The sequence below is a fragment of the Nyctereutes procyonoides genome, unplaced genomic scaffold, assembly GCF_905146905.1.
Source record: "Nyctereutes procyonoides isolate TBG_1078 unplaced genomic scaffold, NYPRO_anot_genome, whole genome shotgun sequence".
Taxonomy (NCBI): Eukaryota; Metazoa; Chordata; class Mammalia; order Carnivora; family Canidae; genus Nyctereutes; species Nyctereutes procyonoides.
The window spans coordinates 28,629,168-28,751,063 of NW_026575132.1; the positions used below are offsets into that span (position 1 = coordinate 28,629,168).

The 121,896-nt window shown below is 50.1% G+C and overlaps 1 protein-coding gene and 1 long non-coding RNA gene across 3 annotated transcripts; one reads left to right on the plus strand and one right to left on the minus strand.

Moving 5' to 3' along the window:
- Positions 1 to 2,700: 2,700 nt before the first annotated feature.
- On the minus strand, positions 2,701 to 7,203 carry LOC129522960 (uncharacterized). The gene is made up of 3 exons (XR_008667024.1): positions 7,001 to 7,203; positions 4,365 to 4,452; positions 2,701 to 3,504 (listed from the first exon to the last, which is right to left on the minus strand). It is a non-coding gene; the product is annotated as an uncharacterized LOC129522960 (long non-coding RNA).
- Positions 7,204 to 16,036: 8,833 nt separating this feature from the next.
- On the plus strand, positions 16,037 to 121,399 carry SGPP2 (sphingosine-1-phosphate phosphatase 2). Of its 2 annotated transcripts, none has more exons than XM_055344973.1 (5): positions 16,037 to 16,276; positions 56,716 to 56,874; positions 91,338 to 91,517; positions 94,640 to 94,729; positions 118,104 to 121,399. In XM_055344973.1, exons 3-5 carry the CDS (start codon positions 91,344 to 91,346, stop codon positions 118,710 to 118,712), a joined length of 873 nt encoding a protein of 290 aa, XP_055200948.1. In that variant the 5' UTR covers positions 16,037 to 16,276; positions 56,716 to 56,874; positions 91,338 to 91,343; the 3' UTR covers positions 118,713 to 121,399. The 2 variants fall into 2 exon arrangements, with proteins under 2 accessions (XP_055200948.1, XP_055200947.1); XM_055344972.1 differs by having other exon boundaries at positions 16,037 to 16,262.
- The last annotated feature ends 497 nt before the right edge of the window (positions 121,400 to 121,896 follow it).

Genomic DNA, 121,896 nt, shown 5'->3' on the forward strand with positions numbered 1-121,896 from the left:
CCCCCTCGCTCGGCTTTGCTCTTAGTCTTCTTTTCCCACGTGAGAATCGCCACCAGCTTAGCCGTCTGAAGCCACGTTCATCATCCCCTCCCGGTTTTGGGGGGGTCAGGCCTCTGGGCACCGCTGCGCTGGGTCTTCTGCCGAGGGTTTGACAAGGTTGATGCCAGCGGGGCTGCTCCCGCAGTTTTAGCAAAATCCAGTTCACTGCAGTAGGCCTGGGGCCTGCGTTCCTTGGTGGTCCTGAGTCGGGGCTGCTTCCCGCTCCCAGAGGCTCTGCCACCTGCATTTCATGTCCCCTTTTCCTCTTCACGCCGCCGTGGATGGCTTCGAGTCTCTCACTTCCTCTGTCTCTCTAGATCTGGATGATTGATTGATTGATTGATTGATAAGATTTTATGTATTTATTTGACAGAGAGAGAGAGAGAGAGAGCACCAGTGGGGCAGAGCAGGGAGCCCGAGTGGGGACTCGATCCCAGGACCCTGAGATGGGGCCCTGAGCTGAAGGCAGGTGCGTCACCGACGGAGCCCCCCAGGCGCCTCTGCACCCTGGATTTAAGGGGTGCCTGTTGCAACCTGCAGCCCTCTGCAGCCCCTTCCCAGTAGGCCCCGCATTAGCAGGTAAGAGGCGCGGGTGGGGCCGGCAGTTCTGTGCGACACAGCGTCCGGGACAGACGCTGGCCCTGCACCTGTGTCGCGGCTCCCTAGCCTTCCGACCCGAGCTCCTGGTGAGCTTTCGCCCTGCCGGCAAGTTCTGCTCAAACGAGCTTCGCGCCGTGACTGCAGATTCACGGCCAGTGCGTCCCGGGCCACGATGGCCGAGTGTCCACCAGTGGATCCAACTCAGCGAGTCAATGGGGGGCCAGGAATGTGCAGCTCCGGGGAGGACGGCAGGAGGGTCCCGAGGCGATCGGTGGGCTGACCCACGGGGATGGCTCCCTCCTCCGTGTGGGCCTCCGGGGGACAGGCCGTCCTCCCCGGGGCGGCCCGGGCACCGGCGACACGCAGCGTGGAAACCACCTGGCCCGTCTCGAGAGTGCAGGGAACATGGAGCCGTTGCTCTCCTACGTGGCACAGTGCCTGCCCTGCAGAGGGCATTCAGGGCCCAGTGGGACCCGTTGAATGAAAACCGAAGGTGCAGGAGTTAGGAATACTTTGGACGGCTCGGCACCATAAAACCCTGACTGGTAGTGGTTGTTCGGAGCCAGGATTATTTTTTGCCCAACAAGCTGTTTGTGCGTTTGCCGTCAGCGGCTAAATATCTAAATACCAAGGCTGTAGGCTGGTGTCTCTGTGATTCTCTTTTTTAAAGGATTTAAAACAAACAAACAAACCCAAAAACCCAACCAGTTCTTTTGGAATATAATGTACATACCAGAAAGTTCACCCATCACAAGCATACACTTCATTGCCTTATAATATATTCACAGTCCTGCCAACCATCACTGCGATCTAGTTTTGGAACATTTTCGTTGTCCCCAAAAGAAACCCCATTAGCAGGTCCCCAGGTCTGCTCTCCTCCTCCGGCCTAGCCAAGCCCCGATCCCCCGCGCTTCTCTGTAGATTCACCGATTCTGGGCGCCTCCTCACAGCTGTTTTGCAAGGTGTGCTTGGCTTCATGCGCTTAGTGCCGGGTGAGCCATTCGATATTGAAGAGCCCAACGCCGATGCGTATTTTTAGCAACATGATTATGCTTCCTCCCTTATCTGCAGAAGCTGATCTCTGTGCCAATTACAGGACCCATTAGTTGACCGGCTGCCGTATGAGCTCTGCGGCTGTCATCACGCGGTCTTCTTCCCTGTGATCATTTTGAGAAGTGCTGCCCTCTCCTAAAGCAACGCGGGTTCGACCAAATAATACCCCTGAGGTGGATGATTTACTAATATAATACTTGTCCACCTAATTAAAGTTGGTGCAATGAAGCTTTTCTTCTCCATTTATATTTCAAAATGAAGATATTCAGATCCACATCATCTGAGAGAGAGGGGAAAAAAGATCCTAATCCATTTTCTTTGTGTCCTATGAACCGAGCCTCTAACTACTTGTATTAAAATAAACATACCCCGTTTATGTGACAAACATCCAGTGGTGCTGGCTTCTAAACATAATGGAATTCTTCTTTTTAATATATTTAATCACTGCATGGAGACCTGTCCTAGTTCTTAAGTGGACAATTGGTTTCACTTTCATTTTTTTTTTTAAGACAAATTCATGTAGTCCAGTGCTTGTGCTGGTACTCAGTAACTGCTTATTTTTTTGTAAGTTAAAGTTAGTATTTAGTACACTTTTATCAGCCTGACTTCATAATTAAATTCACTGGGACGCCTGGGGTGCTCAGTGGTTGAGCACCTGCCTTCGGCTCAGGACGTGACCCCGGGGTCCTGGGATCGAGTCCCCCATCGGGCTCCCTGCAGGGAGCCCACTTCTCCCTCTGCCTGTGTCTCTGCCTCTCTCTCTGGGTCTCTCATGAATAAATAAATACAATATTTCAAAAAATAATTAAATTCACTAATCAGAAAAGTGTTTGGGTTACTGTCTAGAACAAAGTGGCTTGTGACGACAGCTGCATCCACACGCTGCGTGGTGAGGGCCTCCTCTGCAGATCCTGCTCAGGCCATTGTGTTCATCTTGTCCCTGAACCTCTGCCCTGACGTTTCCACTTCATCCCTCCCTGTCCTCCACCCACACCGTTCTGTGCCTGCTTGTCTTTGTGCTGTGCCTTCTGCCTCTTGTCTGAAGTGTCCTCTCTGGATCTCTGCTCGTCAGCCTGACCTCCCCACAGAATGGACTCATCCAATCCTGCATTCCTCACCCCACTCTAAAAGTCACAGCGCATGATGTCGCCTGTCCCAGTGACTTTGTAGGTGGCTTCTGGAAAAGAGGACTGAATGGGACTTCTCCCCGACAGCAGCTTAGCGGAAACAAAACTTGTGTTTTCTCTGAAGCACAGGACTGTTCATGGATGGTTAGGCCACTTGCGAATTGATGACGCTGGCCAGCCACGGTTTAGCATTATGCTCTGTAGCAGTGATTTAACCGCCCCAAATCTCGGTGTTCTCATCTGTTAGATGGAGTAATAGAAACTTCCCCAAACTTTTCAGTTTCTTATGATGATTAGAGATAATGTTTGTTCAGTGTTGACGCACAGCGTGGCTCTCCTGGTTCTCAGGCCTTCAGGCTCAGCCTGGACCTACACCACTGGCTTCCCTGGGACTCCAGCTGCAACACGGTGGCATTTAGGTGATCAGGAAATAAAGGAATCATGGGATTGTGTGGTGAGTCATAGGGAGTAGGTGATTCACAGCAAGGCACCCAGAAGCCGGTGGCCAAACCTCACACCTGTCATGTTTGGAAGCTTCCACATGAGGCTGCCAGCGTCGCAGGACGGTGCACCCAGTATCACACCAGTATCTCCCATTGGAGGACTCTAAATAGGCCCTGTGCCAGTGAGAGTGAGTTTCAGAAATGCTGTTTTTAGGCTTCCAGCCCTGTGGTGAAAGGGAGAGCTTGGAAGTATTATTAAAAAAAAAAAAAAAAAACAGAGAAAAGACATGAATCTATAAGATAAAATTGTATTAACTTCAATAGCCCCCCCCAAAAAAATTGTCCTCCTTCCTCCCGTACAGCAAGTCCAACAAAAGCCCATGATTTTATTTTACTTATTATTTTATTTCATTTATTATTTTCTTTTATTTTAAAAGCCCATGAGTTTAGCTGAGCAGACACTGGCCGGCGGTGGGAGCACTCCTGCCCTTGGACTCCCCAGCTCTGGCACTTTCTCCTAGAAGTCCGTCAGATGTGGGGGCTATTTACTGTGCAGTGGCTGATACGAGACGTGCGTGACATTTATAGGTCAGTGACACTGGCCCAGATTCAGCAGGGCCACTCCTCTGAAACCAGCCACCAAAGTGAAGGTTAACCAAGTATAGAAAAGGAAGTCGGGGATCCCTGGGTGGCACAGAGGTTTGGCGCCTGCCTTTGGCCCAGGGCGCGATCCTGGAGTCCCGGGATCGAATCCCACATCGGGCTCCCGGTGCATGGAGCCTGCTTCTCCCTCTGCTTGTGTCTCTGCCTCTCTCTCTCTCTCTCTCTCTCTCTCTCTCTCTCTCTTTCTCTCTCTCTCTGTGTGTGTGACTATCATAAATAAATAAAAATTAAAAAAAAAAAGAAGTCGACTCCTTAACCCAGGCTGGGGAGAGGATTTTGCACCCCCTGACAGAGAGGGGACAACTTCCTGTCTCTTTATGAATTAAGACCTCATGTGTGAAAGCGATCCTCCAGTGGACGGAAAGAACCCTCCCGCATTCTTCCTACCATTCAGCCAACCCACGAGAACAATGACCTCATGTATACAGATGGCACTTACCATGGTCCGTGAATCCAATTCGTGATCAGAATGGGGATCTGTGCGTCTCCACAGGCGCTTGTTAACCGGGCCGCATGCTGGTATTTGGCTGAGACATAAAACATTTATAGGAGCTGTTAGTACTTGAGACCCTCGAACTCACGGGCAACACACACCGTCCAGAGATCAAAGTGGGTTCGATTGTTCCACGTGGCTCCGGCCGCAGCCTTCCCTGACCCGGAGAGCAGCTGTCAGGCGGCGGTTCCGCGGCATTCAACGCTTTCTATCTCACCTCGCGGGGTGAATTAGCCAAGTGACATAGGGGAGGCTGAGAAAGTGATAATGCAGATTGGAAAAAAATTGGGGGATCTGGAGAAGATTCTGTGACCCTTCAAAAAAAGTAGGCTGTAAAATACTAATACCGCACGGGTACAGAGGGTTCTCGCTGGGCTCAGAATTAAGAGAATTGCCCGAAGACTAAATGAAAAACCTGGATTTGAACCAGGGGTATGCAGATCACTCTGCCTCCTAGCCCTGCCGGCAGTGGGAGAGGGAATTAGCAGGAAGGAAGGCTGGTAGCAGGAGAAAGGCTGATGGGCAAAATTACAAATCAGCGCTCTGGTTAATTGTTCTGGAGAGGTAAGGGTTGGCTATTTAAGCAAGACAGTAACCTTACTAAAATTGCCAATGTGTGAACGTACCCTCAATGGAAATCCTACAAATGTCCACGTGGATGACATTCCACCCTCTTCAGGGAAATTCAAATATAGGATCATTTACTGACTGTTACTAGCTATGCTTGAGGAAGGCGAGAAGATTTGGGTGCCAGGTTTCTAACTAGGTTTACGGGACCACCGCCTGTCCTGTCTCCCTGGCTCTATCCAGGTGCCTTAAGGAAAGGGATGATGATTTCTTTCTGCATCAGCCATTGAGAGATGGTATCCCAGTGGATAGCGTTGCTTAGGAGCAGCATCGGCCTTCCTTGATTTAAGTGCCATGACTGTAAAACCCAAAGGCTTCAGGGACCGAGCCAACCATGAAATGAGCAATGAGAGAAGGATGTAACAGAACACGGAGCGAGGAGAACTGCAGAGAACCCCAGCATGGGGCCCATCTAGAGAGAACAGCAGATACTCAGCTCAGCTAAGTGTGGCCAACAATGAATCTTGGCCCAGGGAGATCAGTTTCCAGTTCTTTTTTTTTTTTTTAAGGTTTATTTATTTATTCATGAGAGAGAGAGAGAGAAGCAGAGGGAGAAGCAGGCTCCATGCAGGGAGCCCGATTCAGGGCTCAATCCCAGGACCCTTAACTGACTGAACCACCCAGGCGCCCCCAGTTAGGAGTTTTAAAAGAAAAAAACAAATCTTTTCAAATCCCAGGAAGTTATATGTGGCTGGGAAAAACTCAAACAAATACCAAGTGCACAGAGTGAAAACTGCAAGTTCCCGTTTGCTCCTAGCCTATGCCAGGAGCTGAACGTTAGCAAGTGGGTGTTTTTATCCTGGATCTTCTTCTGTTCTTGCGCGCGCGCACACACAAATATGTGTTTTGTGTCTTTTAATATCCTAAACGTAAGTAGCAAAATGCCGTACATACTGTTCCGTATTATTCCGGGACTGGCTTTGTTTATTAGGCACTGTGTTGGAGGTGAGTATCTGTGAAGTTTTCCGACCAATTTTCAGCTTGTAGATGATTCATGAATATATGCATGAACTATAGCTAAAAATGCTTTCCTTGGATTCAGGAAGCTTATTTGGAGGCTTTAAATTTTTGATAACCAAGTGGTAGGCTTCTACCCTGGTCTATGTAATAAACACAGCCTTAGTGTGCCGTTAGCTGAATTTGTATATTGAATAGTATGATAAAAATGTCCAGGAAACTGGTTATTAGAAAGGACTCAACCATGAGTGATATTCATAGGGAATGTTCTTTAAGAATAAAAATGACCAGGGCAGCCCGGGTGGCTCAGTGGTTTAGCGCCGCCTTCAGCCCACGGCGTGATCCTATAGTCCCAGGATCGAGTTCCGCGTCAGGCTCCCTGCATGGAGCCTGCTTCTCCCTCTGCCTGTGTCTCTGCTTCCCTCTCTCTCTCTCTCTCTGTGTGTGTCTCATGAATAAATAAATGAAATCTTAAAAAAAAAGAATAAAAATGACCATTCCTAATATACCACCCGTGAAGAGTCAAATATATTTTATTTTGTTGTCTTGCACTAGAGCACTCAGTCCCTGGGCTTGACCAACCCCAATGCAAGCCTGATGGAACTGGAAGAAACTATTCACTTTTCTTTATTAGATGTTTTGATGTGTTTTATCAAAGCAAAAGCCAAACAAAGAGAAGGGTTGACTTAGCACTGCTCGGCACAAGAGATCTGTCCCTTCCTTCGGGTTCTTTAGTTAGGTATAATATGCTAAACTTTGCACTGTTTCGCACAAAGTGCTCAAAATCCATCAAAACTTATTGGAAGGGATGCCTGGGTGGCTCAGTGGTTGAGCATCTGCCTTCGGCTCAGGGCGTGACCCCAGGATCTGGGATCCAGGATCGAGTTCCACATCGGGCTCCCTGCACGGAGCCTGCTCTCCCTCTGCCTGTGCCTCTGCCTCTCTCTGTGTGTGTCTCTTGTGAATAAGTAAATAAATCTTAAAAAAAAAAAACTTACTGTTTTTATCATATGGTTGGATTCAACTGGATTCAAACCAAGAAGTTCTGGCTGAAATCAAACTCTTCTCCAATATTCGTCCTTATGCGAGGATGCGCATGGGACCTCCCTCAAATGTCTGCCGCGGGGCAAATCCAAGACCGAGCCCTTCTTCTTACTGTTTGCCTTCTTTCTGCGCCCCCCTTTTTGCAGGAACAGCACCTGTAAATGTTTTCTTTTAAAGCAAGGTTTTAAGCTAGAGTTTCTTCCAACCTGAAAAGGTTTTTTTCCCCCTAAGAGAATTTATGTTTGGTGATTTATTGGAAGTGTCCAAAGAGGAAAAATCGTTTTCATTAGTGAGAGAGAAGAAAAAGGGTAGCACCGTGAACAACACAAGATGGGTTCTGTGCTTCACATTTCAGCCTTTCGGTGAGCCAGGTAGCCCATGGAGCCTAGGGCTTTGATCAATTTATCAACAAATGGTAAGTCTCTAGGCTGTAAGCCTGTCAATCCTCAGGTACTCTACATAACGTACGTGCAAAGATATACGTTAGCACTAAAATTCATATATAGTAGTTTGCAAATTCTGGAAGGGTTGTGTGCCAAAAGTTGGCTTGTATCTCAGAATGTTTAATCCATATAAAGTGACGAGGCTTCCAGCAAAGCCCAGGAAGCAATTTGATTCATTAGGAGGTTAAATATTTTCAGTAGATTCACTGAATTCCCGAATCTCTTAGGAAGCCCAGACTGTGTCACCCTCTCCAACAGCCCAGGAGGCTGGGGACGGGAGGGGGTTTAGGGAAGTAGGGTGGGGACCGGTGGTTTCCATGGCAGTAAGAGTGACTACGGCCTTGGTGATGCCCTACCCCTAACACAGGTGGGAAACTGCTCCCATCTGAGCTCTAGAGCCTCAGTTTCCATGTCCTGCCAATTCCTGGATATCTGAGTTAGGCCTCTTGAGGCTAAAAGGAATAGAAATGGGCAATCTGATACCAGGGATCTGTGGGTAGCACAGAAAAGGACCTCACAGGGGCTCCTAGGGGGCTCAGTCGGTGAAGCAGCTGCCTTTGGCTCACGTCATGATCTCAGGATCCTGGGACCAAGCCCCCCCTTCTTGGGGTTCCCTGCTCAATGGGGAGCCTGCTTCTCCCTCTGTCTCCCATGCTCCCTGCCCCATCCTTGTTCATGCTCTCTCTCAGAGTCAAGAAAGAAAGAAAGAAAGAAAGAAAGAAAGAAAGAAAGAAAGAAAGAAAAGAAAGAAGAAAGAAAGAAAGAAAGAAAAAGAAAGAAAGAAAGAAACCTCATAATGATGGAAACAGCGTAGACCTGGCCCAGGGTGCCTTGCCCGCCTCGCGCAGCTCGTCCTCACGAGCACATGGCAGGGTCATCCGCCGGCTGGAGTAGGCCCGAGCTTCTGCATTTCCTCCTCTCTAGTTCAGCAGATGCTGACTGCGGCCTCGGAATCCAAATTCCCAACGAGGAAGCACGTGTGTTGAGCCCAAATTAGACCGGGGGTGCGGGCCGAGGCCAGGCTGTGGCTCTGCGGCCAGGTCACGCAGCTCGAGGGCGACGGCGGCCTGCCCTCTCACCCTCCGCCTTCCTGCGGGGAGCCGGCCTGAGCGCCCACCCTGCAGAAAGCATCCGCTACCTCTGTAGGTCGGGGGAAAATCATCCGGCATCTCGGAGCCCCACGTAAAATGGAGAGGAAGGCCCCTGCGAGTCTCAGCGTCGGGAATCGGCATGCAAGCCCTGGGAGATGAGGTCCAGCTGTACGAGGTCTTAGCGCGGGGCGGTGGGCCGAGGCTAGGTCAGCATTCACGGAACGAGTGCATACTGAGCACTCGGGTCACAGCTCCCAGGACAAGCACAAAGAGCAAAGACAAATTCTTGGACCACAAACAGTCACAGGGGCCTGCATGGAATCCTCCTGCCACTTACCAGTTGTGAGCTCTGAGCCTCAGTCTTCTCGTCTGTCAAGTGGGGGAGTATTACTCCTTGTGACAGCCTGAGTGGCCCCCGTGATGTGGCCTCTGCTCACCTCCCCCCATCAGTCCCTGCCCTTGTGCTCTCCCACCATGCTGGCCTCTGGTGGTTCCTACACACCTGCTTGAACTTGGGCCCGCCTCAGGGCCTTTGCAGCTACAGTTCCCTCCGTCTGGAATATTCCTTCTCCTGATCTTCAGAGGGCGGGCTCCTTCTTCTCCTTCATGTCTTCACACAAATATGCCTTCTCAGAGGTAACCATCTTACCGGAATACGTCTTCCCCCTCCCAGCACCTTGCTTCTCACCACGGCACTTACCACTCCCTGGAACTACATATCGACTCGATGTCTTATTAGCTGTGCTCCCTATGGAAATAGAAGTTTCATGATCCACGGGCTCTGTTGTTGTTGTTGTTAAACCTATGTAACCCCAAGCCTGGAACAGCGCCTGATATTAGGAACTGTACGTACCCAGGGAGAACCCCGTGTGATGACAACAGAGGAAGACACTGGAGAGATACCCCACAAGCCACGGGCCACCAAGGATGACCAGCAGTCACCAGAAACAAGGAGTGAGGCAGGCCACAGACCTCCCTTCGAGCCCCCAGGAGGGGAACAACCCTGCCCACACCTTGGTGTCGGACTATGGCCCCCTGAACTTCGAGAGGATGAAGTTGGGTTGGTTTTTTTTTTTTTTAATTTATTTATTTATGATAGTCACAGAGAGAGAGAGAGGCAGAGACACAGGCAGAGGAAGAAGCAGGCTCCATGCACCGGGAGCCCGATATAGGATTCGATCCCGGGTCTCCAGGATCGCACCCTGAGCCAAAGGCAGGCGCCAAACCGCTGCACCACCCAGGGATCCCGAAGTTGGGTTGTTTTAAGCCATCCAGTGAATGGCCATTCGTTAGGGCAGCCCTGGGAAAGGACTACGGTACTTAGCCCTGGAGGCTGCCTTCATCCGTGTGACCAACGTAGCGCTCACTGCGATGACCTTGGTGGACAAGGCGGGCGGTCACCATATAACTGTCCTCACTGGGAGGCTTCTCTGTGGCTCTGAGAACGCACCCAGCCGGTTCACCTGCGCCTACATGGGCTTTCCAGACCAGGTTTGGCCCCCTTTCTCTGCATGCGAGGTAGTCCCGTGGGGTCCAAAGGGCCTCGGGACCCAAATCCGCCCTGCCCGGCACCTTGACGAGACCACCCGACCGTGACATTCAATCCAGAATGGCATTGTTTGGAAGTGTCTCCAAATATTCATCCGTAGATGGTTGGTAAAAGATAGCGTCTCTTCCACTGATAGGGAACAACCTCCAATTATATCCTGAGAAAAGCAAGACAGAGAACATTATGTAAAGAATGTTACCATTTGTATCAAGAAAAAAAAAAACAAACAGGATTCACATTTCCTTGTCTATGCAATTAAGTAAAATTCCACTTGAAAAAGTCCTTTTAGGGCACCTGGGGGGCTCAGGTGGTTAAGCATGTGCCTTCGGCTTGGGTCATGATGCTGCAATCCTGGGATGGAGTCCTGCCTCAGGCTCCCTGCTCGGCAGGTGGTCAGCTTCTGGCTCTCTCCCCCCACCCCCACCCCCATTTTCTTCCTCTCACTCAAATAAAGAAATAAAATCTTTTTTTTAAAAAAAAGGTCCTTTAAAAAATCTGATTTATTGAAATGGTGCAGTAAGGACGGCCCACAGGCCAGCGTGGGCCTCCAGGCCGGTTCCGGGGGCCAGCCTCCCGGATCCCCCTCTGGAAACACTGCTTTTCTCAGGCTCCTCATTTGCTCCTCGGTGACTTTTGGGACCTCAGGCGCAGCCCCAAGCGCGTCGGCTGCCACCCGCCCCCCTGCCTGCCCCTGCGGGGGCACCGTGCACCTGCCCGACTGCCACCATCCAGGGGCGCCCGGCCCAGACCCCGCGCTGGCGGCCGGACCCAGGAGCCCTTTCCGCCCAAGGAGGGCTCTGGGCCCGTGCACGCCCCAAATCCCCTAAGCGGCCTTTCCGCGAGTCCAGCCTGTCTCCCGGGGCTGCGGTACCAACAGGCCCCAAACCGGGTGGCTCAAAGCCACAGAATGCAGGAGGCTGAGCTCCAGGAGTGGGGGCCGAGGACCAGGCCCCTCCGGCACCCAGGGCGCCCTCCCTGCCCACTGCGGGGCTCCAGGGCCTTGCCCCCAATAGCCGTGGTCCTGCAGCCCCCGCCTGGGCAGTCTCCGGTGTGCTCCCTGGGGCCACAGAGCACTCTTCTTAGGGACACACCCGGTACTTGGGCTCGGGGACCCGCACCACGCTAGCCACACCTGCCACCACCCTATTTCCGAATGAGTCCCCATTTGAGGTCCTGGGTGCTAGGAGGTCCGCGGCGCTGGGGGGCACAATTCAACCTGTATAACAAATCATACGACTTTTCCCCTTAGCGCTACTAATGCAACGGTAATATTGATGGATTTTTTGTTGTCGCTGCTACTTAACGACGTTTGTTCACGTTACGACTGGAACCAATTGCACTTAAGCCACCACACGTTCTTTTTTAAGCGGACTGTTGGGTTTCAGCTGTGGATAGCCTAAGATCTTGAGCCCTATCCACAAGTGAGAGTTTTGTTTTCCTCCTGGTGCTCTTTCGGCTTGGAGATCCATATCATAATGACTTTATAAGGGAATTTAGAAAAATTATTTCTTCTGGAAATAAGTAGCATTGAGATCATCCATTCCTTAAAGGTTGGGAAGAATTTCCCTGTGAAACTATCTAGCCTAAGTGCTTTTAAGGGGGGGAGGATTTGAACCCCTTTACCTACAGCTGTGATAATTGCTGTGTTAGACTGAGGCCAATTTTTTCTTTCTAAGAAATTCTCTATTTCATTTACATTCTCAGAGGGAATGGGAAGGGCATGGGAAGTACCCTCCAAAGACTTTTAAAATTTCCTCTGCTTTTGATGATTATTTCTTCCTTAGCATTTCTAATTTTGAGCTTTCATGTTTTCTCCTTTTATTCTTTGTCATGCTAGCAGTTTTTCAGTTTTGTTATTTTTTTCCCCCCAAAGAATCTGTTTTTGGACTTCGTTATTTGTTTCATTGTTTTTCTCTTTACCAACTTAATAGTTTCTGCTTTCAACTGTCTTTAAGTTATCTATGACTTTGGCAGATTGGTGAGGTAATGCTTATCCCAGATTTGAGAATTTCAGCTGTGGTACATATAGTTTTTTTTTTTTAAGATTCTATTTATTCATGAGAGACACAGAGAGAGAGGCAGAGACACAGGCAGAGGGAGAAGTAGGTTTCCTGCATGGAGCCCGATGAGGGACTCGATCCCAGGACCCTGGGGTCACAACCTGAGCCGAAGGCAGGTTCTCAACCGCTGAGCCACCCAGGCGTCCAGTACAGTTTTTTTTTTTTACTAGAAATCAATCTTCTGATGTCCTGTGTCTTCCATTGCACCATTGTCTCATGTCATTGCACCTTCTTTTGTGTGTACATGCATCTTATTTCTTTGAGCCCAATGCTATGAATCATATTTGTTTGGGATGATACATATTGATATTATGGGTATGAAGATAGAAAGTTAATGTAGATGTAAAGAAGCTGTGGTAGGCAGCTGGTAATTCTTACCTCCTACTCTTTAAATTCTTGTCTTATCCCCACCCCCTTTGAACGTGGGCTGGACCTACTGACTTGGTTGTACTAAGTAGAATGTGACCAAAGTATTGGGGTGTGACCTCCAATATCAGATTATAAAAGATGGCTACTTTGTCTTGCTCGGATTCTCTCTCTGATTCTCTGTTTGCTTGCTTTGATGAAGGAAGCTGCTGGGCGGTGAGCTGTCCTATGGAGAGACCCCTAAGGCAAGAAAGAGAAGGTTGCCTCTGGCCAATAGCCCACAAAGAATGGAAATCTACCAACCACTACTTATGTGATTTTGGAAGCTGACCTACCTTCAGTTGAGCCTTGACATGCCTGCAACCTTGTGAGAAACCCAGAGCCAGAGGACCCAGTTAAGATGGCCCTGGATTCCTGACCCAAAGAAACTTCAAGACAATAAATGTTGCTGTCTTAGGTTGCTATAAATGGGATAATCGGTTATGAAGCAATAGATAACCAATACAGAACCCAGCCCTGGATATCTGTCTTGATCTAGGAAATAATCGCCAAGTTGAAAACCGAATGGTTTTGTTGTAATATGGAAGTGACCTGCTCTATAGAGAGAGAACTCTAAATCAGAATTTAAAATGTAATAATACGATCAATACCAATGTTTTTCATTTAAAAGGCATTTTGACATCATTTTCTTTTAACTTCCTCATTTTGGTTCCACAAAGAGATGACAGTTTTCCCTTTGAATTTACTTATTTTTAGTGCTTTCTTTTGACAAAGATTTGTATGTGCACATGAGTATTTAGAATGCGCCAAATTAAAGACAGACTGCTAGATAAAATTGGGCAGATTACGGGTTGAATTATAACACAGATTTATATTTTACAACATTTAAACCAACACTGGTTTGATTTCCATGCCTGATTGCCCACCAAAAAAAATCTGTCCTCCCTGCTCTCACAGAAATACAGTGGAAGCTAGACATAGGCTACCCTGCTGGAGGTGACATTTCCAAGCCTATCTGGGGCCGTGTGACCATGTTCTTACTGGTGGAACATAGTCTGCTGCTCAGGACACTCATTGGATTTAAGATGTGCCCATAACCAAGTTTCAATCATGCAGAAAAGGACAGTGACTTTGGGCTTGGTCTCAGTGGGTGGTGAAGCAATAAAATGAGAAGAATCTGAGTTGCTGGGTGGCCTCATGGAGCCTCCCATTAACCCAGACTTCTCACCTTAGAACTCTTATATGAAAGGGAAATAAATAGCTGTGCTCTTTAAGCCACTAGATTTTGGGGTCTCTTTGTTATAGCAGCTTAACCTTTACCCTAGTGAATACATCCATCACTCTTCCTTTAAAATATGTCACTTAGTAATTATTATATATACACAATTAATCAAAGTACAAATACCTAGATTTCTACACTGGCGGGGGGTAAAAAAACCAGCAAAATGTCCCAGGCATGACTAGAGTTAAATTATCCAAACAACTACAGGTTATTTTTCCTGCATCAACTTTATTAATTTAAATGCACGACTTCAGGCTACCGTGTAACTTCTCCACTAAATGTTACGCTAGAGCAGTCCTTCAGCCTACCACTTCTAGAGGACATTGATTTTTATTAGATGAGTTGGGAAATTTATGTTCAGAACATCAGCCTGTGCCTTAAAAGAAAGGTTCTGGGGAGAGCATACAGATCAGTGTCAGAAGCCACTGGCTTTTTAGTCTCACTTGAGATATTCAGAGCCAAATCCTCCCAAAGATTCCTCCTAAATTGAGTGGCTCTGGTGCAAAACAGAATGCTATGGCCATGTCACCAGGTTGCCTTATAGAGCTTATCTAAAGATTTTTCACAATAGCCTTACAAAACAAGAAGTGCAGATTATTAGTTTATCACGGAGAGAAAACTAAGGCACCCGGTGACATCACAAGTCACTGGGAGCTGGAGCCAGTACTTGGTCCTCCAGGGAGATAAAGGACATTATCTGAATGTGCAATTCTTTGGCTTTGTGTTACATGTGCCATGCTTGCTTTGCTTCTTTTCTTTGAGAGAAAGGAAATTTAATATTTCAGAGATACATCACTCAAGTGTCTTCATGGGAGAGCCTCTTTCTTTAACACATAAGAAGAACAGGCCCTGTGTTAGTCAAACGTGAGCTTTTAAAACTCAACTAGAGGGTTCCGTCCCGATAGCTGTAAATGGCAGTGACATTGGGGAGAGGAGCCTTCCGCTTCCAGGACTGGGTTGTGACAGCAGCCCTGTGCTTCCTCTATAAGTTAAGTGACTCCCAGGTGTTGTGGCATTCTCTGTCCCCTTGATCTTGCTCTGGGAATGGGACCAGAAACTAAGGTGTGAGGGAGACCAAATCATCCTTGAAAGCTACATCCCAAAGATCTGAAAGGACAACCAGATACACGGGCAAGTGGCCGGTGTTTGTTCATAGTCATTTGTGCAACCAGATAGTACGCAGCCTTCTGCTGTCCACCGCAGACAGGACAGAAGGACTAGGTCTGTGCTTTTGCTGCAGGCTGATCAGGGAGGCCTGAGTTCACTGTGCGTCTCAGTCGTTGTGAGGAAGCACAGGAGCCCTCACGAGGGACCTCAGCACCCCTGGGGAGATTCAGGAGGGAGGGAGGGAGACCAAGGCTCCTGTCCTGCTGAGATCCTTAAGCAGGCCAGGGCGCGGTGAGACGTCCAACCCTCCTCCCCGCGCGTCCCCTGGTTCCCTCGGGGTCTAAGTGTCGGAACGAGCCTGCGCCCTTGCGCCACCGGGGCCGAGCCAGGAAAGCAGCAGAAGCGGGAGGGGCCGCAGCATCTTTCCCAACGCAGAAAACCCGAAAAGGGGAGCGTTTCCTCCACGCCCGTCTTCCAGGGTACTCACCAATTGCCAAATCACAAGAGCAGGGGCAAGGAAGGACCCAGCGGGTGATTCAGGGTGACTCTCAACCTCCCGGGTTCTTGAGCAAGGTCGAGGAGGGAGGTCGGGCTGCGGGGAGACGTTGCATCACAGTTTGGGGGAAAAAAAACACCCACAAAGTTTGGGAATCCTCCCGAGAGGGCTCATTCTTCCAGGAAACAGGAGCGGGGTGCGGGGAGCCGGAGGGAAGGGCGCCCCCAGCTTGGGCTCGGGGTGGAAGTGGGGTCGGTGCGGGCCCAGCGCGCGCCGCAGGGAGGACGGCGCAGGTGTCCCCGGCTCGGCCCCCCGCGAGGTGGCACCTCTGCGCCGGCCGGAAGGGACCGGGCGCGGGGGCGCGGAGGGGCGCGGGAGGGCGCGGCCGAGGCACCTGCGCGCCGCGCCCCGCTGCCAGCTGGCCCGACGCCGGGGCCGCCCGAGCCCGTCCGAGCCCGCGGGGGGAGGCGGCCACCTGGGCGCGCGGGGCGGGGCGGCGCTAGGACCCGCGCGGCGCACCTGTTGGCCGGCGCCCGGGCCCCGCCCGCCCCCCACCCCCACCCCCACCCCGAGGCCGGCCCGCGGGCGCCCGGGCGGCGCTGCAGAGCGAGCGTGGGGCGCGGGCCCGGGCGCACCATGGCCGAGCTGCTGCGGAGCCTGCAGGACTCCCAGCTGGTCGCCCGCTTCCAGCGCCGCTGCGGGCTCTTCCCGGCGCCCGAGGAGGTTCCCCGACACTACGGCGCGGGCCCCGCGGAGGGCGCGGCGGCCGGCAGGGGCGCAGGGGCGCCGGCGCACGGGCTGCGGAGCGTCGCGGCCCCGCAGGTAACGGCGGCCAGGTGCGCGGGGCGGGGGGGCGGGGGCTGCGCCCTCGGGGGTTTCCCGCAGGGCCGGTTACGTAACTGCGGACGAAGGGGGGCGGCCCGGGGGGGGTCTCGTGCAGCTCCCGGAGGGTCCCGGCCCCCGGCCCCCCGCCCGGGGCTCCAACGGCTGTGCGGGGACCCCCCCCCCCCGCCCTCCGAGTGCGGATGCGCAGCCGCTGCGGCCTAGGGGAGCGCGCCCGGGCATCGCCGCCTGGACGCAGGGGCCCGGCAGGCTGCAGCGGGGGGGGGGGGCGGGGGGGCACCCGAGGCCGCGGCTGCGGACGGAGGTGGGGGCCGCTCCAGCTCCCTCGGTCGGGGAGGGGTGGGAGGAGCCGTTCGGGGGCAGGAAGTGGCATTTACCTCTGCGGGATTTCTAGATCCAGGAGCTGAGGAGTGGGGAAGCCCCTGGCTTGCGCGGGGCGGCGCAGCGCGGACACCGGACCACGGAGCTCGCTGGGAGGCCGAGGGCGAGGGCGGGGCTGTGCGGCTCTAGAGAAACCCCCCAGGATGCTGTTCTTGTTCCTTCTCTGCCGCGTGGGATACCTAGTAACTTTTAGAGGAGTTGGAGACCCGCCCTCCCCTTCCTCTCGCCTTAACAGTGGGGCACAGTAGGAGGTGAGGCCCGGCCACCTGCCTGGGAGGCGGCACAGCAGTCCCCGCGCACACCTGTGCGCACCGTACGCCGCGTCGCGCCCAGGTGGATGCAAGGGCCCCTTCTGATTCTCTCTCCCCACGCTTCCCCTGCTTCTCCAACTCCGGAGGCTGAAGCAGGACGCAGTCTCCCACTAATGCCTTTCAAACTGTTTTAAGCATTACCTTTGATAATGGAACTAAATTCTGCAAAGGGATCCCCTTGCCCTTTACAAACAACAGGAACAGGTGTCTTGCAGAGAGGTGACTTCTACCTGCTTCAAAAGCCTGTGCACCAGCTGCAGAGTAGGGGTTTCTCCCCCCACCCAACACAGGACCTCACTCACTACAGGCCATGAAATACTTAGATGGAGCTAACCATTCACGGTGAGAAGTCCGTGTACTGGTGTGTGATGGTGGGGAAAATAGCCCACGGGAGCATTCGATACAGGAGAGGTTAGTGAATGTTTTTAAAGGTGGGTTTGTTTCAGGTGACTTGGGAAGATTAATATTTTACAACTACGGGGAGAGTCCCCAAAGGAAAATGATTGCCTACCTGTCCTGGATAACTCATAAGAGCCTAAGGGGACCGTTGGAAGACTCTCCAACAGCTGTCCTTCCCTGTGGCCGCTGGCCCCTGGGCCTTTCCTTCTTTCTCCAAATAACCCCTCATCCTTCATTTTCAAAGGTCAGTTCTTCAAGAGACGCCTTTGCTCACCTTCCAGTCTCTCTCCCCCTTTTATAGGTTCTCTTTCATTCTGGTGATTCTTCACTATGGCATTTATCCCATTACGTAAATATGCCTTTGGGGGTGGTGGTGGTATCTGATCATTGCCAGGCTGCTCCAGTGGGTGGTGAGCTCTGAAAATGCAGGAAACTTGCCTGGTGTGCTCATTATTTTCTTCACATGGAAGCTCAGTGAATTCTGCGAATAAATGAGCACAGACTGCAATATAAAATCTGCCCTTTAAAAGCTAGATAAGCAGATTTCTTGCAAAGACTTGTCTTTCTTGCTGCTTCAGCAAGTCAAATGGTAGGGGTTTCCCCCCTTCCCATCCCAACAGGGCTTCACTCACTATAGAGCATGAATAGTGAGAGAGAGAGCTAAAAATTCAAAATAAAAGATCACAGGTTTTTTAAAACTGAGGAGTAAATATTGAAAATCAAGTGTTTTCCCCATAGCCTAGAAATCAGACAGCTCTCAGACGCTTAGAGCTCTCACCTTGAAGACCCTCCAAACAATAGAAGTGTTTTCTTCATTTGGGTGGCTTTAGAACGCAACAAATCTAATTCTTCTCACTTCCCACATTTGCTGTATTTATTTTGCTCCTTAAAACGGGACAAGTGCAGAAATGATTAAGAACTTCCTGGACCAAGTCTCACGAAACAGCACGTTCTGCTGAGTTAAAGATTAACTAGGGCTGGGCTGGGATTGTTCAAAGCTGTCATTGAAACAGTCAGAGGGGGCCTCGGAGATTTCTCAGTAGTCATGACTTTCACAGACAGATCTGGGTCCTGAAGGGTTAAATGCTTTGTGGAGGACTTCCCAGAAACACACACACAGATCTTTTGACTCTCAAGTCTAAACTTCTTTCTTCTGTACACCTTCCAGGGAAAAATCCCAGGGTTTCATTTTATCTGTCTCACTGCGAAGGTATGAGGTGTCAGGGTGATTGGGAGCCGGGTCGAGGTTGGCTGGAAAGAGAACGTGTCACTTTCCGCATCCTAGGATAACTGGTTTGCAAGGGTAGCCGTGGGAGGACGTTCCTGGCAGTAGCCAAAAGCAAGAGGCAGGGATCCTGGGACCGAGTAGGAGGGCAGAGGCCTGCTTAGAATAATGTTTATTTGTTCTGGGGTAAAGCCAGCCTTGGATATAATGGTATTTTGATTTTTATCACCTTTGCTTACTCAACACAGTTGCATTAAGGTAGACTTTGCAGCGCCTTTCCCTATCATTATCTTAGACTGGAGTGATCTTTCCAAACTATACTGTGCTCGATAAATACTTTCTAATAACTATTTGCTCAGACATAGTTCTAGAGTTGGGTTGAGGCAGGGATCAAAGATATGTTATTATACAAACCTTTACACCCCGATTTTAAAACAGCTGGGGCCCTCCCAGTCTGTCAATCTACAAAAACTCACCCTTTATTTTATTAGCTTTGCTAAAGTGCAAAGAACCATCTTAGGAATCAGGAGACCTGGGTCTGACTCCACCTCCATGTCACTTTGAACTTCTCCAGGCCTCATCTGCAAAATGGGCAGAGTGCAACAGAGTGGCTTTCCACCTGTGGCTGTGCATTACAGTCAGAGGAGCTTGAAAAACAAAAACAAAACACCAATGTCCAGGGTCCAGGCCAGAAGTGGGGTCTGAAGAAGCTGGCAGACAGAGATGGGAAGCTCTGAATTCCCTTCTCCCGGGGCCCACTGCCCTTAGAGTGTTCAGGGCGAGAATGGTGATGCTGGAGGCAGTGGTCATGGCCACGGTGACATTTGGGCTTGGTTATAGCTCAGGTGGCCCACAGGTTGAACTTCCAGTTTTGATTTTTGTGGATGTTCAAGGTTTGAAATGGTAAAATAACCCACTTCTTTGAAAAGGTACCTTGGATCACTTTTTTTCTAGTTACAGATATTGTTCCCATGAGAAGACTTGGAAAAATACAAAGAAAAGGTTAAATCCATGGTCATGATACCACTGCGTGAAGATAATCACCCAGTACGTGTTCAGCCTCATTTTCAGGGGCTATAGAATGTACTCCATAGAATGGATGTGCTATCATTTAGTTGGCCTCTTGCTGGGCTTTTAGGGTTTTTTTTCTGTTTTTTTTTTTTTGCATTAAAAATAACATCTTTGTATACATATCTTTATATCTTGACTATCTTTTTAAATTGAGATATAATTGGCAAGTAATATTAGTTAGAGGTTAATGATTCAATATTTGTAAGTACCATATTGTGACATGATCATAGTAAGTCTAGTTACCACCTTTAGTTACAGTTTTCTTGTGAATGAGAACTTTTTTTTTCAAAGATTTTATTTATTTATTTTAGAAATAGAGAGTGTGTGTGCACACAACACGGGGAGGGATGTAGGAGGAAAGAGAAGGAGGGAGAGAATCTCAAGCGGGCTCTGAGCTGAGTGCGGAGCCCTGTGAAGAGCTCAGTCTCGAAACCCTGAGGCCATGACCTGGGCCAAAACCAAGAGTCAGACATTTAACCAAATGAGCCACTCGGGCAAGAACTTTTAAGATCTACTCTCTTAGCAACTTGCAAATATACATTACATCCCCATGACTTACTTATTTTGTAACTTTAAGTTTGTATTTTCTTCACCCATTTCACCTACCCCCACTTCCAGTGCCCCTAGGCAACCACCAATCTGTTCTCTTAATCTGTGAGTTCAGATTTTTGTTTGTTTTATATTTCACATATAAATGAGATCATAAAGCATTTGTTTTCCTCTGACCTATTTTACTTAGCATAACGCCCTCAAGTTCCACCCATATTCTCACAAATGGCAAGATTTCCCTCGTTTTTACGGCTGAATATTCCAGTGTGTGTGGCACATTTTCTTTATCCGTTCATCCAAGGAACTAAAGTTGTTTCTAAATCTTGGCTATTGTAAACAATGCTGAAATGAACATGGGGGTGCAGGTGTCTTTTCACGGTAGTGTTTTGTCTTCAGATAAATACTAAGAAATGGAATTGCTAGATCATGTGGTATTTCCATTTTTAATTTTTATAAAGATTTAATTTTTAAGATTTATTCATTTACAAGAGAGAAAGAAAGAGAGGAGAGGGGGAGGAACAGAAGGAGAGGGAGAGAGAGAACCCAGAGCAGATGCCCTGGGGAGCGTGGAACCCCAGGCGGGACCTGATCCCACAGCCCCAAGGTCATGGCCTGAGCCAAAATCACGAGTCAGATGCTTAACTGACTGAGCCACCCAGGTGCCCCTAAAGATTTTAAGTAATCTCCACACCCAACATAGGACTCAAACTCACAACTCCACGATCAAGAGTTGCATGATCTACTAACTGAGCCAGCCAGGAGCCCCTATTTTTAATTTTTTGAGGAACCTCCATGTTGTTTCCGTTGTGGCGGCACCAATTTCCATTCCCTCCAACAGGGCACAAGGGTTCCCTTTACTCCACACCCTTGCCAGCACTTGTTATTTCTTGTCTTCTTGATAATAACAGGTATGAGGTGATATGTCACCGTGGTTTTGACTTGCATTTCCCTGAGGATAAGTGATGTGGAGCATCTTTCCCTGTGTCTGTTGGCCATCTGTACATCTTCCTCGGAAAAATGTCTATTCAGATCCTCTGCCCATTTTAATCAGATTATTTGAAAAACAATTCTCCTTATCAGATATATGATTTGCAAACATTTTCTCCCATTTGGTAGATTGCCTATTCATTTTGTTAATGTTTTCCTTTGCTGTGCAGAAGCTTTTTAATTTGATGTAGTCTCATTTGTTTATTTTTGCTCTCATTGCCTTTGCTTTGGGTGTCAAATAAAAAAAAATCACTGCCAACACTGAATTCAGTCTTTGATTGTCTTTTAAATTTAAATTTCCAGACATGGAGCTGCTGGGCAAAAATACATATATTAATGGATTTCAATACTGAGCTGTCCCACAGACCAGGATACATAACTGTGAGTGCAGTACCCTCACCACTACCAGATATTAACACCCTCTTTAATTTTGGGAGAAATAGGCTACCTCTATTTCATTTTTTAAAGATTTTTAAAATTAATTAATTAATTAATTTATGAGAGAGAGCATGCACCTGTGTGCAAGCAGGGTGAGGGGCAGAGGGAGAGGGTGAGAGAGAGAGAACTTCAAGCAGACTCTGCATTGAGCATGGAGCCTGAAGTGGGGCTCCATCCTATAACCCTGAGATCAGATCTCAACCCAACTGAGCCACGCAGGCATTCCAATAGGCCACTTCTGCTTCTATCTCATCTTTTCTTCCTTTATTTCCAGCCAACATTTTTTTTAATTTAAATTTTACTTAACATACAGTGCAATATTGCTTTCTGGAGTAGAATTCAGTGATTGATCACTTACATGCAGTATCCAGTGCTCATCACAACAAGAGCCCTCCTTAATCCCCATCACCCACCCACCTCCCTCCATCAACCCACGTTTTTTCTCTATCCTTAAGAGACTCTTACGGTTTGTTTTCCCACTCTCCTTTTCTTCTCTTCCCCTTCCCCTACGTTCACCTGCTTTCCTTCCTAAATTCCACAAGTGAGAGAGATCAAGATGCCAGCCAACATTTCCTGATCAGCTACTAGGTTAGTCCTCATCCTTAAAGGTACAAAGAGGGGCACCTGGGCGACTCAGTGGTTGAGCATCTGGCTTTGGCTCAGGGCATGATCCCGTGAGCCTGGGATTGAGTCCCACATCAGGCTCCCCAAAGGCAGCCTGCTTCTCCCTCTGCCTGTGTCTCTGCCTCTCTCTGTGTGTCTCTCATGAATAAATAAATAAAATCTCTTAAAAAAAATAAAGATACAAAGAAAATAAGATCTAGGTCCTGTCCTAGGAAAGCCACAAAGAACATGATGCAATGCAAAAAATACTAGAATAGAATATGTAGGTTGATAATAATATTAGGATATTAGGCTAATGATAATAATAGGTTGATAATAGTAATAGGATAGGTTTGTGACCAGGGAGACAATAGCAGGAGTAGCTCACCATCTGCAGAGGAGCTCATGAAGTCTTGAGGGACTAAAAGAGCAATAGGAATCAAATAGATGAAAATGTGAGGATCTCAGGGCACGTAGGTGGCTCAGTCGGTTAAACATCCTACTCTTAGTTTTGGCTCAGGTTGTGATCTCAGGGTCTTGAGATGGAGCCCTGGGTTTGGCTGCAGGCTTGGTGGGGAGTCTGCTGGAGATTCTCTCTCTCCTTCCCACTGCTCACATGGGCACTCTCTGTCTCAATAAATTAATCTTAAAAAGAATGAGAATCTCTTTTCTTTGCCGGGAAATCTTAAACAATAGAACATAAAGACACATTGCAATTTTTGGTGAAGAGTGAAATGTTCAGCATGGGCAGAGTAAAACTCTCAGCAGGAAAGAAATTAAGGGGGGCTTTAACCCTTAACAATGGTTAAAATGGCAAATTTTATGTTATATGTATTTTACCTCAAAAAAAAAAAAAAACCAATGGTTCTACTTCAAGGAGGAGAAACAGGGGCCTCTGGGGGGCTCAGCAGTTGAAATCTGCCTTCAGCTCACGTGGTGATCCCGGGCTCCTGGGATCGAGTCCTGCATCGGGCTTCCCACAGGGAGCCTGCTTCTCCCTCTGCCCGTGTCTCTGACTCTCTCTGTGTGTCTCTCTGGAATAAATAAATAAAATCTTAAAAAAAAAAAAAAAGAAAAATAGCATCCTTCTTTCTAAGTATGGGTTGCACAGAGGAGTAATATTATAGTATGGAAACCCGTCAGACACATCAACAGTCTAAGACATGTTGATGGGATGTGCTCTTGACACATGTTGAAATGATATACGCTCGATACATGTTGGAAGTGGCGTTTCACCTGGGTGGTCTTCCCTAAAACCCACACCCTCAGTCTAATCATGAGAAAGACACCAGACAAATCCTAATTGAGGGACGTTCTGTAAAATACCTGACCTATACTCTTCAAAATTGCCCAGGCCCCAAATAATAAGGAACATCTGACAAACGTCACAGCCAGGAACAGCCCAAGATGTGACAACTGAATGTAATTGTGGCATCTTCAGGATGCAACTCTGGAATAGAGTACAAAAAAAGGGGGGGGGGATGTTAGGTAAAAACCCAGGAAGTCTGCAAGTATGGAATTTAGTTAATAAAACTGCATCAGTAAATTTCTCTGCAAGTAAAAAGCTGTTCTAAGAAATAAAGCCTATTTAAGTTTTTCTAAAAGTGGGGGGGGGGTAATGGAAGGGAGTTCAAAGGTGAGGTCACGTACCACAGGTGTTGGTAGAACCGCCAGGGGAGGAGCCGGGACCGTGTGGCCAGGTGGGCCTGAGTCCACAACTGTGTTGTCTTTCTGTGAGAAACAACTGGGGCCTGGAGGTGGGGAGAAGGCACCCCCCTGCGGACTTCCTTCCGCAGCCAGCGCAAATGGGCTGAGTGTCAGCAGGTGAGAGCCACTGCTCAGAATCCTTGCTGGGCTTTGACCCCAACGACTCCCTGTCAAGGTAGGAGGCTCAGAGCAGGCTTCAGGGCCCCACTGCCACTGGGGGACTGGTGGGAGTGTGCTGTGTGGGGACAAGATGTGGGGGGCCGCGTGGCCCGCAGCTTGGAACACACCGCATGGCTGGAGAAGCTGGGTCTCTGGGGTGGGTGGTCGGGTTTTCAGCCTAGGAAGTGGGGGCGGGGGGGGGGGGGAGGGTTCAGCCCCAGGGGAGCGTACTGCCCGAGGGGCCCTGCTGCCCCGGCCGGCCTGCGAGGGGAACGGCGCAGCGGCACAGCGGCGGGGCAGCCGAGCAAGGGCCGCAGGTGCCTCCCTTGGGCCCCGTTCGGCCCGAGGCCGGGAGGCTGGGAGGCCGCCTGACGAGGTCCACGGAGGTCGGCCTCGTGGAGGAGAGTGTAGTGTGGCCCTGGGAGGACAAATGGACACCGCCCAGCCCGGAGAAGCATCTAGAAATCGGAGCGGGAATCCTAGCTGGAGCTGGGGCCTAGAGCCCGAGTTGCAGGCCGAAGCCTGAATGTGGCCTCCTGCCGAACCTTTTTTTTTTTTTCCCGTGTTGGCTCCTTCCCTTTTATCCGGGAAACTGATGAAGGGTTCTGACTAATGAATAACTTTTTTATTGGTCTGCCTCCCTGCTCGGAGCGGAGGGGCTGTAGGGACGGCTAGGAGTTGGTTAGGGAGCAACAAACACCTGTCGACTTAAAACATGTGACTGAATTACTTCGTTTAGGAAAGCTGTTGGCAGCGAACCTTGTCTAATTCTAATTTTCTTGACTTAGAATTAAGATGTCAGCCTTTTAAATTAAAAAAAAAAGCACTCTCACTTCTGTTGTTACAGGTTTTGTTAATTATTAAATCCTCTGTTGTCCTGATAAGAATTACGTCTCGAACAAAGGCATTCTTGCGTGTTGTTTGGCACAGAATTTTCCTGGGAGAAAATCCTGTCACGGTTTCCCGGCAACACACTTAGAGTGCTTCTGTCTGTGTCAGGGATCCACGAAGGTGCTGAAATCGGGGGCCCCCACCGGCCTGTAGTACCCCACTTGCCGGGTGAGACGCATGGCACGTGCGGAGAAAATGAGACGTGAAAGATCCAGCAAAGACCACGGTGCGGGTCTCTCTGCCCTCCCTCCCGCTTAGCAAAGCGTTTTAAGAATCGGAGCCATCCTGAGGCACAAGCCGGGGTGGATGGAGGAGGAAGGAAATAGCCACCTGAGATCTTGAAAGGGGGCTGATCCGGCCTCAGTATTGCCTCCAGGGCCCCAAGATACCCATTTGTTTATTAAACCAACCAACCAGCAGATCCGCTCTTGCCCCAGTTAAGGCTGATTATCTGGTGTGCGGGCCTGCTGGAGAAATGCCCCCTCCGGAATCTCCCAGGATGGTTTGATTTTTCTCCAGGCAAGATCTCTGTTCCCAGCACAGTTGATGGGGAACAGCCCGCCAAAGCGAGGCCCCCTGTGTGTACAAGGAAGAGGCGGGGAGGCTGGTGAACCAGAAGGCTCCCTGGGTTCAATGTTGGGAGCCGAGAAGCCAGGATTTAATTGGTGGAGAAAGGATTTAGGTGAACGTGGATTTTTTGCAATTTAAAAAAAAAAAATCGGGATCCCTGGGTGGCGCAGCGGTTTGGCGCCTGCCTTTGGCCCAGGGCGCGATCCTGGAGACTCCGGATCGAATCCCACGTCAGGCTCCCGGTGCATGGAGCCTGCTTCTCCCTCTGCCTGTGTCTCTGCCTCTCTCTCTCTCTCTCTCTCTCTGTGTGACTATCATAAATAAATTTTAAAATTAAAAAAAAATCACCCTCTCGTGGAAGGTGACTAAAAGTAGCCATGAACTAGACATCAAAGATTTTGTTAAAAGCACCACACAAGCGAAGAGGCTCTGTTAGAACTTGGGTTTGGGGTTTTGTTTTGTTTTTTTTGGTTTCTTTTTTTCTCTTCCTCTCTGAATTTTGATCTTTTGATGATTTTCAGCTAGGAAGATCTCAAATACGTTGGAAATTGATTTGTACGCGTTTCAACTCTTAAAGTAATTCATGTTTATGGTGAGAAGTGGTGGGCGACACCAAAGAGCATAAAGAAGGGAACAAAATTCCTGCATTCATTTTGCAGCCTACGGAGACACGTTCCCGTCCCCGAGTAGCGATTCCTTTTAGGTATGTGCACGTGCAGAAGATTTAAGTCGTGAACATTCTCTCCGCATACGGTTTTGGAAGTGGCTTTCGGCGCCCGGCTGGTGACCGTTTCCCTGCATTGCCCCCGGGGCCTCGCTGCTGGGACTTCCAGAGTTGTGTCGTGACTTACCCTGCGATAGGGATTTAGGTTTTGTTTTTTATTTTCCACCCACTCCCTAACGTGTGCATCTAGGCAGTCTCAGTGTTTATCTGTGGACTTCGCCTTGAGTCTAAATATCGAACCATTTCCTGAGAACCGCAGAAGCAGCTCACTTCGGTTTTCGTGCTCACTGCCAAGTTGCCTTTTGGAAAATGGATCTCAAGTATTGCTCCACACGGCAATCCAAGGCTGCTAGTTGTCGAGTATTATCTTCGTTTCCTTTTCTTTGTATTTATTGTAAGTCAGATACAGCGAGTGCACGGATCTTAGGTGTACAAGGTGATACCTCTGACCAGATGTCTACCTCCCCACAACCCCCGCCCAGAGGAGGGAAGGGGATGCGGCCTGACCCCCAGAAGCCCCCTCAGGCTCCTGCCAGGCAACAGCATCCTCTCCCAGGTACCCACTCTTTTGCCTCCATCAACCATAACGTAGTTTCATCTCCTATTGAACGTAGGATCAATACGTTCAATAGGATAGGATAGGATCAATCCTATGCGAGTAGGATCCTACAGGATGTGTAGTGTTTTCATTTTTCATGCCACGCAGCATCCAGTGTGCAAATATATGATAACCCGTCCTCTCTACAGACTGTTTATGGGGACGTTTGGGTTTTAGGGAATAAAGGCCAGCATCGGGTATTATTTTTAAGAACTTTAAAAAATATAAATAAATAAAACAAACCTTTTTCTTTTTAACTCTTGGGCTCTTGATGCAATTTCAGATTCTTGAAAATCTACAAAAATATGACGGAGAAATTCCTCCATACTCTTGACCCGTGTTTTCCTAATGTTAGCAGCCTGTATAAATAACCACCTTGCGAAAATAGAATGCAATCTGTGCACCTTGCTCCATTCTGGAAGTTCTCCAGTCTTTCTTTGCATTTCGTGACCTTGACCTCTGAGGAGTCCAGGCAGGTTGTTTTGTATAATGTCAGTTCTGACTTGTTTGGTTATTTCCTCATGATTACATTTAGGTTCTACATTTAGGGTGGGAATCCTTTTACCGCAGCCAGAAACTGTGTCCTTAGTGTATCATATCAAGAGACACAAAATGCTGATTTATTCCATCACCAGTGATTTTTACTTCGAACACCTTTAAAGGTGTGTTAAGTGGTTTCTTCCAGTAAACGTTTTTCTCTTTGTAATTAAGTATCTGTAGGGTGCCTGTCGGTGAAGCTTCACCATCCGCCTTGGGCTCAGGTCATGACCTCAGGGTCCTGGGATGGAGCCCCACATCGGGCTCCCTGCTCAGCGGGGAGCCTGCTTCTCCCTCTGCCGCACCCCCTGCTTGTGCTCATGCTTTCTCTCTCTCACTCTCTGTTTCTTTCTTTTTTTTTTCACTCTCTGTTTCAAAAAAAAATAAAAAAATCTTGAAAAAAAAAAGGGAGTATGCTGTAGGCCGGTATCAGACGCATTAGGAAAGTCTTATTTCTTGGCATTTTCATCCGTGAATTTTGTCAGCCGTTAGGGACACTCCCTTCTCAACAGTGATGTGCCGATTTGAGAGCAGAATGAAAGCCTCTCATCAGTCTAACATACTTTGCCTCTAATGAGGTTGAATATTTTTCTTCGGCTCAGCAGATACCTGTATCACCCTTTTTGTGAATGGTCATCTGCTTTATCCATGTTTTCCACTGTGATTTTAGCGGGGGTGTTTACCTCCTGTTTTTTGATGGTCTTTTGTAATTTATCCGTTGTGCGTCAGAATCTTCCATTGTGTGTCAGTTAACATAAGCTCCTAACCGATCTATCAATAATCTTTCCTTGTAAGGAGAAAATATTTGGAGTCTGAGGAAGAGAAGGGGGATAGAGAGGGAGTACCCTCCTAGGTATCCGTGCGCTTAGGTAAGTCATGCCGGGTTCCCGTCTTCTCCACCTGCACCTTCTCCAGTACAGAAAGCCCATCATTCGCATCCTGGGAAATACTTGCGATATTTCAGTACCTTGGGCAAAGGCTGCGGATTCCGCAGGGGCTAGGGAAAGCTTAGAGACCCTGCAACTCTGAGCAAGGAGGGCAGCAGCTTAGAGGTTGTTACCCCCATATTATGATGATGCGAAGGGGAAGCAGGAAATGAATTAGTTCTGTGGTGAACTGCAGAGGGTGACAGACAATTCTGAGTCCTCCCAGCCTTGGGTCTCCCCTTCTCCCTAGTTCCCGAGGAGGCTTCAGGGCTGCCTTCTTGCTGTGCTCAGTTACATCACACACGCCCTCAAAGGGCAGGAGTGGGTTACTATCCCCAATATCTATCCAGGAGCATATTTCTGATAACCATTACTCTTGGAAAGGAGGGAACTAATGGATCCATTAGATCCATTAATTTTGCCTCCATTTAGCCCCATCTAATGCCTCAGTCATATTTTATTGTGCACAAGTTTTGACCCTGAAGGAATCACCTGAATTTTTCCAACATGTTGGGTTAGAAATGGTCTAGCCCTGATTTTCTTCATGCTTACCACTCTGGTACCACTCACTACAGGGTTAGAAATGAGACTTCCCACACTCATCCTGAGTACTTCCTGGTGTAGGTAAGTATATTGCCTCAATCAGGGACTTGTTTAAACTATAAGAACGTACTTCATCTTTAAAAGTTAGTACTGAATATACATTTACCTTGCAGCCCACAATTGCACTCCTGGGAATTTATCCCAGAGATATGAAAACTTATTGACACAAAAACCTGTACATGATCGTTTATAGGAGCTTTGTTCATAACAGCCCAAACTCAAAACTAACTGAAACATCCCCACTGGATAAATGGCTAAATCAACTGTGGTACATCCATACCACGGAATACGACTCAGCAGTAAAAAGGAGTAGACTCCTGATATACCCAACAACTTGGATGGCTCTCAGGGGCATTTTGCTGAGTGAAAAAGCCAATCTCAAATGATTGCATTGTGTGTATAATTCCATTTATATGACATTCGTGAAATGACAAAATTATAAAGATGGAAGATAGATTCGTGGTTGCCAAGGGTTAAGAATGAGAGGATCACTATGAAGGGGTTGTACGAGGTGGATCTTTGTGGTGATGGGGCAGTTTTGTAGCTTGATGGCAGTGGTGGTCATATGGGTCCAACGCGTCCACACAGGTGTAGTAAAACGACACAGAACTGTATACACACGCTGTCCCATTGCCAGAGGCTAGGCGCTGATATTGTGCTGTAATTATGTGAGATGGAACCATGGGGAGAAGGTGGGTGAAGGGTCTAGTGGATGTGCAGAGATGTGCCACCTTTGCAAATACTTAGGAACTACAGTTAGGTCAAAATAATGTATTTTTAAAAATTCCATTGCCCTTCTCATAGCCTTTACTGCAGACGCTCTTGGTGCACTCTGCAGGAAGCCCAGGAAACGCAGAGCAGCATTTGGGAGATGTTCCTGGGTTTGAGCCAGCCATGCTGCTGCATCTGTTTCCAGAGCTGCATGGCTGGGTCGCAAACCCTGCCCTTCCTTGACCCTGGCTTCCTGACTTGGGAGAACACGGAGAAATAGTTGAGGGTCCGAAAGCACATCTATCCTTTATTTATTTATCTCTCCTATCTAACTTTATTTCAACTCACATGCTTTATAGCTGCAGATCCGGGATCCCTGGGTGGCGCAGCGGTTTGGCGCCTGCCTTTGGCCCAGGGCGCGATCCTGGAGACCCGGGATCGAATCCCATATCGGGCTCCCAGTGCATGGAGCCTGCTTCTCTCTCTCTCTCTCTCTCTCTCTCTCTCTCTCTCTGTGACTATCATAAATAAATAAATTTAAAAAAATTATAGCTGCAGATCCTTTGCATTAACAAAATCTGATGTTTTTTCCTTTTGTGGAACCACTTCCGATTGGTGTTGCAAGTAGGTCAGATTTGCAATGTGCAAGTCAGTGCACCTTCAGTCTCTTCCAAGTGTCGTTTCTCCCTCTCGATCTGTAAACATGCTGGAAGCCTCCCACCCCGTCTTCACACACCACAGTCCCAGTGTCCCTGGAATGTAACGCTCGGTCTGCTGTCTTGAGCTGAGAGCGTCTCCACTGGGTCGTCTGAGGTCCGCCCTCCTTTCTGCCTTCTCCCCACGCTCTCTAGCTGGTACAGCGTAAACTGCAGAGAAATCAAACCAGGAGCGACTGTCTAGCAGAAGCCATGATTTGGGGGGTTTACTTTGCTCATGTGTGATTTCACCGAGAACAGCTGACTTATTTTAGATTAAAAATTGTAAAAGAGAAATCTCTTCTTAATACACGTAGAGAGCGAAGCAGCCCCTCTTTATTTCGTCCATGCTCCAGATGGGCCGCAGCTGCAGCTGTGGCCAGGGGAGCTGCAGGCCAGCACAGGCTGCTGCTTTCCTGCTCTGGCTGGAGGTCCCTAAGAGCCCTTCCCCAAGCAGTAAACCCACTGCGTCTGCTCGGTGGATGGATGCCCTGCTCCCACAGCTGATTTTCGTCACCAGAAAGTGTTTATCAGGGGTGCTCAGGGTGGCTCAGTCGGTTAAGCCTTTGCCTTCGGCTCAGGTCATGATCCCAGGGTCCTGGATTCGAGCCCCACATGGGCTCCTGCTTGGTGGGGAGGCTGCTTCTCCCTCCCCCAACCCCCCCCCCCAACTCCTGCTCGTGCTCTCCTGCTCTCTCTCAGATAAATAAATAAAATCTTTTTTTAAAAGTGTTTATAGGGCAGTCCCAGTGGCGCAGCGGTTTGACGCCGCCTGCAGCCCAGGGTGTGATCCTGGAGACCTGGGATCGAGTCCCACATCGGGCTCCTTGCATGGAGCCTGCAAAAAATAAAATAAAATAAAATAAAATAAAATAAAATAAAATAAAAAGTGTTTATAATATAACTACTTATCAAAGGTTTTTTTCAACAATGTTCTACAAAGGGAAGAACTTAATAATGACATCCAAAGGAGATCTTGAAAGTAATTAAAATTCCATATATTTCTAGACATGGAAATGCAAAAAAAGAGCAATTTTAAAAATATCAATAAATAAATAAAAAATGATATCATAATATAACCCAAATTTCAAAAAGTGCATAACCATATATTTGTGTGTGTTTTTTTTTTAAAGGATCTGGAGTAAGGAACCAAATGTTACCAGTGGTTCTTTCTGAATATCTTTGAATATTTCCTTATTCATACTTTTATTTTCTTCATGCTTTTCTTTATTTTCTGCATTTTTTTCACAGTAAAAAGGTGGTGGTTTTATGTTTAGAGACAATGAAACCATTTTTGTTTTATTGAAAAAAAAAACTTTCCCTGAGGATGATTTGTACTTTTGAGGAATTTTAGTTGCTAAGATTACTAAGGTTGTTCCACATAAAACTGTTTTTTTTTAATTACCACGGACATCTTTGCAACAAAGCCCCAAATATCAGCAGTCTTGCTTCTGTGTCTCCCTTGAGGGGATGTTTATTAAACCATTGGAAGTGCTCCAAAGCTTTCTTCAGTGGAACAGAATGGCTCCCTCCACGTCACTGCATAAAGACCCCACGTGAAGTTACAGGACACCTTCTCTGACTCTGTCCCAACAACCGTATGAAATGCCTGGAGCCTAAAACACATCTCATTCGCCTGCGCTCATGGGCATTTCTTTATGTGCTAAAAAGAATTTGGCCTCGAAAAGATCTCTCCTCAACTTGGGCCAAAGCCGTATCATTAGAGAGCCCAGGAAGGTCTTAAGAAAAGCCACTGTTGTGGTTACCGCCCCACCCTTAAGACAATTTTTGGCAAGTAGTTTTTGCTGTTTCTTTAGAAGTCATTTAGGGAAATCTCTTTCTATTGTTGTAGGTCCAAACAGTTGCAAGTGGTTTTAGGTCTTGAGTCACCTGCGGGCAGGCCCCTGGGCACGCTTTGTGTTGGAACCTGCTTCCTCCTAAGCTGATACAGTATTTAAAGAGAAGGGACCCTCGAGTATGACTCAGCGTAGGGTAGGGGCATCGCAGCCAGCACTGTCCACTGTCGGATGTGGTTCTTAATTGTATAATATAAGAATTTGTCAGTTTTCATTTTAAAATCAAGCAATGTAATTCCTGATTTTAAAAACTAAGAGAGTGGATATTGTCTTTTTAAAAATAATGAATATTCCTTAATCCCCTAAAGAACTATAAAATAATTTTTACATAAGATTAATTTTAATGTAATTTTAATTGGAGTTGTATTAAATCTATGGGTTAATTTGGAGGTAATTATCATCTTTACGATATGGAATTTTCTTACCCCTGAACATGTTAGGGCTTGCTATTTACTTATGTCTTTTTAAATATCTTTCAGTACGGTTTATAATTATCTCCATAAAATCTTTACCCCTTTTGCTAGATTCATTCCTAGATACCTTATGTGTTTGTTACCATTAAAACAATATTTTGCAATTGGTTTTTTGCTGGCATGTTGGAATGCAATTGAATTTTGTGTATTGATTTGGCAAACTTGCAAACTTTTATTGATTCTAACAAATTGTCTCTCGTTTCTTTGTGTTTGCTTTGAAAATGGCCAAAAAGCAGATTTTTTCATCTTCCTTTTCAGTTCTTATGCCAATCATTTGCTTATTTGTTTCTGCCTTATTGAGTAGACAAGGACCTCCAGTATTATGTTGAGTAGAAGGGGTGATAGCCCACTTTCTTGTCTTGTTCTTTTTAAAAAAAAAGATTTTATGTATTTATTCATGAGAGACCCAGAGAGAGAGAGGCAGAGACACAGGCAGAGAGAGAAGCAGTCTCCTCGCAGGGAGCCCGGTGTGGGACTGGATCCCAGGACCCGGGGTCACGCCCTGAGCCAGAGGCAGACGCTCAACTGCAGAGCCCCCCAGGTGCCCCAAAACTGTTTTGTTTGTTTTTTCCCAAAACCATTTTTATTTTTTTATTTTTATTTTTTAAAGATGCAGAGTTTTATTAATTTTATTTATTTATTTTTTATTTATTTATGATAGTCACAGAGAGAGAGAGAGAGAGAGAGAGGCAGAGACACAGGCAGAGGGAGAAGCAGGCTCCATGCACCAGGAGCCCGACGTGGGATTCGATCCCGGGTCTCCAGGATCGCGCCCTGGGCCAAAGGCAGGCGCCAAACCGCTGCGCCACCCAGGGAATCCCCCAAAACCATTTTTAAAAAGTAGTTTCTTTTCGCAATGTACTTCTGAGCATCTATTTGAACCCCAAAGTGTGTGGCAGTTTGTGAATCCACATTGGAGAGACTCCACCCGCAAGCGCAGCAAGGTCACTCCAGGCTCATCTCCTAGAGTTGAGTATATGGCACTTGCCTTATGTTTTCCAACATACATTTGGAAAGTGCTGGTCGAAACTGGATTTCAGACCAGTTACTTATGAGAGCCGAGGACTGGCACCCCAGCTCTGCTCCCCACCGGACGTCTGGCAGCGGGGCCCGGCGAGCAGAGCCGAATGCACAGCGGCCACGTGTGACTCACGGCTTTCGCCCAAGGAGCTGACCCACTCGCAGTTGGTGGCCTTTGTGAAACACCCACACTTTAAAGGAAAACGACACCGTTAGTGCTTTCTCCCCTGAAAAGAGTCACAAAAGTAAAATGGAAAATATACCATCTGAGCGGTGGCTGTCCTGTGAAGTAGAAGCACCGCATCCAGAAATCAAAGAATCCCTGGCTTCACTCTGTGAACCGTTTTTTCCCCGATCTCAGCTTATTTCATTCCTGAAAGAAAGGATTTCGGAGGGGCCAGCGCAGCAGGAGGGGAGGGCCCCAGCGATGGGCTTCCCTCCTGTCCCTCCTACCGTTTCCTCTGTCTTGTCCCCGGGCGCTGTGCTAGGCCGGCGCAGGTGTTGCCGTCATTCTGCTGTTCGGATTTTTTGACCATTGGTTTTGGGGGTGTTCACTTGGCGCATGTGCCACAAGGAGCGCCCCCAGCAGAAGGCCCGCGTGTTCTGTGTCCGGGCAGGACTTGGGGGAGGCAGGCCGCGCGTGGGCCAAGCTGGTGCCTTGCTTCTCATGCTTCTCAACCGCGTCACCTGGGGTGTGTGGCCTAAGCTCGCCCACCCTGCTTGCCTTGTCTGTGAAGTGGAGGCAACAAGTGCATACACACCTCCTAGAGTTCCGAGGGTGAGTAAGTAGGTCATGGCTGGGAATCCGATGCGTGTCGTGTTGTGTCGGGCACCGGGGGAGCCCTCAGATGCTGTCTCCATGCCCGTTCCTGCTGCCTCCTGCCACCAGGGCTGCTACTTCTGCTCCTGCTGGTGCCCCGGTTAGTAGGGCATTACTGACACTGCTCCAGAGCCCCTACTGCAGTCTTTTCCAACAGGTCTTTTCTGGAATAGATTTCATCTCTTACGGTGGGGCTTGAGTGGTGGGGCGGGGGGGAGTGTTGGGCCCTCCAGGTGGTGCAAATCTACTCCCTGGGCCACTTCAGAATGGCTTCCACCCTAAAATTTGGGTCAAATGGGCTTTAAATTGTACTGAAGTATATTCACTTTTGTATTTCTTCCTTCAGATACTTTGTAGTATCCAATCACTTGCCATAAACATGCTTTCCCAGGTCCTGCTTCCCCTTGTCCGAAATTACTGAGTTATGCAAAGTATTATGTTGTTTGCTCTGAGATAATACCATCAATGTTCATCCAAATACATGAAGCTCTTGACAGTGTGCCAGACCCCGGATTGTACTCTGAGCTCCTGCAGTGGTTCCGTCTCACCTTCCCTGCTCCTGAAGAGCTGTTGGTCCATCAGGAAGGCGGGCAAATAGATGAACACCACATGGGGAGGACAAAGTCTCAAAGATTATCAAGGTTAGGTTGAACAAGATCTTCCTTTCTCAGATTCTTCCTCATTCCCCCTAAGAAAACTCTAAGTGAACATTTTGGTGAAGTTGCTTCTAAGATTTCTAAAGGACCAATGAAGAGGATGCAAAACTAACCAAATCTAGAATTAGGACAGCTGACATTTTCAGATTTTAGACAACAATAAATGTGATGTCACATGGAAAAATATTCCTGGAGATTTTTTTTTAACTACAGTCTATGATATACAGATTTCACACCAAAGACTAGAGTGTTGTAAGTTAAGAGAATTTAAAAGTGGGAAAAGACATTGTGTGCACGGGTAACACGATAAAGCTTTGAGCATGTGGGTGTCAGGACTCCTGTCAGTTCCTGGCCAAACCCCCGACCCAGGAGAGCATTAACTAGGCAGTGATTGGGAAAAGGAGTTTCCTAGGACCCCGTTCCTTTGACTATGTGTGGAGTTCTGAGGATAAGGCCACCACTCTAGGGCCCCAAGGCCCCACGCATAGGAAAATGGTCATCCCATGTGGGGTGAAGGTAGTAACTGTTGTGGTTGGGAAGTAGCCTTGCCTAGGAAGGTGGCCCATTTTTAACCATGAAGCACAGGTCACAGACCAGGGCCTGGAGGACCAAATGTTGACCACGTACACGTTTTCTTCCCACGTGGTTTTACTAGGAAAAACTTTCTGGATTTTTCTGGCTTCTGCTTTTTGAGAACATGAAAGATGTAGCATGACCGGCTCACACTCCTGCACAACCTGAGAGGCTGGCTTCCAGTTGCTGTTGCCTCCTCAAACCAGAGCAGGCCTCACCACCCCCTTTTGTCTCACACCTACATTGGCTTTGCTGACTTACATCAGTCATTTGACCCATGGAGGCATTTGAGTTTGCCATTCCTGGTCTAGAAAATTCCAGAGTAAAGGAGGATAGCCAGCATTCCCAGGGTAGAAGCCCTCAAGACACCCCCAGAAATGGTAGGAGGAATTTAGGTGCAGCCCTAGGGAGCAGGATGGCACTCTTCGATGCAGGCAGTGGTCGCCAGGGGACACAGGGTCATTCTGGAGGGATTAGGGTGTGCAAATCTGCTGTTGGGGGATGTAGAGGTGGAAAGGCTGATGAGCTCTGGCTTCTCTGAATCCTCCCAGCACCAGGCTTGGATGGACCTACCCTGACTCATCCACGTCCTGGCCCAGGATCCTCATCCTAGGACTAGGCTTGAGAGAAAGGACGGGTTGGGTTTTGAAGAATGAAGAGGATTTGAGTTGTGAGAGGAAATGAAGAGAACACTCCAGGAGGAGGGAAGCGTGGATCAAAGGGCTGTGGTGGGAACAGATGTGCCGTGCGGAAGCAACAGGAAACCAGGCCCACAAAGGCAGGAGGAGAAAGTGAGAATAAAGTTGGTTTTTTGGCCACTCAATCTGTTCTTGAGTACCAGGCTGAGGATCTAGGGGGCTTGATCCAAGACAACTAGTCACTGTTTGATCTCAGGACCCAGGTCACCCAGAGATATTATATTCACTCTATTTTGGGGTATCACATTCTAGACACTTCTGTGCATACATTATATGCATCTTTAAATATGGTTTTCAAAAAAAAGTCCTGTTTTCCAACCTGAGCTTCCAGTTGATAAATCCAGAGCTTTGTCGCACATCAACAAATATTTGTTCACAGTATTTTAATGACTACGTAACATCCCATTTTCTACCCGTTATTTGTCACGATTTATGTTTTGCCAATTAAGATCATTTCCATGTTTTCTGCTAATGCAAACACTGTAATAGATGCCTGTGTGCACAGCACACCCTTATTGACCTGACTGAGACGTTCTGAATGGATTTGCAGGACTTGGAGGTGGGTGCTTTCTTCGCCTCTTCTATTGAAAGATAACTCGGCATTCTGAGCCTGAAAAATATGGAGCATAGTGAGTATGTCATTGACATAAATGAGAAAATGTGGAAAAAGGAAGAACTGCACTGTGGAGAAAGATACAGTAGATCAGTCAAGAACTTGTTTGCTCTAGATATTTTTTAGCTGTATTAATAGTTACTTAAAGTTTTTATTTTTTCTTGTGTAACAATAAGTCTAGGGTTGGGGAAGGCTGATGTTTGTTCAGCTGCTTCACAATATCACCAGGGACTCATGCTGCTGCTTTTTGCTCCTCCATCCTTAGCCCATTGTCTTATTGTCAAATGATGCTAGTATGGCTGCTGTTGCTCCTGGCATCATGGCCATGTTCAAGTTGGGAAGGAGGTAGAGGTCATGATGGTTATCTCCATCCTTTTTATGAAGAAAACAGAAGCTTATGTAGAAGTTCCTCCCCACCTCCTTCTCACTGGCTGGAGTGGGTGGTGTGGCCACCCCTAATTGCGAGTGAGTTTGAGAAAGGAGAAAGTAGAGTCACCCAGATTGACTTGCCCTGTGGCGTGAGGTTTGAACCTGAGTTTGGATTCTGCTAACAAGCCGAAGGGGACGGGTGGTCCCTAGTAAGCAGCACATGATGTCTCCGATGCTTTGCTTTGAAAAGCTGAGTTCCTGGGACATTCGGGTAGTATGGCTGGGCAGTGAGGAGGCCTGGGACCGGGGCCACGCCGCCCAGCGGGGGAGAGCAGCATGACCCCCGCCTCACCGTAGAGGGAACCACACTGGGACGGCAGACACAGAGGACAAAGTGAAGCAGCAGATTATTTGGTTGGAGGGAGTGAACCGTGAGAAGTGGGAAGGGCTCCTCCTTGTAGGTGGGTCCACGGAAGCCTCCCGATGATACCTTAGTCGTCCTCCAGATATTACTGAGTGCTGAGTGCTAAGTGCTCCCTGAGAGTGGAGCTGGGCCCCGGGGACACAGTGGAGAAGCCAGGAGAAGGCCGTGTGTTTGGTGCTGACCGACCCGGGAAGGAGGCCCAATCCCCACTGGGCAGCAGATGGTGGCAGGTGGAGGTGGTGCTGCGGGGACGCAGACGGCTAGACGAGGGGGGACATGTCCTCCCAACACCCCCGAAGCAGCTCATGTGGCCACTGTACCGCCGGGGACACTGAGGTGCCTGGGTGGTGCATGGGGACCCCCAGAGCACAGCCTTGGGAACTTGCTCATTGCAGTGGCCTCCTGGGCATGAGCGGCCAGGCCCGGGGACTGTCATGTGTGCCGGGGTCCTGGTCAAGGCGGTGACATATTCTTCTTCTTCTTTTTTTTTTTTTCATTAGCCCTTTAAGATTTACCCGGTATTGACATATGAATATCAACCTCTTTGTGTATATTCTTCATAACATGAGAAAAAAAATGTATTGTGACCAAATGCAGAATGCATTCCTTTTCTCATAATTAAATGGACTCCCCCCCCCACACACACACACAATGTCTTCACTTTTAGTAAGAAGCAGCAAATGCAAAGAAACCATATTAAAGAGAAAAGAGGGAGGAAAAGCTGGAATCAGACACTTAGAGGGAAAAAATACCAAGAAGTCTGCTCTAAAACAACTTTCCAGAAGCTGTTTTGCAGAGTACAGATGACGTCAATCATCTGGGGGTGGTTTTGAAGGGAGAGAAAGGCCTGGCATATTGTCTTCATGGGACCTAAACAAACAAAAAAAGTAGAATGTGTTCCTCGCCCCACTGGGGAAGGGTGCTTGGACAGTCACACTAGTATTTAGGCGACACCGGTGACAATGCACGGCGCTCTCCAGCTGCCTCTTTATCTAGCCCTGTAAGTGTGGGAAGAGTTACCTTGCTGGCCACGAGCCTACACGCTCTGCACTTTCTGTGCCTGGCTTGGGAAGCGCGGAACCAGGGGCCGGGGCCGGGGCCTGAGCTGACCTGGGAGGCACGGCCACCTCGGACACAAACGCCCCATCTCGTGTCTGAGGGCAAGTGTCCAGCACCTGCTCTGTTTGCCCGGTGACGGGTGACCATAGTGTCTGAGCCACTTGGTGCTTTGGTTTCGGGTTGATAACGTGACAAAGGCAGGAAAAGTAAAAGATGAATGTGGAACTGTCAATGGGAATGGAAAAGAAGGAAGAAAAGGAAAAGAATAGTGATGCTTGGGGGCACCTGAGTGGCTCAGGGTGTGACCCCTGGGTTCCAGGATCGAGTCCCCCATCAGGCATGGAGACTGCTTCTCCCTCTGCCTGTGTCTCTGCCTCTCTATGTGTCTCTCATGAATAAATACATTAAAAAAAAAAGAATAGTGATGCATGGATCTTAAGAAGGGATGCTTGTGGCCTGTGAGCACGATGGCTGGGGTGCACGGGACGTGGTCCTAGCAGTGGCCACTGAGCGCCGGGCCAAGTGAACCTTGTCGCCACTGTCTTGGGCAGTGTACGTCCACCCAGCACTTTCTGCAGGCCACGCACCGTTCACAACACTTCGTGTGCATTGATGCATTTAGTTTTCACAGCTCCAGGAGGGTGAGGTTTCTAGCGCTGGGGACACAGGCGCAGAGCCAGGGCCCTGCTGCTCGTGGATGACAGAGCAAGGATGGAAGCCCTGGCGTGTGGCCGGGGTGCTGTCCCGCCTCTTGTGATGAGGGTGCCAGGGGCCGTTTGGCCATTTCATTGACCATAACGTGGACGCCAACCACGTGGACGTTACCACTTAACTTTCTTCTCTAAGGGCCCCTTTGGAGCCTCCAGGAATGAGGCCTTTTCCACCTTGTGCGTTTTCTGCCGATGCAATTCAGGGGAGTTGGTTGTTTTTGTTTTGTTTTGTTTTGTTTTTCTCTTAAACCTGCCAAGAGTCGAAAGGTAAAGGGAGGAGAAACTGGTGGTTTTTATCTTCCTAACAGAGAAGGAAAACTCTATCCCTGCTGGCTCTCCCTGGCTGCCGCCAGCTGGTCCTGTTGCCTGGGTCCCGTCTCAGGGGGTCAGAGTGCGGAAAGCAGCCGGAGTGAAATGGGCTACGGCTCTGCCCAGGTGGACGCCTCGATGCCAGGAGAACGTGGGCGAGACAGGAGCGAGTTCGGAGCCAATGTGACAACTTTGAGCTAAACTTTAGGTGGGCCATCGTGAAAGGTCTTCCCAGTCTATGATTCAGAATAGGCTTCTCCTTCCCGTGAACCACAGAGGTTTCACGGAGACAGGGGGTCCAAAGTTCATGGAAATTTGTTCCCAGGTAGTTGAGCTTCTTGAGACACCTAGGCTTTTTTGCTTGACTGACCCAAAGCTCAGCCAAGCCCGAGTTTCAGTTGCCTCCTGCCAACATAGGATAATTGGATCAAACAGTGGAGCTTTTAAAAAATAAACCAATTTGGGCCTCACTCCCAATCTGGTAGATCAGACTGACCATAGGGGTGAAGTCCAGGCATGTGTGTCCCTCAGCTCTCTGGGTGGCCACTAAGAACTTCTAGACGGTTCTAAGGCCCCTTCTATCCAGAGTGTGTGCTGATGGCAGGCTCAGCCTCCATTCCTCTGGTCAGTCGACCAGTGGTTTATCGGATGCTTGCTACGGGGTGGGCGGAACAATAGCCACCGTCCTGGAGGCTGGGGACCCCACAGGAGGGCATTGGCCAGGCTTGCTGCCTTCAAAGAGTTTGCTGTCTAGTGCAGACAAGCAATCAGGTACCAGAGCGAGAAATTCCCAGGCGGGATAAGCTATGAAGAGAATGGGACAGGGCCACGCAGTGGAGCCACTGAGAGGGTAGCCCGGGAAGGCATCTCGAAGGGGAGGCTCTGAGGGGCTGGCATCTGAGAAGTGAGAAGGAGCCGCCAGGCAGAGAGCTGTGCTCAGAACTTGGGCCGTGAGGCTGCAACCCACTGAAGGAGCAAGTATGAAAAGAAGGCCAGAGTGGTTGGAGCATAAAGACGAGGTCAGCCTGTAGAGAAGCAGGAAGGATGTGCAGTGGTCAGATCTCCAGCCTTGACCATGAACGTGCATGTGGACCTCCAAGTGCCATGGGGAGCCACTGGGGAGCCATTGGGGAGTCACTGGGGAGCCACTGGGGAGCCATTGGGGAGACATTGGTGGGCAGAGCCACTGTTGGTTTTGTTTGCTTTCTCAAATGAATTGGTTGTCTCTGACTCACAGTGTCATTCTGGCCGCTCTATGGTACCTGACAGGGAGGACTTATGAAATTATTACTTAGTATTTGGCCAAGTACTAATTATTACTTAGTATTTGGCCTTAGTATAAGGCCACGTAGGCCTTACTTTTTAAATTGAGAATAAGTCACATGCCACCAAATTCACCCTTTCAGAATGTACAACTCAGTGGTTCTCAGTATATTCACGAAGCTGCGACGCAACTCTGTCTCTGTGGCGATAATACATCACCACTATCTGCTTTTAGGACTTAGAATAATTGGCTTCAAACTGCAAAAATGTGACAGTATAAGAAATCATAGTACCAACAACAGAGTGAGAAGAGAAGGCTTGACTGGAATCACAGAGAAGACATGAAGACTCTTCCCGTTCAGCACATGCAGCACAACTTCCTGGGAGGACGGAAACTTTCCATGTCTATGCCGTCCACATAGGTAGCCACTGGTCACATGGGGCTGTTGAGCATTTGAAATGTGACTAGTACTGCTAACTGGATTTTTTTTTTATCTAATTAAATTTAAATTTAAAGAGCCACATGTGGCCGCCATATCGGACGGAGCAGCTGTATGGCAACATACAAATTCAGCCTTATCTGAGATCGTTACTCCCCTCCGCCCCGGTCCCCTAGCTCCCTCATTTCCAAAATGATTGAAATTTTGAAACAGATGCTGTACAAATTGTTGTATTTGAACTTAATCCTCACTACAAAGAAAAAGCTGCAGAGTTCCCACAAGGAATCCAGATGACGGGGTGGGGGTAAAAGCATACGGATTAGGGGAGCCTCTTCTAGAAATACATCTGAGTGGGGGTCCGTTTGGTTGGCACCAGGCATGGGTGACATCTGTACACTCACAGGAGGGCCGAAGGAAGTTGTGAGCTTGGCCTCGGCTTCGCAGCCCCCAAAGACTAAAAGTAATTCCAAAGCCGGAATATTCCGGAGGGTGTCCAAGTGAGGCTGTGGGTTGTGGGTGACAAGAGCAAAATTGCCCTTTCTGGGATTCTGTCCCCAAACTATCCGTTAAGAAGAACCAGAGAGCCCTGAGAGACTCTATAAACTCTCATGCTTAGACTCAATGTGTTTCTTCCCCTCAAAGTTTCAGTTAAGCTGTTTCTTTTATTTAAAAAAAAAAGTCTCCAGCAGCTTTGCTTCCCCCTCCCCCATGATGTGCTTTTCCATCTTTCAGAAGAAGAAGGGTAGCTCAGGAGTGCCTGTTTTCATTGCTTTTTATTTCTTGGGGGTCCCCCCCCTTTTGTTTAACCACCATGGTTTGCAAATATGAGACATACATGAAGACAAACACATTTAAGATGCTTCTTATCGTAAGGCTTCCTGTACTGTTTTGGAGCAAAAATAAATCCTTGGTATTTATTATGTATGAAGTTATGAAAAGATGAGATGGCCTTCAATGAATATTGAATATTTCCCCATAAAACCTGACATGCTGGGGAGAACCAGAAATACTCACTGCTTGATAAACTTAGAAGAAAAGAATAATCGACCTCTAAAATTGCAGAATTTTAGGACAAGTGCACAAGTGGAGACAGAGATCCCATAGCTCAACATATCCTAAAGTTACTTCTTTAGCTAATTTAGGCATTGACTATATCACGTCGTGACCTCCTACTCTGACGTGTGTATCTTCCTGTGCCCTGGAAAGCCAGGTTCACGTCTGGAATCACCTCAGGCCAATCCAGAGTTCCACGCTGGAATGTGGCATAATCGGGGAGCCAGCCTGTCACCCCCATCCAGGGCTGGGCGATGGATCCCACTCTCCATGTGCCTGGGCTCTATGTCGTCCCTCTGATGGCCAGTCCTCAGGCCTGGGGAGCACACCCTGGTGCTCCTGTCCACACTAGGGAGGACGGACCCCAGGGAGAGACCCGTCCCGTGTGCAGGCTTGGGCATTTGAACAAAGAATGCTGGGGTTCCACATGCCCAGAGAACAATCTAGAAGATTGGACATCTTCCTTGCTCTATGGAGAAAGGACATGGCTCAGGGATGGTCGGGTGGCGGGGGTGGGGCGGGCTTCTAAATCACAGAGTCCAGGGCATGGGCCCTGGTGGCCGGTTCTAAGGGCAGCACCGAACCTCTTAGGAGCAAGCTAACCCTTTCAATGCCTCTGTCCAAAGAAAGCCCCTCCCTAACGGCCCAGCCAGCCAGCGAGCTGGGGCGGTTCCTACAGCCTCTCTTGGGTCACCCTCCCCGACCCGGTTCTCCACATGGTCTCTGTTCACAGAAATCAGAAGCTTGTAGTTCAGTCTTTCCAACCCCCCCCCAAGTGCTGTTATTTATATTTCAGAGCTTTATTGAGAGACCGTTCACCTCCCTGCAGTTCCCCGATTGCATGTTTCTGGACATTCGCAGAGTCAGGCTGCCGTCGCCACAGCCGTCTGCGAGCATCCTCAGCACCCTGAAAAGGAGATCTGCACCCATGAGCAGTCCCTCCCCTCAACGCCACCCCTGGGCCACCCTCTGACCCTACGTATTCGTCTGGTCTTCACGGAGCGACTTTTTGGCCCAGAGAGAACAGTATAGTCTCAGTACATTCGACCATTTTATTCGTTTTCTCAGTAGATAAAGATTTGTGCTTCTCCACCATTAATCTTCTCAACTTTAATGCACGTGCGAATCCCCTGGGGAATCCGGTTAAAAGTCCCAGTGATCCCGCGGGTCTGGGGTGGGGCCTGAAATCCTAAATTTCAGACAAGTGATGTCCATGCTGCTGCTGGTGGGCGGGGAGCGGGGGTCACACTTCTGTGAACAAGGACGTGGATGCTGCTGAAGCCACGATTTTAACCGGAGCAGCCTCTGTTTCAGACTGGTGTGTCAGGGACGGTCGTGGGGGCGCAGGGGCCGGGCGCGGCCTGGAAATGTGGGTGCATGTGTGTCTGCAGGAAGCAGTGGACAGGGCTTTGCCTACGTGGGCCTCTGTCTGTCGTTCTGAACGTGGGGTGGGAGGACCCCCAAGCTTCCTCCTCTTCTCCCTTCTGTCTTCAAGTCCGCCCTCTCCCTGGTTCGTCCTTGTCCCGGTGCCAGCAGCAGAGATGCCACGGGCTGTTTGGCTCCGTCGGGTTCCCGTGCCCATCAAGGCTGCGAACCCACGTGGCCCCGACCATCTCTGATGCCCCGGGGTCATGGCTTCTGGTCACATAGCACTTGCTGGAAATTGTGTTTGGTGAAAAGAAAGGAGAACCATGTTTTCCACACTTTGGTGTCTTCGGGGAGTTGGCTGTCCTTAGGTGTAGGGACCGTGGTCCCTGTTGGCAGGGGCGGCGGTATCTGAGGCACATGGCACCCGGTGACGGAGCAGAGCTGGAACCCAGAGCCTCTGGGTTTGTTCCACGTGGGTCACCACACGGCCGGTGGCGTTGGGTCACCGTCCGCGAAACAACTCGCTTTTCTCTGGGTTTCATCAAATTGTTTTTGTTTCTGTGGTTTCTCACCAAATAGCTGTAGCATCAGATCCCACATGACTAAGCCGAGGCCCCACAACAGAAACCGAGCTTCCTTCGTCCTCCGTGATGGCCCCGGGGGACCCCCAGAGTGTCCAGCTTTCATTTCAGATGTGAAATGGGGACATTAGCGAGGCTCACGCGTGTTCATGGGACTGTGGGTGGCAGAGGGGGTGGGTGTAACGCCCCGAGGAGTGCAGCGTGGGAGGAGGCCCGGTGGGCCTGTGGCAGCCTGTTTGCAACCAGCCCTTGGAGGGAAACTCACTGAGAAATGACAGGACCATCCGGAGGCCCGTGGGGGCCAGTTAGAGCGCGTGTGTGACCAGGTCACTCCCCGGCCCACGGTCCGCGGCTCCTGTCACCCAGCCTCCTTCTAATGAGGGCCTAGGACTCCGCTGGCCGGCCCTGGCCTTCCCCTGGCCCCGTACGCTCTAGCTTCCTGGACGCCTGTGGCTCAGGGACACTGTCACTGGCTACCTCCGTGGCTCTCCCCATGCCTCTGCTTCAGCTAAAGGCCCCTCTTCCCTTTGTCGTCTGTCCCAGTTCCTTCCAGTCATCCTTCCAGGACGGCTTACTTGCCTCCCCTATGATGTCTTTGTCTTTTATTTCTTTGACTTATTATGTTTTTTAAAGTAGGCTCCATGCCCCCCAGCACAGGGCTCGAACTCATGACCTGGAGACCAAGACCTGGGCTGAGATCAAGAGTCGGATGCCTAACCGACCGAGCCACCCAGGCGCCCCGATGCCTTTGTTTTTTTTTTTTTCAATCATCTTCTTTCCCTCCTCATATTCTACAATTGGATACTTCTGACATTTTCTTATTATTTATACTGTTGATAAAAGCAATGCAAATGCAACTATTTAATGAACACATAGTGTCTGGTGTGCTGTAGTGTGGTTTACACGAGGGACTTTTCCTCTCCCAAACATCTCTGCAAGGGAGCTGGTGTTAGGCTCGCTGCACAGATGAGAACACGCCCACTGCAAGGTGAGAACACACCCACTACACAGGTGAGGACACACCCAGTGCACAGGTGAGGACATAGACATGCAGAGGTGAAGACAGACACTGCACAGGTGAGGACATAGACATGCAGAGGTGAGGATATATACACCGCACAGGTGAGGATACACATCCGCTTCACAGATGACACAGTCCAGACCTCCCAGAGCAGCCGCAACAGATCTGTCAGTGGACCCAAGGCGGCCCAACACCCAGAGCCTCTCAGGTGCCAGCTGGATCCACGAATCCCAACCAGAGCGGCTGGAGCTGGTGCAGGAGGCTCGGGTGGTGAGCAAGCCCCCAGCACCTCCAAAGCACTCGAGACCTGGTCTCACCTGCTGCAAGATGCATTATGGGACCGTTTTCGTGTGTGCCTCCGGGTCATTGTTCCTTCAGCAGGGGGCTTTGTGGCCCCCGGACAGCCTCAGTGTCCCTGAGGCCTTTGGATAATCTGGCAGAGACTTGGGATCACTGGGGATAAGAACCAAGCAAACAGTAATACCAAGAAGTATAAACAGGTGGTTGTGGGGAACGTTGTGGGTGAGTGCTCATTTGGTCGGGGAAAGGGCCGCGTAATGGGGCCTGCAGGTGCCCAGCAGAGTGGGCAGGGGCCTTGTCGCTCCCGGCTGTGACACAGGCCGTCCCGCAGGCTCGCTTGCTGTCTTGTCTGTCTGCGGATCTGCCGTGAGAACCGGTGGGTCAGGGAGTGGATGTCGGTGAAGGGAGCACTTTTAAGAAGGTGACGGCCAAATAAAAAAATAAAAAAAAATAAAGAAGGTGACAGCCAAAATCACCATCTAGAGTAATATTCAAGGACCTAGGAAATAAACCAGTGGAGATATCCAAAGGGGCTGAGTCTTGGGGTGGGATAATGGGTTGTTTTTACTTTGCTTTTTACGTAGTTTTTGGACTCCCACATGTTCTCCAGTAAAACGTGTCGATCAGAAACAAGACCAAAAAAACATGATAATCAGATAATCAGGAAAAAAACAAAAAAAACCCAAGTGATATAATAATAATAAGAAGAAGAAGAATAAAGCCCAAACCTTGAACTCAAAAATACTAAAAGTAAAACAAAACGAAACAAAAAATCAGCCTTCCCAAGGTACAAAGAGACCGGAGTGTGCCAGGGACTGGCCGGGTGGGGAGGCCCATTGTTCTGACCCAGCGTGGCTTTCTTCTCAATGTCCTTTCATGTGTGTACACACCATTGCAAAGCTTTTCCTAAGTTTATTTTTGCGACCAGCAGCTTTAAACGGGCTCGGAGAGAACCTTCTAGAGGGAACTGCAGTTTGAAAACATGGTGAAGGCTGATGGGACCTCTTGCCCAGCTCAAGGGCAGGGTGGAGGGAGCCAGGCTCTGGGCAATGTGCTCCTCCTCCCACCTTGCCATCCCCCGCTCTGATGCCCTCTGCCCCTGACGGACTGTGCCCCAGGGAGCCAGGGGTGGGGGTCAAGACAGAAAAGTTGCCCCAAAGTCCTGTCTTTACCGTCTCTTTCCTGGAGAGCTGGATTCAAGGAATGAGGACAAGGTAGCAGGGAGAGAAGGCTTCTTCCTCCCCTTCCGTGTCCACACCCGCCCCCCACTAACATGAGAGCCTTGGACAAACATACCTCGGAGTCAAAAATGCTGTGCCCAGGGCGCCAGGGGCTCGGTGGGCGAGCGTCTGCCCTCGGCTCAGGTCATGACCCTGGGGTCCCAGGATCGAGACCCGCGTCGGGCTCCCTGCGCCTCGGGGAGCCCGCTTCTCCCTCTGTCTCTGCTTCTCCCCCTGCTTGTCCTTGCTCTCTCTCTCTTTCTAAAATAATTTTTTTTTCTTTTTAATGCTGTGGCCATTTTGCCCAGAGAAACAAGAAAGCAGCAGGAAAACCTCAGGATTAAAAAAAAAAAAATGCCCTTGACTTTGGTTGCAAAGCTGTTGGACTTGGTTTTCCTTTTTGTCTGGCTTCCATGTGTTTTTAAATCCGTAGATGTCAAAAATCACCACGGAGAAAACCTTCCGTGTGCCCGAATAAGTCTCTTACATTTCGATGGCGCCTTTTAATGCCGCAGAAAATGTGTTGTTTTGTTTTTTTTTAAGGGAAAGAGGAACGGGTGGGGTGAGTTGGTGGCGCCCGTTGGGGCAGCTCGGCGCGTGGGGCCTTCCAGGTGCCGGATTCTGACCGCGCAAGGCCCCGGATTAGAGCTAATGAACTCCCAGTTTGTAGGACGCCTTCCTGAACGCACAGCTCTTCCAAATGTCATTTTGATAAGTTCATATAAAGGAATCAGAAACAGCTGCACCAGAAATCCCCCCGAGTACGCGAGGGCTTACCGATCACCCGGAAGAGAGCTGGGGACAATGTGTTTCAGGTTTTAGCAGATCCAAAATGTTTTGAAAAACAGTTAAGTTCTTAACACATTTTGAGAATTTAAAGGGCAGCTGGTTTTCCCCCCACCACCTTCCCCCCTTCAAAAATGGGAATGGCTGTTTCTGTTGTGTGTGGATTCCTGCTGTTCCTGCCGCCCCAGGAGGGAATCCTCCCTGCAGAGGCCACGTCCCTCCTCCCTGGTGTCTGCAAAGCGCTGCTCCCTCCCCCCACCTCCTTCCCTCCCTCCCTCCCTCCCTCCCTCCGTGTCTCCGATTCCTTGATTTGCTTCCTGAGCACAAACTCCTGAGTGTCCGGCGCAGGGCTCTGAAGGTGATCAGATGAGACCAGGTTCTCTCAAGTCATGGGATCTGTTTCCAGTTCGTGTGGGGCACTGCTGCCACCGTGGGTCACTTGTCACAATTCTGAGAATTTCACAATCTGTGATACCTACCCATCTGCTCTTTCTGCTGGTGCCCGAGAGCCAAGTCCTGAGGGAAAGAAAAAGAAGAGATCAGGGGCCCCTGGGGGGGGGGTTCAGGGCGTGACCCCAGGTCCCAGAATCGAGTTCTGCATTGGGATCCCTGCAGGGAGCCTGCTTCTCCCTCTGCCTGTCTCTGCCTCTCTCTGTGTCTCATGAATAAATAAAATCTATCTGATGTTCAGAGGATGAGCTGGAAGGTGACAGATTGGGCAGGAGGGGAGAAAAAAAGTTCAAACCCCATGAGAACCCCCCCTCAAAAAAAAAAGCCCTTCCACCCCTCCTCGCTTATTCTCAGGCATGGGGGGCAGGGGTCCCGACAAATGCCGGGGAAGCAGATGGAGGTGGATCGTGGGCAGTTCCCTCTCAAGCTCTTTTACCCAAAGAAGCTGCCTTTTTACCTTATTGACTCTCGGCGTCACCCTCCTGAAACTTTAACCACCGAGTGCCGGGCAGTGTCGGTGAGATCACCCGGCTTGTAATTCTATCTGGACGTGGGGGTGAAAGGAGAAAACTGTGCTCATTCTTGTTGCTTCTGTGTCCCCTTCGAGGACACTGCCGCCCTTTCTCAGGCTTGCTAAGCCATCATCGCTTCATTGTCTTTGTAGGTTGGACAGTCTTGATGCCTTGAAACTAAAAAAAATTATAATAGAGGCACCCGTGGGATTCAGTGGTGGAGCATCGGCCTTCGTGATCCTGGGGTCCCTGGATGAGTCCCACGTCGGGCTCCAGCATGGGGCCTGCTTCTCCCTCTGCCTGTCTCTGCCTCTGTGTCTCTCATGAATAAATTAATTCAAAAATTTTTTTTGAATCTTAAAAAAATAGTTCATTAGAAGTGATGGAAGCATATTAGTAAATAGGTGTGAATTCCGGGAAAACCGCGTGTCTCCCTGGCTGTGGAAGCAGCGGGCCGCCCCTCCCCATTTAAGTGCAGCGCGGCTTATTAATGGTATTTTGCCTTGAGGTCTAAGAAATTTAAAAAACCCAAAACCCAAAGAATTAAAGCAGGGCTTCTTCTCACTCTTTCTGAGCCAAAATGTGTTCGTCATCTTGTCAGGTGGGTAAGACCCTGCTGTCCCCCGTGGCCACCCTCCCCGCCACGCGCCTGATCCCACTTCGGGCGTTTCACTAAGTGCTTTCTGCCCCCTCAGACCCCAAGGAACTGCGCACCTCGCCCCCGGGCTCCGCTCACCCCCTCGGAGGACAGCCCCAGCACGCACCTGTCACCTGCTTCGAGGTCCCCGTGTCGCTCGCTCGCCCACTGCCAACCTTGCATCATGGTTGGTCCACGTAGACGCGGCCTCTGTCTGTGTAGGAAAGATCTGCCGGTTTCAGGTCGCCTTTGGTGGGGGGAGAGGCCTTGGCCCAGCCGGCATCTCACGGGCCTTGAGAGAGCGAGTGTTTCATGAAGCTTCCCACGGTGGTCGTGGCAGGTCCCCCAAACCCGGCCTCGGAGGCGGCGGGACCGAACCCCTGCGAGTCGTAGATTCCGGCGAAAGCGGCGCCGCACTCCCTGGGCCCCTCCGGCCCGGGCTCTGGGCCAGAGCTTCCCCGACACCCCAGGCTGATCACCCCAGGCCCGGCCGCAGGGCCAGTGGACGCTTAGCCCCGAATCTTGACTTTCGGGACATTGCCCCAGGCATGGAAGGTGTTGTTCCGGGGAGGCTCCGGGATCTGTAGGTAGCGAATAACCTGGCCACCCCGGCCGCACCCCGCGCCCCACAGCCCCAAGCCGGTCATGGGCAACAGTCCCGGGGCCTCGTGCTCACGAGGCTTCCCCGCAAACGGATGGACGAGCGGGCGGGGGCAGCTGTGGGAACGCAGATCGGACTAGGAACGACAAGGAAGTTCCCAAATTGGGTTAAAAAAAAAAAATCAACTTCCAAAAACCATTGATCTTAATAGGATATATGGGATACTTCCTTCTTGGTTTTTATCTTTCCTTTAAAAAAAATAATAATAAAGCAAATCGCTTTTTCCTCTTTAGCAGAGAATGAGGCGAGGACAGATGCTCCCACTGCAGACGTTAGAGAACCTTGTTTTCAACCCAGGATCCTGAGAGCGGTGCAAAGGCTCTTTTTAGGGAAATAGGGCTTGCTGGTCTTCACTGTGATGGTCTGAGAGGTGAGGAGTGTTCTCCAGACTTCAGGACTCCTTAACTAATTTTGGATTCCTCATTCAGGAGTTTATGCAAACGCTTCTCGAAGGAAGGCAAGGAGCCCGAGATGGCTTCCTTCTTTCCTCCGAATCAGTTGGTTTCACAATCCCACTGCGATCTCCGTGGGGCCTCTCTTCCAGTGCCTTCCCCTTGGTACCTCCTGCCACCGAGCTGCTCTGCTTGTCTGGGCTCAGTTCCTACGTTCAGTGTTGTAGGATCCTCCCTGGGCCCCGCTGTCACATTCTGGTTTGTCGCCAGCATTTTTATCTGTTGCGTTGATCACGCTACCTTCTGCTCCTAAACACCCACTGAGACTTCCACACGGAGGATTAAATCTGAGAGCTTGGCTTTGACTCTAACATTCTTCGGGGGGCTGGCCTTCCTACACGAAGCACGGCCTTGGCTGGGCAACGGGGTGACCTACGCCCCACCTGGGAGCTCCGGAGAAAGCTCGGCCCTGCCCCACGGGAGCTACATCACGAGCTGCATTTTTAATAAGATGCAGGTGATGCACCTGCATGTACTTAGACCTGAGAGGCATTTCCTGAGGCATCTTTACTGCTTGCATCAGCATCTGCAGCCAGCAGTGCGGGTTTTTGTCTGTCGGGCTCCATGGACATCATCAGCAATACTGAGTGGATCCTGCCGGCGTCCCTAGGTGATAAATGTGTTATTATTCCCCCTTACAGGAGGACCAACTGAGGCCCAGGGAGTCAGGTCGTTGGTGTGACCCAAGTCAGGTAGAGTGTGGTGGCCCTAAGCTCTGGAGCCCGTGCTCCTGACCTCGGGGCCTCGTCTCTCCAGGCCATCCGCTCTGTGTTCGGTGGCTTCTTTCCCATCAGCCTGTAAAAATCCTCTGAGGAAAAGCCGTGGTTGGGGCGCCTGGGGGGCTCCGTCGGTGAGGTGCGTGCCTTGGGCTCAGGTCACCATCCCAGGGTCCTGGGGTCGAGCCCTGCATCCTGCTCCCTGCTCAGCCGGGCATCTGCTTCTCCCTCTCCTCCCTCCTCATGCTTTTTCTCACTATCCTTTTTTCTCTCTCTCAAATAAATAAATCTTTTTTTAAAAAAGCCATGCTGAAGGGAATGCTGCTGTCCGGTGTGTTTTATAAAAGAGCTTTGGGCCTTAAAGTTATTTTTTAAGGAAGACCACGCCCTACCCCATATAGATTTGACCTCCCTCAGCCCTCGAAGATGGGCTTCCTCCCACTGGCATGTAAAGTGCCCTTCCTGGAGCTACTGGCAGCGTGGCCCGACGCGGAGCCCTTCGGGCTTTGTCGGGGTAGAGGACGGCCTCACCCCTGACCTTTGGAAAACAGTCGCGTGTACAGCTCTGATATGAATAAAAATTTGATGACATTGGTCCGAGTTTATCAAATCCTTTAAAGGCCTCAAGGTCGGCATACCCGTAGCCAGTGTCCTCAGGGCCCAAGGTTGATTACAGAAAGGTGTGTGCGATCCGGCACAGAGGAAGGTCCGCCGTTTTCAAACCGATTTCTGGCCTGTTTCCAGGAGACCTTCCAGAGAAAGACTTGGGGTGCAGCGTGGCCTGGCCTGACATTAGGGGTCCTGCTAGGCTTCCCCTCCCTTTCAACCTGCTAGCCCAGTATTCTTTTATGTAATAGGCCCTGGGATAACATTCTCCTTAAGGGGCCTTTCCCTACCTGCTGCTATTATTATTATTATTATTATTATTATTATTATTATTATTATATTAAAAAGCTACTGAGCTAATCCAACCCCATCTTTTGCAGCCCAGGCCACTGAGGTGCAGAAAGGCGAATCGACTTCCCAAGGTCACATATTGTTTTGCTAAAAGCAATTCCTTGTATTTGTCCTGTGAGAGCCCGGGTGCAGGGCCAGCTGCCCAGTCTGCTCAGGTTCGCCCCCTGCTGCCTGGGTGGGCCCGACCTGCCCCGCCGCTGGCCTGGCCACATCCTCCCCGAGCAGGACTCACAAACCCAGGTCGGGTGTCTGCGATGGGGGTGCAGAGCCAAGCCAAGAGCCCTGGATCCGCGCCTTCTTCCTCTTCCCGGGAGCGGCCAGCCCGCCTGGTTTCCCCTCCTCCCCACTTATTTCTGCATCGAAGGAGCCTTGCGGGGAACACGGGCTGCGCCGTTAACCGGCAAAATAGAGCAGCTCTCCTCCTTCCCGAAGGCCCTAACCAGCAGCCCCACCGGAGGAGACGGCGGCAGAGGAAATTGGAACCTAAAAAAGGGGGGGGGGGTGTTTTGTTTTTTTTACCCATGGAAACACTTTTTGTTTTCTTAGCTTTCCGGAAAATAAAGCAATAAGCAAAACACGCAAATATGAATGTCAGTGACGTTTTCCAGTTAGTGATAATGGACATGGGGTCCTTTCCATCTTATCCTCCCTCTTTACTAGAAACTTCTGCGTTTGGCTTCGTGGCCCAGGGGCACGTGGGGAGGTACCTGATTTCTGAAAGAAGCTCTCCACCCACCTAAATATTCGATGCCTTTATGATTTTTTAAAAAGATTTTATTTATTTATCCATGAGAGACACAGAGGGAGGCAGAGACCCAGGCAGAGGGAGAAGCAGGCTCCCTGCGGGGAGCCCGATGTGGGACTCGATCCCTGGACTCCGGGGTCACGCACTGAGCCGAAGGCAGACGCTCCACCACTGAGCCCCCGCAGGTGCCCCCTGCCTTTATGATCTTTTGTCTAAAAACTTAGCTGCTGATCCCTGCCCCCTGGGTCCGTGGCCCAGAGACCGTGGCCCAGGCTGGCCCGTCGGGCCCCGTGAGGGGCTGGTCCTTCAGAAACAAAGAAGCAGGGGCCTGGGACCTGGTCTCCACCTCCCAGCTTTGAGTCTCCCCCCTGCCCCTGGCTTCCTCTCCCATTTCTGTGTCCGCTCCCCTGCTTCCGCTCCCCCTCATCGTTCCCAGGGGGACCAGCACAGACACTGGCGTTCTCATTATTCCCAAAGCTGTGCTGAAGTCCGTCGCCGTGGACTCTTGTTCTGCGTAGACAAGCACCTGGCTTCTGCTTAGGCACATCTAGTTCCCAAGGATCTGGAGGCCGGTGCTGGCTCTCCTGCTGCTTAGTTACGTATTCAGAGATGTCCTCTAGAAACTCCTTTGGGTGTCCTATATAGGCGCTGGTATTTTTAGTTTCCCTTTTGCTGCTTCTGTTCCTAAGAAGATTTAGAGAATTTCTAGCTCTCCTCGGAAAAAGAGAATTCCTAAGAGATGGTGAAAGGCAGGTCTACAGATTCGCGCGAGTAGTCGGTCACCCTGGGAGGTTTTGCTGCCAGCCCCACGGCCTTGCCGTTATTTAGTAGGACTGAGGTATTGAACTTGGTGTCCAGGACATCTCTAGGGTAGGGAAATGGTTGTGGCAGAGTGTGCATAATGTCCTGTGACATTGGGTGTCATGAGGGGCACCTGGGTGGTTGAGCATCTGCCTTCGGCTCAGGGCGTGACCCCATATCCCAGGATCGAGTCCCCCGTCGAGCTCCCTGCAGGGAGCCTGCTTCTCCCGCTGCTTGTGTCTCTGCCTCTCTCTCCGGGTCTCTCATGAATAAATAAAATTTAAAAAAATACCTCTAGGTATCATGAAATGACACAAGGGAGGAGTGTGATTCCCTTTTCACAGTTTGGGAAATTTCTCCCCGTAAGGCTTCAAGGCGGGACAAGTTATGGGGTGATTGGCTGTACGGCGGCCGCAGGCTAAGATACTGTTTATGTACAAAAGGGCTTGTGACAGGCTTTGCCTCGAGGACAGGCCTGTCGGATGTGCATTATGAAACAGAAGCCGAGATCAGCCCTCCTATCAGAGCGAGAGAGGAGTTTGTCATTTATGTGTCACAGTTTGATTTTATTGGTCCTCGTTCTGCAGTTCCAGCCATAATATCTTGGCAGAGAGGCAAGACCATATACTTCTTCCTTATTTAATTCATTCATTTTGGGGACCATTGCCTCTCCTACCTGGGACGGCTCTATCGCCACCCTAACTTGCGTTCACTTAGACTTCGCATTCATGCCCGAAGAGACGTGAGTTTCTAGCTTATCGCCGCGCCACGCACTCCTTGGCTTGGGGCTGAATCCTTGAACTTCCCGTGACTGGAGCAGAGAGCAGTGTCACCTTCCCCCTAGCCACAGGACCCTGGAGGGGACGCAGAGATGCTGGAATAGAACCGGGAACCTCTTAGGAGAGAGGAACGCGTACTTGGCAGGCAGCCAATGCTGTCAAGTACAGTTAATTTCTTCCAATTTTCAAGGTCATTTTTTTTTGGTATTCCTTAAATATAAAATTAATTTTGGCTTTTTCCCAAGGCCTCCAGCACAGTATTGGTCCTTTAAGCCTTCATTCCCCCAAACGGTCCTCTTTGCCCCCCAAGAGTCTCCTTGAAGCCAGGGACCACGCGTGGCTCATCTTGGCGCTCCACTCAGGTTCTGGGTCGTGTTAGGCACAGAAGGAATATTTGCAGAATAAATGCATGCAACGTGGTGCCAGGATTCGAGGACCCCAGATGCTGCGTGAAACAACCAGGAGCCAATATACAGACCTCGGAGAGTCCTTTTCCACGATTACCCCTGTAATAGGGCTGCCTCTTCTTCCCATTTTCATTGCCAGCATTTTGCTTTGAAGTTATTTTTTATATAGTTTATGACCACCATTAGTAGCATATGAACTTTTTTTTTTTAAGATCTTATTTATTTATTCATGAGAGACACAGAGAGGCAGAGACACAGGCAGAGGGAGAAGCAGGCTCCCTGTGGGACTCGATCCCAGGACCCCAGGATCACGCCCTGGCCCAAAGGCAGACGCTCAATCACTGAGCCACCCGGTGTGTGTGTGGGGGGGCAAGGACTCTATTTTTTAGATTTATTTCACAGGGTGACAATGTTTGTGTTACCTCGTTCCTAATCTACCCTAATTTCAGGACGTTTGTTGTATTTTAATATTTTTTTTAATTTTTTTTTATTTACAATAGTCATAGAGAGAGGGAGATGCAGAGACACAGGCAGAGGGAGGAGCAGGCTCCATGCATCGGGAGCCCAACGTGGGATTCGATCCCGGGTCTCCAGGATCGCGCCCTGGGCCAAAGGCAGGCGCCAAACCGCTGCGCCACCCAGGGATCCCCGTTTGTTGTATTTTAAAATAGATTGCTTATTTCTGTCTTTACCCCGTTAAGTCTTTTTTTCCCCCTGCCTACTGCTAGGATAAGAGAGAAGGAAGGGATGGTTGAAAATAGGATTACGTCTCAGCAGATCCTGCATGTGCTTCTTGTGTTGCTTACACCATCCCGGGACTGGGTTCACTCGACCCAGTCCAAATAACGATATTCATGGGCAGGTGATTTTTCCAAAGTCCCTACTGGTTATCCACGGCTGCTGTAAGTAGTGACCACCTGTTTAGGGGCTGCAAACGCCACCAATGTATTCCCTGTCGGCTCTGGGGGTCAGGATTCCAAAACAGCTCTTATTCGGACAAAACGAGGCATCATCAGGGCAACGTTGCTTTGTGAGGCTTGGGGGGGAATCTGTCCCCTTTCCTTCTTCCAGCTTCCAGAGGCGCCCTTCATCCACCAACCTGTGGCCCCTCACCCCATCGTCTCCTTGACTTACTTGCCTCCTCCTCCTCCTCCTCTCTGGTGATGAGCCTGGGGACCACGCTGGCCAGGTGATCTCTGCATCTCCACATCATTAATGACACCGCAGAGTCCTTTCTGCCTCGGGAGGTGGCACATTCACTGATCCCTTAGGATGTGGGAGATCTCTGGGGACACTATTCCACCTGCCATAATCCTAGACCCCAGAGCGTCTTAACAGAACTTTTATGTACAAAGGGAAGAAAAGGCTTCGGCTTTTTTGGTGCCTTCTCCTGATACCCTGTCTTGGATGTTATGTCATGTTCCAAAGGACTAACCGCTTCTGTGTTTCGTGGGCAACTCGGGGTTGGCGGATGGTCAACAGTGGTGGCCGGGGTGATGGCAGTGATGCTGTCGTTACATGACGGAAGCGCCCTGGCAGTCGAGAGCGAGGGAGTTCTAGAGAGAAGCATTTAAAACTTGTCGGAGGAACTCAGAGTCTTCTAACTTTTGTCTTTCAGCCTTATGTACAGAAGTATGTTGTGAAGAATTATTTCTACTATTACCTATTCCGATTTTCCGCCGCTCTGGGTCAAGAAGTGTTCTACATCACCTTCCTTCCGTTCACTCACTGGAATATTGACCCTTTTTTATCCAGAAGACTGATCATCGTATGGGTTGTAAGTATGCTCATTACTCAGCAACCGCTGCCGCCCCTGCAACAACTACCTGCTTTGGCATTCGAGTACGATGCACATCTGCTTTTGTTTTTTAATCACTTAGAGTTGAGTTTTTATATGGTTATTTTGGAAAAAAATAATAGGAAAAATTCAAAAGTGACAAACACAACTTGCTTGCAGAAATGAACAAACCTGTGATTCATGTGCATTGGCACACCCCTCTGTTTGGGTGAAGAGAGATGAGAGGAGAGAGATGATGTGACTGACATGCAGAGGAGAAAGAAAGGATTTCTGAGAAGCCAGGGAGGGGCATAAAATGCGTTCTCCCAAGAGGCCGATTTTAATATAGTTTGACCAAAAATTGAAACTAGAAGCTGTAGACTAATAATTCCCAGTGGTCTTGGAAGGCCATGTAGTGGGGCACCTGGGGGGCTCCGTCAGTTAAGCGTCTGCCTTCAGCTCGGGTCACGATCCCGGGGCCCTGGGTAAGCCCCACATCAGCTCCCGGCTCAGCGGGGAGTCTGCTTCTCTCTCTGCCCCTCTCCCTGCTCCTGCTCGCACGTGTATGCTCAGTCTCTCTCTTTCTCTCTCTGAAATAAGTAAATCTTAAAAAAAAAAAAAGACCACCCTGTGCACAGAACGAGGGGCCTGGCATGTGGGGGGGGGGCTCCACAAGTCGTTGCTTGAACAGGGTAATGCTTAGTCTGCGAAGGTGAAGGTGGTTTAATGAGCAACAGCTTCCTCCTCGAAGGTCAGACTGTTTGAGTGGGCGGGGGAGCCCCAGGGCAAGGCCGCAGGCCCGGCTGTCTCCCCAACTCCTGGTTCTGTCCCGAGGCCCAGAAGCCCCCGGCCGTGCGAAAGGAGCCTGGGCTCCCGCCAGCTCTGCCCTGAGAAGCTGTGTGATCCTAAGCAGATGACTCCACCGCTCTGGGCTTTGTTTTCTCAGTTGTGGTCCAAGTTAGAGCCGCCTCAGCCAGAAGCCATCACGTCACATGTGCTTTAAGGCAGGGGAAGGCAAGTCAGAGAAGTCTGGCTGGGGACGGGAGGTGTCAGTGGGCGTCCCAGTGTGGCCAGTGGGCGCACTGGGGAGCAGCGGCCCCTCCGCGCCACCTGTGACTGCTGTGAAGCAAGACAGGCTAGGGTTGCCAGATTTGGTTTTTTTATGGGAAGCCTCCCATTTTTTCTTTTCTTTCTTTTCTTTCTTTCTTTCTTTCTTTCTTTCTTTCTTTCTTTCTTTCTTTCTTTCTTTTTTTTTAATGTAGGCTTACATCTTTAAAACATTAAAAGTCAGCTGAACAAAGACTCCTTGAAGTGCACATGTATGAGGCTTGGTTTGAAGCTCCAGCCTAAAGCTTCCACCACTAAGGTCTCTGGGGCTTACGGTTGGGATTCTTTGGTCCCCAATTCTTTTGACTTTTTTCTCTTTTTCCCTCCAAAGCCACAGCCATGGGTTGCTTTCCCCAGCTCCCCTGCTCTGAATTCTAGCTCCTGGATGACAGTATGACCTGAGACTGTGGAAGCTTATGCTTCTTGCCAAAGGCCAGTGTGTGTGATGGTGCAGGCTCCTCTGAAGTCTGACGCACACCCGGGGAGCAGGGCCCCCCCTGGAGCTGCGGGGGGGTGGGGGGTGGGGAAGCACACGGCCGCCAGCATCTTGAAATGCACCCAAGGTCCCCGTGCTTGAGCTTGCTCCCTGTCGTTTACTTGCTAACACACTGTGTGTGCGTGGGGACGCGTGAACACACAGCACTTTTCCAAGCCTGGTGGTGGCCGAGTGGCGCACACAATGTGACCCACGATGTGACCCACGTTTATCACTGCTGACGAGTGCTGGCAGCTGTGGCTGGCTGCTGCCAGGCCAGGAGGAACCGTCCCCTGAGGGGGTTACTGACCTCCCCATAATCTCGGGAGGTTCTGTTTCACTGCGGCGTCCTTGAAGGTGCTCAAAGGATTTCCCCCAGCAGCCTGTGGTCAGAGAGCGAACAAATTGAATCCTTGCCCCAGAAAGGAGAAGCTCAACCTTCCAGGGGCAGGTTGTCCTGCGCTTTGGTGACCTGTTGCTTGCTTTCAAAAGTGGGGGTATGGTCAGGTCCATCCGCCCCCAGCTCAGGGTTTCATATCCCATGTGGTCGCTGGGATCCCCGAGGTGGTGGATTCCTCGGGAGCCCTCCTGGGAGCAGGGGAGACATATAGGGACTGGGAGGGGGAAGGACGGGGTAGGGGGGAGAGGGGGAGACATGGGGAGGAGGGGAGAGGGGGGAGGGGGAGAGGGGGGAGGGGGGTAGAGGGAGAGGGAGGGGAGGATGGGGGAGGGGAGGGACGGGGAGGGGGGGAGAGATAGGGGAGAGGGAGGGGAGGGGGGCGGGGGGAGAGATGGGGTGAGGGGAGAGAAGGGGAGGGGGAGAGGCGGGCGGGAGGAGGGGAAACAGGGAGAGACGTGGTAGGGGAAGGAGAGAGGTGGGGGGGAGAGGGAGGAGGGAGGAGCCCTGTGCTGTGCATAGGTTGTAAGGAGACATGCCTGACTGCTCGGCTCGGTGGGGACAGGGGGAAGGGGGGTAAGAGGGGGGTTGGGGGGCGTCGGGGCGGTCCTCCCTCTCCTGTGAGCAGAGCTGCAGCCCTGCGGATTCCCCGGGCTAACCCGCGGGCCGACCTCCAGGCCGACCCCCAGGCCCACCCGCAGGCCCACCCCCCCAGGCCGACCTGGGTGAGCCCCTCCCCGCCCCCCTTGCCGGGTTGCAGGTGCCTCCACCGCCGCCTTGCGTGGAATCCCACCGCGCGTCATTGCACCAAAGATGCTCGCGGTCGTGGGGCGACCGATGCGTGTGCACTGAGCGGCCTAGGCGGGGTCACGGCCCTAGCTGCCCCCCCCCCCACGGCCTGGCTTCTATTGCTTTCATCGGCGCCTGTGTTCACGCCCTCACTTGGCTTCCTCGCCCTGGGGAGTATGTGTTCCCATTTTGTAGACCGGGATGGTGATGCTTCAAATAAGAACAGCCGCGTCCTGGGTGGAGGCACGTGGCCCCCGCCGGAGGCCCCTTTGCCTATTTCCACCCCCTGTGACCCTGCCCAGGCCCCAGACAGGCGCTGATTGCCAGCCCACTCCGGGGTGGGGAGCTGAGGTCTAGAGGGATTAAAGAACTCACCCAGGATCACGTTGGGCTAAGGGGGTCTCATCCCGGCTCCCAGGGCTCCCTGCGCTGGAGGCGGCCACTGCTGTCCTTTCTTAGAGCTAAGTGACATGAAAAGCATCCTCCTTTACCAATTTAAGATTTTATTTATTTGACAGAGGGAGAGCGAGAGCACAAGTAGGCAGAGTGGCAGGTGGAGGGAGAAGGGGAAGCAGGCTCCATCCCAGGGCCCCAGATCATGACCTGAGCCCAAGGCAGAGCCACCTAGGGGCCCCCCTTTTTTAAAATTTTCTTAAGAGCTGTTAAAACCGACGCTTTACGCATTAAAATGACTGGCCCAAAGTTATGTCTAAAAAAAAAACTTTTTTTTTAAGATCTTATTTTTAAGTGATCTCTACCCACAACATGGGACTTGAACTTAAAACCCCAAGACTGAGAGTCTCACGTTCTCCCAGCTGAGGCAGCCAGGTGCCCCCCCACCCCGAGTTACCTTGTTCCGCACATTTGCTGTGATTGTGTTTCAGGTTTGCCCATATGACATTTGTGAACTCCGAATTCTACTTAAGTGCCGTTTATAGAACTTTCTTGCCAAGTCAAAGGTACTTTATCCCTGGAAACTTAGACCAGCGAGCCTTTTCAAAGAGCTCAAAGATCTCGCTCAGTCATCGTTTCCCTCTTCTGTCACTTATCAAGGGGTGTAACCTGGCACGGGACTTGGCCAGTGGACTTCATTGAGCAGAGAAGGCTATTCCACCTAGATTCTCATGAAAACATACAGTAGGTCATGTTATAGGAAGAGTCGCCGTCCAGAGTGGCTGTCCCCTCTCTTGGCTTCCATTCTGGTGCACTGGCAGCCCCACCAAAAAAAATACATAAGCTATAAAAATAGTATTGCTGTGTCTCAAAAAGCTGAGAGGCCATTACATGGAAACTGCATGGTGGTCGGCTTGGTAACATGAGGCAACAATCTCACTTTTTCCTAAATCGAGCCGTTCTCCTTTTAGTAAATAGCAATGCAAGTGTTGATACTCCGCTTGATCCTTGGGAAGCTCCGTTTTGTCTGTTCTTATGACATTTTACTTATTTATGTGCCACCTCTTTTAAGTTATCTCCTGGCATTCAGAATGAGATGCAAGGGGAAAAAAAATGGGAGAAGCAAAATTAGGGGAAGTACGGATAAATTAGGAGATAAAGGCCTGGAGTGAAATGTTGCCTGCTGATTCAAAGTAGAGCCACAAATTTGTCTTTGACTTAGTCCTGCCCAAACCAAAATGAGATTAAGTTACAACCAGGGGATCCCTGGGTGGCGCAGTGGTTTGGCGCCTGCCTTTGGCCCAGGGCGCGATCCTGGAGACCTGGGATCGAATCCCACATCGGGCTCCCGGTGCATGGAGCCTGCTTCTCCCTCTGCCTGTGTCTCTGCCTCTCTCTCTCTCTCTGTGACTATCATAAATAAATAAAGAAATTTAAAAAAAAAGTTACAACCATAGGAAACAATTGGCTTGTTCCTAAGGGAGCAGAACTTTTCCTGACACGCAGAGTTCATAGAATCATTGAGCTTAGTGACATCTGCTGCTAAATTATTTTCCCAGAAACAGTTTGGTATCAGTACCCCCACCACCAGTGGGAGTACCCATTTTGACTTTTCCTTGTAAACTTTGTGCATCCTCATTTTTCTTTTAACTCACCGCTGATTTCCCCAATGGAAAAGTAGTGTCTCAGCTAATTTTCATTTCATAAAGTCTTAGTGAAGATGAAAGCATTTTTCAGAGTTCGATTAGCCATTGGTATGATCTCTTCTGTGAAGTCTGCCTTTTGAGTGTTTTTTAAAGGGGGCTTTAGTTTTTTAATTGGTTTTTTTCACCAGTTATGAAATGATACTCAACTATTGATTTTCCATGGATTAAAGGCAGTAGATCTTTATAGATAAGTTTTTTTTTAGAAGTTTGAGGCTTTGGGAAGTGGTATTTAACTTTATGGTATCATTAATATCATTAATATTTAAAAGTGAATTTCAAGGGCTCCTGAGTGACTCAGTTAAGTGTCTGCCCTTCAGTTCAGGTTATGATCCTGGGGTACTGAGATCAAGGCCCACATTGGGCTCCACACTCAGCGGGGAGTCTGCTTCTCCCTCTTCTGCTCTCCCTCCTTGTCGTCTCTCAAATCTTTTAGAAAAATTGAATTTCAGTGCTTTGATACTGGCTGTTTAGTCTGGACACAGACCTCACCACTCCCTATTGTCTTACCCTTTGTGACCACCCTGGCCCCTTTCAGACATTTGAATTTGGGATTCCTATTTTCAGGCACCTAATCTTTCTGGCGTGTAGTTTCTCTGGCCATAAATAGCTTATGCAGGTGACCAGCCCTTAGAAAACCTGGTTCTTGGGCAGCCCCGGTGGCGCAGCGGTTTAGCGCCGCCTGCAGCCCGGGGTGTGATCCTGGAGACCCGGATGGAGTCCCACATCGGGCTCCTTGCATGGGACCTGCTTCTCCCTCTGCTTGTCTCTCTCTCTCTCTCTCTCTCTCTCTCTCTCTCTCTCTCTGCGTGTCTCTCAAGAATAAATAAATACAATCTTTAAAAAAAAAAAAGAAGAAGAAGAAAGAAAACCTGGTTCTTGCTGCCTGAACTCCAATAAAATTAAAATTTGTCTTGAGTTTTTCCTTGCCTTTTTTTTCTCATTTGTAAACATTTTCCTTGTTTGCAAATATTTTTTTTCTCCTTTGCAAACATTGCAAATTTGCAAGTCAGAAAATCTGCAATTTTTTTTTACGTGACCTCAAAAGATCTGTTCCCCACTGTATCTTACCTAAATGTGATGATTTTTAAAGAGATTATTATCCAAATGGTTCTGACAGCTTTTCTGGTTGCTGCTTCTGAGCATTTTCGGGCAGAGTTCATCTCTCTCCTGAGAACTCACGGCTTCTGTTGACCCCCGATTGGAAGTGCGGTGCATATGTGGGGCGGGAGGGGCTGTTTGTACCTGCAGCAGCAGCTTTGAGGTTTGCTCAGAAGCTCCTGGTCCTGTGATACCATGAAAGGAGCAGCGGGCTGATGTTTATAGGTAGTTTTCTTTGGTTTCCAGAAACAGAGACCCGCTCAAAGTAGCTTGGGAAAGGGTGGGGGGGGGATTTGTTGCAAGATTCCGGGGAATCCGAGGGCCAGGACTTCACGGGGGTTGATGCGGTGGACGGTGTGGTCGCCTCCCAGCGTGAAGCTGTGACCCCACGTAGCTGCTGCTTTACCTCTGTTGCCAGGCGGTCACCTCCCAGTGGTCTTTTCCTTTAGATTTTCAAGACCACCTGCCCCGGCTCGTTTTGTACCGTGATCCCTCCGCCTCATGCCCGTGTATACTTGGCTGTTCTTGGTCCAGACAGCTGCTCTGCGGGGCGGGGACAGACGGGGAGTTGGGGCAACGAGCCATGGGCCAGGTTGGGATACCCCGACTTGGACTGCAGCCCTCGCCGTGCAGGTGCTCGAGGCAGGTGACAGTTCCCTCCCAGCTTTAATTTTTTTTTTATTTATTTATGATAGTCACAGAGAGAGAGAGGCAGAGACACAGACAGAGGGAGAAGCAGGCTTTAAAATGAAAGGAGCCAGCCCAAGGGTCCTGGGAGGGCTGTGACACGGCCGAGAGTCGTCCCTGTCTGCTCCCGGTGTGACCCTTAGACAAGATTCATCCAGGGCATGGAGTGAGGAGGAAAACGGCCAAAGTTGGGCCAGATAACAACACTTGAATAGACAGAAACCAAATCCACGTCCTCTCCTCTGCGGGCCGACGTGAACGTGGCTTTCCCGAGTGTCTCGTGCACCGTCGAGACCGCCCGGCAGACCCGTGGCCGGGTGACCGTCGGGCTGCCCGCCGTCTGCGGCCCCCTGGACCCAAGCAACGCTTTAAGGGGAAATGCGTCAGTGCACGGTGACCATAGAAGGCACCTGCGTGGCGGGCTTCCACGGCCGGGCCCCCTGTTCCTACTCTTTGGCGTCCAGGTAACTCACCTGGGAGAGCGCTTGTCCAAAAGGATGGGTTTCGGGGCCCCGTTCCGGCGACTGAACGCTGGCCGGGAGCTCTGTGCTACGGGGCCCACCTGAGACGGACACTGGCGCGGTACCCGCTGTCTACACGGCGTGTAACTGCGGTGGAGTCGAGTGTTGTTTTATACAACTGGCCCGCAGATGGGTGAGGAGGCAGACTGGGTGATTCCCAGGGTCGGGGCGCTGTCCCCGGGGGGCGGGGGTCAGAAAGGACACGGAAGCCCAGCCTGTCCCTCTAATTCACCCCCTCTCGGCTGGGGTCGACTTGAGGGCCAAGAGATGACTCTAAATGTGATTAGCCCCTAATCCTCTGTCTAAACCGCGACCTCCGTTCACTTCAAAAGACTGCCCAGCTCGTTAATCTGCCTCTGGCAGAGGTCAATGGGGCCCGAGGCGTGTGCGGCTGGTCGTCCCCCACCGACCCGCGTGGAGTGCAGTGGAGTCAGGCGGCCGGATCCCGCCCACTGTCTCTGAAGCAGCCTCCTAATTTAGTCTTAGTTAAACATTAAGTAAATGGCCCCAGGGGCTTGGCTAGGCAAAAGGTATTGGTTTGGTTTTGAAACACAATAAGGAACTACTTGGGTCTAAAAAAAAAAAAGCGAAGACTGGACTCATGATGGTAGGACAGGTCGTTTGGGCCTCCGCAGGGGTCACTTCATCACCCTGAACAATGATCTGCAGCCCCCCCCCCCGCCCCTCCTTCTCCTTTATGACCATGGCTGGAAAATGCTTCCCCACCCAGCCTGACCCCCGCTCCTCGCCCCCCGCAAGACTGCAGCTCTGGGGTTGGGGTTGGTTCTGTTCTGATGAATTGTAGTCCTCCCCCAGAGCGGCCCCCCCTCCGGAGAATCCCTTCTAAACGCATCACTTAATCTCTCTCGCGGGCGTGTGATTGCTTTACCGCTAAGCCAGGTACGAAGGGGTTTGGAACCCCGGCGGCCTGGAGGCAGGAGCCCTTGGTGGGGCTGCTCAAATGCTGCAAAACGCTGAACATTTCATGGAGTTTGGTGCACAGTGAGTCCTCTTCTCCCGTTGGTTTTATGATAGCTTTTCAAGTCTTATTAAAAAAAAAAAAAAAAAAAAAAAAGCTTTTGCCGGGTCCTGCCCAGGCCGGAAGGCAAGCAGCAGCCAGGCAGGGAGAAACAAGGCTGTTTCTCTGAATTCCCAGGAGCGGCCTGGGAAGGGGGTTGGAGGCTCCTGTCCCCCACTGCCTGTGGGTGAGTCCCCGCCCGGCTTTACAGAGCACCCTTCAGGACTGGACTTCGTCCCAGATTCCCTCCCATTCACTTGTAAAACAAAAGAGAATCAGCTAATCAGTAGGCCATGGGGTGGTGGGGTGGTGATGGCCATTCTTTCAGCTACAGTTTTCAAATAAAATCTTAACAACTCTATTCTTTTTTTCCCTGCCAATCAATCCCGTTTGCAGAGCTGTGGTCTTGAGGGGTCTGCTTACTGAGCGCCCCCACCCCCACCCCAAGCCCAGCACTTTACATGTAGGAACCCCACTTCCTAGGTGAGAAAACTGAAACCCAGAGGGGTAAGTGGCTTACCCAAAGACACACAACCAGAGAGGAGCTTAGGGAATGTTCACACCTGGTGTTAGTCCCCAACACCGGGTCTTTCTCCTCTTGCTCAAATGTCTACACTTTACTTATCCACGCCCACCCGCAATTCTTCAGAAACGTGCTTGGTCTGTTTGGAACACCTCCTTTGCGAGGGCCCTCTATGGACCTTCTCTGTCCGTCCGTCCTCTGTGCTGTGGTCCCTGGGAGCACCCCCGCCCTTGTCAGGCCCTGTGTGCCAGCAGGCCAGGGCCTCAGAGGGTGAGGGAGGGCTCTGGCACCTTGTTTCAGGGCTGGCAGCCTGAGGACCGCCACCTACCCGTCCTGTGGGCTTGCCACACCTCGGCCCACGCTCCCCTTCCGTATCCTCTCCCCAGCAGCCAAGCGTTAGAGGAGGAGGGAGGGTGGCCCTTTGTCCCATTAGGGGGTGGTGATTTGACCCACAGGGGACTATCCGTGCTGGGGAAGGCCATCATTTCCTGTCACTGTGCTTCTGGCCTCCTCTGCCCTCTGCATCCCTTGCCTGTGGGCCCTGCCAGGTGAGGATGAGGAGCCTTACAAAGGCCTCTGGAATCTTCTGGAAGCTTGAGAGCTGCTAGACAAACGTGGTGTTATTAACCAGATGGCTGTACTATCTCCTCCCCGCTGTCCTTCCACCAGAGCAGCACCCAGGCTTCTCCAGAGGAGCCCTTTGCTGCCTCTTCTCCCCCCAGGGCAGACAGCATGGGCAGCCCTCTGTCTCGAGAGGCTGGCTGCCACCTTTTGGTCTGGTGGCCTCCATGGGCACGCGATGGCCTCTGGCACACACCAGTGGCCGGGGGACACTTGGCCTGCTTGGTAGGAGTTGGGTCTCCATCATCTGAGGGTTCATCTGGGAAACTGAGGCTAGCCGGCCTGACCCTGGAGGCCCGGGCCCCTCTCCAGTCCACCTGCTGGTGTTGGCACCCCGCCTCCAGCACGGTCCCCTCCAGGCTCGATCCAGCGCACAGGCCCTCACGATGCCCCCAGTGAGGCTGCAGGGTCACCGCTGCACCGGCCGAGCCTGGCTGTTCCTCATGAGTGGAGCCTCTGTGCTGGCTCTCAGGACCCTGAAACCCAAGTACAGTGACAGCTGTCATTCATGCAGTCCTGACTGAGCTGGGTGCGGAGCGGTGGGCCTCACAGACATGACGGCCTGCCACAGATATGCTATTATTATTCCATTTTCAAGGCAAAGAAGCAACGTGAGCAGGCCAGCCAAGCTGGCATAGCCCGTTGGGGACAGAGACAGGATTTGAACCCATGACCATCTGATCCCAGAGCCCTGGCCGAGAACCACTGCTCTCTGCACTAGCCTTTTCCCTTAATTATGTTCAGTGTACTCCCCACTTTTTTATGTATGTGATATGCCCGATTAATTTTATTTTTCATTTTGCAAGTAGAGAACCACAGTAATGCAAAAACCAAGAAAATCAGGAAAAGTATGCTAAATTTTACCGCACGTACAGGCTTGAGGGTAGCTCAGCCTTTTCCTGCCTATTTGCTGGCCCATCCGCACAACATCTGATCACAGCTACTACACACTGCTCGTGATAAACAGGACTCAGAGTTCATGCGTGAATACGTAAGAAAAAGGGGGATGTGGGGTTGGGATGACTCAGGAATCTTTCAGCCTAAAAGGAACAAATGAATGAAACGATGGTTTGTTTACCCTGAGAGTGAGGAGACTTGGATTCTAATCCAAGTGAAAATTGCTCCCTCTCTCTTTATCCCATTGAGTGCTGCAGGAGTAGGAGCAGAAGTGCTCCTGGGAGTGGTGGGCCAGGGGCCCAGGCCTTCTGCTTGCTGGCTGGCACAGGTGTGCCACCTGGTGTAGCCCAGAGTTGACCAATAACTCCCCAAATGGCCTTTATTTCTGGGCTTCGGTTTGACCATGGGTGAAATATGGAGCTGAACAAAGGGACCACAGGGCCCGTTATTTTTTGAGAGTGTTGTAACTATAAAAGTCCTGATGGAGATGGGTCTTGGCAGATATTCAGTCTTGCATCATAGGTTCTGACCTCAGCAATGCTTTGGACACTATAGCATTTCCCTGGAGAGACGCCCCTACACCCTGACGGGGTTAGCTCCTACCAGTTTCTCTTAGGGTCTCCCATGAAAAGCAATAGTGGTTCCTGGTGAAAAGGGGCCCTTAGGGAGATACCTGGACCCACCTCAAGTCTGAGTCACTAGGAGTCATTGGGCCTTGCAAATTCAAGCCAGGGGTCGGCGTGGGTGGAGGGACGCGCTGATGGTTCAGCACCCACCCTAGATGGGGCACAAATGCAGTGGCGCACATCAAGGCCGCAGATCTTTCCCCGAGCCTCCATGTGCTCACGCGCTTGTGAGACCATTGTTGGTATTGCCTCTGCTCAGATTTAACGAGAAAAAGATGTTAGCTTTTGTTCCTTTTAAAATTAAATTTCTTCTGGCATTCGTAGGCACCGAAATCAGAAGGGGAAAATGTGTTGTTCAGTTTGAAAATGTTTTTCAAATTCGTAGCAGTTTGACTCTCGGGGTTGGGAAACGACATCCTGAGGGTTTTTCCAAAAACTATTAGCTTGGAAATGAGCAGGCTGTGAGCAGCAGCAAGCTCGCTTCCTTTTAAACTACCGCTGCTATACAAATAAGGGCTCAGTGAATGAAATAAGGAGCTGATTTCTTTTATGAGGCCAAAATAGAAGGTTCATTCAAAGGAGAAAAATGAATCTGCATTTAATACTAACTGGTGACTCACCTGCATCAGGGCAGCCAGCAGGAAGTGAGCCTGCCCTCCTGGCCACACCCCACGACGGCTTCTTAGACCGGGCCCCCCAGAAACAGATCAGGGTTGAGCAGTTCTCAGTGTTTGTCTACGAAAACATTTAGTTGGAAAGAATGGACATGGGGGTGGACTGAAAGTCTCCATTTTTCTCTATGCCAACAAAAATCACAACGTGACTGCTTAATTAGAATTCATTTTAAAAAGGGGGGGGGACTCAACTCACTTGGGTAAGCATTCCAAACAAGCTAAATGTTCTTTGAGGCTTTTGCTTAACTGGGGCCTGGATTCAGAAATTCAAACCTAAATTGTACTGTAAAAGCTTTTAGAAGGCGTAAGACTGGATTTTATGTTTTTTTTTAATTTTTTTTTTTTTATTTATTTATGATAGTCACACAGAGAGAGAGAGAGGCAGAGACATAGGCAGAGGGAGAAGCAGGCTCCATGCACCGGGAGCCTGATGTGGGATTCGATCCCGGGTCTCCAGGATCGCGCCCTGGGCCAAAGGCAGGCGCTAAACCGCTGCGCCACCCAGGGATCCCTTATGTTTTTTTTTTTTTTTTTAAAAAACCATACTAATCTACAAAGAATATTTGACTACTTTCCCTGGGGGCGATTAAAAGGGTGCGTTTAACACTGAATGGATTAAATAATTAACACTCTGTCAAAGGCCTGAGTTTCAGAAAACCAGGTGCCTGTCTTTGTTTAAAACCCTCTCAGTTACCTGCCAGGGTGTTTAAGGTGTGCTGATCTGTTATCTAGCTCTCTTAGGGATATTAATTTTGTGGGATTTTTATACATTCATGAGGAATATATAGTTTAAGGAAAATCTACAAAAGAGTATAAACCCACCGAGAGCCTTTTGAGGGAGTCACCTTTAAGATCAAAGCATATAAAGAGCCACTCAGATGGACCCTGGTTCAGAAAATATCCTTGGAAGAGGAACACCTTTTGTGATTGCGATTGCCCTCGAAAAGCCAAGGTGAATGGACAGAGGCCCAAATTGAAACCCCATGATAAATAAAATACGCTTTTGAGGTCCTCTGGCCATTTTTCACCCTTTGCAACCCGAAATGCGGAGATTATGTGCGTTTAAATGCTAGCCAGTGATCCAAGTAGGAAGATTAGTGTGAAGCTGTCTCCTAGAACGTGGCGCTTGCATTCTTACACAGGTGTCAGGCTTAATTCGTCACCTGTAGTTTTTTGTTTGGGGATCTTGTAACCATAAACATAATGCATTAGTCATCGCTACCACCACTTTGGTCCTCAGCTACGTGCAGGTGCACCCCTGCCGAGCGGGCTGGGGGTAGCAGGAGTAAGTAAAGGCAGATTAACATGTGCTTGTCTCTTAAGATGATGAGATGGGGCTGGAGTGTCATTGATCTCACACCAGACCTTCACAGCTACTGTGACAACCCCCAGACACAAGCACTATAGAAATAGGCACTGTAGCATTTTCTAGATCTAAAATATGACATCAGGGGCACCTGGGGGGCTCAGCGGTTGAGCATCTGCCTTTGGCTCAGGTCGTGACCCTGGGGTCCTGGGATCGAGTCCCACATCGGGCTCCCTGCAAGAAGCCTGCTTCTCCCTCTGCCTATGTCTCTGACTCTCTGTGTCTCTCGTGAAAAAATAAATAAAATCTTTAAAAAATATATATCTAAAAAAAAAATTGTGGCTGGGCAAAGGCACCCCTTAGGAAAGTTCAAAGGAAAACTATCTTATATTGAGTCACTATCCCATATGTTGAGTAAATAAGAGCAGGATTTAGAGACATCTAAGCGTTTGGTAAAGACTGAGCCTTTTTTCTTTTTTTCCTAAAGGGAAGTTTTCATCTTTTCACTCAGTGATCCAAGTTCTGGTTTCGCCTTGTGTCGACTTCTCAGAAAGCTCCTGGCAGTTTTCTTCGGTTTGTCCGTAACCTAAGATGATGGTTTGAGGGCCATGAAAGGCTTGGCAATGTCAGAGCTGATCTTATAGTACTTGTACCAAAGTCCTTTTATTTTTATTTTTTAATTTAAATTCAATTAGCCAACGTATTGCACATCATTAGTTTCAGATGTGGAGGTCAGTAATTCATCAGTTGCATGTTACACCCAGTGCTCATCCCATCGCATGCCCCCCTATATGCCCGTCACCCAGTCACGCCATCCCCCCCACCTCCCCTGCAGCGACCCTCCATTTGTTTCCTAGAGTTAAGAGTGTCTCATGCCTCCCTCTCTGATTTCTTCCCATTCAGTGTTCTGTTCCTTCCCCTATGGTCCTCTGTGCTATTTCTGAGGTTCCACCTGGGAGTGAAGCCGTATGATAGTTGTCTTTCTCTGACTAATTTCACTCAGCATAATACCCTCCAACTCCACCCACGTCTATGTAAATGGTAAGATATCATCCTTTCTAATGGCTGAGTAATATTCCATCGTGTACACACACCACATCTTCTTTATCCAGGCATCAGTTGATGGCCATCTGGGCTCTTTCCACCGTCTGGCTATTGTGGACATTGCTGCTATAGACATTAGGGTGCAGGTGCCCCTTCGGAGCACTATGTATCCTCTGGATAAATACCTAGTAGTGCGGTTGCTGGGCCATAGGGTAGCTCTATTTGTAACTTCTGGAGGAACCTCCATAGTTTTCCAGAGTGGCTGTACCAGCTTGTGTTCCCACCCACAGTGCACAAGGGCTCCCCTCTCTCTGCGTCCTTGCCAAGATCTCTCATTCCCTGACTTTTTCATTTTAGCCATTCTGACTGGTGTGAGGTGGTATCTCATCGTGCTTTTGATTTGTATTTCCCCGATGCCAGGTGATATTAAGCATTTTTTCACATGTTTGTTGGCCATTTATATGTCTTCTTTAGAGAAATGTCTAAAGATATTCCATGACTGGATTATTTGTTCTTTGGGTGTTGAGTTTGATAAGTTCTTTATAGACCTTGGATACCAGCTTTTTATCTGATGTGTCATGTGCAAATATCTTCCCCCATTCAGTTGGTTGGCTTTTAGTTTTGTCGACTATTTCCTTTGCTGCGCAGAAGCTTTTTATCTTGATGAAGTCCCAGTAGTTTGTTTTTGCCTTTGTTTACCTTGCTGTTGGAGGCATGTCTAGCAGGAAATTGCTGCAGCTGAGGTCATAGAGGTTGCTGCCTGTGGTCTCCTCTAGGATTTTGATGGTTTCTTGTCTCACATTTAGATCTTTCATCCATTTTGAGTCTGTTTTTGTGTATGATGTGAGGAAATGGTCCAGGTTCATTCTTCTGCACGTGGCTGCCCAAATTTCCCAGCACCGTTTAATGAAGAAACTTTTTTCCATTGGATATTCTTTCCTGCTCTGTTGAAGATGAGGTGACCCTAGAGTTGAGGGTCCATTTCTAGGTTCTCTCTTATGTCTGTTTTTGTGCCAGTACACACTGTCTTGGTGATCACAGCTTTGTAATGAGCTTTGTCTTGTAAATGATTGAACCCTGTCTCCTCTGACCAATCTGGATGATACCTGACTTGACCAAACTTGAAATTTCTCTCCCTGCCCAGGCCCCTGAACTTTGACCCGCCTTTGCACCAACAGCACACAACCCCTCCTGCAGGGCCATCCTGAGAATAAACCGAAATCAGAGTTCCACCCTCTGATCTGCTGTCCTGTCCACCTCCCCACCCCTAAGGAACATCTTCATTCTTCCCTCAGAAAGAGAAGCCCTTCTCTGCCAAATCTTTGAACAATTGCAGATCTCCCAATCAGAGGCGTTCCCCGATTGCTCTAGTCCCTCTCCCACCTTGCAATAATTGTTTCAAATAAAGCCTATCCTTACCTAAATCCAGATTTAGGGAGGTTTTTTTTGTTGGTTTGTTCAGTAGAGACAATGAAGAAGCACAGAGAATTCCACTCTAGAAGACCTCTGTGTGGAGGCACCACCTTTCTCTTTCAGATACCATTTTGTAGTTTGTGTTTGCTGCCCTTAGACAACACACAGTCTTTTATATTGCATGATACCTTTCAGGAAGGCATATGGATTTTTCCTCTAACCAGAGCAACATATAAATAACAAAGAAAATTAGAAGATGGAGTCATCTTGTTCAGGCTAGTATTTAGAAGCCGGGTGGAGATCTAAAGATTGCTGCTCAAACATGAAGTGTGTTCCTAACTTTATTTTTTAGTGTCAAATCACAAGCATTTGATAGATTGATTACATTATAGTCGAGGCAGTTGACCCTTGAACAACGTGAGTTTGAGCTGTGCAGGTCCACTTATTCGTGGATTTTTTCTATAAATACAGACTAGCACTGTAAATGTAAATGTATTTTCTCTTTCTTATGATTTTCCTAATAGTATTTTGTTTTCTCTAGCTCACTGTAGTGTAAGGTTCCAGTATATAACACGTATTACATACAAAAATGAGTTACCTGGCTGTTTTTATTATTAAGGCATGTAGTCGACAGTGGGCTATTAGTAGCTACATGCAAGGGGCACCCAGCTAGCTCAGTCAGGTGACTCTTGATCCTTGGGGTTGTGAGTTTGAGCCCTATGCGTAGAGTTTACTTAAAAAGGAAAACACCAAAAAAATAAAAATAAAAAAGAAAATAAATGGAAAAAAAACTTTTTTTTAAAATCTACGTGCATATTTTCCACTGTGCCTCTAACCTCCATGCTATTCGAGGATCAACTGTATATTCAAATATAACTATAAAAGCATCTCCCACAAACAAACATTGCACCATTTCTGTATGTTTCCCCCTTTTATATATTTAGAGCTGGCTTTCCCAGCCTTCATGAGAACCATTGAGAACCTGCTCCCTAGCACCTCCTCCTCAGCGGAGTACAGATGGTCTATTAACTTGTTTTCTTACTGTTTCTAATCGAAGAAATGGTTCACAAAGAACGTGAATTTTTAAAGGATGCTGTATCATTTTCAAATAACATATGGGAAAACTATTTTAATTCTATTAGGACATACCGGCTGCTGATGAACTACATCAAATGTGTGTTCTAAATGTGTGTTGATCCCGGGACTTTGATCTCATGAGATGTATGGTCAGGTCTGTAGTAATCAATCTTAATTTTTTTTGTTGTTGTTGTTCAGCCCATAGTTGATCCTAGAAGTTACGTCGTATGGGGAAGGTATTACATAGTATTTTACCTAAGATTCTCAATTATATCCAAGACTGATGGCTACAAGCTGTAAATCCTATGTTATTGACCAGTATAAGTGACTAGCTGACTTATTTTTTCCTGACCTTGGTGGATCCAAAGGGTAGAACTTTTCAATCAGAACATCTGAATGGTCTCTTTTAACACAGGGAGCTGTGAAACAGAAAAGCTACAGTATAAACACAAGCACCTCAAAAGAGTTCATGGCCACTAGTCTTCACTTCACACACTGATACGTTTTCCATCACAGTGAGCAGAGCCGTTCTCCAGGGGCCTTGGATGGTCCACTTATTCGTTTAGTGGAGATTTTTATTCTGTACTGTGTACGTGTAATTTTATACCTCCCACATTTCTGGAAACATTCCCTCGGTTCAAGCTGGCATCATCTTTATTTAGCACTATTGCGTTAACTTTATAATGAATCTCCTTCCAGCTGTTCAAATGCACCCCTGACACACAGACACACACACACACACACACACACGCATGCACACACAGCACGTAGAGTGACCTCCCTCATGCAAATGTGACCACACACCAAAAACATGTTAACATCCAAGCACCTTAAAACTGCCTGTGAGGCCTTTTCAGACTAGATTTCTGCTTAAATCTCTACCCTTAGCCCTTCTTCCTACCCCCTGTCTGGCATCACAGAACTCTGATGACGCACACTCCCACCTCAGGGTATGCATTGTAGGCAAGCCATGTTCTGCTTTATGCTTTCTTCCAGTGCAGCCACCGCCTCTCATGATGTCACCTGTCCCTGCCCCCTGCAAGATCCAGCACCAGCACTATCCTTAGAGAAGCCACCCTTCATCTTGTATCTGCATCCCTACTAGAAGACTCCTCATTGTCCCTTGAAACTAACATGTAGTAGCAACTCAAGTAATTGGGTAAAATAAATAAAGGCTGTTTCTAAAGATGATTTAAGAGCTGTCCCCCTGTAGGGGACAGACCTGTACAGAAGTAATTCATAGTTCAGGGCACTAAAGATGCCCTGGGGGGAAAAATCTACAAAGTATACTAAGCACCCTAGAGATCTTTTAAAAATGGAATCTCCCCCATCCCACCTCCCGAAATCTGGAATGGTTCTCCAGGGCCCCTGATGGAAAGTCAGGACCCACGTTTGGTCCAAATCCCATCAAGGTTTTTCCAGTATGGAAGGAACAACGCTAGTTGTTTCTGAGCTGATTCATATTCAAATTGGAAACCAGATTCTTCTCTGCTTTTTTAAAAAGAGTGTCAGATCTTCGTTCTTACCTTGTCATTGCGGGGCAACAACTCAAATTTTAGTCACTGGTTCATTCATTGAACTGACACCCGACAATACTACTCTAAGCGCTGGGGAATAAGCCACGAGCAGGACAGACGGCATCCTGCTCCCCTGGCATTAGCATGCGGGCAGCAGCGACGGTGGTAAGGAGGTCAGTGCAGCAAAGCTGGTTTGGTTACCGTTTGGGCCACAACCAGGGTGACAGTAGAGACCTACCTGAAAGAAGGCGATCAAGAAAGAGCACTTTGCGGGGCCCCCGGGGCGGTTCAGGGATTGAGCATCTGCCTCGGCTCAGGGCATGATCCCAGGGTCCCAGGGTCGAGTCCCACACCGGGCTCCACTCAGGGAGCCTGCTTCCCCCTCTGCCTGTGTCTCTGCCTCTCTCTGTGTGTCTCTCATGAATAAATACATAAAATCTTTAAAAAATATATTTAAAAAAAGAGCACTTTGGGATCCCTGGGTGGCTCAGCAGTTTGGCGCCTGCCTTTGGCCCAGGGCACGATCCTGGAGTTCTGGGATCGAGTCCCACGTCGGGCGACATGGAGCCTGCTTCTCCCTCCTCCTGTGTCTGCCCCCCTCCTCTATGTCTATCATAAATAAATAAAAAAATCTTTAAAAAGAAAAAAAAAGAGCACTTTGTACTGTTTCATTTAACTTAAGGCTGGAAGGATGAGGGGGGGCCGGCCAGGTGGGAAGCTGGGGGACAGATTCCAGGCTGAGATGGGTGGAAGGAGGGCAAAGCTCCCCAGTCCCGCAAGGCGCTATTGCAGACTCGGTCCGAGCAGGGCAGGGCAGCTGCTGGGGGGAGGATGGGCCAATGACATAAACACGCGCAGCTCAGTGTAGACAGGGTGCGAGTCTCTGCAGGCAGGGGGAAGGCGGTCGGGAGTCCCTGCTGCAAGGGGCCGCTGGGCACTTCCCGAGCAGCCCCGGGTCGTGGCCTAGGCCCGTGGAGAGGTGCGCCCCGCGGCCTTCCCGTGCCCCTTAGTCCCCGCGGGGCTGGGAGCTGGGCAGCGGGAGAGCACGGGGCGCCTAGGGACAGAGCGGGGCTGGGGCTGGGGGGCTCGTCCCCTGCAGGCCCCGGAGCCGCGGATGCAGGGGGAGCGCGAGGACGCGGCTTTGGGGGAAAATCAGCTCGCAGTGCGTGATGTTCTTAGACGAAAGACATTCTTGTCTTTCCAAAATGAAAGGGAAACTCGCTTCTCAGGGATGACGGCCCAGGAATACCTCCGTGTCTTCACCGCCCGCCGGCCACAGCGGCCCTGGGCTCCTGGGAGCGGGGTAGTTGGGCTCATTTGCTCGGTGTGGTCGCGTTCACGCCAAGCAAGCCCTTCCCTGGAGCTTGCTGGGACCAGAGGCTCCTGGCAGAGACCGGAGGGACCGGGGTGCCCGCGCCCCAGGTGAGCTCTGACCTGGGGTGGCTCAGGACGGCCTGAGCCCCGGGATGGCAGAAGGCCTGGGCTGCACGTGGGGGCACTAGGCGGGCTGCCTGGACCTCGGGGCTGGGGGACTCTTCCTTTCTGGGCGAGCCCGTCCAAGGTCCAGGCGGTTCCCAGGACTTGAGGTTAAGTCTTAGACGAGGGCCCAGTACTCTTACGAGTGGGATGTGCCGTTGCTGTTACCACGGGGTGGGGGGCGAGGGGCAGTGGGGTTGTGGCCTGTGGTCATGCGATGCCTCTGGTTTCAGCATGGAGGGAGGAGGAGAGATGGCCAGACGCGCAGGAGACAGCCCGCCTGGGGCCCTAGACGTGAGGCTGGCTCGGGCACAGGCCCGCGGCCTCCTGCTCCCTGCTCGCGGCTGTCACGTCGACAGTTGTTCGGAAATGAGCACAAGAGGGGCTTTGCCCAGGGCTGATGGCACAGCCAATGATGTCAAACCGAGTGGAAATAGCTGTTGTCTATGGAAAAATAACAATAGAAGAGTCCATTTGGCTCTTCCCCCGATTCACTGAGTAGCTGCCGCGGACCTGGGGCGCCCGGCCAGCAGCTGACATCATCCGCGCTGTCCTAAGTGGATTTTCTTCCTTACGTCCTATGATTGTGGCCTCCGTAACCTTGTTAGCTGGCATATTGAATTGTTGTTATTCTTAGGCGTTTCCTTAGCTCTCCATTTCCTCCCCAGCCTCTTAACTGGTAATTGCGTTTGCTCAGGGATGGGGGGCACGAGACAGCACCCCTGGAGGAAGCGGCCTCCCCCGGGAACGTGCAGGGGCGCGGGGTGAGGGCTCGCGGCCTGTGGAGGCAGAGGGAGGGCCCGGACCCGCGGCCTGCGGGCTGCCCTCGCCGCTCCTCCCGCCAGTTAGCTCCCTGGAAAATTGCTCTCCGAGGAAAGAGAAGGGAGCAGACCCGGGCAGGCAGGAGGCCCCTGACCCTTGAACTTCCTCCAATGACGCCATAAACTATTCCTTTCTGCGCAGCCTGGTTCACTGGTCCCATGAAGGGGAAGCCGCCGACATGGGGTGACTGGATTCAGAACCTGCATAGACGAGGCTGCCTGGCTTGACTCCTTGGAGTCTTTAATCCTCTGGAAAGAAGGCTTTCTCTCTCTCTCTTTTTTTTTTTCCTCTTGAGTGGCCACCATTCAGAGCTTTCCTGAGTTGTGTAAGATTGTCAACAGAGGACACCTCGAGCTGCACATGTTCTCAATGCCTGAGAGCCTCCCTTGACAGGAAGCCACCTTAAGGTGACCCAGCTCCGACTAAATGTGTGAGGAGAGCCTGGGACGGCCTGAAAAACTAGGGGGTCCAGTGTCAGACCTTCAGCCTAAAATCAGGCTCAGAGTCGGTCATGTCAGCATGATGGCCAACCTCACCCCAACCCCACCACATCCGAGGCTTCCTCGTCCACGGACACTGCCATAGAAAGGCAGACAGGCGCAGTGTGGTCATGGTTTTTCTTGTCCCCGAGTAATGCAGGGCTAGACTCTGTCTGAGGCTGGATATATTTCGAGACATACCGAACCTGAACCCCATTTAAATAGTACCTACATTTTTTCTAGTTAATTTCTTTTCCTTCTTCAGAAAATTCTGAATATTACATATTACAGAAAACAAATGCTTTAGCCTACACGGCTGTTTTTTGTTTGGGTTTGGGTGGAGTTGAAAGGGGACACGTAAGAACATTCGTTTTTATGACCAACACTTTTTAAGACTGAGGCTTTATGGTGAAGCACAACTTACCTGGGTGCCACTAGCACGGCCCGAGCCTTAAGAAGAGCCTGGGTGGGCAGGCGTTCCTTGTGTCACTCTCGTAAGTCCTCCCATTTCTCAGGCCCACTCCTAGAACACGAGTGATAGAATTGTGGAAACATTTGTGAAGGATAAATGAAACCGAGAAACTGGCCGAGGTGAAGTGGGAGATTTGCTCAATTAAATTTTTTTAAAAAATCACCAAGAATTAGGGTATGTCCATGAAAATGTCTTGGGAAAATTTAGAGATCGAAAGCTGGTGATTTAAATTTGACCTGCTAGTCTCCGCTTCTTATCATGTCTTTGGAAACGAATAAGAGAGTGACTTGCTAGGGTCCTTTGAAGGTAGAAAAGCGTGCTTTCCTGACTTACTGCCAGAGCACATCCCATATTTGCTTTATCGTATGCACCGTATATAGGCTGCTGTTAGCAATGTTGATTCTTTATCTAAATCATCTAAATGGCTCCCAAGATGATTTACATATATAAGCAAGTGAGGATTCAGGTAAGGCCAGCTTACTAGCAATGTACTTTGCTGCAAAGCTCTAGCTTGCTGTTGATGAACACAAGAGCCCTGTGGGGAAATGATAGCACATTTTGGAAGCTATTATTAGAAATGGCCAAGCCAGTGAGCTTCCCATTCAGCTCGGGGATGACCTTGCACACAGCTTTGGCAGGACTGAGGGATTCAGGAATAATGATCGCAGACTTTACACCACAGCTTTCTGGAGGGGCTGTGATTGTCATCCATGATCATCGTGAAACCATCATGATCCAGGAACAGCGAGGGCGTGGGCCACGGTCTTAGGTTCATCCACATCTCCAAGGTCATCATGGATCACCTTGGCCAGGAGGGCCCAGCACTCAGTCTGTAGATGGCATTACTGACAATCTTGAAGCAGTTGTCATTGTCACGTCGGCTCCCTTTCTGGGGTTGGTGACATCAACACAAGGATTCAGGATAATAATCCTTTGTCTTCATCTTTCAAGTGAGTGCTGGCCTTGCATAAGATGGTGAAGATAGTGGGCTCTGTGAGGTATTCAGCGCATCACCCCATCTGATGTTGGTGGGATCTTGCTTCTGGAAAATGAGGATGGAATTCCATTGAGTGTCAGCTTTCCATTCTCAGCCTTGATGGTTCCTTGAACATGCGAAGGGTATGATCACTTATTAACAAGTAGTCTGGTTATCAAGTTCAAGGAACAAATCAGTAATGGCCACAGTGGCCACTTTGGAAGCAAGCAGGTGACAAGGCACCTGATATAGGCAAATCCCCTTAAGCCAACTTTTACCATCATGACAAGGATGTGGCTGGCACTGCATAAAACGGTGAAGCTTCTGGGGCAACTGAGTAGTTCAGTAGGTTGAGCGGCTGACTCTTGATTTGGCTCAGGGTCCTGGGATCGAGCCCTGCGTTGTGTTCCATGCTTGGGGCCGGGGGCTCTGCTGGAGAATTTCTCTTCTTTCCCTCTGCCCCACTCCCACTCACTGTCTCTCTCTCTAAAATAGATAAATGAAAAAAAAAGGGGGGGTGAAGCTTCTATTGAGTGAGGAGGGACTGAGAGAGTTGCATGAGTTTTAAACATGAAAAAGGAAGTAATACATTTTAGGCCAAGTCCAGGAGACAAGGGCTATGAGTTGCTCAAATCTATTTGGTTCCTGAGTTCTAGACGGCAAGTAGCATGAGGTTTGATAGCAAGAAATTTATCCAAATTTTTACCTAAATCTCTTCAGTTTCCAATTTCAAGATAGAAGAATTTGGATAGTGAGAGATACATGCATTTTCAGTGCCCGCCTGCTTGCGTGCTTGCCTGCGTGCATGCATTCATTTTTTCAGGGCCTACCTTGTTGCAGGGGCCAAGGCATAAAACAAGCATAGCTGGGACACCTGAGCAGCTCAGTTGGTTGAGTCTCCAATCTTGATTTTGGCTCAGGTCATGGGATGGAGCCCCCGCAGTTTGCTCCACGCTCAGCGGGGATCTGCTCCTCCCTCTCCCTCTACTCCTACCCCTGCTAGCACACGTGCTCTCGCTTTCCCTCTCAAATAAATAAATAACATCTTTGAAAAAAAAGCATAACCTAAACTAAGGTAATTGTATAAAAATGAGTGGAGATCAGTAACTGCAGGACTATGATTCCCAGAACACCTAGTACGTGCAGTGAGTTTTTATTTTTTAAACATGTACGTCTTGGTTCTACTTATGTTGTAAAATATAATCAATAACAGGTCATGATTTCACAAATGTTTTACTAGAAAGGAGTAAGCCAATTTGAAGACCAGTATTATTTAATAACATGAGTCATCTGTGCACGCGGCACAATCTAGATGGTGGTTTGTAACCGATTATCGTTTGAACAACGCTAATGAGAGCTGGGCACCGAGGGGACCCCAAGGCCACATAGGTATGGGGGGGGTGCACAGAAAGGGTCCCACCAAAAATCCAGACATATTCCAGGTAAAACTCTGCTGAGTCAATCTTGAAAATCCTAAAACACTAGTCACTAGGCTGTTCTTGCCCCATAAAGACCAAGGATGATGCTCGGCTGATTGGTGAAGCCAACTGGCCAAGAATTCAGTTAGGCTCTTGGCTCCAATGGCTTGGGGTGATTCTCCTTAAAGTGTTGGGTTTCTAACCTGTGGGAAAGTCCTGTGGCAGGTTTTTCTGTGTTTGATGCAGGCAAGAGCAGAAAGAGTTGTAGGTTAAGAATAGTCAGCCAAGACCGAAGATGGACTTTCCTTCCAGCTTAAATTCTGAGACTTTTTTCCGCTGTAGCCTTGGCTGGCTTGGCCGGTGGGTTACGTACACAGATTTTAGCGCCCGCTTGGAGATGCGAGTAGTTTGTGGTTTTAATCAGATGAGAAAGTTGAACACGGTGAGCCAGTGACCTCTAACGCATTTTGGCTTTAAAGGCGGATCTCTAACAATAAAGGTTTTGATCCTTCCATATTATTTTGCAGTTTACTTTTCTGCACTCAGCAGGACAGACAAGGGAAATACTTAAAAATGTGAGCAAGACGTCTCCAAGAAAGGAATTTTCTTTGCGATGGTTACGTTGATATCTGAAGTGAGTTCTTGTTTGTCTTTGTGGGAAAAATGCAAACAGTACACAAGATGCCCACGAGACCTCGTTCCTACCAGCCGCCCCCACCCGTGATTCTACCTGGAGGATTTCCCACGTGCCTCCATGCATTTGTATGCAAATGCACTTTTAAAAATACAAATGGGATCAATATATACTCTTGCAGCCTCTGGCTTTTTCTCACTTGACTGCATATGTCACAATGCTTTTTGAACTGTTGCGTAATGTATTTAACCAGTGGCCTGTCACGGATATTTGGAGCTGTTTCCAGGTTTTTGCGATCGGTTGGTTGGCTGAAGGAGGGCAGGCTTGTGCATGATTTCAGCTTCCATATGTGCTCTATTAGGACTGAAGACCCCCATTCCCTCTCTGGGTGCCATTCTGGAGGTGGCCTCTTTCCAGAGGCGAGAACAAAACCTTGGTTCCAACCTTCTGGATGGCTCACTGGTGGAATGGTACAGATAGGAATTGGAAATTAATCTCTTACTCCCAAGGGCAGTCAGGTGACCTCTTTTGAGCTCAGCATGCGTGAAATGGGTTAAGATCATAGAATTTGGGCTCCTTAAGGAAAGATATCTGTTTGTATTAATCATCAGAGGCCAGGTGGTGGAGTCTGGTGACAAGAGTGGAGGATTTGGAGTCAGAAAACAAAATTCAAATCCAGCTGCACTACCCTGATTGTGTTGTCTTTAGCCAGACACTCACCTTCCCGGTTTCCTCATCCGTAAAATAGGAAGGATATGAACATTAAAATAAACAGGGTCTGTGAAAACACTCTGAAAAAAAAAATCACTGCGCAAACATCAGGTTATTACTTAACCCGCCTCCTTCTTAATCATGAAAAGGAGGCTCAGTTGGTTTGAAGTAATTTTCCTGAAGGTGTTCAAACCTATGTGACTTCATTGCTAATCTTGGTACCTTCAATGTTTGTCTTCAAAAAGTTCAGAAGCAGATCTGAGCTTGAAAAAAAATGGAGCGCTAGAAGGAACCAGCAAAGGTTGTCACTTCGTTATTTGATTTTTCTCACCTGTCATTTGTGCTTTAGTTATTATACCTCCATTTCCACGGGACTCTGAATATGGAAAGACCAGTTTTCTGTCAGTCTTCTGGGATTTATAGTGTTTGCTGTAATTTCTTTGTTTTGGTGCTTCAGGCATGGAATGAAATCTTATTAGTTTGAAATTACAGTTGCTTCTCTCAGTGACTCACCACCCAGCCCATGAGCACACACACACACACACACACACAGCCAGAGAACGCACTGGAAATGGGCTCAGAATTTTAAAGAGTAAATAAAGTAATGCCACAAGTATGAGAAGAGATTCACCAACTGAAAACAACTTTGCACACTGGCTGGTGGGCAGTGGCTTCTAGAATGTTCCGAAAGGACCACCACAAAGAGCTGCTTTTAATTCACTCCCTGACACCAAACAAGCTGCCACAGAGCCTCACTGCTTCCAGGGAGAAGGGACGACTCTACCCTGAGTAAACGAACACAGCCCAGCGCAGCCAGTCTTTCATAAAAGTATTGATCTGAAAAGGTTCCACAGCTTCAAAAAAAAAATTGCTTTAGAAATGAGTACCCTAGGGGCCCCTGGATGGCCCCTTGGTTGAGCATCTGCATGACCCCGGGGTCCCGGGATCGAGTCCCGCATCGGGCTCCCTGCAGGAGCCTGCTTCTCCTTCTGCCTGTGTCTCTGCCTTTCTCTGTGTCTCTCAGGAATAAATAAATAAAATCTTTGGAGAAAAAAAAAAAAAAACCCTAATCCTGGTTTGAAGTTGAGTGGGTTTCCAGCAGCTCCTCTGTGGCATGGGCCATCACCCCTGGGTGCCCTGCAGAACCGGGTCGGGGCAGGCCCGGGCAGGGCTCCTGGAGCACAGAGTACTAGGAATCCCCGTAGCGGCTTCCCTGGACTCAATACAGGAAGGCGTTGTCCCTAAGACTTTGCAGCAAAGGGCTTCAAGGACACAGAGAAGGATTTCAGGACCCATTTTAATGTCTAGGTTTTTTTTATTCATTTGTATGTTTTATTAAAGTCTGGGCTCTGGGTTAAATTAAAATCCCAGCTTTTTAAAAAAAATTTTATTTATTTATTTGAAAGAGAGAGGAGAAAGCAGGAGGGCATAAGCACTGGAGAGGGAGAAGCAGGCTGCCCATCCAGCAGGGAGCCCCATGCAGCGCTAGATCCCAGGACCCTGGGACCATGACCTGAGCCAACGGCAGCCGCTCAACAAACTGAGCCCCCCAGGTGCCCCTAGTTTCTTTTTAGGAATATAATTCTATGGTTTTTAGTGGATCCATGTAGTTGTACAACCCTTACCTCCATCCCCAACTATTCTAAAAATAGTTTCATCTGCCCCAGAAGGAACCTCTTGTCCCCATTCCCCTCCCCTCCTGCCCCAGACAACCCCTAATCTACTTGCTGTCTCCAAGGGTTAGCCTGTGTTGAACATTTCAATAAATGGAATTATATTATTATATTATTATTATAGAATATTTGTCCTTTCATCGTCTGGCTGCTGTCACTTGGCATACTGCTGTCAAGGTCCATCCTTGTGTCTGTACCTCATTGCTTTTTATGGACACGTAATATTCTGTTGTAAGGACATCCTGCTCATTGCTTCTCCATTCACCAGTTGATGGATGTTTGGGTTGTTTAAACTCCTTGGCTGGTGTGAAGGATGATGCTAAGATCATTTGTGGGCAAGTTTCTGTGAGGACACAGGTTTTCGGTTCTCAGGGCTTCGTACCTGGAAGTGGAATGATTGGGTGTCTGGCCTTTCCTTACCCAAATCATCATATCAGCAACCTGAGAAGAAGAGGAAGGAGCTTAATTTGGTTGGACTAAGAAATGATATGGGTCTGTAACTGGTAGAGAAGCTGTGGCCTGTGGGTTACATGTTAGTGTTCTCTAGTCCGCAGCAGTTAAAGAATGATATAACCAAATTCCTGGCTCCTGAAAAATAAATCCATGGATAGGCCATGAATCCCAGTGACCCACAATGTTTTCACCCCCTTAAATCCCGAGGGACACACTGTTGCTACTGTGATTCCCCCGGGCAGAGGAAGCTGTGGGTAGAGGTGGAAGGAAGGAAGGAAGGAAGGAAGGAAGGAAGGAAGGAAGGAAGGAAGGAAGGAAGGAAAGAAGATGTTCAAGTTTATCAAAAGGTGTGGGTGGGTGGAAGAGGTTAGGGGGACATAATTTGAGAAGAGCCTCTTGATGCTCCCTGTATCATACAGAAGATTTAGCTTTTATTATAACAACAGTGGAGCCTTTACACCATGGGGATGGGGGTGTTTGAGAGGAGGAGGATAAATGATAAATGATGGGGAGGTTCAGCCGGTCATCTCAGTGCATAAAAAAGAGGGAGTAACTGCCTAGTAATAATGTTCTTTCAAGGATCCTCTATGTTTGGAGCTATCTAGGTTTTATTTATACTAGTGTGAAGAGTAAAGTCTGGTTAATCTAAGATGTGTTAGACGGGGTGAAGCTGTCAGTGGGATGGGATCGTGATAGCCAGAAAGGGCTACCACATTAGGAGAACTTCTCTGACGGCCCCAGAGAAGCCCAAATGTGAAGAAGAGACCCCACGTTGGAAGTCCTCTGTGCCGGGAAGACCTGTTTTGTGTTGACAGAATTGGTTTCCTAGAAAAGCTTGGGATCTGCTTGGGATCAATGTCAGACTCTCCAGAGAACTGAATTTTTCCCCCCACTTACACATTTCCTTTATCTTATAATCAGGGCAGAAGTAAAAAAAATAAAAACAGACTGATTCCTCATCACAAAATGCTCTAGGGCCCCAGCACCATGCAGGAGACCCAAGACAGCTGGCTAAGGCGTTAATGATCTGTAATTGCTTCCTGTCTTGCCTCCCCTCATGGATTTTTCCTTTACGTGTAGGCCTTTGGGGCCTCAGCCCAAAGGAACGTGATGGATGATGAAACTTAATTTGGTCCCTTTAGGCAGGGGGGCCTTTCAACAATGGAAAGCGAAGCCCTCCGTTTAGGGCAAGCCGTGTCAAGTTAATCATTGCACTCTTGACTGCAGAGTAAATGGAGAAATAGTTCTCTTCTGCCATAGGACTCTTTTTCTTTTTTTAAAGATTGATATATTTTGGAGCAAGTGAGCACACGAGCAGGAGGAGGGGCAGAGGGGAGGGAGAGAAAGAGAGAACCCACTGACTGGGGACCCCTGCGGAGCTCGACGTGGGGCTCAGTGCCAGCACCCTTGAGATCATGACCTGGGCTGAAATCGAGAGCCAGCCACCCAACCAACTGAGCCACCCCGATGCCTCTGCCACAGTACTCTGTAATAGACTTTATTTTTCAGGGTGGTTTTGGGTTCATGGCAAAGTTGAGTGAGAAATCGTGATTTCCCATATAATCCTTGCCCTCAACCAGGCACAGCCTCCCACTATGAACATCCCGCCCTACAGCAGTGCATTTGTTACAACTGACGAGCCTACACTGACGCATGATGATCACCGAAGCCCGTAGTCTACAGTTCACTCTTGCTGTTGCACCTTCTATGGGTTTGAACATTACATTGCGTGCGTACAGAATCGTTTCACCGCCTTGCCTATTCATCCTTCCTCTCTTCCAAAGTCTAGCAACCCCTGATCTTTTCATTTCTCCATAGTTTTGCCTTTTCCAGAAAATACTATAGTTGGAAACTTAGAGTATGTCACCTTTTCAGATGGTTTTCTTTCACTTGCTAGTGTGGACATGAGGTACTCCCATGTCTTCTCAGGGCTCAAAAACCCACTTCTTTTTAGCGCTGAATAATATTCCTTTGTCTGGATATATCCACTCACCTACTGAAGGGATGGCTTGGTTGGGTCTAAGTTTTGGCTCTTATGAATGAGCTGCCGTGAGCATGCATGTACAGGCTTTTGTGTGGACATAAGTTTTCGATTCATTTGGGTTAAATACGAAGGAGCACGATGGCTGAATCTTACGGTAAGGGAACGTTTCGTTTTGCCAGAAACCACCAAGCTGTCTTCCAAAGTGGCTGTGACGTCTTGCATCCCCACCAGCAATGAATGAGCCTTCTCGTTTCTCTCCCCCTCCTCATCAACTTTTGGTGGTGTCAGCGGTTTAGATTTTGGCCATTCTGATAGATGTAATGTAATGATAGCGCATGGATTTATTTTGTAATTACCTAATGACATGTGATGCTAACATCTACAGTATTGTTTCTAATATTTTTGACTTTTTGATTTTGTCAGATCCAGCACACTTTTTTTTTAAAGCAGGACAGTGCTGTTTTACTGGACCAATAAGATGCAAAGACTCCAAGCATACTTTCTGCCAATTTTTCGCTTCATATGCTCTCCGAGAACAAAGATCTTGTCCACCTTGTTCTCCATGGTGGAGAACCAAAACAGCACGGTGCCTGTTCATTCACATACTGTTTGCTGAATATAGTGGATTTAATGGTAGTCTTCAAAAAGACGTGGGACCTGTGAACACTATCTTGAGAAAAAGAATGATGGCAGATGTAATTCAGTTAAGTAAGATCTTGAGATGAGGAGATGGTCTTGGATATCTGAGTGGGCCCTTCAATGACAAGTACCCTTAAAAGAAAAAGGCAGAGGAAGAGTTAAGATGGACAGAAGATCAGGAGACAGAAGGAAGGGGAAGAGACAATGTGAGCACAGGGGCAGCGATTAGAGGCCGCCCCCACCCCCAGGGCCCCCAGGAGGGCCTACAGCCACCAGACACTAGGTGGAGGAAACAAAGAAAGGACTCTGCCCTGGGAGTGTGGCCCTGCTGGCACCTTGATTTCAGACATCTGGCCTCCAAGCTCTAGGCAACCGCTAATCTATTCTGTCTTTATGGATCTACTGATTCTGGATATTTCATATAAACGGAATAATGCAATATGTAGCCTTTTATGTCTGGCTTCCTAAATTTAGCATAATTTGCACTGCCTTTTACATTCTTTTTTTTTTTAAGATTTTATTCATTCATGAGAGATGCAGAGACAGAGACAGAGGGAGAAGCAGGCTCCTTGCAGGGAGCCCAATGTAGGATTTGATCCCAGGACCCCAGGATCATGACCTGAGCCAAAGGCAGATGCTCAACCACTGAGCCACCCCAGTGCCCCCATTCTTCCAACTCTTATAAACCTGTTCAACAGTCTCCCAGCTTAATATATATATATTTTTAATCTGTCTACTGCCCCACTTTTGCCAACCTTGATCCCTTTCTCTCTCACCTGGATGTTGCAATATTCCCATACCTGGTCTTCTTCCCTCTAGTCTTGGGGTCTTTGCCTTCACTCTGCCCAGGACACCTGAGGACTGATCCGATCTGCCTACACCTCTTCCCTGAACCTCCAAGTGGACCTAAGACCCACACAGTGTCTCACGGCCAGGCCCACCCCACACATCTCCTCCTACTTGAGAAAACTTCTGGAATGTTAACATGTTGAAGCCTAGTGTTCAATGGGATGGTATTAGGAGGTGGGGCCTCTGGGAAGTACTTTGGTCTTGAGAGTGGAGCCCTCATGAATAGGATTAGTGCCCTTGTAAGAAGGACCCCAGGGAGCTCCCTCACTCCCGTCGTCGTGTGAGGACTCACCAAGAGTATGGCTGTCTGTGAACCAGGAAGCAGGTCCCCACCAGACACCAAATCTGCTGGCACCTGGATCTTGGACTTTCCATCCTCTAGAATGTAAGAGATAAATTCCCATTGTTTATAAGCCACCAGTCTACGCTTGGTTGTTACGGCAACCCAGGCGAAGCCAGCCACTTCTTGAGATGTGATTGACATCTAGTAAATCGCACGTCTTTAGCAGCTCTATGGGGGTGTAATTTGCATACCATATAATTGACCCATCGAAAATGTCCAATTCCACTATTCTGAGTGTGTTCACAAACTTTACACGTATTTAAAATGTACAAGTCAGAATATTTGGGCATGTGTACGTATCCGTGAAATCATCACAGTGATTAAGATCGGTATCCATCACTCCTAAAAGTATCCTCGTGCCCATTTCTAGTCTCTTTCCCCCCTTCCTGGCAACCATTGGTCTGCTCCCTGTGCTAGACCGATAAACCACTTTCAAGAATTTTATAAAAAGAGAATCCTATAGTATGTACTTCTTTTTTGTTGCTGTTGTTCTGGCTTCTTCATTCTGTCTCTACATACATACATGTCCATAGAATTGATTAGACGATGTTTTTCAAGGTGTATTTGCATGATGATGAGATCTTCTGTTTACGTGATGGTTTCTCCACTCGGGCGGGAACCTGATGCAGGGCTCGGTACATTGTCGCTCTGCTGTAGTGAATGCAAAGGCCCAGACAGGCCTGCGCAGGCCTCCAGTATGACTCCTTTCCTGTGACTTGAAAAATAGAGCTCTTCCTTCTGTGTAAAGAGAGCTGTCACTACGGTAATCGTTACTCGACATTTATCGATCAGGTACAATGTGCTGCTGTGGCAATATATTGAAGTGAAATGAACAATTGTCCTAATTCTTAGAAAGTTCCTTCAAGGACACCTGGGGGGCTCAGTGGTTGAGCGTCTGCCTTTGGCTCAAGACGTGACCCCGGGGTCCTGGGATCGAGTCCCGCATCGGGCTCCCCACAGGGAGCCTGCTTCTCTCTATGTGTCTCTCACGAATAAATAAGTAAAATGGTTTTTAAAAACCCTCCTTCTCCATCTGCCTGTGTCTCTACTTCTCTCTCTGTATTTCTTGTGAGTAAATAAGTAAAATATTTTTGCAAAAAAAAAAAACCTCCTTCAAACATAGAAGGAAAAATAGAAATGAAGGCAGAGGGATTCGTGAACTTTAAGGAAATTTAAACATTTGTCCGAAGGCTTCCCTGGCTGTCTTCGCTTAATGGTTTTTAGGATTCCTGTCTGAGGAGTTTAAGTGTTTTTGAGCAAACTGGAGTTATTATGCCTGCAGGTTTTATCTTTGCGGGTGAGTGAGGAAGGGACTGTGTCAAGAAATCTAGCTCAAGCAGCTTCCGAGACATTCCTGGTAGTCACTCCACACGTAATTGTCAGTCTGATGTGGGTTTTTACAGGTCCCCAGGAGGGAGGCAGAAACATAAAAGAGTGCGTTGGTTTCCAGGACAGTAGTTCCTGGTAATAAGGCGACGGTAAAGAGGTTGGATTTCAAAGTCCGATTAGAAATCACAGCTGTGGAATTCAGTGATTGTCACTGAGGATTTAAAGCCTGTGGATTTGGCCTGCTGTGCACAGACAGTGGTTCTTGGTTTTTTAACCCAGAGCAAAATGACAGTGGAGCAGAAAACATAAGCAGCACCTTGGGGGGGTGGGGGTGGGGGAGTGTGCTGGAGTAATGCTCAGATGTAAAGGAGTTGAAAGAAAGCACCAGAAGTGGAAAACCCCAAAGCACTCTTGGCTGACTAATGGAAGTTATTTTGGAATAGTCCTTCACGGTGGGTTTTGTGCCAAAGCAAGGTAACACCATCCATCATGAGCTGAATAAAGCCCTGGTAAAATCAATGGGTCATGGTAAGACGATGGGAAGGTTTATCATTAAAGCCCAGGCCCAAGGGACCTGGGCGAGAATACAGGGTCATGCAGGCCTTCTCAGGGCCTTCTGGGCCCATGAACGACCTGGGATTTGCGTGAAAACAGGGTTCTAACTCTAAGTCTGGGCGGGGGCCTCAGATTCTGCCTTTGAAACCAGCGTGTAGGTGGTGGGCACGCGGCCCGGCCTCAGACCACACTTCGAGTTGCCCACGCAGACTTGAGTAAATGGGCTGCTCTTCCCTCTTTATAAACTGATCCTGAAATCGTCCTGTCAAGCTCTCTGACAAGATGAGTCTGTGGTTAGCAGCCCTGTTCATCTCTGAGGGGCATGGAAGCCAAATTCTGATTCCATCTTGTGCTTTAAGAAAAAGAAAGGGGGGGGGCAGTTTCTTCATTCATGCCACCATGAAAAATCATTTGAGAAAACTGTCAGTTGAGTTGCCTTTATTTTAAGGTTGAAAATACTCGTGCCATGTATTCTACTGATGCTCCTGATTATGGAAAGAAACTGAATTACATCCAGTGTGTCACCTACATGCATCGGAAGAAACCATGGCGTTCAAAAATATTGTTTTAAGCAGAAGGTCTGTAAGAACAGTCACTTTTCTGGTTAAAACTTAAAAACAAGGGGATCCCTGGGTGGCGCAGCGGTTTGGCGCCTGCCTTTGGCCCAGGGCACGATCCTGGCGACCCGGGTTCGAATCCCACGTCGGGCTCCCGGTGCATGGAGCCTGCTTCTCCCTCTGCCTATGTCTCTGCCTCTCTCTCTCTCTCTCTCTCTCTCTCTCTCTCTCTGTGTGTGTGTGACTATAATAAATAAATAAAAATTAAAAAAAAAAAAACAAGGGCCGTCAGATTTGAGAACGATCCTGGGTTTTGAGGTATCGTCGTGGTGGCGTAAGCCACAGATTTTGAAGCAAAGCTACTGGGTTTCAAAAAAAAAAAAAAAAAGGGGGATCCCTGGGTGGCGCAGCGATTTGGCGCCTGCCTTTGGCCCAGGGCGCGATCCTGGAGACCCGGGATCAAATCCCACGTCGGGCTCCCGGTGCATGGAGCCTGCTTCTCCCTCTGCCTGTGTCTCTGGCGCTCTCTCTCTCTCTCTCTCTCTCTGTGTGTGACTATCATAAAAAAAAAAAAAAAAAAAAAGCTACTGGGTTTCGAATCTGGTGCTCCGCTCGCTAGGGACAGTGGTTACCCTCCTGGGAAATAGAGCTGCATTCTGTGGTGTTACTGGATTAAGTGAATTAGTATCTGTAAAGCTCCGAGGACAGTACCTGGCACACGTGCAAGCTGTAGAAACGCTTGTTGAGTATACCCCTAAAACTTAGATATGGGTCGGTGTGGCGGTGCCGTTGATGAAGAGCACGGCTCTTGGTTTCGGCTGATGTCGTGACCTTAGGGTCACGGGATGGAGCCCTACCTTGGCCTCCACAGTCAGCTCGGAGTCTGCTCGAGATTCTCTCCCTCCGTCCTGCCTGTCCCCCACTCCTGCACTCTCTCTCTCTTTCAAATAAATAAATCAATCTTAAAAAAGAAAAGAAAAGAAAAAAATGATAGGCGTTAATGTCACTCATGTCTTCGGGGCCCAGGAAGGCCTGTTTCTCTTCCTCCTGACTCAAGCAGCCTCCCACAGGACTTTCCCTGCAGGTAGGTGGACCACAGAGGGTGGGGAGTTCGGCCAACAGACCGGGAGCCCCGAAACAAATTCATGCAGATTAGGGGTTTTGCTGATTTGGTTGGACTCACAGTGGCCCTTTGGTTTTGCAGTTGGTGATGTATATTGGCCAGGTGGCCAAGGACATCCTCAAGTGGCCACGGCCCCTCTCCCCGCCCGTGGTGAAGCTGGAGAAGAGGGTGATCGCCGAGTACGGAATGCCGTCTACCCACGCCATGGCCGCCACCGTCATATCCTTCACCCTCCTCATCTCCACTAGGGACAGATACCAGGTGAGGCCGCCCGACCGCTCCTCCCCGCGCGCCTCATCCTTGCAGGAGGCATCAGGGAGACGTTTGGTTTCGGACACCTGGTGGCTCAGCACTTGAGCATCTGCCTTCAGCCCAGGGCGTGACCCCGGGGTCCTGGGATCGAGTCCTGCATGGGGCTCCCTGCATGGAGCCTGCTTCTCCCCCTGCCTGTCTCCGCCTCTCTCTGGGTGTCTCTCAGGAATAAACAAATAAAATCTTAAAAAAAAAAAAAAAGGAATTGTCCCTTTTGCGGGACTCTGAGGTTTATAAAATGAAAACTAGGCAGGATGGAAACAAATGGAGCCAGTGACACCCACAACCGTTTCTTGGCAAAGGAAGTGACATATGGGTCAGCATCCAAATCGGGCTGTGCCTCATGGGGAAAGAGACACCCCCGGTAACAACACCCCCACTGTCAGCACGACGTGGACTGTCCCGGGAGCCAGGGTGCGGGGTCTCCCCCACCCCCCAGCCCTGCCACCCTGAGCCGCCCGACGAGACAGCGCGTGATCAGTTCTCTCGGCCTCTGTTGGCAGCAGACGTGAGGCGCTTATGATCCTCGTAAACGATCCCCGGGGGCTGAGATGATCCCCCCAGATAAATCCTCCTGCTAGACTCCCCGGGGCCCGGGATGGGAGAGAGTCGTGCCCCATACTGGCTCCCAGGGGTGCCTCTGCTCCTGGTTGGGGTGCGGCCGCTAGAGATAAAGGCTGCGTGTCTTCTAGAGGACTCTCTAGGTGACAGCAGGTTGATAAATGTTGAAAAGAGAAGAATTTCGCTTAATTAGTATCTGCTTAGATGCCGGTTACCGTCAGACCTTTGAAAAATTAGGTTAGTACCGTGGTAGAGTTTTGTTTGGCCTCCCCGACAGGTTCTCTCCCAAGTCTGCATTTAATTGGAGATGTTTCACCTTTTACTCTCCAGAGAGTTTAGATTTCACGAGCCCCGGCAGTCTTGCAAGTGGATGACGATGCTGTTTCACCTCCTCCCTTCCCCCCTGGAAACACGGGGACAGTCTCCATTCCAGGTGGCGGGGAGCTCAGGGAGTCGGCCTGACGCTGTTGGGTCCTGGCTCTACCCCTGCCGCCTTCTGCTTGGTGACCTGGGTGGAAAGGGGCAGGTCCAAGGATGATGTCCCACTAGGTATAATCTTGTACCGCGACTTACCCACGTGTCACGCCAGCATCACAACCGTCTGAGAGCTCCAGGCCCCACTGAATTAATTTCACGCAGACCTCTGAGCTGCGACGTAGGCAGGGCCTCTGCCCCAGGGGGACACAGGGGCCCTGGGCGGCCCCCAGCGGGCTGCCCTCCCTCCGCCTCCCTCCGCATCCAGAGAGACCTCGTGCAGCAGAAAGGCCCACGTCGCCGTGACTGCGAGGACACAGCGCCAAACACCGTTGACAGATTCGTGTCAAGGCTGCCTGGTGCTTTGCAAAACATTCTCTTCACCTCAGATGATGCAGCAGTTTCGGTCCGAGTCGTTATGAACGTTTTTCCTGTTCAATTTTTAATGATAAATATATTTAGCTCTTGGGGTTGCTTGCTGTAAATAGTTCTAAAGATGATTTATTTCTGTAACTACGTGTTCAGGCCAGTGCCCAAACTCTAATTTCTGAATGCATTAACTCATTCATTTTTGACACTTTTTCTTAAATTAAAACCTGAGACTCTGGTTAGTGATCAATGTCAAGAAAAGACATAGGATCGTGTGTGATTGTGATCACATCTTGCACCAGAAAGAAAGTGCTGGGGACACCTGGGTGGCTCCGTGGTGGAGCATCTGCCTTGGGCTCAGGGCATGACCCCGGGGTCGTGGGATCGAGTCCTGAATTGGGCTCCCCGCAGGGAGCCTGCTTCTCCCTCTGCCTGTGTCTGCCTCTCTCTGTGTCTCTCGTGGATAAATACATAAAATCTTTTAAAATTAAAAAAAAAAGACAAGAACAAACGTGCTGGATGTGGACTCAGAAGATGCAGCTTCTGGTTCTCTTACCCTTTTACCGGCTCTGTGACCTTGGGCGGGTGGGTTTGCCTCTCCGAGGCCGGCCCCCGCGGTGAGGATCGAACCAGATGATTGAGGGGAAAGCACCTTTGTGCCTGATAAAGTCCGATAGTGATGAAAGTGATTGTCGAGGTTCAGAGTTCCGCAGTTGTGGGATGGAGCTGATGATAGGCCCCACGGTATAGGGCCGCGTGGGTGCAGCGGGAGGGCGGGTGTCCGGTGCCACCCAGAGTACAGGCAGCTGTGCGTCCTCTGTTGTCTTCTCGCCACGGAACAGCACGGCGCTAGCGTTTGAGGCCTGTGGGGTAGACCCCTCGGTGTGCGTTTCCACGCAGGGCGTCCCTGTGTTCCTTACGTGACTCCATGGTAGCCAGATTCCTCTGCTGCTGCTGTGACCCACCGGCGGGTGCGGAGATTTAGCAAAGTCTGGATTGTCGCCTGCCCGTCTGCGGGTGAGGGCGCCCATTCCTAGTGTGGGCCGCGGCCCCTGGGCTTCCGTGGGGAGTCGGTTGGAGGGACTTGGTTGCACTTGCGGATGCCAGTCCTGTCCATCCACCCTGCCCCTTGCCACTTGCCCAACACTGTGTACTTCCTACGTGTTACTCTAAGAATAGGTCGAGATAAAAAAAAAATATTTACTAAATCACTAAATTATTTACTAAAACTGTCAGCACCATGTGTGTGGTCATGAGGCTTAAAGCCAAGCTCTGACCCTGTCTGATATGGATGTTAATATGACGTGAGACTTCCTCCCAGGACTGTGGTCCTGGGTATCTCCCTTCCCTTTGCTCTTTTTCCCACTTTCCAAGTGGTTTTATTATTATTTTTTAATTTTTTATTTATTTATTCATGAGAGACACAGAGAGAGGCAGAAACCCAGGCAGAGGGGGAAGCAGGCTGCCCATGGGGACCTGATGCGGGACTGGATCCCAGGACCCCGAGATCGCGCCCTGAGCCGGAGCCGACGCTCCACCACTGAGCCCTCCGGCACCCCCCCACGGAGTTTCAGACCAGAGACTGCAGGTGCAGGAAGCTGAGGTCGAGGCTCACAGGTGGGGGTGTGAGCAGGAGCTAATGGCCTTGTTTTCTCTCCTCCCCCCAGTATCCCTTCGTCTTGGGGCTGCTGATGGCTGTGCTGTTTTCCACCTTGGTGTGTCTCAGCAGACTTTACACCGGGATGCACACGGTCCTGGTAAGTCCTTGTGCTCAGGTCTTCGGGTGACCGTCCCCGCAACACGGTGGCCGGCGGGTCGGTGTGTTCCCCACCCTACAGGCCTCTCGCACTGTTTGCATGTGTGATTATATTTCCTGCCAGGCCAGTGAGGTAAGTAACTATTACTTGCGGCCCCTGCGTGATGACAATGGGTCATTAAGGTAGGATGGAGGAGGCTGCGCTGGGCCAGACCCTCGCGACCCGGAGGCCTGGCTGGCGTGGCACCAGGGACTTGGCCCCTTGTTTTCGGGTTGCTGTACGGATGGTGGTGGGTCTCCACCCTCAGCCGGCTCAGGGGAGCGGGCGTGTGCTGGGCTCCCTGCTTGGCCCTTGCAGAGGCGGCCTGCATGTCCAAGGATCTCGGCTGCACCCCCAGGGAAAGGGCCCCGCTCCTCCGTGGGAAGAGCCCAGAGTCACGGGCTGGCTTCCCTCAAGCTGCCCGAGCCGAGGCAGTGGTGGACGCAGACATGCCTGCATGTAAGGGTCTGGCCTCCCTTTCACGGTCTCCAGGGTCTGGGGCGCTGCCGGCAGCCTGTTAACACGGCCCAGAGCTCTGTTCCGGGGTTCCAAGCCCCAGTGCTGGCCCCGGTCCCCCTCGGGGCGCTACTGATGGTCGTGACTGGCACTAGGAGGGTGTCACTAAAAACCCATGGGTGTCAGTCTCCAGGTGAAGCTCAAAAGACCCCCGAGGGAAGGGCCACCGTCTAGTTTCTCTCCTGGGCCTGGTGCTTGGCGGTCACAAGAAGGGTGGCGGGGAGGGGTGGTGAGAGGGCCTGTGCACAGGAGCAGGGGACACCGGGCAAGCCAGGTGGGGGGCGTCAGAGGGAGGTCCACGGGCGCAACCTGGGCCCCGCAGAAGCTTCGCGGCTGTTTTGGCGTCTCTTTTATCTGGAGCTACTTTTTAATTTCCACAGGCTTGAATAATGATAATTTTAAAAATGATGGTGAGAATTCCGGTCAAAATGCAAAGCAAGCAGCGCGAGGCTGCGGTGGGGAGGGGGGAGGCGAGCAGAGAGCTCGGGGAGCCACCTCAGCCACCTGCAGACACACAGCTCGGCTCGTCCTGTTTTCAAAGTGGGGCGTTTGGCCGGGTCGGAGGTGCTTGTGGGAAGATGACTGAAGCCTCCTCCCTCGGCTGCGGGTGCAGGTGCAGGTGCAGGTGCTCCTATCGGAGCATCTGGCCCAGAAGGAGCCGGAGCTAGGCCGTAGGGACCGCCACCCCCCACCCACTCCCACCCCAGGCTTCTTTCACGCACAGTTTTATTTTATAAAGATCTCGGGCCCTGACTCGGCCCAGTGGCGCCAGAGGCAGGGCCTGGGGTTCAGGGGCCCATGGTTTCCAGCAGCAGAAGGGGGCACTTGGTTTTAATAGAAGGATCCAGTCAATGGATTGGAGTCTGCTTCCTCCAACCCCAGCTCAGCGCCTGGTGGGAGCCCCGGGGGCCCCCCCCCCCCCACCCCCTCCCCCCAGCCCCCCCCCCCGCCCCTGGCTCTCCACCCTCACAGCCCCCAACCCCCGCCCCCGGCTGGCTGCCCGCCCTCGCGGCCCTCTCGGCCCAGGGAAAGCTGCTTGAAAATCGTCCCCGGGCGCCTGCCCCCACGTCCACACCAGCGATTATTCGCCGCAGCTGAGGAGCGACAACACGCGCGCGGCGCTCAGGCCCCGGGTGCTGAGGCTCCTCCCCACACCGGGCTGCGCAGCGGGGCCGCAGCGGGGCTGGGAGCCGCTGCTCAGGGGCGCAGGGGCTCAGGGGTGCAGGGGCGCAGGGGCGCAAGGACGCAGGGGCGCAGGGGTGCAGGGGCTCGGGTGCAGGGGCTCAGGGGTGCAAGGATGCTGGGGCTCAGGGGCGCAAGGATGCAGGGGCTCAGGGGTGCAGGGGCACAGGGGCTCGAGCGCAGGGGCGCAGAGGCGCAGGGGCTGAGCGCAGGGGCGCAGGCCACTGCCCAGGCGGCGCCCGAACCCCCGGAGGGGCCCGACCCGGCAGCCGCACCCTCAGGGCTCGCGCCGTCCGTCCGTCCGGGGCTGCGGGCCGCAAGGCCAGGGGAGCAGGGATGCGCCAGCTCAGCCCTGAAGGCCTCCTGTCAGAGGCAGGGGTTGCCCTGTGACCTCAGGGCCCTGGGGACGGGCCGCCGGCGCTGCACCTGCGGGGTGTCCCCGTCCTGCCGAACCAGCTGGGCCGCTCTGGGGAGGGGGGGTCCCCGAGCTGGTGCAGCAGGAAGGTCGCCCCCCGCGCCTCCTCCCCGGCCTCCCGCAGCCAGGTAGTCCCCAAGCGCAGGAACCCGAGTCTTAAAGGTGCCCGAGGGCTGCTCTGGCACCACGGCCAGGATGTGCTTAGCTGTCTCCTGCACGGGGAGGGGTCTCCAGCTCCTGCCGGTGTGAAGGGGGACACAGGTGGCCCCACTGTGAGCCGCAGCCCTCGGGGACGCCAGGGGGGCCGGCCTTTGAGGGAAGTCAGTAGTGCTCATGGAAAACATGGAAATCAAACACCGCAGCTCTGGTGGGCCTCGAGTTGCTGAAGCCCCCCCACCCCCGCCTGGGGCCGCGGCCTCTAGCTTCTGTTCAGGATAAAAAGTCCGTTATTACTCGAGCTGATTTTTGTGGAAGTCTTACGTTTCCCATAGTGAAAACTATCCTGACCGATGATTCATAGAAACCATTTTCATGTGTGTATGATTTCATGTTCTCTTGAAACCAATTGCAGCTGAAGGGGGGGCGCGGGGAGACAGGGTCGAATGTCTTAGAAGGACTGGGGCCGCTCACCGGCTCCATGCGGATGCGGTTGAGTAGTTAAGCCTCTGGAAGAGCCAGAACCAGGGTGTCTCTGAGAGTGCGCCCTGTCCCCTCTGGGGTACCACCATTCGAAGAACCCCACAACCTCTCAGAATCTTCATTTCCAGAGGTGAATCCTTGATGGCCATTGGACCAGTGAGGCTCAACAAGCGGAACAGGTCTCAGAGCACGCACAAGCCCGCAGAAGCCACCCCCGTGGGCTGCAAGGGCCGTGCCCCAAGAACTGGGACTAGAAGGACAACCCAGTGAGGTCACCACTACTGAGAACTCCCAAACCTATGAGGTTCTCATCTGCACGAGTCAGGGCTCCTTGAGTAAAAATGATAGACGCCAACTCAAACTCATTTAAGGTTCGAGGAAAAAGTATTGGTTTTTACATCCGAGCCATAGAAAGGGCAGAGGTGCAGGTCGCCATTGGGAGAATGGGACCTGAGGTCCAGATGTTTGTTGGAAGTCTCCCGGCTTCTTCCTAAGCTTCTCCCTCCATCTCTTCACATGGTGGGTCCATGTTCTTGGGCTGCCTTCTCTCTGAGACTAGAGCCTGGGAGCTCTGGGCTTAAATTCTTTGTTTTGTTCCTGAAAGGATTGTAGTAAGGAGAATTCCAGGCAAGTGTCTAATGGCCTGGCCTGGACAATGAGCTCATTGCTGCATCGCACGCTGCCGAAGGGTGCTGAGCACGGCAGGTTGGTCCAGTGAGTCAGGAGCCAGCCTCTGTGAGCCGGGGCTGTGATGGGCAGTGGTGGTTAGGGTTGGGGTTACGGTTGGCCTGTGGGAGGGGCAGTTCTCCAAAATGAAATGGATCTGCTGTCAGAAGAAGAGGGCAGACCAAGCCCCAGTGGTATCCTTTCTACATTGACATTATTGCATTTTCCTGCTCTTTCAAGGACTCAAAAACCGGGTATTATACTCGTTTATGTGGGGAGGGGAGGATTAGAGCAAATCAAGATGGTTTCATACTGGTTTTGGTGCCTGAAATTAATCAGCTTGTACAGAATTTATTTTTAAGTCTTTTGACTGATAAGGTAACCGTCCCTAATATGCGAACAGCAAAATTAGCCCGAGTTGTTGTTGTTAGATTAATGAATGGTCGTTCCATTATTTTGAACTTGAATTAGCTGAAATGCTGTTCTATTTTATTGTCGTTCAGTTGTTTGATCTGTGGATAATTATATAGATACTGGGTTTTATTTGCTTACTCATTTATTTTGTTCCCCTAAGTATTTGCTTTAGTTTTGGTTGCAGTTGGAGAACGTTGAAAAGGCTTCTCAAATATTAAATTATCTGCATCCCATACAAAACTGTGTTCTGGCTTTGGACTAGAGCAATGTCATTGTGTTTTTTTCCAAGTTCTTTGAAACTACTTAAAAAAAAAAACTTACTTCAAACTGCCCTTCTTAATATGGAAAAGAAAGCTAATTGTAATATAAATTAAGGCCAGCCAAGTCTTACTTTCTGTTGTAGGATAAGTTAGTTACTGAGATAAAAAGGGAATTTGGTTGTGTTTGTGAGCGCCACGTTATTATGCACATTGTTCTTTCTTTACCTTAGAGAGACATATTTTTATCCTTTTATTAAAATAGAGGAGGGGCGCCGGGGTGGCTCAGTGATGGAGCATCTGCCTCCGGCTCAGGGCGTGATCCTGGAGTCCCCGGATCGAGCCCCACGTCGGGCTCCCTGCATGGAGCCTGCTTCTCCCTCTGCCTGTGTCTCTGCCTCTCATTCTCTCTCTCTCTGCGTCTCTCATGAATAAATAAATAAAATCTTTTAAAATTTTTAAAAAATAAAATAAAAAATAAAATAAAATCTTTTTAAAAATAAAATAAATAAATAAAATAGAGAGGGACACCTGGGTGGCTCAGTCAGTTGAGCACCTGCCTTCAGCTGAGGTCATGATCCCAGGGTCGGTGATCCAGCCCCACATCCGGTTCTCTGCCCAGTGGGGAGCCTGCGTTTCCCTCTCCCTCTGCCTGCTTAAGTGCATTCGCTCTCTCTCTCTCTCTCTGTCAAATAAATAAATAAAATCTTTAAAAAAATAAAATAGAGAATTATTTCTGGTTTCCAAGGTAATAAAGGCTCACAGTAGGACATTCATCCTCTGTGTTTTTTTTTTTTTTTATTTATGATAGTCACAGAGAGAGAGAGAGGCAGAGACACAGGCAGAGGGAGAAGCAGGCTCCATGCACCGGGAGCCCGATGTGGGATTCGATCCCGAGTCTCCAGGATCGCGCCCTGAGCCAAAGGCAGGCGCCAAACCGCTGCGCCACCCAGGGATCCCTATCCTCTGTGGTTTTTAAAGTTGTCGTGTCATATGCGGGTTTTGGTTTTTTTCTAGATGAACTAAATCATTATTAGGGGCCAAGGGGGTGGCGGGCGGCCGAGGAGGGCTCAGGGCACCTCTGCCGTGGCCGACCCCGTTGGGGCACCTCCCGCCGGCCGCCCGGACCGTGTCTGCTGACAGCGCAGGTGACAGGCTCATGTTCCCTGTGCTCCCTGACACCAGCCTATGAGCCGTGGCTCTGCGGGTCCTCCCAGGGGGAGCGGGCCGGAGGGCCCACCCTGGCCTGGGCCCCGGCCTGTCGGAGGTGGCTCCGGGGCAGGAGCCCACACGACGGGCTGCGCTGGCCTGTCGCCGCCCTGGGGCGAGGCTACCTGGGTGCTGGGCCGCGGCAGGGGCTCCGGCCGGGCGGACAGGCCGGGTGGCCATGGGGAAGCGGGCCTTGACCAGCGACAGTCTCCCAAGAATGTCCTCCTACCCCGACTGCTGAAAAGGCAGCTTGGATAAAGGCCGCAAGTCTCGACTGTGTGGAGGACGCATTCACTTTTGCCAAATAAGTAAAAACAACCACATCCAGGGATAGAGCACGGCTTTGAGTTATCGCTTCCAGGCTACACTTGTGTCCTAGGTGAGTTCCAGTTACTGGAAATATAGGAGCCAGAGATGGGACCAAACCTTCCGTAGCAGCCCATTCTCCGCAGGTGTCTTTTATTGGACATTTGCCTTATGGATTATATAGTGTGGATTATATAGTGTGTTAGAGTTTCATTAAAGGGCAGGGTTTTTCTCTAAGTTTATAATCATAGGCCTCTCCTATTTTTTTTTAAAGATTTTATTTATTTATTCATAGAGACACACACACACACACACAGAGGCAGAAACACAGGCAGAGGGAGAAGCAGGCTCCATGCAGGGAGCCGGATGTGGGACTCGATCCCGGGTCTCCAGGATCACGCCCTAGGCCGCAGGCGGTGCTAAACCGCTGCGCCACCGGGGCTGCCCCATAGGCCTCTCTTAAAAGAAAATGCTCCGTCTTCAAAATCTATACAATCACCGAATCAGAACTTCCTATTTATTTGCATGATTTTTTGAAAGATTTCATTTAGTATTTATTTGAGAAAGAGACGGATAGAAAAATAGAGAGCACAAGCAGGCAGAGAAGAGGAAAAAGCAGACTCCCCCCAAACCAAGCAGGGAGCCTGACGTTAGCTCAATCCCGGGCTCCCGAGATCGTGATCTGAGTTGAAGGTAGATGCTTAGCTGACCAAGCCACCCAGGCGCCTCTATTTACATGATTTTTTTAAAAGATTTTATTTATTTATTAGAGACAGAGACAGAGAGAGAGAGAGACGGAGAGAGAAGCAGAGACACAGGCAGAGGGAGAAGCAGGCTCCATGCAGGGAGCCCGACGTGGGACTCGATCCCGGGACTCCAGGATCACGCCCTGGGCTGCAGGCAGCGCTAAACCGCTGAGCCACCGAGGCTGCCCTATTTACATGATTTTTAAAAAGAGACTCTTTTGCCCCTTGGGAAAAAATAATATATACACACACACAGATTTCTCCCATAATGCCCACTGCCACTGTGACATTCCAGACAATACTGAGAAGGAGAATGCACTTCATTCTCACTGCAGTTTTGTACATTATTACTGGTTTGTCCTGCCACTGGGACAAAGGGAACAAGAAGTGGCATGATTTGCTGTAATCCTCAGGTAACCACTGAACCCTGAGGATGGAGCCTCTTTCATTTAAGAGTTTGTTTGTTTGAGCGAGCACAAGAACAAGAACATGGGGAGGAGGAAGAGGGAGAAGCAGACTCCTTGCTGAGCAGGGACCTGATGCAAGGCTTGATCCCAGGACCCCCTGGGGGATCATGACCTGAGCCAAAGGCCGATGCTTAACGGACTGAGCCCCCCAGGTGCCCCTGGAGCCTATTTCTAAATCAAATTCAATAATGAAAAAAATTCAGTTTGTTTCAGCAAACTATTCACCTTCAGAAGATGGATGTACTGCTTAGAAAAGAATCCTACACATTTAGTATCAGTAGTTCAGAGCTGTAGAGGCAGAAGCCAATCCCTCGTGCTCAAGGTGAGGCAACTTGGTCTCAGCCAGAAAGCCTCTTATACCCATCACGTGGTCTCGAAATTGGAAAAAATAGAAAACATTAATGAATATTTATGTAGGCTTAAGATAGAAAAAGGCACGATGTTGAATGTAATAATCCACAAAGACAAGTTAGAAGAGCTGACTATGTACTTGAACTTCTATATGTAAAAAAAAATCAAAAGTCATTATTAAAAACATGAACATAATAAATGAGAGACAAACAATTATTACAAGGAATCAATAAGCAAAAGACCAGCGAACCAATAGCAAGAACAGGCAATTCCCAAAAGACAAAAATAAAAATGTCCAGTAAGGATAAGGAATCGATCCCACCTATATTTATTTATAGGGATGTAATAGTCATGAAGGGGGTGCCTGGGGGCACTCAGTGGGTTCAGCGTCTGCCTTTAGCTCAGGTCGTGATCCCAGGGTCCTGGGTCCGAGCCCCACACCCGGCTCCCTGCTCAGTGGTGAGCCTGCTTCTCCCTCTGCCTCTGTCCCTCCCCTCTGCTCAGGCTCACCCTCTCAATGAATGAATAGAATCTTTAAAAGAAAAAAAAAAGGATGAAAGACAGGTAAAAGTGAGGTGTCATTTAAAAATTTTTGCCTGTGAGATTGGCAAAAAAATAAAATCCATCAATGAGAATAAGGAGTTGAGTCATGGGATAATCTCATAACAGCACCTTTCGATGTGATATGTATCAGAAGCAGTAAAATGTGTGATGCAGGACTTTTCCAAATACTTATCCCAAAGAATAATTGCACATATCGGTTGTAGTGTCCTTTAAAAATAGTGCAGCAGGAAAAAGAATATAAATGTGCCACAATAAGGCACCGCCCAATTAAACTACCCACGGAGGGCAGCCCGGGGGGCTCTGCCACTTAGCGTCTGCCTTTGGCTCAGGGTGTGATCCCGGGGTCCTAGGATCGAGTCCTGCATCCGGCACCCTGCAGGGAGCCTGCTTCTCCCTCTGCCTGTGTCTCTGCCTCTCTCTGTGTCTCTCATGAATAAATAAATAAAATATTTAAAAGAAAATAAACTAGGAATCGCGACCTGGAACAACATTCAATTATTGATTATGTTAAATTTGTTTTTTGATAAATACTGCATTTATCGAAAATAGTATTCATTGCTAAAGCAGTTGTCCCCAGTCTCCCCGGCCGGACACCCCGCAGTCCCCCACCCCCCCCCGCGAGGCCCGTTTGCCCCCTGGGGGGAAGTAGACCAGCAGGAGGAAGCCAGGCACTGCGGCCGGCCGGATCCCGGGTGACTGATTCCTGTGACATCTGGAAAGGGCAGAACTCTGGTGGGGACAGAAGAGGAGCAGCTGCTGGGAGCTGGGGTGTGGGAGGGCGCTGCCAGGTGGCCGGGGACCCGGTGTGCGCCACCCCCCCCCCCCCGGCTGTGAGCTGTCCGAGGTGAACCTCAGGAGCTGCCAACCTGAAACTGGAATCATAGCCCTAAATGGGGGAGAGGGAGAGAACGAGCACTCGCAGATGAATAAAAGCTCAAGAGACTCCGATTTTTTTTTTAATTATATTTATTGGGATCCCTGGGTGGCTCAGTGGTTTAGTGCCTGCCTTTGGCCCAGGGCATGATCCTGGAGACCCGGGATCAAATCCTGCATCAGGCTCCCTGCATGGAGCCTGCTTCTCCCTCTGCCTGTGTCTCTGCCTCTCTCTCTCTCTCTCTCTCTCTCTATCATGAATAAATAAATAAAATCTTTTAAAAAAAAGATTATATTTATTTATTTGAGAGACAGCACAACAGGGAGAGACGCAGAGGGAGGAGCAGATCCCCACCCCCACCCCCCGACATGGGGCTCGACCCCAGGACCTGAGCCAAAGGTGGATGCTCAACCGACTGAGCCACCCAGGGGCCCCCAGACTCCAATTTTTTTTTAAAGTTCTATAACACAGAGATCTGCTCAAATATATCAAGTGGAAAAAAAAGCAGGGTACTCCTCTCTGTTGCATTTTGCACAAAGTTCCCTGGAACCGTTGTCCCGGGAGATTCTCTGGTCTGAATAAAGATCCCGAGCGGGTTTGCACTAGGCCTCCGGCCCTCCTCAGCCCGACACACAAGAGCATGTCCAGGTTCTTACAACATTTGAAGTCAAGGAAACCAGTGCAGCGCTGCTCACCCGAGCCTCTACCCCGTTTTACACAGTGAGGGAATCTCTAAGGGCCTGTTGTAAACTACAGACTAAATCTCTCTCTGGCCATCATCAGGGATGATTCCCTGATGGAAATTGCTGGTCCCAGATTGACTTATTTTTGCTGCTTTGTGTGTTTCTGGTCCTGACATCTGTGGATGGGCTAACTAAACAGTAGAATTGTATTAAAAAACAAAAAACCTAAGACTCTGCACTGGAGTGCAAAAAGAGTCACCTCTAGGTATTTTAGCAAAGTGAATTTAAACACGGGGAATGTGGTGCTCACAAAATGTTGGAAGGGCTTGATGGGCAGAGAGAGCCCGTTGCTGCCGCCGCTGCCCACCCTCCTCATCGCCACCTCTCACACTCACCAACCAAATTAACAGATGCTAGGCTGAGCCCAGCCTCCGTAACGGCCACAGATGCTTCCAGAAAACTGGGCGCTGGTGACTAGAGGCTGGAATCCTCAGACCTGCTGCTGCAATTCACGTGGCTGAGACTTTCCCGGGTCACAGAAGCAGCAGGTGGATGGTGGCTTCCCACGGGGCACCTGTGTGGGGGACCCGACTTCCCGAGGAGCTGAGGGGACGAGGTCTTTAACTTCTCCACGTCTCCAGTTCCGTGGGATGGGGGGAACGGGTGGTAGCTGACAAGTTCCATCAGGCTTTGGGATCCTTTTTCCCTTTTTCATCTCATTTTTTTTCTTTTTCTTTTTTTTAATTTTATTTATTTATGCATGACAGACACACAGGGAGAGGCAGAGACACAGGCAGAGGGAGAAGCAGGCTCCCTGCAGGGAGCCTGATGCGGGACTCGATCCCAGGACCCGGGGTCACACCCTGAGCCGAAGGCAGATGCTCAACTCCTGAGCCCCTCAAGGGTCCCACGTCTCATTTCTTCTTCTATGAAGAAATGAGACTATGAAAAGCCCTGCTTGTGGTTGTTTCCAAGAAGTGGGCCTCCCGGGGGAAACTCTGTTTTGCCGACAGGAAAGACAAGAATGCGAATTTCCCCACCTTTCTTTCTTTTAACTCACCTACAAATATTTCTATTTGGGTAGAGTTGGGGACCTTCACTGCAAGTCTCTTAGGTCCCCGCATATCTGAATGTGTACAGGTCACCTTCCCAGCAGGAAGCGCAAGCTGTGATGGGCCTGTGGTTGGTGATACTCATCCTGTAGGCTGCGAGGCTCGTGAGGCTAGGACTCTCCTGTCCCTGGCCTCCCGACTCCCCGAGTCCCCCCACAGCGCCCGACAGTAAGCGCGCAGTAAGTAGCCAGTGCATTGCATGGATATCGTCTGTAATCTGTTCCTGAATCGATGTTTTCTCTCTCATCTCTTTGTGCTTTACTAAGTCGGATTTGACAAGATTCATCCGTTAGCTGGAATATTGCATTTGCTGTCGGACACCAGGCCGACTCCTATCACCTGATATTTGTCCAACATTATTTCCTTTTGCCTGTAAGAGGAAACTCGCGGAAAATTTAGTAGACATGTCACTGCAGCAGTAAATAGCGTGCAGGCACAGGTACTCATTTCGAGCTTCTTGAACTCTCGGGAGTCGAATGTGGCAGACGGGACCGTGGAGCAAGTGGCAGCAGCATGAGCTTTGCGGCTCCTTGAGAGCCCAGTTCCTAGGAGAGAAGGGAGGGTGTCTGAAGACATGCTGCCCAGTGCCTCACATGCTCCGTTTAATAAATAAGATGATGGTGTAGCCGGGCTGAGGAAGAAGGTTCTGTAGTTCCTGATGGACTTGAGAATTTCATGGAGATCCTAGTGCCTGGTTCTTGGATGTAATGGCACCTAGAGGATGAGGAGAGAGAAGTAGGCACCCAGGTCATGGTACCTGTAGTAACTACCACCCAGGTCATGGTACCTGTAGCATTACCAGTACCTTAGAAGTGCCCCCCCATGCCCTCTGCACTGCACCCCCTCAAGATACCTGCTTCCCAGATCTCTGACCCCATTTCCTAGCGGAACTCCTCATAAATGGAGTTCTATACCAGCCATTCTTCTGCATTGGGCTTCTTTCATGACTGTTTTGTTCATGATCGTCACCCATTTTGTTGCTTGTAGCTTAGTTCACTAATGTTTATTGTTGGGTAGTAGCAGAACCTACGACTACATCACACGTTATCCCTTCCACCACTGGTGGATCCCCTGGATTGCTTCCGGTTGGAGGCTACGGTAAACGATGCTACTCTGAGCTTCCTTTTACATGGCTTTTAAAGCAAATATACACTTGACTATTGAGTGTGAATGTAGGAGTAAAAATGCCAGGTCATAAGGTAAGCTCGGCCTTGGGATACGCGGTTGTATCCTCTGAAGATCACTTAGGCCAATTCCTGCTCCCACCGGTGGTGTCTGAGATCTTCAGTTCTCCGCCTCTCTGCCCCCCACCCCCCACCATGTCAGCCATTTGAATTGTAGTTGTGCCAGTGGGTTTGTAATAGTAGTTCATTGTGCTTTTATTTTGATTTCCCTGATGAATAATGACAGCCACTTTTCACACATTTATTGGCCATTTATGTATCTTCTTTTGCGGGGTGCCTATTTGTCTTCTGACCTTTTCTTTTTTCCTGGGTTGCTCATCTCTATTGGTGAGTCGCCAGTCAGGTCTACATACGGTGTTGCAAATTGCTTTTCCCATCCGTGGCTTCCTGTTTGCTCTACTGGTGGTGTCTTTAGGTAAAGAGAAGTTCTTGATTTGAACATCAACCTTAAGATACTTTTGCCTACGCCACAGTCATGAAGATATTCTCTTATGTTTGAAAAGATTTATTGATTTGCTTTTGTTATTTAGATCCATGGTCTACTTGGAATTGATTTTTGATTCATCTTTGCTTTATAGGAATACCCAATATGCTCAGTGCCATTCATAAGGATTGTCCTTTTTCCATTTAGTGAAGCATCAATTTTGTCGTAAATCAAGGGACTGTTTATAATATATAATACACACACACACACACACACACACACACACACACCCTCCTCTCTGGTGGCAGTTATCTTCGTGCCAATATCACTTCCTCCTTTGCTGTAGCTTTGCAATAAGTCTTGATGTCAGGTGGTGAAAGTCTTTCCAGTTCTTTTAGTGGTTACCCAAGAGATTGCAACATGCATCCTTGATTTATGAGAGTCAACCGCAAATTAGTACCTTTACCACTCCCTGGTAGTGAGTCATTAAATGAAATTCAGTTCTCCCTATAATTTAAAGCCCACAAGAACTTATTTTTATTGTTTTATAGGGAACATACATCTAGGTTTATCCACGTATTTATCCTTTCCATTGTTCTTCATTCCTTCCTACAGTTCTGTTCGTCCAGGTGGCATCTCTTTCTTTCTGCCTAAATTAGTCTATTTTAGTGTTTCTTTTAGCATGGTTATGCTTGTAATGAATTCTTCCAGTTTTTAGGGGTTTTTTGGAAATGGCTTTGTCTCACTTTCATTTTTTTTGGAGGATATTTTTGCTAGGTATAGAATTCTTTGTGTCCTTTCCTTCAGTGTCCCTGAACTGGAATCTTGCCACTTCCACTTGTCCACAGTGTGCACTGAGTCGGTGTAACCAGTTTGATCAGATAACAGTAAGTTTCCAGAGTTCATGTCTGCCAAACAAGGATGACTGTCTTTAAAAATATGGACAATCCATCCGGATAGGCTTTTTGGAGGGCATTTTACAGAAGAGATGGATGTCTAAAATATGCATTCTTAGTCTTCTGGGCTTCTAGCCCAATTCTAGGAGTTTGCTCTAAAGCATATAATTGCACAAGTATAAAGGTGAAAACAACAGCAAACATTTTTTAAAAAGATTTCATTTATTTATTTCTGAAAGACACACAGAGGCAGAGACACAGAGAGAGGCAGAGACACAGGCAGAGGGCTCCCTGCAGGGAGCCCAATGTGGGACTTGATCCCAGGACCCCAAAGGCAGATGCTTCACCCCTGAGCCACCCAGGCACCCAGCATTTATCAAGTACTCATCATCTGCTGGGCTCCATTCTAAGTGCTTTGCATGTATTAACTACCTCATAGGGCAGTCAACCACCTCCAGCAACCGTACGAGGAAGGTGCTAGTGTTAATCCAGGCTTACAAAGGAAGCATGAAGCAGAGGTCAAGGAACCTGACCAAGGTTCTCAGTTGGACTGAGATTGAAAACCAAGCAGTCCAACTTCAGAATCCATGTTTTTAATTATCATTCTTTCTATACTGCCCCTCTAGGATGTCATTAATACATTCAAAATCAAACAATGAGGATACACTAAGTGTCCGTCAGTCAGATCTAGTTAAGTATAGTATATCCACAGAGTGGAATGTTCTATAGCCATTAAAGTAATGCAGTTCTGTAATTATGAAAAAATGTGGATGACATATTGTCAATGGAAAAAAAAAAAGCATTGGGATTCTATAGAACAGCTTATAGAGTACAGTGCCGTTAGTTGTGAAATTGCATGCACCATGGGGTGGTTATGGCAGACGCCTCCACGATGCATTTTTAATAGTGAACCTGATGTGGGGTTTTTTGACAAAAAAACAGTAAAGCTATTTTTGGCTGACGGACAGAGAGACACTATCTTTACTCTTCCTCTATCCTCATATATTTCTTGGTACATAATAGCCAGTTGAAAATAAAAGCACATGATGGCTATTGAATGGATGAGTTAATAAATACCTGAACTCTCTTGTTATTTACATGAGGGTTTTCCAGAAGGAAGATTTTAGACATTACTGTCATGAACAAGAACTCCTCTTTGACTGGGTGCTTGCATTTCGTAGCATTCCCCTGCACTGTCCCTCTATTTTTTTTTCTTTTGAGAAGTGACACTTAATATGGATTTTGGCAATAAAACAAATACATGAGTTTCAACGGGCTTATTATATCTTGTGTCCTTTTATTGTTTGAGAATCAATCAGATCAGCAAACTGTTGGTTAGCAAAGTTCCTTTTAATTGCTATAATCCTACCTCCCAACTTGATTGAAAAAAGGAACCAGGTTCTCAACAGAATTAATATCCATCCATCCCTTCTCTCTGGTGATATGTTTTTTTAACCCCCCCCCCCACCCACCAAAGATTTTATTTATTTGACAGAGAGAGAGAGAGAGAGAGAGAGAGAGCGCATGAGCCCCAGGGGAGGGGCAGAGGTAGAGGGAGAAGCAGGCTCTCTGCTGAGCAGGGAGCCTGATGCAGGACTCGATCCCAGGACCCTGACACCATGACCTGAGTCAAAGGTAGATGCTTCACCAATGGAGCCACCTGGGTGCCCCAGCGGTGCTGTTTCAAAATGCGAAGTTCATCTGGAAGAGTTTTGAGTCGAGCTGACCCACGTTGCCTGTGGAGAGCAGCTGCAGGGTTTGGCTGCAAAGGGCCAAGGGACTGCGTGTCCACTGCAGCCGTGAAACTGCCTGCGAAGGAGTCTTCCTGCCAGAGTGTGTCCTGCTGCTGGTCTGACGGACAAGGCTGGGGCCCAGCGGAGAGCTGGGGAGGAGTCAGGGAGAGGCCTTGCATCCTGTCCTCTGAAAATCTACAGAGTCCAGGATTTAATTTTGATCTCAAAACACTACAGAGGTCTGTGTTTATGTATGTCTGTGGGAATGTTCCTTAAAGCAAGCTCACTTGGGAAAGGAAGTAAAGACTCCATGTGTCATATTTTTAAATGTATACAAGTCTTCCTAGGAGTGCCATAATTTGATTCTTTAAAAAAAAAAACACCCTGAACCCTCCATAAGATTATGTGCATAGATGGATACCACAGTTTGGTTTCCGTACCACACCCTGAGCTCTCCCGGCGCTTACGAAAGCAGAGGGTCACCTATGGACACCATCTAGTGCCTCCGTGTGTCCTGGCTCTCACATCTCCATTTAAGAACATGATGTGGAAAAAAAAAAAAAAAGAAAAGAACGTGATGTGGTTTTGCTTTTTTCTTACCCGGTACACACTTAGTGACAAGGAAGTGACAGTCCTATAGTTGGGGTCGTCCAGCCTCAGGGACACTGCAGGGCCATGTTCAACAACACTAGGACAGCCTGCAATGCAAGACTGATATTTTTTCTTTTAAGATTTTATTTATTTGAGAATGAGAGAGAGAGAGAGAGCGAGCACGAGGAAGGTGAGGGGCAGACGGAGAAGCAGACTCCCGGCTGGGCATGGAGCCCAACGCAGAGCTCGATCCCAGGCCCCTGGGATTGTGACCTGGGCTGAAGGTAGCCGCATAACCAATGGAGCCCCAAGACTGGTATTTTCCCATCATCTCTAGTTCCTACTGTGACATAAGGGCCACAGACAATGCCCTCCAGAGGTTCTGTTTTTGCACAGGGAGCCAGGGCTCCAGGGCTCAAGCCAGCATTTCCCAAGGTCAGTTTACTCCTCCAACCGTGAGGACCCCTGTTGCCAGGTCGACAGAATTTTCAGATCTTTCCCTGGTACCTCTTGATACCCAAGAGTTTCTACATCAGGATATCCCCTTAGGACTTTCAAAAGCCGTACCATCACTTTCACCTACGGTACCCCCCTAATTCAGAAGTTTTAGTCTTTTGTGTGTGTTTTAAGGAAGCCGTCCAGGAGCTCTGACCTACCGTGTGCCTGTGGAAGCCCACGTGGGCCTTGGGGGTCGAGGAGGGGAGGTGGTGCTTGCCCTTCACGGGGTGGCCCCTGGGGGCTGGTTACAAACGCAGACTCTCAGGCCCCACCTGGACCCACTGAATCAGAACCCGCCTCTAAGAAGCTTCCCAGCAGATTCAAATGCAAGATACAATTTGAAAAGCGCCAAAACTGCCTACGTACAAGATCCCTGCCAACATGGGGACGATGGCAGTTACGTCGCAACCTGCCCCGGCCTGTTGAGTTCTGTTAACGTTGAGCACGACCTGCTTCTGTTCTCTTGTTGCTCGGAGGCCCCCCTGCCCACCCAGATCGGAGAAAAATCGCTCAAATGTTTGACAGTGCCTTTTGTGTCTCCTAGCAGATTGCCCTTCCCTACCCTTGTCAGTCTTACAAGCTGCTTAGCAGTTGTCAAAAATGATGTTATAACCTGTCTGGAAGCCTGTTTGATCTGCTATCATAATCCTATTGACCTGCCAAGCCTCGTGATTCAGTATAGTTAGAACTGGTCATACATGAATGTGAATTATGGGTGGGGAAATTTAGTCTGCTTCATGAAGATCTGTTTGGACATGTTCGATTCTCTGACGCCAAGACAAGCAAGAGGTTATTTCCTAAATCATGCTGCACATGGACTCAAGTTTAGAAATATATACCCAAGTATCTATTTAGCTAATATCTATATTGTAAAACACATGCAATAGTATCTTATTATAGCATCACATTAAGTGACAACACTGGGTTCTTTTTTTTACTTGTTTAGCAAACCAATGCCATTTTTTTAAAAAAAGATTTTATTTGTTTATTCATGAGAGACAGAGACAGAGAGAGAGGCAGAGACACAGGCAGAGGGAGAAGCAGGCTCCATGCAGGGAGCCTGAGGTGAGACTCGATCCCAGGACCCTGGGGTCACCACCGGAGCTGAAGGCAGATGCTCAACTGCTGAGCCACCCGGGTGCCCCAAGAACTATCACCTTGAGACTGTTGGGTTATATACAAAATTTGTTACTGTCCTATAGAGCAACAAACTGTAAACCCCAGACTTACCATTTCTGCTGGACAGAAATTGTCTCAAAAATCTCAACTAGCCTGTCACGTTATGAAGTCTGAGACCTCTCGTCGGGAGTAAACAGCAAACAGAGCGTTGTCCCTTCTGTCATCCTTGGGTGGCCTTTTACCCCCATGGGACATTAGAACGAGGTATTTTTTTTAAGGTCTCATGTCCAAGTTTTATGCCATGTTTCCCGACACGCTTCCAGAAAACCGTTCCCGGTTAAGAGTGTCAACATAATCTCTAACGAAGCCTTAAGTGTCCTCCCTTGGAAAGTGAGCATTTATTTTAAAATGGCAGGAGGTGAAAGCTGGCATACGTTCATAGTTACTCGTAAGCTTAGTGAGCTCGCAGAAAGTCCTTTTCAAAGCTCTCTTTATGGCCATCGTGATCCTTAGTCTTAGATTTGTGCCCGGATATCAGGTGGCTCAGAGGACAGTCACGGCGAAGAGGGGCAGCAGCCACAGCGTGTCCACTCAAAGAGCCACCAACATCAGGAGATTCCAGCTACGTTCACACCAGGTGGCAAGGTAACCCTTCCCGCCTTTCCTGGGTCCCTGTGAACGCTGGTGTGTTTCAATAGGAAATTAATATTTTTTGAACTCCTGCAGTCACCCTCCCTCCCCTATGCGTATGCTAATCACATAGCAGCAGGCTTCTGTCTGGGATCATTCATATTCATATTCATGAACAGCGTTGCCTCTTGCCGTTTGGCTTCTACTGAACCTCACTTGCATTATTCTCAGAAATTGAACCAATTGTGAGCTAGCATGGGAACGAGCACGTATTCAGTGTGTTAACTGGGAAACATCGATCGATAACTAAAGGTTATCTTCTAGAATGATCGTAGGAGTTTGGATTTTTCTTTTTCTTTTTCTGCGGCCCCCCGCCCCCCCCCCCAGTTTGTTTTAATGTCAGGGTCTGCTCGCCTTGAGAGCATTCACTGAGCGTACAAAGAAGTGGGTCTTGGCTTTTACTCTGCTCCTGGCTTCAGCTCACTCCGTGAAGGCAGCCAAGGGCAGAGAGGGCCCTTCACACTCTCAGCGGGGAACCTGGCGGAGGGGAAGATGCCAGAATCTTGGAGTTCTCTCAGCATAAATAGTTCGGAGATCTGAATGCATTCTTTCCTAACAATTGAATGAATGGTTTCGGCGCCCCCCCCCCTTCTTTCTAGCTAGCTGACCTTGTGTTGTGCCGTCCCCTCAATAGCATTCCTCGGTGAAGATGTTTGGAGATCGAATGTGAATTTGTCCCAGAAAAGCTGCATATGGGAATGGGATGTAGGGTCAGAATTCACAAAGCCGGCAGTTCTCAGGGTTGGGGCCTGCGGCTGCAATTTCTGGAGAGTTCCCCAGGAGGAGCACTTCTGTTTGGCTAAGAATAAAAACTTTAATGTGTTTCTCTCGACACTGAACTTCGTGCTGATAGTTGGGCTCTTTGATTAGCGTTCTTTCCTGAACAATCCAGATGGCCAGACTTATATTTTTGTTTTTGGTAACAAGACATAATAAAGCTCAAGCTTTTATCTAAATACTAAGTTTATAACTGAAGATGAGGATAGGCACAAGAATCATCTGTTTGCATTTCAACTTTGGAAAATGTCAGTCTCATGTAATTTTTTTTCCCCAAATAATTTAAAAGCTTTTTGTTTAAACCCAGGAATGGTAAATTGAATGAACCTTTAGGTTCATTATGTCTCAAATAGCGCACTTGGTAAGTAGGCTAGCCCTGGCAGTGGTACCTTTATTTTAAATGTTGGTTAGGTCTTGGAGAAATGGTAGGTTGGCTTTCATCTAGATGCTTGGGGGTGTTTCCTTCCTTGGCATGACGTAAGCATCTATAAGCATCAGTTAATTGTTTCTGTGTTCGTCTATTTTGAAACATTCTGATTTTAACATCCTGATTCCTTCACCAGGATTATATTTCTATTATAGTAAAATAATGGGTGTTGGGGCTAGAAAATCTATAAAATATTGCAAGGCATGGTGAAGATAGTAATCATCTGTAATATACAAATTGGGGAAAAAAACCTACTTTTAATATTTGTTTATTTCCTTCTGCTATTTCGCCCATGCATGCAAGTACATATTTATATAGAACCAGGAGCATCCTCTGTGCCAAGTTTGTATTCTGCTTGATATTATCTCCCACTTATGGCCACTTTGAAACCACAGAAAATAAGGCTCCAGAAATGCATCTTCTCAAATGTAAAATGTTCATTCCAAATTAGTACATATTTTTATCCTATTATAGAACGCTTGATTTATATCTTCCCAGATTCTTCTTATGATGCGTGACCCTTGTGCTATTTTTTGCTTGTTTGTGTTTTTGGATTGTTCTCTAGTGGAGCATGTGTTACTTTCTGGGCTTAATTGGTATGAATTGAGCTAACCCAACAAGAATCTTCCCTATACATAAATCTGTGAACAGCTTGATTATTTTCTTTGGTTTTTGTTTTGTGTTTTTTTTTAAAGAATAAACACCTAGGAGTGGAATAATTGGGTCAAAATGGTGAATATTTTGTATATTTTGTATACTTCATAGTCTATATTCATAGAAAGGAGTTTTAACCCCCCCCCCCCAAGTAAGGAATATCCAGTCTACCATTTTCATCCTCGTGTCTTTCCCTACCATGTTTTTGGCACCATTCTGTTTTCCTGGTCCCCCATGCCGTTCACATCTCCCTGTACACTGCACAGGCTTTCCGTCTCTCCCCTCTGCCCCTCCCGTGACATGCACCTGCTCGGAACAGCATTGTCGCAGGCCTGGCTGCAACTCCCCACCTCTGCCCTCACGCCCTCTGCAGTGACCTCTGCCCGCAGCCCGTCCAGCCCTCCCAGGGGCCTGGGAACTGTTTTCTCTCTGGCCCTGAGTACTGTGACGGACGGTAGAGGTTCCAGAGAAAAGTCACCTCCTCATTCGGAATTTGCCAGAATCAAATCAGCAGATGCTGTTCTGAGAGGGAGATTCTTGTCAGTTTCTGTCATTTCTCTGAATTCAGTAGCTTGAAAAAATTAATATGAAAAGCTGTTCTTGAGTTTTTAAGCATTATCATCCTTATTTTTAGAAGCTGCTTTGGATACTTTTCTTACTAGAAATGTAGAGCCCCAAATAGGAAAGCTCACTGGAGATGGTTCAAGTAGTTTCCTTATTAAAAATACCTAAATGTCTTTATTAAGGGCAGCCCCGGTGGCTCAGCAGTTTAGCGCCGCCCTCAGCCCAGGGCCTGATCCTGGAGACCCTGGATCGAGTCCCGCGTCGGGCTCCCCGCATGGAGCCTGCTTCTCCCTCTGCCTGTGTCTCTGCCTCTCTCTCTCTCTGTGTCTCTAATAAATAAATAAAATCTTAAAAAAAATAAATGTCTTTATTAGAAGATCACCTTTTATGGCAGAAAATCCAATGTGTGGCTAGTAGGAACAAAACTATGCCAGAAGCCCGTGGCTAGGATTCCTCTTGCCTCAAAGGCTAGGGCTGCGGACCCAAGGAGTGCGGTCTCCTGGTGCCCTGGAGACTATTCCCACCAGATGTCTGGGGATCGGTGACCGTAGTTACAAAAAAGACCGAAGGAAGGAAGGAAGGCAACTTGTCTTTTCTGTCTGGAGACAACGGGTCTCAACTCTTACGGATAGTCAGGGTAAGAGAAAGGCCCGTCACTTGTCCCCGTCACTGCGAACCGAGCATCTGCTCCACCGAGGCTCTACTGTGACATGTGCCAGGGTCTACGGAGGCTCTACTGTGACGTGTGCCAGGGTCCATGGAGGCTCTACTGTGACATGTGCCAGGGTGCGGGGGACTTGGGCGGCCCATCATGGCCTTGGAGGGACCCGGGGGAAAGCACGCGGCCACGGGACAAAGGCGACATAAGGGAAGGGCTCCGCGAGCGGTGGGAAGCAAGGACCTTCCCACTGGGTTCAGGGAGAGGTTAGCCCCAAGTGCGGTGATGCGCGAAGCTATTTTGGAAAGGAAATACCTTTTGAGCTGAGCCTCGGATGAACCGATAGGATCTTGAGAGACGGTCCAAGGGACGTACATGAAAGGAATGCGAACCCCGGGTTGCCGCATCGCACCGGGCAGGTTTGCGGGGAGCAGGTGGCCCTGTGACCGCGACGGTGGAGTTCAATGGGGAGGGTTGGGGGGGGAGCCCCCCAGAACCACAGGCTCATCAAACCCATATTGCACTGGACTCTGCCTCGCAATCTGCAGGCTGTTGGCCCTCGGGGTTTGTATCTAGGCTTCTGCTACCTCGGCGACTCATGGGGTGTTAGACGCAGGCACCCAGGCCCGCCTGGGTCTCTGGGGGTTCCAATAGCACCCAGAGAAAGTGCTATTGAAGCCGCCCTCAGGACGGCAGTCCCTGACACAGTGGCGCGGTGACACGAAGGTCAGAGCCCTGGGTAGTGACAGCGGGAGCAGGATCGTGTGCCGAAGCAGCCCGGATTATGGGCCGCGGGGAGGGGCAGGCTGGTAAGGAAGGCAGGGCTGGCTGTGAGCTTCCGGGTGGGGGGCTGGGGTGCCCCCAACAGCGCATGGAGAACATGTGAATCTCCCCAACACCTAGGGATGGAGACTGACCCCCACCCTCCTGCAGAGCTGCCTCCTGGCCCCGCCCCGTAACCACCTCTGGACTTCCGAGGGCATCTGGCACCTGTTCTTGGACCCGCCTGAGCCCCTCGCGCCTCTTGCTGCCGGACCGTAGGTGTTGGGACAGCCTGGCTGGATCCCCGCTCCCTCGGCCAGGCTGGGTGCTCGGGTGCTCTGGTGCTCGGGGCCAACCCCCCCCCAACCCGCAGTCCCTGCCCCAGCGGCTTGAGGACCGGTGGGCCTTGCCCTTCGGCCCCTCCCTGCTTGTTGCGGTCCCCAGCCTCTGTCCCTGGGAGCCCGGCGGTCCCGCAGGAAGGGGGCGAGGCTCCGGACGCCACAGGGGGCAGGCCTCTGTGCCTTGCCAGGCCCTCTGCCCGCGGGGTTTTAGAGCAGCCCCAGGTTGTAGAAACTGAGGCAAAATGACTCTTGTCCCCTGGCTCCTTCAGCGCTCAGATGGCACGTGGGTGGGGCTGCCCACCGAGTACAGGCCTGTTGGGGTATTGGCTACGCGACCTCATCGGCCCTGGGTCTCCTCCTTTCCCTAGATGCGTGGTCCTTCAAAACGTGCAGGCCACTTACACTCAGTCCCCACCACCGGTCACCAGGCCCCCCAGGCCCTGTGGAGGTCACGGCCGGGCTCACCTGCGACGCCCACTCACCTGGGGTCAGAAGGGAGAAGAGGAGACACAACCCTTCCACGTGGGTGTTGGGAGATGGTGTCAGTGTCAGGCGTGCCCAGCACCGGGTCGCATCTGCTCCGCCCTCGCCCCCCCCCCCCCCCCCCCCCGCTCTAATACTCACTCGCCTGCCCTCGCGCTCCTTAAAATAAATAGATCTTTAAAAAAAAAAATCCCATGTCCTGGATGAAACCTCCTCAAGCATTTCACAGCAGCAGAGGACACCCCATTGTGCGACACAACCAGGCTCAGGCCTACCCGGTGGAACTTGGCATTTTTCTAGTCGGGTCCCCCCACCCTGAATGCCTGTGTATTATTACTTTTAGCGGCTCTGCAGATTTTCCAATGCATTGTGGGAAATATTTTAAGATTTTTCAGTTGTAAAGGTTTCAAAGAATCCATGTGAAACCCTGTAGCAAACCTCAGCAAGCTTCCAGTCCTCTGACCTGGCCCTACTCCTCCCATCCCAGGGCTTTACCCTCTGATACATTTTGCCTTAAGAACAGTAAGGGAAGGAGAAAGTGGGTGGCGTTAAGGAGTTAAAGGTGGTTTTACGTATATAAAGAGAGAGGGAGAGAGAGAACCTCAAGCAGGCGCTGCCCCCAGCGAGGAGCCCTATGCAGCGCCCACTCCATGACCCTGAGATCCTGACCTGGGGGAAATCAGGACCAAGCCCCTGGGTGCCCTGGGGTTAAAGATGTTTTAAATTGGTGAGGAAGGAAGGAAGGAAGGAAGGGAGGAAGGAAGGGAGGGAGGGAGGGAGGGAGGGAGGGAGGGAGGGAGGAAGGAAGGGAGGAGCGCTAAAGAGGGGGACAGAGAAGGGGAGGAGCCGAAGCAGAGACAGCACGTGCCGGTTGGCCCAGCGGGCGCGTCCGCGGGGCGCAGCGGGGCCCCAGCTCCTGGAAGCGCGGTGCACGGACAGCCCCGGACAGCCCAGCCGGGCAGCAGGGGAGGAGGGCGACGCTGCCCCGCCCCCGCTGACTCCGCCGGCAGGCCCGAGGGGTGGGGGGCGCCTGGCCCCGAGCAGGCCGGGGTGGGGGGGGGGTGTGGCCGCCCAGGGGCCGGTCCCTCCGGCCCTCCTGCCCGGGCGCCGGCTCAGCCCTGGTGTCCCCGCAGGACGTGCTGGGCGGCATCGCGGTGACGGCGGTGCTGCTGGTGCTCACCTACCCGGCCTGGAGCCTCATCGACCGCCTGGACTCGGCCAGCCCGGCGCTCCCCGTGTGCGCCGCCGTGGTGCCCTTCCTGCTGTGCTACCACTACCCGGCGCCCGACTTCTACAGCCCGACCCGCGCCGACACCACCACCATCCTGGCCGCGGGCGCGGGCGTCACCATCGGCTCCTGGATCAACCACTTCTTCCAGCTGGCGGCCGCCCCCGCCCCCGCCCCGGCCCCGGCCCCGGCCCCCGCGCCCCCGCCGCGCCCCCCGGGCCTCCCGCCGCTGCCGCCCGCGCTCTCGCTCTGGCTCTCGGCCGCGGCCGCGGGGCTGGCGCTGAGCCTCACCAAGTTCGCGGTGGGCATCGCGCTGGTCCTCGCCGTGCGCCGGCTGGTCCAGGCGCTGTCGCTGCAGGTGCTGTGCTCGTGGTTCCGGGTGGTCCCGCGGGACAAGGAGGCCCGGCGGAGGCTGGAGATCGAGGTGCCTTACAAGTTCGTCACCTACGCGTCCGTGGGCATCTGCGCCACCACCTTCGTGCCCATGCTGCACAGGTTTCTGGGGTTGCCCTGACCCGCACCTCCACCTGGAGGCCGGCCCACCGGACCGGGGAGCAAACCGGGGCACAGGTGCGGTGGGCGAGTCGCGCCCATATGTGTTTTTCCTTAAAAAAAAAAAAAAAGAAAAAAGAAGTCCTTAGGCCCCACACGTGTTCCGCTGGCACCTGCGGTAAGCGCTGCTGCGGCGAGAGGAAGGCCTGTGGCCCGGCGCTGGTGCGGGTGCATCCTGCTGCGGGAAGCGGGCCTGACCCCGTGTGCTTGGGCGCAGGCGGCAGGAACGGGACCTGGCTCCAGAGACCAGGGCGACAGGCTGATCACAGGGGCTGGAGGTCAGGCTCACCTTGCGCATCGCAGGGCCTCCTGTCCAGACTGGCCACTTGGCTCCAGAGAAGGGGCCGCAGCGTATAAAACTGCATCCTTCGGTTGGCGGGGGTGGGGGGTGCTTTTTGGTCCTGAGGTCACTAGTCTGTGACCCTGGGTGGCAGCAGGATGTACCCCCGGGGCAGGAGCCTGCGCCCTGCTGAGCCCTGGCCCCCCTGAGCCCTAGCCCCGGGGGTGTGCATATCTGCCCCCCCCCGCATCCACGGGTGGGTTTTGCAGAACCCCAGGTGGCGTGGGGACCCTCCTCACCCACGGAGCCCACTGGCCGGCCCACCTCTCTCCATCAGGGCTCCTCCAAGTGTCCTGCGCTCTCCCACTTCTGGGGACCAGGACCAGCCCAGGACCCACTGTCGCGGGTTTCATGCTCCCGCGACAAACCCTGCGAGGGCAGATCCGCAGACCCGATGAACTGGATCCCTCCTGCGGCCTGATGGGGGGACAGGCCTCCCGGACATCACCCTCCATTCCTCAGTTCTTTCCTGCACAGGATCAGGGGCTCCCTTTCCATCCCCCTCACCCTCATCTCTGGGCAATCTTGAGGGTAATGAATGCAAGAAGGGCGCCCAGGTGTCCAGCTGACCTATCAACCCAGGCCTCAAGCCCAGGGGAGTCCTCCTGGGGCCCAGGAAGGCCACCTGACCTGCGAACATCCGCAGGTTCCCTCTGCCGGCGCCTCTTCAGTCCTTAACCCTAAGGAGCAAGCCTCCAGAACTTTCTGAACCATGAGCAGAAGCACAGACGTCAGGAGGCCTGTGGTCGCGGCCGCCGTCTCCTCTCTCAGACTTCATTCCCGCCTGGGACAACAGGCTCCTGCTTCTGCCTCCGGGGTGGAAACTGAAAACCCCACTTGTTCTGATTTCAAATATGTTCCCCGACCTTTGTGCTGGGATGATGCGCGGCTTCGTGCCCCCGTCAACAGAGAACGACTTCTAGAAAGATGCTCTGCTTCTCCCTCAAATCCTTCCCCCGGCTGTGGGCTCTCGTGGTTAAGGAGGCAGAGATCCGATGACCTGCCCTCTGACGCTGCTAGTGCACCATGAGGGAGGGACGGAGGAGCCCAACCTAGAGGCGCCCCTGCCCTGGGCTCCCCCCAAGCCCTCCCAACCCCCCATCCCCCACAACCCCCATCCCCCCACATCCCACATCCCTCACCCCCACCCCACCCCCACCCCAGCGGCGGGTGAGGTCCCTTCCCGGCAGCCCTGATGATATTCCCACAAGAATGATCTCCATTGATTTTTCTGAGGCCAATGGGCGAAAGGATGGGGTCTTCCCACCTGAATCTTTTGAGAGGAGGGGCTGTAACTGTCACAGCAGCGGGCAGTGGTGGTTCCTGCAAGCGCATGTGTGATTTTTAATGTTGTCCTTTAAGTCCCCACGACGGGACAGCCATCGGCTGTAGTATCATCTTTATGTGAATGTAGTTAAGGCTGCATTTACACGGAACTCGCAGGGTTGGACTGAGGACATTGGCCTTAGCGCGTGAATCATGCTGTCGTGGTTGGTCGCTTTTTAAAGAAGTGTGTTGTTTTGCACCTGGAGAAAGAAGAGGTATCCATCCCTGAGGACGATTTTAGTCTCTGTGGCCTGGAGTGAGGCGGCTGGCCTCTGCTCGTCGGCCCTGCACGCACCTACCCCAGGCCTGTCCCTTCCACACGGAGGCCTAGGCCGCCTGCCTGCCACTGCCTTGGGGCCATTAGGGTTTCTCTCCCTGGGAGAGACTGCCCCCTGCCGGTGCAGCCGCAGCCTGGACGGAGCCCCAGTGCGGCCCCAATGCAGCCCCTGTGCAGCCTGGGAGATGAAGAACCTGCAAGCCAAACTCCCCGCGGTGCGTCTAGCATGTGTGTAGGGCCTGCGGCCTGGCCAGGCCTGCTTGTGCAAGCCATGACCCCAACGCCCTCGGGTGACGGGCGCCTCCTGGAGCCCACCAGAAGGCGCCCTGTCTGGAACATTCCTGCTCCCAGCACCCCGGGGCCTGCCTGCCCCAGCAGCCTTCTAACCGGCCGGCCCCCACACTGGTTTTGCCCCCGACCTGTGGCGCCACAGCAGGTGCAGAAGGACACACAGAGGGGACCCTGAGCTGAAAACCCCTCAGTGGCCGTGCCCGGAATCCCTGTACCAACATGCCTGCTGGTCGCCGGGTGACACGGCATCTTCTCCCCGCAGTGGGCGACTCGTGCTTCCCGAGTTGTAACCAAAGCATGTGCTGTTTCGGGCCCATATGCTCCGGGTTTCTATTTTGGGAGCCTTCGGCTGTCTTGCTCATGTACTGTATGTAAATTCATTCTTTTTAAAATAAAATCTTTTGTTTTTGTTTGATTAGGACTTCTTATTAAATGTTTCACAAGCCAGTGCTGTGCTCCCCTGGATCATCCCCCCGCTGCCCCCTAGCCCCCCAGCCACCCCCCTTCAGGGTTCAACGGGACCTGAGTTGAGAAGAGGCAGCGAAATGAAAGGACAGGCGGTGTGATCCCGTTGGTGTCCTGCTCCCACACGCGGTGCTGCTGAGCGTCGGGGCGGCCCTCGTGTGACACGCAGGAAGTGGGGCAGGTGCCCCCTGTGACCCCTTGATGCTGGAAAGAATCCTCTCACCATGGACACACGGCAGAGTGTCCCGTTGGGTAAGTGCGATGGACACAGGCCGAGGTGACGAGAAGGTTCTGGTCAGTGAGTGCGCAGAGTCCAGGGAGCGTGACCCCGTCCCCGCCGACTGCCCGCACCCCCTTTGCTGCCTGAGATAACAGAGGCAAGGCCGAGGCTCCGACCCACTGACACTTTGATTACCTGCGAGGTGGGCACGGGGGGCACGGGAAGCC

What these genes read in the sequence shown, in the direction of transcription:
- SGPP2 (XM_055344972.1), top strand. Translation starts at nt 16,077, where the DNA reads ATGGCCGAGCTGCTGCGGAGCCTGCAGGACTCCCAGCTGGTCGCCCGC. An exon ending in GACTGATCATCGTATGGGTT is followed by an intron (nt 56,875 to 91,337) that starts GTAAGTATGCTC and finishes TTGGTTTTGCAG; the next exon opens with TTGGTGATGTATATTGGCCA. An exon ending in CCGGGATGCACACGGTCCTG is followed by an intron (nt 94,730 to 118,103) that starts GTAAGTCCTTGT and finishes GTGTCCCCGCAG; the next exon opens with GACGTGCTGGGCGGCATCGC.